Source organism: Thunnus albacares, chromosome 16 (assembly GCF_914725855.1).
Source record: "Thunnus albacares chromosome 16, fThuAlb1.1, whole genome shotgun sequence".
NCBI lineage: Eukaryota > Metazoa > Chordata > Actinopteri > Scombriformes > Scombridae > Thunnus > Thunnus albacares.
The window spans coordinates 9,176,343-9,298,238 of record NC_058121.1 but is presented as its reverse complement, the minus strand read 5'-3'; the positions used below and the strand labels follow the sequence as shown (position 1 = coordinate 9,298,238).

The 121,896-nt window shown below is 41.7% G+C and overlaps 1 protein-coding gene across 2 annotated transcripts; it reads right to left on the bottom strand.

Annotated features, from left to right (window-relative positions):
* Window positions 1-2,389: 2,389 nt before the first annotated feature.
* Window positions 2,390-90,708, bottom strand: fut8b (fucosyltransferase 8b (alpha (1,6) fucosyltransferase)). 2 transcript variants are annotated; one of them, XM_044377397.1, is made up of 11 exons: window positions 90,510-90,708; window positions 71,546-71,773; window positions 43,037-43,643; window positions 33,391-33,509; window positions 32,171-32,333; window positions 26,078-26,192; window positions 21,371-21,608; window positions 15,090-15,336; window positions 5,978-6,154; window positions 5,659-5,809; window positions 2,390-4,246 (listed from the first exon to the last, which is right to left on the bottom strand). In XM_044377397.1, exons 3-11 carry the CDS (start codon window positions 43,237-43,239, stop codon window positions 3,908-3,910), a joined length of 1,752 nt encoding a protein of 583 aa, XP_044233332.1. In that variant the 5' UTR covers window positions 43,240-43,643; window positions 71,546-71,773; window positions 90,510-90,708; the 3' UTR covers window positions 2,390-3,907. The 2 variants fall into 2 exon arrangements, with proteins under 2 accessions (XP_044233332.1, XP_044233331.1); XM_044377396.1 differs by lacking the exon at window positions 71,546-71,773.
* Between the last annotated feature and the right edge of the window lie 31,188 nt (window positions 90,709-121,896).

The following is a 121,896-nucleotide window of genomic DNA, read 5'->3' as shown; positions in this document are numbered from 1 at the left end:
CTCCTCTAAGCTTTGATATGGGCCAGGTACCGTAGGGCAGACTTCACTTGTTACTGCTGCGCCAACAGAGTAGTGATTGGAGATGGCCAGAACTACAATAATCATTTCCATTTTCTCTCCTTTTTTCATGAGTCAGTCAGAATTAATTCAGTTGCCCTTTACAAGATTAGAATTCCACAAGGCGATGGTGTACCCATTTATCTCTATATAATATGAATTCTATCAGAGTTATATGGCCACATTGAAGTCTTGGTCTGTGTTCTTGGAGCATTTAAGGATAAGTTCACACTTTTCGTCAGTCTGTCTTAAAACAATACTCGTACCTATATGTGTACTGAAAGAGTTATTGCTCAGTAATCATTCCTCCTCTCCAAACTGGACAGGAGAGATACATTCCTAATGCACTTTCAAAGTTAGTGTTTTTGGTATTAATTCTCTTTGTGTTACTATACCTCCACTGATGCTATGTAGAGGGATAGTAACACAATATCAGTTTCATCTTATTATGAAAAAAAGAAAGATTTTTGTAGAGCTCAAACAACTAATTGATTAGTCAAAAATTAGTCATACACAAATCTGATTATTGATTGACCTTTCATGTCTCTTATGAAGAAAAAAAAATCCACATTCACTGGTTCCAGCGTCTGAAATGTGAGGATTTGCTGCTTGGATCTATTTGTCTTTGGATTTCAAACTTTTGTTTGCAAAAAAAAAAAAAAAAAAAAAAAAAAAAAAAAAAGCAATACAACACTTTAAGCTTTAGGAATTCATGATGGCTTAGCAAAAGGCTAATTGGCAGATTAATGGATTAAAATATTGTTAGTTATAGCCCTTGAATTTTGTATGAAAAACTGTAACTTTGGAAGATACCCACCCCATTTCAGAACAAGGATGGTAGGATTGTAGTGACCTTAGAAGGGATCTCTTCAGGGCCAGCAGGAGATGATGATTACAGCAACCAATAATTCTTTCAATGTATACTATTTTTTCAAGTTCGTCTTAAAGAAAATACTCATGTGCCCATACATGAGTATTTTCTTTAAGACAGACTTGAAAAAATGTGAACCTGTCCTTTAAAAGCAAGGCTGTGGGAAAGAAAAGCATTAGTTTGGAACAAAATTTAACCTGTTGACACCTGTGTTTGGAAATGGATCAGGCACTCAGATGGGACAGTTTTTCTTTCAAGTCACAAATTAATGTGTGCGACCTGCAGTTGGCCCCTCTTTGTTCTGCACACAACCGCTGCAACAATTAGACCACAAATGCAAAAAAAAGAATCCGCCTGCTAAAAATCTGACTGCACTCTATCAGGAGCAGTGGCCAATTAACAGAATAATTAACCCAACTAATGTCTCTCTTAAACGACTGTTACAGGACACTGTGACAGCAACAAGTGTATTTTAATTAAAGTGTCCTCCAGTTAGTGTGTGCATTTATAAAGCCCACAAAGGACTCTTTCCCAGTGAAAAGAGATGTTCAATGAACTGCTGTATGCTGCATGTGCATTGTGAACACTCTGTCAACGTGGGCTAAATTGGATGTGGATTGTTGTCAGGCAGGGAAGCAATAAAACTATTATTCTCCCTTGCACACACCAAAAAAGCTCATCTCCGCATCCAGTGCTGTGGCTTTCCTTATGGGTGTCCAATGAAGCATGCAGATCAGCGTTGAAATTAAAGAGCGATCTGTAATGAAACTCCCAGAGCCCCCTGAGTAAGAAAGTAACAAGACAGCCCATAAATAAGACACAGAGAAACAAGATCATAAACGATTTAGACATGCAGGAAGTAGGGCACTAGACACGAGCAGGAAGTATACCGATGCTTTGCTGCCATACCTGCGTTTTGGCTCCATGTGGAGCAAATGTTTGGTATTTAGGGCAGATATGTCATGTAGCTGTCACACAGCATATTTAAATGGCGGATGGTAACATCTCTGTTAAAGCTACTGATCTTGGTCCTCAGTTTGAAATGTAAATCAAAAGAAAGATTGAGTTTTTTGCTCCGAAATGATGAAAATTGATTCACAGCCTGACTGAATGATGTATAAAACAAACTACTGGTGCTTTTTTGAAGGCAGGAGGTAGCTCCAATCACGGAATGCCAAAATGATATCAATTTTAGAAACAGGGTCCTCCTTTTTATGGAGATATCAAAAGATGAACTTGAGGTAATGACTTTTACGCTTCAAAAATAGATAAGATACCCTTTAGGAAATGAACTCTTCAAAAAAAAAGAAAAAAGAAAAAAAAAGAAGCCTTGATTTTCAGTTTGTGATGTGTGTGATGCAGTTGAAGCATGTTCAGCCTGATTGAACGAGCAGGTGTCGCCAGGTAAAAGACGAGGAGCAGATGGTGAAACAGAATCAGACTGCAGGGAAAAATGCTGTGTTGGTTTCTCAAGTTTATTCGATCTGTGGTTATCAAAGACAATGCCCAAGAACATAAGTTATGAAAAAAAGCCTTCATGATGGGGACTCTGAGTCTGATATAGCATTATCGTTTTTAAACATAGGCATATTTTTCCTCATTTATTTTAAAACAGCAATGTTAAAAGTAAAAAAAAAAAAAAAAAAAGAAAAAAAAAAAAAAGAACAAACAAACAAACAGATGGACTTAAGAGACAGCAGAGATGCCGAAAGAGGACATTATCTCAGTGGAGTGCTTCTTTTGGTGAGCCTCGGGACGGCTCCTGTGTGTGTGTGTGTGTGTGTGTATGTGTGTGTGTGTGTGTGTGTATGTGTGTGTGTGTGTGTGTGTGTGTGCACCATGAGTTCACCATACTCCACATAATCTTACCATTGTTCACTAGAGGTCACCAGCGGAGTGACTAGGGTTCACCATTGTTCCAAGTGCTGGGGGTACGAGGACAGTCCCCACTGTCACCGCCAGTCTCCCGCTGGGCACACAAACACTATTCAGTTGGGAGGAAAGCCAGAAATAAAAAAAAAAAAAGAAAAAAAAAAAAGAAACACACACTGCTCACCAATAACAGGCACCAGGTCGTGACATGGCCCCTTAGACTTTAAACAGCACACACAGGCACACTTGATCAGTCACGCATCCGTCTTTGCACTCGCACACACACACTGTACAGTATACAATGCACAAGCCCCATACGCACAAAATTAAGACCGTTAAAAACACTTGATAAAAGCACAATATGGTATTATAAAATTAATTGCACATGTAGAGACAAGATGGAGGAAGCACAGTGAGTGGAACTGGAGGAGGAAAGGGGGGCGGGGGTGGGGGCGGTGATGAGCATGGCAAGAAGAGGATACAGTACATTCAGTAAACAAACAAAAAAAAAAAAGAACAGGGGAAAAAGAAAAAAAAGGCAAGATTAGAATCAAAACCACTGAAAAGAATTAAATAAAAATCAAAACACTTTTTTCCAGTTTGTCTTTTTTTTTTTTTTTTCAGTCATTGATTCAAAGCTCACTCTAGGGTGCGCCAGTCTTACAGTAGTCCAAGTCTTGTCTCGGGAGAGCGAGCTCGGTCATTTTCTGTAGATTTTAATTGTTTTCTTGCTTTATTTAAAATCAATGTTCACGTCTACATCTCTACAGACCCGACTTGAGAGCATCGGGCGGGGGAGTAGTGGTAGGGTGCAAGTCTTCCATGACCTGACATATGCACAGGCATTTACACAAGTGCACACACGTTCACACATACATACACACACGCGCACACACACACACACACCCGCTCTCTCACATAAACACACAGAGTGCATTCTCATTCCTATCACCCCTGGGTTCAGGCGTTTTCTCTTTTCTTCTCAGCTTAGCGCACTCTGTACGCCTCTTTCTTCTGTACAAAAAAAAAGCAGCCTCCTTCCCTGGAATCGGAGTCTGCGTATTTCTCCTCACTCCTTCTCTTCCTTTATTTTTTTCATTTCTTCTTTTACTTCTTTTGAGAGTTGAGCAGTTTGTCTGCCTCGGGGTACATGGGATACTTCACGGTCTCAATTTTCTCTTTGACCTTGTAGGAAGGGTAGAGGCCGGTGCGGCCCAGTTTGCGGTTGATGCCTTTTGAGTATCCGTCCCAGTGGTTGCCGGCTACGCCGATCACGTCGCCGGGCTCCAGGGGAATGTCCTCGCTGTTGCGCGGCTGGTGGGGGTAGATGGCGATCTGGTTGTGGGCGTTTTGACCTCCAAAGTAATAGATGTCATCCAAGGAGTAGAAGAAGGAGGAGGCGTCTGGATGTAGCGTCTGCATAATCTCATAGGCCACACGGCAGACCTGAGACAGAAACAGAAGCAGGGATTAATTCCATACTTAGATCTATAAATGTGGAGGAATTTGTCTTGATGACAAAGCCGTAGAGGCATGTGAACACTGGTACAGAGACAGAATGATGTCTGACTGTCAGACATACGTTTCATTTAAGTCCTGGTAAAAGAGGGATGAACTACGCTAAGCAACAGATCCTTGAAGTGGACTAATAAGCCAACAGTGAACAGGAATTATGTGGCTCACACATTATTTTTAGGTTTGGCAGGAAGCTCTTTCACTCCACGTTACAACTCATAAAACTGCACTTTAGAAGCTGTGAATCATCAGAATAATGGATGACAGAGGCCTTTTTAACGTCAAAGTCCCAGTAAATGTGGTTACCGTTGTCATGCTTTGCAACATGTGAGTGAAAATGGGACGTTGAGGTTGTTGACAATCACATGATTGTCATTATATAAAGAAGTAGTTCTGGTTTGCCTTGTGACAAACATCAACTGACAGTTGTCTTCCCCACAGATTTCATTAACTCTCTCACACAAAAAGTTTTATCAGTTTGACCTGGTTTTGTTCTTGTTTCGTTTTTTCACGGCCCTGTTCATAATTTATATGATAGCTTTTTGATCACATCTTAAAGATTTTTACTTGTAAATGTTTACTTGTTGATCTTTGTTACTTATTCTTTGTTTATGTTTTACTGCGATTTAATTCTTTGACTTAAAATAAAAATTAAAAAATAATAATGTGAAGCTTGGCAGTCCATTATTTACCTTGGATACAGTAGTTGGACAAAAATTCTAAGCAGGTCTACTTACTGGAAATTTTTTAAGCCCAACTTTTGGCCTTCATCAGTGGAGTTTGCTCAGTTGTCATGGAGATGGATAAACTGCTTTCACATGACCGAGGTGTGGAATTTTGGTCACATGACAACAGGTGGTCACATTTAGATCACTTGACATCAACTGAGCCATTTCAATGACAAGTTGGCAAACTCTATCCACTGAGGAAGGTCATGAGGTGTGGCTAAAAGCTCCAGATTATTTCACAATAAGCTATGGTTTAAATTTTTTTTTTGTTAAATTGATAATTTATTTCTAACTGTAATTTATGTGTATTCAGCAGCATGTTAAGGGAGTCATGAGAATCATTACATACTAATGTAAATCTGCTTAACGACATACTAAATGCCCTGACGTTACAAGAAATATGTTTTGCTGTATGGACATAAAATCATATTCATTTTATGCCACTTCTTTGCTTACTGTCTATTAGAAAGCACACATCAATATTCCTGTCAACTCTTGATATTAGTTTGGACTGCTTTCACTTCAATTTCAAGTAAAAACACATGAAATTAAAGTCCCTCCTAAAATAACATTTTATGTTTGATATAAGATGTGAACTGGGGAGAGCGGACTGACCTGTGAGGAGAAGGTGCAGACCAGGAAGTCGGTCTGGGACAGGAAGTGGATGTCCAGGATGACGCCCCTCAGTGAGTTCTCAGTGTAGCGGTTGTGAAGTCCTGCCGACCACGAGATGGAGTTATCACTGATGAACTCATAGTCTGGATACCTGATGAGGACAACAAGGCAGGAAGGGAAAAGTAAAACAAAAAAGTCACACTAGACGTAAAAAGTTGAAAATAAACATGGACACAAACATACTCTTGCATACAGACTGACAGCTGACATCAACACACACACACTCACACACAGCACATACACACTCCAGGACACTGACTTAGTCTTGGCTTCCTGCAGCAGGGAGGGGTCGTCGGTGGCAAGGTAAACTCGTTTCTTGTCGATGTGGACACGTCTGGCCAGATGTTGGAACTGCTCCTCCACATGTAGCATGTACTCCTCTATGGGGTGGAAGGCGGCCTCCGTCCCCACTTTGTCTGTCCTCCTCACATGGACTCTGCAGACAAACAGGGACACAGACAGTGTTACATACTAGCGTTGTATCTCACAACATCTGTAAACGAGAAGCTTTTCACTGTATTTTACTGCTTTTTTTGTTCGCTTTCTTATCAGTTTTGAGTTTTGGGCATTTACACTCCAAGCTAGTGGGTGGCAATAACATGGTTATGATGGTGGCCCCACAATATGATGTAATATAATGCAGCTGTGCTGGGATAGCAGGAGCAACAAAGGTTCTTACAAACTCAAACAAGATTTCAAGACAAACTAAATTCACAAACAGGCAGGAGTTTGCTACACGTCAAACTTCTAGACGTCTGTGCTAGTTGGCTAGCTGAGCTGAGACTTTTGGAATTTGTTGACAATTTAGCATATAAAAAAAAACATAATCCTCATAATGAAACCTTGGTAAAATTACCACAAACAAATTGAACCGCTGCTGGTAGCTTCTGACTCACACATAGGGTACTATTACTGCCAGCTTTTCTAAAGTTAAGAGATAATTTCCTTTAAACATTTTTCCATCCCGATGGACTTCGGCTGTACATTTGTTCCACTTTCTGTCTGCCATTCATGCTGCCTGAGCTTCTTGTTTTGCACCACACAACAATGTTTATGTGTGCAAACAATAGTGCGTAAGCTGCCCTTCTGCTATGGCATACACATTTTTTTTTTTTTTACAGAAACACATAAAGGCCAAGCATAAAGTATGATATCAAGTAGAAAACAGCATCTTCTATACATTCAAGAAAGAGTGCTGGCCAAAAATATTTAAAGTAAATGCTTGCACTGTACTATTGTAATGTGTGCAACAAGAATATGAAAAAGAAGTAGTGTAGGTCTGAAGCAATGTATCAAGGATGACTTACAAATGACGAATAATTGAGGGAAACAAGGTGAGGGAACATCACTGAATGGTGGTAAATCAATAACAACACTACGGGCCATGCTTCTAAAAAAAAACTTAAAGTGCATGAAAAAAGAGTTGCATTGATTCATGTTTTGTATGTGCTGTATTTGGTAAGTTTGTGTTATTGAAAGAACACTTTGAAGTCCGCATGTATTGTAGCGCAGTGATATTTTAAATTAGAATTTTTTTATGTGTTCAATACTAATTCATTTCCTGACAAAGGCACTTCAACTTGAATGGCATATTTTGGGATGATTTTGATTGTTGGTGTGAACACAAACAAAGAAGTGCTGGGACAAAAGGTGAAAAAAAAAAAAAAGACAAAAGGAAAAAAAAAAAACAGCAAATAGTGACAGAGGGAGAAAGAGATGGACAGAAAGAGAAATAACCAACACAACTGTATTTCTTTTTTTTTTTTTTTGCGGCGTCCCTGTCACCACTTCCAGTAAGCAAGGACAAAGAGAGAGTGCTGTCACCGGCTGTATATATCAGAGGAAAAGAGCACAGCTTGAAAACAGAACAAAGGATGGTCGAGAGTAGAAACATTTCCTCTCCTGACACAGAAGCATCCCTCAAACTGATGGACGCTAAACACAATTTTTATTCCATCCAGAACTATTAAATTACAAAACTACCCAGCCACATCTGCAATGTGACTTCTGGCCTCGAGGAGCAAAGAAAATTTCTAAATCTAAGAGGAAAAAAAAAAAAAAACATACTTCAACCTTCACTTATTGAGGGAAAATTGACTGGACTTGTGCACTCCCCCCCCCCCCCCCCACAGCACATTGCTCCATATTCATAAAGCTCCATCTGGGAGCTGCCCAGTACAACCAGCTGTCTACTGCTGGCCAAGGAGCAGCTCCACTGGAACATCTGGGGTCAGGAGCCTTTTTAAGGGCACCTCTGGGAAGAAAATGAGTCTTCCAATTCCCCCGTTCAGGATTTCCCTGTTGCTTTAGGGATTCAAACAGCTTCTCTAACCTCAAGGCTGCCTCTGCCACTTTTGTGAGAATGAGGTAGAACTAAAAGAAGTGTTCGGAGTCAGGGGTTCACAGAAAGAGAATAAACAGGCTGTAGCTAATTTCAGCCACTGGCCAGAGATCAATCAGTTAGTATTGGGGACGCTCACCGGAGAAATAGACTCTTTATTTACGCGGCAAATAAAAGAATGGAGGCGAGAACAGGAGTGTGAGTGGGTGGCGGGGGCGTCAGTCTTTCATTTGGTCTCTGTCTCTCTGATCGGACAGAGGTCTTGACTCCAGGCTTTCCCATTCTTTGTCAGGGTCTCTCTCGCCTGCTTCTTTGCTTCTTTCATGTCTGCTGTTTTTTTGTTCCTGTGAACTCTCTTTGTCTTGCCCCTTTTTTTCTCTCTCTGTCAGAGCAGCAGAGGCCGCACTAAGGCGTTGCTTAGCTCTTAGCTTTCTCTCTCCCTCCCTCGGCACCCAGCACTCTCCCACACTACCGCCACAATAATTCAATTCATTTCTCTCTATTCATACAATACTGGCAAAGGAAAGGCAATCCTCACGGTGGGCGTAAAAGCATACATTAAAGGCATCATACACACCCACACTAGACACCGGCAAGTGCTGATTCTAGCAGTTTGTGACAATAACATATAGATCAAATAAATAATTTATCTGGATGTGACATCAGTGCTCTGCTGCCTATCAGATAGAAGAAAACAGCAACACTCAGCTACCTGTCTTTCTAGCTGCCAGGAACCTCTAGCAGACAGGTCATACCATCTTATATCTACAGTATACATGCAATCGCTGCTACGCACAAGTGTGCTTTATTGTATCACAGCACACGGTATTAAGGTTGACATATAAAACCAACATAAAGTATCTTAGTAATAGGGCCACCACAAAAACAGCTTTCTTTGCACAGATTCTCTAAGTTTGTAAAGTCTAAGCGCTGTAGCATGAACGCCATTCTTCAAAAGGATATGTTTTATGTTATGTTTTAATGATAGTGATCGAGAGTGCTGTCTAAATACACAATCACCTGTTCAACGGAGCTGAAATCTGGTGGCTGTGAAGGCCATAGCATATGATACACATTATATCCATACTCGAACCATTCAGTGAGCCTGTATGCTCTGTACGGAAGAACCTGCATTGGTTTTATATCTATACAGAGTATAGATATGAAACCATATATCTTACTTATTGCAAGCATATATGTAAAGTAATAGATGGCATGTAAATTAAATTAGGTGTACGTAAATAATTGTGGTCAACTGTAAACTTTACAACAGCTTTTTGCAACTTTTATTACTAAGATATTGCTTTGTGTTTTGTTTTTACTCATTTGACCAAAAAATACCTGGTTCCTTTTTTTTTCTTCCCCTAAATAGCCTATCATGATCTGGTCGTTTCCTCATGCACTTAAATTTGTTACGTTTTGTGCTGCATGAAGATAACTTTACTGTAACTTCTCTTGCAACAAGCACAGCTCATAGCAAATTAAAACACAGAGAAAGCGCTAATGAGCTTCTAATTAGTCCCTGTAAGAAAAAAAAAAACCCCAAACAAACAACAAATAAATCAGTTTGTGCTGAAAATTATGTTTCAAATATGATTTTTCCCCCCAGATATATATCTCTTCTATTTTAAATGTATCTTTTTCCAATTTTTAATATTCAAACTATCAAATAGTCACTGAGAGATTTGGTGATTAGCAAAAAAAAAACAAAAAAAAACACTGAATATAATAAGCACTAATTGAATAGAACAGCACTGGCACAAGATATTATAAAACATGTATACAGTCAGTTCACCTCTTGGCGAGCACATTGCCATGGCGATACAGCTGCTGTAGTATCAGCGGTAGATTAAGTAGCCCTACTTTCTCTTTCTTTCTGACTACACTTGCTACCATTAGGCAACATTAAATGCTGGCAGGAGGGAGCGGCACTGATAGCTGCTTTTAGTCGGTGGCTTCCAGCCTCCTTGCAGCTCACATCCTAAGGGAGCAGCAGGGAAAGAGAGTGGTGGTGGTGACTGAGGGGAGTGGAGGTCAGTTGGCGGTTGTTGGGTGCTCTGGGGACAAGCTGGCTTTCTATCCATCTCGGTACTCTCTCCATCAACCCCTGCACCTCCCACCGCTGCCGCTCTCTCGCTTTTCTCCTGCACCGACACTATGGATCTCTTTCAACCCCACTTTTACATCTCACATTCGACTCCCCCCTCTGACTTCCCCATACACACACATAGCCCTCCCCCCACAGTGCTGATAGAAGCGCACAGGCATTTTGTTGCAACATCAGTGCAGAGTGGAGTGGATGTATCAAGACCTGAGGAGGGAAGGGAAAAAAAAAGTGATAAAACTTTGTTCTACCCAGCACTTCATTTCAATAACCCTTTCCCCAGTGGTAGACAGGAAGAAAAGGGTGGGATATATGTGTATAGAGGAGGGGAGGAGTGGGAAACACAAAGAACAGTGATAGAGATGTGTGGAAAACTAGGAGAGCAAGAGCAACTGTGGGTAGGGATGTGCGCCTGGGGAACGTGAGAGAGAAGTGAGTGTGAAATATAAAAATTTGAAAAATCTTGAAGCGGGATGAACAAATGAAGACAGAGGAACGATCACAAATAAGAGGATGTGCGAGGACAGGGAGATTGAAAAAGTTGAGATGAGTCACAGAAAAATAAAAAAATAAATAAATTAAAAACGAGAAAAAGGGGGAGGAGAGTCAAAGAGGGCTGTGAGAGACGGTAGCTGCCGCGGTGATGAAAGGCAGGGAGGTAAAAACCAAAGAGAGAGAGAGAAAGAGAGTGAGAGCATAACAAGAGGGAGTGAGAACTATGTCGAACAAGACAGGGAAAGCGAGGAAGATCAGCAGCGATTGCTCGCAGCGAAATGTAAAGAAGGTGAGAAAAATAAAAGTTATGTAGGGTGAGTAGCTGGCACGGAGTATAAATATATGGATGTGAAAGGTATGATGCGGGTGACAGAACAAAACCAGACTGACTATTAGAAAATAACTGTTAGCGTTTGTTTTAAACTACTTCCTTTCCCAGCCGGGTGGAGCCAGCCTCATGGGACGCTGCACGAACTTAAGACAATCTCAACAAAGTACCTAAAAGTCATTGCATATACTACTTTCCCATGATTGACAGTTTACCAGTCATTATGTGCATTGTCCTTACATAGTAAATCTCCCATCTGGTAAACCAAGTAGTTTAAAACAACTGCGAATTATCTGCACAGTCCTATTTGATCCATGGTTTGAAGTGCTGCTCAAAGATAGGTGGAATTATTTAAGAGTAAAGAGAGGCTGGTAGACAGCACATGAATGTTTACTGACTGAACACCTGACAGGGATACAGGAAAAAATAAATAAACAGCTGTCCAACCCCTTTCTTAGAAGCTATTATTAAAAGTGGCTTACAGTATTGTTGCTGCACACATCCCCACAAGGGGTGCGTTTCAAACAGTGAGAGCAACATCTCTGGAGATGGCAAAGCACCAAACATTCAGAATCAAAGCCAAGCTGATATCAAAAAACTCAGTCAGACCTCTCTTTAGCACCATTTATTGAAAGTTTCATGAAAAATAATATCTAGGCTTACAGTAGTGATGTAGATATTAGAGCCGTTAGATGCATTGTTAATGGCACCCTTAAAGGATGGTGTTATTTGATATTTTTCTTATTGTCAACAAATACCGTGAAAAGACAAAAATAAAACATGTGTTTATCCATCTCTCAATACTTTTTGGCTTCCTTACCCTGTGTCTCGTTCACTCACCCTCTACACCATTCATTCCTACCAATAGCAAGACGTAAATCTTTAAAAACAGATCACAAATATATAGTTTTGTTTTTTACGAAAGACCAAATAATTTCCTGAAACGGATGGGCACTGTAGCTTTTTTGCCAACAGGAGTGAACATGAGTAAACAGCGTATTTCTGGTGGTCTATTTTTAGCGGTGGATTAATACACATTTAGTGCACTACTGAATATTAGAGAACCAGGACAGTTTATATGGGATTAATTCAAAATAAACTACAGTGCCCATGTTTATCATAATGAAGGAATATGTCACCCTGTATAATGATGCAGCTTAATTATGTTGTTTATAGTTTTTAGAGAACAATATAGCACTACGGCACAGAGGAATAAGCGTTATCAGGCTTTGACTACACAGACAATACTTGTTTGTAGGATCAGTTCATTGTTGTTTTTGGTCTTTTAGTGGGATTTGTTGACAGTAAGTGAAATATAGAATACCATCTGCCTTATCCTTTAATTGACAAAGACTACTGAAGATAAATGAAAAGCAGCCAGGCTATTTATTTTTAATACGGTCATTAAATGTGTTATAAGCCTCTTATTTCTAGTCTGGTTTGGTTTTACTGATTTTAAAATTAGCCAATTATGTTTTTAGCATGTAGTTATTTTACCTGCCTTATAAAAAAAGACAAATACATCAGATCAGGGTTTGGTATCAAAAGATCCTCAGTATTAAGTACCTTGGACTGGAGACAAATGGGGACTACAAAAAAAAGGAACCCAATTGAATCACCCCAACATGTCTTTACTTGATTTGACACTTGTCACTAATACTGACAAACATATTAAGGCTGGTGTTTTGTCAGACTGCTTCAGTAAACACTCAGTTATTTACTGTGTATGGAAGATTAAACTTCCAAAATCGCCATCAAAATTAATTAAAATTAGACAACATAAGAAAATGAATGTAGACCTATTTATTAATGATCTAATGTCTATTAATTGGGATAGGTACCAATTAATACCCATGTTCAAGATGCCTAATATAAATCTAATTATTATAAAGAATGTCTCTAATAATTTAAAAAATCAAAACAATTCTAAACATTTCTGGAACAGTATAAAAGCCAAAATAAACTCTTCAAATAAACGTCATATTAATCAATTAAGAGATGGCAATGTAATAATTCATGACTCTCTATCGGTCAGCATTTTTCTTCTGTCTGCTCTGACTCAATACCTGGCTCTTCCTACACTGATAATTTCAGTAATATTTCATCTTGTCACCTTTTGCTTTATGAAAATAACACCCACAGAAGTTCTGAATGCTATCAAACAACTAAGTTTGAGCAATGGTGCTGGACTTGATGGGACTGAATCCAGATATATTAAATTAGCATCTCGTATTCTCATGTACTCACTTGCTGACTTGTTCAACATGTCCTTATCTACTTGTGAGTTACCAGCTATCAGGATATATTCATGCATTACTCCACTTTACAAAGGTGGTGACATTCTTGATCTGACTAATTACAGACCTGCATTGATAATCTGTTCTATTGCATTAGTATTTGAAAAACTTATCTTTAATCATTTATCTCAGTATCTTAAGAGTAATAATATCCTATCACCATTTCAATACGGATTTAGACCTAATCATTCAACAACTACTGCCCTCTTAAAACGTACTAATGATGTGTTTTCAGTATGTGATGCTGGAAATCTTACAGGGGCTATTTCTACTGATCTCAAGAACTCTTTTGATTTGGTTGATCACTACATATTCTTAGATAAGCTTTATGCAGTTGGTCTATCTCAAAATGCATTATTATGGTTTTACTCTTACTTATATAATAGAAAACAATGTGTTGTCCTTCAGGGGAGTAAGTCTGATTTATTTGTTTGACAAAGAGGTATACCCCAGGGTTCGACACTGGGTCCACTTACTTTCTCTATTTTTATTAATGATCTTCCTTTAATCCGTTCTAATTCTTCTGTTCAACTATATGCATATCACTTATTCTTCTAAACCTCATTTACTGCAAATCCAAACTGCCCTTCAATTGAATTTCAATAATTTACAAAACTGGATCTTATCTAATTAACTACTGCTCAATAAAACAAAAATCTACACATTATGGTCTTTGGTACAAGACAGAGCCTTAAAACAAAATCTACTAATGATGTGTAATGATGGTACTTATCTGCATAGAGTTGATGAAACTAAACACTTGGGTTTATGGCTTGACTCTGAACTTACATTCAAACCTCACATTGATCATGTTCTCCGCAAAATTAATTTTGGAACCAGTGTTTTATTTTGACCTAGAAATTGTTTTACATTTAGTGTCTGAAAGATGCCTCACAACTTATTTCTCGACTATGCTGATGTTGTTTATCAAAACACATACAAAACTAACCTTCTACCCCTCAGTACAGCATACAATAATCACTGTAGATTTGCAACTGGATGTTCCATTAGTACTCATCACTGTATAATGTAACTCACTTAAGTGGCCTCCACTCAATGTAAGAAGACACATTCATTGGCTACAACTCATTTTTAATGTGTACATTTCAACTATCCTCATTACTCTCAAAAGTTTTTGGTACCATATTCCTCAATATATCAATTGAGGCATTCTACATAAGATCTCTTCTCCATTCCTAGAGTCAGAAAAGCAAATGGAAAAAGAGCATTTATGTTTAAGGCTCCGTCAGACTGGAATAACTTACCTTCAAACATACGATCCTTGACATCATTTCACACATTTAAAAATGGTTTGTCTTCTTATTTTGAGATAAACTGCACATATTTCAGATGACGCTATACCTATATACACAGTATATTCTGTGCTAATATTTTTGCTCTAGTGGTTGTGTTCACTATCTTTCTGGTGTTTTTTGTTTTTCATTTTTGTTTGTATTGTATGTTATGACCCCCTTGAAAACGAGATGGTTCATGTCAAGGGTTTTATTCTAATGAATAAAATTATATCATCATCAAATTAAGTTACTTTTAATACTATTGTATTAACCTTGTATTAACCTCACCCAAAGCAGTGTTTGTATTCCACCACAGCCCTCAAGGCTACATCTTCTCTCTTGTTTTCTTATTCCTATGCCTTTTGTTTGCTTTAATTGTGAAGCACTTTGTAGACTTTATTGTAGAAAAATGCTATAGGAACAAATTCATTATTATTGAAGTGTTTATGACCATAGAAAAAGGAGAAGACGAAACCACATAAACTGAGATGTTATAGCCAAGTGTTCTTACCCGATGATGGGGTGTTTGAAGCCCAACTTTGCAGTGGTCTGCTGGATCTCCTTCTCCAGCCACGCCTGAGGGCGCACCAGGTACTTGACAAACTGGGACACCCACCAGACGGAGGGGTCGCCATGCAGACGGTGCAGGCGTGGGGCCAGGTCCTCAGGGATAGCCAGGGGCAGGTATGGGGGCCGAGGGTGGAGGCTGTCGACTATAGGCAACTCCACAACCTGGACGTCCTTATCATGGGCCTCTCCTGCATGGGCCAGAGAGGAACATGTAGAAAAAAAGACACTCAAGAGTCAATACTTAATCAGCATTCTGACAGAGCAGACCTTTCTTCAGAAGGTTAGGGCTGTAGATAATTATTCTTTTCATTATTAACTAATGAGCAGTTAATTTATTTGATTAAACGATTATTTGTTCAGTCTATATAATAATGTCACAAAATTGTCAAAAATGCTATATCACAATATCCCAGTGTATGAAGTGACATCTTCAAATGTCATGTTTGGTTTGACCACCAGTCTAAAATCCAAACATATTCAATTTACTATGATATAAAACAGAGAACATCACATTTGAGAACCTGAAACCAATAATAAATCGATTATCAAAATTGTTGATTGACTGATCGATTAATCAACTAATGGTTTCAGCACAACTCAAGTCAAAAATGTGTTTCGGGACAGCAGGGTGGCCTTTCAAACAACAACAAAAAATCTTCTACTGGTTCAAGCATTATGTCAGCTTAAGTATTGTGTCTGGAAACATCAGCAAGTTCTCACCAAAGCTCTGACCAACTTCAGGCCAAAAATCGAGTCGAATATCAGTCAAATAACTGACATAACTGATAGCATCTGCAAGTGAATGGGGTCCCTTCAGTGTGCTGTAATATTGAAATAGCTACTAGACAATATGTTATTCTTTTAAATATAAAAATATATTATATATACCGTGATGCAGTGTGATATTTCAGAATTATTCCTAAGCCCTGTTATAGTCATTCCTCCTCCGTTTCCAGAATGAATCCATACTGAACATTCCAAACCCCTTTAAGTCCAGCTTTTGTGATTGACAGCTGCTCTTTGCATATCCTTGCTTAAAGGCCAAGGTAAGATCCTTTATATCAAGGCTGTGTAGAGCCAGGGGCTGAGGCTGAGGCTTAGGCTGGGGCTGAGGCGGGGGGCTGGTGGTCTGGCATTGGCCCCTTCAGGCTGAGTCCTGCTTGGCAGAAGCCCTGGGCAGAGGGGTTGAGCAGGGCTGATTACGAAGGTCACCTCTCTAGGCAGCACGAAGCTCCTGTGCACAGCAAGACCTTCCAAGACATCAAGACCAACTGTCCATACTGTCCAAACTCAACCACAATCATGTAGATAGAAATACACACACATGAACATGCACACATACGGGGTCTTGTGAACAGTAGGAATGAAGGTGGTCCAACAGTGACAACTAATAAGGATCCAAATAAAATAACAATAAAAAGAAATGTGCATTCACACACACATACACACAAAGAGCCCCAGCTAATCTCATCTCACCAGAAGGGATATGCCTGGCAGACACAACCTTCACTCTCTTTCAGTCTTAAAACCTGAGGAGAGCTTTTTTTTGTGTGCCTGTGTGTGTGTGATTTACGTAAAAACTAGTTTGAGGCCCGTGTTCTGTCTGACTGAAGTGGCTTCTGTAACCACCACAGACAGGCCCTAATACAGCAAACACAGCCTCCACAACGCACTTCCTTATAAATGGCATAATGAGTCATTAAAAATGGCCTTTCACAGAAAGGGTACATAAAAAACATGTTAAAAACAAGAACAGAAACAGAGGCTTCAATTTGTGTGTGTGTATGCCGGAGCATGAACTGAATATAAATTGGTAGAAGCATTAAATATTGAACAGAAAAAATATTCCCAGGCCTGTCTTTGCTTATATAACAGCACTGGCATGATTCACATAAGGGGGAATGGGCATATTTTGAGGCCTGCACTTCTTGGCACAAATGTACAGATATGCAGTATGTCTTCCTCCCACAGCTACTTAATTAGATCACAAAGCTCTACTGAATTTCATCTCAACTCCAAAGACTCTGCATTCATTTCCTGTATGCATCATGACTTAAAGCATATGGAGTGAAACAGGATTCTTACACTGTATTTTAAACCTATGATGCATACTGAGCCTAATAAATATTCCATAAGATTAACATAGCTATGGAACCGGAGAACCGAGAGTGACACCATCCAGACACAAAATACCAAGCTTCTCTATTCATAATACATTTGAGTTTATGAACTTGGAGAACTCTTGTTCCAGTCTTTACATGGCAGGGGACATTATGTTTTTCCTGCTGCTCTCAGATTCACTCATAAGGCAGTGATATCTCTACAGAGAACCTCAAAGGAATACACTCTCTTTGGCAAATTAGCTCTTTGATCAACGAATCATTGTTCCACAAGAAGACTGGTTTCCCTTTTGTCTGTTACCATGCCTGTGAGATGGTGCAGCGCTGTTATGCTGTCCATTGAACATAAACCTTGTGGTAAAAAAGCCTTATGCACCAGTGGACTAAATAGACAGTAGTGCCGTGTATTGAACCTCAATACTTGGTTTTTTTGTAAGTGACTGAAATGTATCTGTAGCATCAAGTATCTGTCAAATACCCAAAGCTGGCAATAAATATCTGGTCAGATTGGTAATTGTGGTTTGTACTTCTGGGGATAACAGCGCACACTTTTAGACAGTTTCTTCTCAAAAGACATTGACACTGTTTGTACAGACAAGAAGTGATGGAAGTAGTTGTGTGATGAAGTGAAGAAGAGCTTGAGAGAGAAGCTCAAAAACTGCCTACTTTCTCACCCGTGCAAACCCAGGCAACCACAGTGTGATGTGGGCATGGTTGTCGAATTGTCGGTTTTGGGAGGTTAGAAAAACTGTCAGACACAGCCCTCCCCCAGTCCCTATCCCCGGGTGCACTGTATGTTATTTCTATTTTTATGTGGAAATTCTTGTAATGTTTTGTTTTTCCCCATTTCCCATTTGAAGAGGGAAAATCAGCAGGCCCCATAATGACTTCTTCGCTATCTTTGATTCCCCCCCCCCCCAAGCTATATGTTTTCCTGACAGAAATACCCCGTCACAAAAGCACACACAAAGCATCGTCTCTGTCTATAAATGTCTCACATCCTGAGGGAAATACTTGACAAAAAGTGGGCTAACCACATAAAGATATACGAGGAAAGGTGGGACAACAAGGAATCTGGTAGGGCTTCTCTATAAAATACTAACCAAGTCAATTTCCTACAAAAACACAAGGTTAGGCAAACAATACATAGAATTGCTGAGTGTATAATACACTAAGGCTGAAACAGTACACACCTTTGTATGTAATGGTAACGACAAAGGACTGCTGACATTTACCACAAAATGACACAGGGAGACATCATGATAAAGGTTCAGGAGTGACAAATTTACACTGTAGATGCAGAGTTTACCGGCACTAAATCACTATGCAAAATATCTTAAGCATTTGCATGGTAGGCAATAAACACTGGTTAACCATAAGCTAAAAGCCAAAACATAACACATGCTAATTTAATGTTGAGTACTGGCACCATTGTGAATTTTCAGAGATCAGTATTCACTACAGTCAAAAGCCGTTAATGTACTGGCATGGGCAAACATTCCACTTAATTAGTGAGATATTCAGTGTATATCTACTTATTAATCCAAGGCTTTAGCATCCCTTTGTGGCCCTGTGCCCAAAGGAATGTTCTTTCCTGCACTGTTAACAAAACAGGCATAACCGCAGACACAGCCAAGTGCCCAACAAGCTTACATTAGCTTTGTCTAGCTAGTTAGTTGGCTTGGTCAACAGAAAATACTGCTTCTACAAACTGCAAGACTTTATAAGGACAAGAATGCAGAATCCTAATAGGCGTGAGGAGAGAGGTGGCTTTTGTAGTGAATTAGCGGTTGGCTACTAGCAGCCAGATGGCATATATGGATCTATAGGAGGCTGTTTGTAAGACAGTCATCATAGAAAGACATTAGATAGTGGAAAAGGACACATGAAAGGCAGAAGAATAAGAGGGAAGGCGCTGGGACAGCAAGAGATAAGAAGGGAGAGCCCAGGAGAGCACAAGTCAAATGAAGCGATAGGAGAAAAATGAAGAGCAGAAAGGATGCAGTGATGAGAACAAGAAAGGAATGAGAGAGAAAAGTGATGAGAGGGAAGGAGAGAGGCAGGCACAGTCTGATAGTAAAACCTCCAAATCATCACTGATCTTCATTTACGAATGCTTTGGTTTTGTCGGCTTAGCAGAGGCAAACACACTTACACCGTAGGATTACCTATTAATCATATTAATATCACATTTTTGACTCATAGCTCTATGCAATCTTATTTGTAAATGATTCTGCTACATTTGCATTAGTAGGGAAATCCATTACATCCAAACAAGTGCATCGATCTTTGGTCTAAGGTATTCTGGTACCAGGTATACATACAGTATGAGCTGCCTTATGCTTAAGCATGGTGCTCATAATGGACTGTCCATGACTAGTGCTGAATTCTAATAACACACATAAATAATAATAAATACCGCTCGGGTTTAGATCAGGCAGGCCATTCCTCTAAATCATCCCCCTCCAGGTTTTTCCAACATTACCAATGCAAGCAATGAAATCCCCCAGCAGAAACTCAGATGGCACACTAAAAAAAGGGCTGGACACTCTAAAGTGTTTGTTGGCCCATAGGCATAGACAACAGCACTGTGAAAGTGTTTCCTCTCCACAACGCCCAGCATTGACCTGTACGACCCTATCATTCTTAAGGGAACACTCCAAAGCTGTGTTCGGATAATACATTTGATTTTGTGGTACTTCAAAGTAGATAACAGCACTGTGTGAAAAAACCTGCACAACAATACATCCCTTTGCATTTTTATACTGCACAGCAGTTTTTGTTCCAAGTTTCCAGCACCACAGCTGTGTTCAACCAGGGGCTTGTGAGGATCCCCACATGCACCGGATTCCTCTCAGGAGAGAAGTCTAGCCCCTGTCTAGGAGTTTGGTTGTTGCAACTCCCCCTATTGCACTAGTTATCAATCATTTCCCACTAGAAAGCCAAAATTCCACATCTCCAGAGCCAGTTTCCTTGAATGCACCCTAAACCTAAACTTACTGTTGGTGGCCCCATTTTATTTCCCTCGGGCTGAGCCTAACCAGGCCCCTTGAGTCCCCTCCCAGGCCTGGCTCCATCAGGAGGAGGGAGCTGTTTTAAGGTTCAGCCCGAGCAAGTTATTAAGACTGCTTTTAGACCAACAATAAACCTCTGGGCAAATACCACAAGGCTGCTTTGGTTTGGGGTTATTTCTACAGGTATTTGTGAGAGCATGAAATATGAATCAGGAAGTCCAGTTTGAAGGCTACTCGCTTGCCAAGACTTTGCCTCCACTGACAAATTTCTTCTGGGAAAAAATAGATATACAGTATCTGAATCAAAATTGATACACAGTAATACTAGAGTAGTGGACCTTTGCTAAGAGGTTTGTCAAATTCAAGTAGACTTTCACTTAGATGTGTTAAGAAAAGCACAATGTTTGCATTCAACACTAGATTAAATACTGATGTCAAATTGGACAAAGAACACAAGCTTTTAATGTGAAAATATAAGACCCAATGGCCAATCTATGCCACAAGCTACTGCAACTAAGAAAAACATCTAGTCGTCCTCAGTTAAGACGTTATACATTTGCTATATTTGCTGAAACACATGTCAGTTATTGTGCATATTCCCTGATGAAATGTTCTCAATGTACAGGAAATTACAAAAACTGTGCGGGGAGCCTCGGTTCACGAATGATGCACAAACCTCTTGCAAACATCTTATTCCCAACAATCTCCATTTCTATCAACACCATCAGACGTAACTTACTGTGGGTCAGAGGAGTGGGTTGTTTACCGAACTCAAGTCACAGGATTTCTTGGCAATGAAACCTTTGAACAGTAACCTGCTGCTGTTACATTGGCTGCCAAAGTGCTTTAACAGGAATTGCAAAGCCCTGCTTAGGCAGGGAACTCACACTTTGTTTTTGCTGTAGCAGCATAATAGAGAGGTCTGGCAGACTCTGTTTTTTAGCTGGGATAGTTCAACTAACAGCTAGGGTTAATTGATTATCAAGCATCTGATCACAATCGTCTTGGGCAGCCCTGAACCCACAAGTGTATGTGTAGCTCAGGATGGTTCTGGTATGTGTGTGTGTGTGTGGTGTGTTTGTACATACCTGACCAGTGTCCGGTGGTGGCCCCAGAGCGGTCGGTGCAGGTGTTACTGACGGGCAGGAAGACGGTTTCCCAGCCGCCAGGGGCGTAGCGCCAGTTGTGAGACTCCAGGATGAGTGTGCGCTGGGTGCCATAAGCGATCATGAAGCAGTAGACGACGTGATGGAGCTGGCAGCCATAACCACAGCCCTTATTGATGTTACACACCAGCTTCCTCGCCTTACTGCAGTCTGGGGGGTTCTAGGAGGAGGATGAGAGGAAAGAAAGTTTCAGCATTTTTATTGCTTGACCTTCGTCTTGTATCTCTCAAAGCCCTGCTCCCTGACTTGTAATAATACATGGCTGATATTGTTTTCGTTGCTCCCTGTACCTGTCTGTCTCATAATCATATATTCTCTTGTAATTTTATGAATCCGCCTCCCTCTTTTTCTTGGTTTGCCTTTCTTGTCGGTTTTTTTTCTCTCTCTGCGATACCCTCACAATTTCCCTCTTTTACCATCTTTTCTATCCACCCCTTTCCTTTTCATTGAAGGATATTCCAGAAGGATTTCATTGAAGAATAACGCTGCCAATATTCTATATTGTTCCAAATGTCAACACATCCCCTGAAAAGACCAAAACCAACATATTCTGCCTTTATCTGTGTAGCAAAAGCCTGATATAGCTTATCCTCTGATGCCATATGCCTCCATTGTATTGCAAAAACTATGAAAAAAACATCAGTGAGCCACACTGGTGCACTGTGTGACATGTTCCTTCATTATGATGAACATGGGCACTGTAGTTTTTTTTTTTTGAGTCAATCCACACACATTGTGCTGGTGCCATAAATACTAGCATCATCTGCAGCTGAAAATACTGTAGTACTCAGCAAGTGCACTACTTCTGTTTAACTAATGTTTGCTAAAAAACTACAGTGCCCAGCTACAGTTGCTCTGGAAACTACATAAACAAAGTAATTAACCTTTAATAAAAACAAAACAAAACTATATGTTTGTGACATCAATGTCTAGTAGGAATGAATGGGCTTAGAGACAGTGTAGGGATGTGAGAAAGTATAAAGAGTGGGACTAACCCTTAGTTGGTCTTTTCAGTGGATTTCTTGACAATAGAAGAATAGAAAACATTGTCATCTTTATCGTTTTCTCTTTGATCTCTTTTTCTTGCTCTTGCATTCTCTTTCCCGCACTTTTAACTGTCCCTTTTTTGCTTCCTGTCCTTTTCCCTACCTCTTTTCCTTTCTCATTATTTTTCCCTTTCCACACACTCTCCCTCCCTCTTATTCTCTACCCCTCTCTATTTCTTCAGACCTTCTTTGTGATTCTCTCGATCCCTCTCCTTCTCCTACTCTCCCTGCAATTCCCTGTCACCCCCCACCACACTCTCGTTCTTCATTTCATAAATTAGCTTCGATATCATACAAAGTCTGAAGGGAAGAATACCAAATGAGAGGCACTGGGGGGGAAGAAACAACGATTTTTCTTTTTTTGCTTAAAAAACAAAAAAAAAAAAAAAAAAATCCAGCAGAGTGACACATGCTGTGTTGTCGATGAGTCGCCGGGCGGCTTGTGATTCGCTCGGCAGCCAGTCTGAGCGACTCCGCAACACTCGTGCCAACCAGCTTCCTAAACAGCAATTACCAGCTGATGGGAGTGTTTTCCTCATTAGGCTGCTGCAGCTGTGGATGGTTCACAGTAATCAGGCCGCCCGGCACCCACCGGCTAACGCTGCCTATCACACACTAGCAGGAGAGGAAGAGGAAGAGAGGGAAGAGGAGTAGGAGGAGGAAGGAAAGGAGAGGGAAACGAAGAGGAAAGGAAAGGATAAAAAAAAAACAAACAAAAAAAGATGACATGAAAAAGAGGACAGGAGGCAAAAGAAAAGAAGGGCGAGGAAAGGAAATGAGAGAGAAGGAGAGGAGAGGAAGAGGAGAGGCTCCTTAAGGTACTGAAAACTGATTACCACCACTTCTGTTCAATAACATGAACAGATTACAGCAGCCATCGAGCTGACATAACAACCCACACAGGTATTTCCTCTGAGTTACAGCCTTCCTGTTCACCACTAGCCCCATAGGTGTGAGCTAACTTACTCTACAGTGGCATGCTGACAAGAGGCCTTGTGTGACACTTGTTTTCTGTCGACAGGCATCGGAATCTGAGCCACAATGTCTGCATGAGATCAATGTGTGGCATGAGCCGCGTGGCGTGGAGGCCATCCCGGGGTTGATAACGACTCCTGAATGTTGAGAGACGAGGTTCAAGGATAATGACGGCAGATGCGTGCACAAAGACGGCCTCTGAGTACGGCTCTGTACTGTAGGTTAAGTGACCGTTTAAATGGTGTCCTTTTTGAGTGTGAAACACAGAGGCAGTTGCGGAGTGGATTCAGTTCAGAGAGACCACAGAGATAGTGTTTGTGTAGGGAATACGGCTGAGAAGAATGTGAGAAATAGTATGTCAAGCTCAGGTAATTATCCACGGTGATTCCCACATAGCTACAATACTTCCTGGAAGATGAAAAGAAGCTGCGCATTAAAAGAAAGAGACCGCAACAATTTCTAAGTACTTTGAATGTCTGTTTTGCAGCTCCTTGTTGCCAGCAGATATACGGTAACAATTTTGTTGTAATAATGTTTCAAATGTAGACTGTATATCCAGCTCATTAAAGCTTTTATATTTGCCTCAGGGAGGTCTTTGGAGGACAAACAGCTGTATTGCACAGGTTGTGACACATTTAAAGTTTGCAGAAGCAGTAACAATGCATCGTTTAGAAGAGGAACTGGGTGGTTAGCATGAGCAGCCCACACCCACGATGACTGAGCTGTTGAGGAACAACACCATGAGAGAACTCTATTTAAAATTCAGTATCAGAAAATCAAAAGGAAGGAGGCACAAAACTCTTGGAACCTAAATGATCAGAACACACTTGCAGTTGCCAACAACAACCACAGGTGTCTCCAAATCAACCACAGATGAAATCTTAGGAGGAACTTTAAAATACTGGACACACGTGATCTCTGGGAAGGGCAGCAAACAAAACACTTAAAAGACAGACACAATGTCTGTCTGTCTAAAACTAAAGTTGGGTGCCTATAAGTACTTGAAAGCAGTTTTTGATTGCAGTAATCATTCCTCCTGTTCATACTGGCCCTTAAGAGATCCCTTTCTAATATCCTTCCAATGTAACAGATGGGGGACAAAATTCAGTCCTCGTTCTGTCCAAAAATATATTCCAAAGTTTATCTGACAATAACATAAGCCTTTAGCAGTCTGTCTAGTCTGACAGTTAGTCTAATTAAGTGGGCATCTTCCAAAGTTATGGTTTTCAATTCATAATTCCAAGAGAGTCGATATTTTAATATCCAGAATGGACAGGGGAAATGATTACTACAAGAAACAACTGCTTCAGTAATAAATATGAGTGTGAGTATTGTTTTTAAATAGATGTGAAAAAATATGAGTGTATCCTTTAATAACACTGTATATCACAGTGCACAAGTAGATGAAAAGCTTGTCCAACAGAAATCCATCTGAAGGAGCCAGACATGTTCACCGCATGTTGTGAGTGGACAGATGGAGCAGACGCAGAGATGGAGTTAGTTAAACCAGGAACGAAGGGAGAGGCTGGTGCGGGTGGTAGAGACAGCAGGATAGGAGGGAGGAGTCTCTGTGTGTGTGTGTGTGTGAGTGTGTGTGTGTGTGTGTGTGTGTGGACGTATAGATGTGTGTATGTAAGTATATGTGTTTGTGTGAGCGATAGCAAGAGACACATACAGCATCTCTTCGCGTACGAGCGTGCGCATCAATCTTGTGGCTGAACGTGTGTGTGTGTGTGTGTGTGTGTGTGTGCGGCAGTCGCTTGCATAGGTGTGGGTGAGTCCATCTGTGCACAACTCTGTGTGTGTGTGTGTGTGTGATGAATTAGTGATGGCAGCTGGTGGAGCGGTGTGATCCCTCAGCGGTGGTGACAGCAGCTGTTAGTGGTGCTGTCTCCGCCCAGCCAGACTGACTGGGTCCTCTTCATCAAACACACCGGCTCATTAATGCTGCAGGGCCCAGTGCGGTGCCGCACCGCCCCACCCCAGAACCCAGCAGCACCAGAGCTGGGGAACGGGAGCCGGGTGGCTGGGGGTGAGCGAATGTGTCCTGGGTCTCAGGTTGTGTGTGTGTGTGTGTGTGTGTGTGTGTGTTTGGAGCTGTAAGCATATGTACATCTATCTGAGCCTGAGCCAGTGTGTGCGTTTGTGTCTATCTTTGCACTGCGACAACGTTTTTGCATTTCTGCATATGCACTCTCTGCCAATCTGTCATTTTGCGCCTCTGCATGTGTGTCTGTGTGTTTTGGTGCATGTGTGTGGGTGTGTGTGTGTGTGTGTGTGTGTCACTAAACCGCTGACAAGAAACAAGGATCCTGCTTGTCAAATCCGACTGCTGAAACAGTCTGCTGTCACACCCCTCACCTGCTCCTCGTGGAAACCGATGCTGACAGTTATGGATGGTGCAAATGAGACAAGCAAGTGTGAAAGATGTCCTCAAAAACACACATGTACGTGTGAGGGAAACATTCGCATGAATGCTCACAATGTAATTGCGTCTATATGTTGGTGTGTATGTGACTCTGTGTGTTTATGTGTGTGTGTGTGTGTGTGTGTGAGAGAGAGAGAATACAAGACCAGCTGTGTAAGCAGCAGGTGCGTCTGTAGTTACCTGTAGGTAGGTGATTCTGTTCTGGACCAGATCCGACAGGTCTTTAGCCTCCTTCACTCTCCATTCGCCCACTCCATCCGCCTGGCTGAGGTAGTACAAGTCTGTCATGATGGACCTGCAACCACAAACACACACATTTCAATAATTTAATCATTTATGTTCACATTTAAATAACCGGCTGATCATTAACAATTTGTTTCATGTTTGTAACTAAATTTCTAAAGGGGCAGGAATAGCAGCATCCTTTCCAAATATGGACATTCCCAACACATGCAGATCATTAGTATGATCTGCAAACCACTCCTCATCCATCAAATGTAATAACTAACAGCCTACATTCATTTACAAAGAGCAAAACTAAATCTCAGAAGGGTTGGTACTTTGGAACTTTTCTTTCAGACTGTAGTTAAACATACTGCATTGGTGCTAGATGGTAATATGAATACACTCTCGAAGATGACGAAATATATGACCTTATGTCCTCAGCTATCACATCAACAACTCTGTCATGTCCTTCAAGTTCATTCTAGCGGTGGTCATTCTGAATGTGAGACAAGGATTCAGTTACAAGGTCATGGTTGTGATGCAAATAAAAAGGGGATGGGAGATCAGAGAGAGAGGTTTGTAGAGTATTTACAACTATCCACAGGTTTTTGTCAATACAACTAACAAGCTCACACACACAATCACACAACCAGAAATGTATTTCAAATGCTGCTTTTGCATCCAGTAAAGTCAATTAAAATTCATTGTAAAGTCTGGAAGAGAAAGATGTTTGCTTTACTAAAGTGTTGGGACATATGACAATATGTACCATGAGATGACAGAAGGTTCCCATTGCTCTCTGGTAGAGGTCTTCATGGATCTACTCAAAGTTCAAAGTAACTGAGACCTGATCCAGGACCTGAGTCGGACTGAGTCCAAATGATATTCAGTCTAATCAGATGGGAGTAGGTTCTCACTGTATTGCTGTGGGTCTCAGGTTTGTGCATCAATAATGTATGTAATACCCGAGTGGACTCTGAGCGCACTCACCATCAGCTTTGATCACATGGTGCATCATAATCATCAAGAGAAAAATGTGTTTGTAGAGGTGAGATGGAGAGTGTGAACTGTAAAGTGCAGAGAAAAAAATAACATGTATTTCTACTTTTGCTACTTGATTATCCTCAAGTCCCTTTAGTATTGGCTCTCTTTTTTGAAAATAAATGTATCCATCAAGTTCAGGAAGGTTTTCAATGGGTCCGTTTCAGATTGGGCTGAACATTTTGGACCTGTAAAGACCTCTAAACTCTGGCTGTAGCGGGTAATTGAGACCGTTGCAAATCAGAACTGAGCAGGACTGCTTTAGGGTAATACTGAATTTACAAGAGTCTTGGATTTACCAATGTACTCCCTTGATTTTTCAGTTTAATTTACTGGATCAGCTAAAAAACAGACATTCCCACCTGGTGATTTTAATACATAAACTGTTTCTGAGTTGCATTTCTGGAAAATGTACTACAGTATATCACAGCACATCAAAGCAAAATTGCATACATCATTATAGAAGATGTTATCGCCCACCCCTACTAGAACATGCAGAGAAGTTATGTCTACATGACCTTGACTAAGTGAACTTGAATAATTTATATGCTCCAACTTGTGTATTTGCATATCTTGCATACAGAGCTGCCTTTGACCTTACTTCTGTCAAGACATCACGCCTTTCTTTTGTTGTCTATCCTCCAGAACACATAGAATAATTAAACTAAGCCTCTGCTTATCATGTGATTTCCTGGAGACAAAAATTCACAAACAAAAATTACAGCTACGTTATAGTGAACTTGTGAATCATGTGATTTGTGCGGCTAGATTGTGGAGCCAACAAAAGTTTCCCACAATACCGAGCAACGCTTTGAGCACCAGACAGCATGTTAACAGTGTACTGTGTGTTAAACATTACCGAGGCTCAACATGCTTTAAAGTTATTTATAGAAAAAAAGTGTTGTTTCTGTCACGCCGACTGACAACAACGGCGTCTTTCTGGTTATCTTGCTCTTTCTTGGATTAAGTCTGCCATCTGCAAGTCTCTGACAGCGAATTTGTGTACATGTCACACACTGCCAAATATCGTGACCATCCACTTACAAACATGCCCGAGAGCTCTGACATGTGCAGCTAAGGGCAGATGCAAACACATCTAACACATACACACACACACTTATGCAAGCTTAATTTATTACTCACTTCTTTGACCCAAATCAGTCACATCCTGTGTGACTGAGAGTTCTTATGCATATATTCAGTAGCTCATGCAAACACGCACACACACACACACACAAACGTACCATGTCCCATTTCAACAGTGCAGCATGGTGAAAAGTGCTGTTCTCCACAGCTAAGACAGTATCATTACTCATTGTCCCATTTTGAAGCTGGAACCACAGTGTGTGAACAGATGTCAAACTCCCTTCCAGTAGCGCGCGCAGGGGAGCCATCACCGACCCTCTGCGGGAAGGAAAAGCAAACCTCGCTGGCCGCAAAACGTAACGAGAAGGAATCAACAGACAAGCCCCTGAAGGGTTTGGCAGCAAGACGGGGAAACACCACCCAGCCATGAAGTCCTGCATATGTATTGGGGCTTTGTATGCTGTATGTAAGTATGTGTGTGTGGTCTTGCGCTCATGTGAAGCTTGTGGGCTTCCCCGGTACTTCTGATTGGCTTAAACTGCAGACGTCGAGGCTGCAGCCGCTGGGCTTGGCGGCCAAGCAAAGCAGCTGTAAGTACCGATTTGCTGCACCAATCGGAGAGCAATTACAAGGATTCAGGTTTACATTACAGTACTTTACCAGCCCAGGTGAGACAGAGGATGGGCAGCAGTGGGGGGGAAAGACAAAGGTTCTTTTTCACTGGCTTATAGGTCTATAGTGTGCTGTTCTACGACATGGTGTGAGTCATTTTGTGGATATTAAGCAGGAACGGTGAGTTTATTCAGTTTTAAACTCAACTTCAAACTCAACTCTGACTGTTTTTGTGTCTTGTTCTACCTAGAATATTACACCTTCAGTCATGGGTCCAATCCATCCTGTTGTAGCAGTGTTTTATACTGTATGTTGGGATTCACCTTTAGACTTCATTGTTACAGTATATAGTTTTTCATTTTCATTTCAGTTTTCAGTATGGGATTGGACATTTTTCCTCCTGATCTTGTTGGTTATAAATATCGCAATAAACATATATTTTAGTTTCTTTCTTTATTGTTTATTTACTCCAGGCTTTTTTAATTTAGTGAGGATGGTCATTTCTAAAGGTATAATGAGATAACACTGCATATGTTTGCAGTATGTAATGTGTAATGAGTACATGGAGTAACAGGTAGTAGTCAGTGGTAGACATCTTGAATGTTGTTTCCAATAGTAGTCAGTTAAGACTGTCAGATGTTTTACAGGTAGATTAAAACTGCAACAATTAGTTGATACATTCATAATCACCGTTTTGATTATTGATTAAGTACATGTGTGTCAAAATTTTCTGGTGTTCTTACTCCTTTAAGATAATAAACTAAAAATCTTTAACAAAACAACATATCTGAAAACATCACTGTAGGCGTTAGGAACATTTCTCACAATTGACTGTTAAAGATTGAAAAACAAAGGATGGTCAGACTGATCACTAATGAAAATAATTGTTCGTTGCATTCCTAAAGTAGATCAGTAGTGGGTTGAGATTATAAGTTTATTTTAGTAGATGAGGTTCCCCTCTGCCTATTATAGCTTTAATAGCTTTTTAATTATATCTTTAACAATTATGGCTGTTTAAATTCCCATTTTTTAAGCACTGAACTTTTAACTATGAAACTCAACTACATTATTTTAGCTCAGTTTCATTGTTCTCACCCAACACTTGGTATCATAATAGACAGTGATACTGTGTTTTATTACAGTATACACTATGTTCAGTTATGATACATTCTTTTGTAGATGCAGAGGTGTTCTTCATTTTCTGTTGCAGACATTTGAACTCTGAACGGTTATAAAACTATGTACAAGAATCTCTTCATAATGTAGTGATCATTTTCATAAGGTGAGCAGGTAAGTACTTGCACACTTTTTTTAATGTGCTACATTTATATTTTACTTAGGAAATTTACAAGACAAGGACTCTTACCCCATTCCTGAGCAGAATCTAAATGAAAGAGCATTTATTTCGAGTCAAACATTTCATTGCTCTTTCCACCTCTGCCCCTATCTGTGCTGACTCTCTCAGCCTTTGCCTGCAGCACATACAAAGAAATCTGGAGGGCTTAGAAAGTGAATGCATGTGAAAGTCTGTGAGTATTTGTGTATGTGTGTGAGTCTATGCCTGTCTGTGTGTATGGGGTGAGGAATCAGTCTTTGGAAAGCTGCTCAGGAAGCGATGAGTAAGACAATGGGCCCTGTAAGCCACTTCAGCAGGATTACAATGAAACACTTGGCTAAGTGACACCAGGCCTTTCTTCATTCGGCTGTGTGGAAGCCTGCCATCCAGAGGACAGCAAGGGTGTGTCTCTAACCTTTGCCCTTTGTCTCTTAGCAACTGCTGCAAGTACTGCCTTCAAGGCCTCTTGTAAAAAAAAAATGTCCTAGTTTCAACTTTTGACATAATCAGTAGGCAGCAGTGCTAAACAGAAGCCTGCGAGTCTCTTATCAACACTGAATGCATTAAGAAGAAATGAGGAAAGATTAAATATACTGATACACTTATGTACAGGACTCTTAGCTGTTTCTTAGGCAGTAGAATATCCATACAAGCAGGACTACAACTAATGATTATTTTCATTAATGATTAATCTGTCTTTTTTTTTAAACTTTAAGATTAACTGCTTGTTTAGTCTATAAATTAAAAAATGTCTGCGTCTTCTGTTAAGGTTCACAGCCTATCCCAGCATGCATTAGATAAGAGGCGGGGTGCGACATAGACAGGCTACCAGTCTATCACAGTACTGACACACACACGCATAACACACGGTGCTGTGTCAAGCTGTATCATCAGAAGGATTTGAATTATTTTGGCTGATCAAACTTCCTCTCAGGACTTTAAGGGAGTGTACAGACTGAGCTTGTTTGACATCTCACTGAGTCTCCCTTTAGCTTTGTTGCACCTGTGAGGGCGGGACGAATTACACCTTTATTATCCTTATCAGTACATGGAGTCAAGTGATGTCACGAAATTACCAGCATAGCTCCGCCCACCTCCAACCTGGTCAGGGGTGTGATCAGCCAGAGTATGTGAGGGCCTTTCAATGTTTGAACATGGCTGATGTGAAACCAGAATTTCAGTTTTTTATACCTTACTATGAGAAATATTAACCAGAGCCAAACGTTCTAAAATATCTAATTTTGTCTAAACGCAAGCAAGAACTTAAATGAAATAGTCAACATAACAAAGGCCAAATTATGATTCAAAACAGGAAGTATCTGATCAGAGAATAAGTGAAGAAGATTATTAATCTGATGAAGCATTCAATGCATTCTCTGTGCTGCGGATACACTTAAGTCACCACCAATAAACTACTGAGGTTCAGTACCCAGCCCTATACTGTACATAACAGCTGTGCCAGCTGAATGCTCAGTAAAATGAATTAAGCCAATGATGTCACTAGCCAACATATTGGTGATTTGTGAGACAGAACATCATTTTGAACACGGAACAGAATTATACAAACAAATGAAGCTCTTCGGAGGCTTTCAGACCACTATTTATGAAGGGTTTATATCTACTAATGAAAAATATGCCCTTAAAGAGTAAAATGTCTCAATATTTGCTGGGGGGTGTTGTTTTATGACATGTTCAATATTGTCTCTAATTTTTTTATGCATGGTAAATCCTAGAAAAACACATAAGCAGACATTCATTCTCACATTCACACCTGGGGGCGATTCAGCGTTTCAAAAATCACCAACGTGCATGACTTTGCACTGCGGGAGTAAACCAGGGGGAACTCTACACAGAAGGGCCCCGCCAGGTGTGCTTTGCCTAGATTTGCCACAGATTTAAAATCCTTGTGGAACGTTTTTGACATTTCCACCTGTGATCTTTTCCCTCGTGTTTTTAAGCGACGATATGCCCACCTCTCCTGGTGTCCCAAGTCCTGGAGGAGCGTGTCGGCGTACTTCTGCCTCTCGCTGGGCTCAGCGTTGGCCAATTTCTTCACCTCGCTGCGAACAAAATACCAAAACTCCTTAACGCCGTTCTCCACCCTCCTCCGCAGCTCCTCCTGAGTGGGCCCGGGTCCTGCAGGGGGGTGAGAAAGAACAGCTCACAACAAAACATACTGTAACAAAAGATACTCAGCTGGTGTGACATTTGAGGCACAGGTATGATCTAAAACTACGAATCTAAGACTAAAACTTCAAAGCACCTCCGTGGGAATACAGCTAGGAGGAACAAGGATGCCAAAAGGTCTTTAGGAATGTTTGCGCAATAGATTATGTCGGCTTCGGGCTAATGGCACAAAGCAACATTTCGGAATATAACCATTAAAATTTCCTTCTTTCATTCTGTGTCCCTGGGTGTTGCTTTGACCTCATTAAGACGCACTTGATCACTGCTTTTGTGCCTCATAACTCTCTCTCATGTGTTTTTCTCGCACAGTTCTAACAACAGGAAGGAACTCTACACCCCACCCGAGCCAAACAATGTGGAGTAACCCACATGGATAACACAGCTGCCTGCTCTGGTTTCTGCCGAGGGAAACAAAAAAAAAAAAAAAAAAAAAATCGAGGGAAGGGAAGAACAGCCTCAAGCAGGAGGAGATGGTGGTGGAGTTCGTTTTTTTTTTTTTTTTTTTTTACCTTCCTATCTTGCACTCTCTTTTCTCTCCTCCCTCCCTCCCTTGGTGGAAAAAAGCTGGAGGGTATTTTTAGCTTTTTCTTCCCCTGCGGCAAGATGGAAAGGCTGACCCTGTGCTGCCCTCCACGCTCACATGTCCTTTATTTTCTCTCTGTCTGTCTCTTTCCTCTCTCCTCTCTCTCTCTCTCTCTCTGTCCTATTCTGCCATTGGGGCATTCACACTGCTTCCACTTCATTCACACATTCCCCGCTCACCTGACAGCTTTCCTGCCCCTCTGACCACTGCTTAGAGTGGCAAATACACACATAACCCTGCTCAATCCGATGGTGGGGCTCCGCCATCATCGCTGCTGAGGTACGGCAGGCTCAAAAAGGGACGCTGACTGGTTTCATATCATATATTCAACCCCAACTCCTTCAAAAATCAATCCTTTCATATCTTTCAAGCTCTGTGCCGAACCCTTCCCTGCAACTTTTTCGGTGGCCCTGCCCAGCTTACCATCTCCAGTGAGTTTCTGGAAGCTGTGGATCTTTTGTTTGGCTCTGGTTAGCTGGTCCTCAAGGGAGCGCAGTTTCCCTGCGGCCAGGGACCCAGCTTCTGCCTGACCCTCTGGTATCCTGTGAGCAAAAGACACAAGGAGAGGTTGTGATGGGTGAGCATGGACGCGTGTGTACATCGATGGCAGGAGAGGAGTTCAAAAAATTCTATTCTGCAGAAATACAATGCTGACATTGTAAAACTGACATCCAAGTAAACAAAAAATCTAGAGATTTGGGAAGTATAACTGAATTAAAATGCACTCAGTTTAGTGCTGCAAGTAATGATTGCTTTCATCATTGAAGAAGAAGCTATCAATATTTTTTGGATAATTTAATGAACTAGAAAAAATGATGCCAAGTTGACATCTTAAAATTGCTTATTTAGTCTGGATTTAAAAATAAAAAACAAACAAAAAAAAAACATGCACAAATATTACATTTACAATCATTACATTAACTACTCAATCATTGAAATTGCTGTCAATCCGTTTTCTGTTGACTGCTCTGTTTTCAGCACTGGCTCAATGTAAAAGTTACTTTATTACAAACTGGAGTAGAAAACAGTTCAAACTGGAGCAATCCCACAATTTTATTGCCCTTATTTTGGCCAGAACCACAAATGAATTAGTATGAGACAGACACCATTTAAAGTGAGCTGCACCACGATGGTGATGATGATGATCGACTGAACTATAGCCGATTGATTTTTTTCTTCTCGACTCAGACACCAACATCAACCATTCCTGCACCACTCGCCAGATTGTAATTAGTCTTTCCTCATGATTTTTAATCTGGAGAAACATGAAAGCCGTTCTGAAAATGTCAAATTCCTCTTAAACTATCCACCCAAATCTATGTGAGGAAGCAGCCCACAAGGTTGCAGGATCCTGCTTCATTTTTTATCTTCGACTCGTAGTTTTAATAGTTGTTAACAAGGTGCGGAAGTTTGGAGACGAGAGGCAGCGAGAACGTTTATCACCTAAACATTCATTGATTGAACTGACATGCATAGTATCTTAGTGGGGGTAACTCTTTTCTCATTTAGACGTTCCTAGACTTTAAAGCAGCAATGAAAGCTCTGCTGTGAAGGCTAGCATCTTTAACTGTTAACCATTGAAAGTTATATTTTATTTGCTCAGACACCACAGCGGTAACCTCCTGAAGCCCTGTCTAGGTTTATTTATTTTGAGCTCAACATTATGTACAAAGTACTGAATTACTTTCCATGTTTGCTAGGTCCAGCGCGTCTACCTCTGAACAATACATCCAAGCATTACATCCTGTTAAATCATCCATCGAATACTCAGAATGTCAAATTATGGAGACAAGAAATCCTTGAAATAACATTTTTTGACAGGATTTTGATTTTTTTTAAAAAAAACTATACAGAACTTCAAACAAAAATAAAGTGCATGAAGGTAGCAAAGAAAAGAAAAGCCAGATTACTATTCTCCTTTGGTTCTAACAATGTCAAATTTATAACTGGCCAGTTTATTATACAGCGCTTACATCTGCTAACCTTTAAACTCTATAATGAATACAAATTGAATTTAATGCGGAAAACACAGTATACAAATCAAAACATACTTAGATAGAACTAACATCAATTTAAAAAAAAAATAACTGCATCTAAATCAAAGCTATTCCACTGCAGTAAATAGATTAAACATCATTTGTTACTGTACTGTGACCATTTGTCAGTGGCCACTGCGGAAAACCCCTCTCATGTTCCACATGCTGCATTAGTGCTGCAATGACCACGGTGGTCTGTTCTGTCTTACATGTGTGAAGAACTGAAAAGGTCTATTGTCAAACACAACATGTAGGTCACACACAACTGTTCATTCCTTCCTGCTTGCCACTGAGCCACATAGATATCAATAGATCTTTATATATATATATATATATATATATATATATATATATATATATATATATATATATATATATATATATATATATATATATATATATATATATATATATATATGTCTTTTTCTTGATAAAATGTGTGAATGGATGACAGATGTGTGCTCCAGGATCATATTTAGAAGGCTTAGCAAATATACTCATATTTGAAATTGCATTTGTGCAGCCTTTTAGTCCATTTACTCACATTAATGCAATGAGCTATTTTCAAGTGCATATATATATATATAAACTAATCTGTGTTGAAATGATCTATGATCAGTATTTTGTTAATTATGGCTACATGATAAATACAAAGATTTAAATCAGCTCAGTCTCAGTGAACTGAATAACGACTGCCTGCATGTAATGAAGACACAAATGAGCGCTCTGACATGCTCAGAACACAGAGTTCGAATTAGCCGAGGAGTAAAAAAAAGAAGTGCCACTGACATTATACCGAATCAATTCCTCTACATAAAACTATTTAAAAAGGAATATGTTCGAATGCACAGGGGCATTGGTGAAGTGCTGCAAAGGCCATGTTAATGAGTCATCAAGGCATGCAAACTCAATTTGCTCCCTGAGTGAGGAACATCAGTCGCTGGCAGGCATAAAGATGAGACTTTTAAAGTTGCAACAGCTCTTCTTGCTGCACAACTCCCCCTTCATTGCTCAAGCCCCAGTAGCCGAGAAGCCCTGGCCTCCCACTTCACTGAGCACTAACTGAGCATTGTGCTTCAAAGCCGTGGAAATAACTGTGGAGAAAAGGGAGGATATTTTACCTCCTACATTATGTAAGTGATGGTCACGGATATTCATATATGACTTAAATTCATGTTTGCTTCCTTTGTGAAATCTGTGGCGTGTCAATTTCAGCTCCCTGACATAGATCATTTGAAATAAGACCCAGGTACATTTCCTTTCCGAGTACTAGCTCCACTATCTAGTATCAGAACTAAGCCTGTTCAAACAATCTTCACCACAATCTCTTAAAAGCCACACCCCAACCTGCTAGTTACACCATTGTACAGGAAGTAGGACTGTTTCCTCTGTGACTTCATTTCCCAGGGGTTTTATATACTCCTTAAAGTGTAACATAAAGCAACACGATATCTCCTTGAACAAGGCAGAAGAAGTAGGCCAGACCAGCACAGGCTAATGAATACAGACATGGTACAGAGGTTAGCTAACATCCTCCAAAGAGACATAAACTGCTGAGACACAATGCTGTTGCAGGCAAAACACAAGCATCCCCAACCTAGATACGCTGATATAAAATACATCCAAACACTCAGCGGTTTCAAAACCCACAGATACACACATACACAGGAAGGAGGCAAATGCCGTATACAAATACACAAATGATCCCTGACGGTATCTCTAGAGGACCTGAAGCAGAGACTAGACAAAGCAGCTGGATTCAACAGTGTCTTAATCAAACGATACAAGAGACGTAACAGATGAGAAAAACTCTGACTCAGGGGAGGCGGGGCAGGAAAGTGGGGAGGGGGGGGGGGGGCGACACTGAGGAGTAAAAGACAAGCTATGAAAGCACAGGGTGATGAGCCCCACTGGCACTAAGCACTGAGCCAGATAGCAGGTGAGGTTCAGCATGCAACCCAGTTTCCTCTGAAATGCTGCCCCAGCTGTCGCTCCATTGGCTCCCGCCCCTACACCCGGTAACCATGGAGTTCACTGGGTGATCAGAGCCGGGCGGAGCAGTTTGAATGGTGGGGGCCTGGGTGCCACTGCAGCGCATACATATTTCCGTGGTGTGATTTAATACACTCTGGTTGACTTCAATAGAAAACCCACGTGCTGACCTGGAAATCCATACATATGGATGGAGATGTAAAGTGTTCTGGGAGGTGTAGATGAAAGAGGGCTACATGAATGCAATTTGCCTTCATGTTGAGAAGGAACTTGGATTTAATGTTTCTATATATGAATGTGTGCATGTCCTGTGATGCATCAAGGACTTGACTGACACAATCTAGCCTTTCCTGGGAAACTCACTGTGTGTCACACCAAATCACTTGACTCCAATAAGTCAAGCTAATAAACCACGGGAATGTGGCAGTGGGAAAAGGCAAGTAAACATCATCAATGGGTGGAAAAGTCTGGTATAACCATGATAACCAGCTACCACCGTGCAAAATCGGTTTGAAGGGCCTATAAGGAAAGCTAGATATGTTTGGTGACAATGCTACCTCCATACATAATGTTTGAATGTGTTATATTCTATATGTACTACAGTAGAAGTGTGTATCTGTTGTGTTTGTGAGAATATGTCAAATCAGTTTTTGTTGTCTCCTTCCTCTCCTGTATCCATGTTGTGACCACTGATTCAAACAGTATAATCCCGGGTAAACTGATTCTGAATGGTGCATTCTTGCTTTGCATGCTTCAGTGCCTCAACACATCCAGAGTGAGCCAGCTCTGCCTTGAGTCCTACTTGACAGAGATGTCCCGACCACAGACAGCTCCCACAATGGGACTAGTGTGTGCGGTAGTCAACCTTCCCTCGCCGAGCCTGAGCGACGGCTGGGTCGATGGGAGCTCAGGTCTGGTAGCGGCGGCGGCGGCATCTGTTTGGTTGGGCTGCAGTGGCCGCACATTACAGGATAAATTAATCCTCTCGCTGTCTCTTCACACATGGGTAGACAGGGGGCCTTATCACACCTACAACTACACGAGGCTCTCTCAACGGTTTTCATTTACATTTTATACGGTACATGAAAGATAGAGCCCCAAATGAAGCAGATATGTGCAATAAAGGACCACGTGTAGAAAAAAAAAAAAAGCTAATGTAGCCGGAAGCAAACTGGCAAACACACAAGGGCACATAGACAGAGAGTAATTGAGGTCTAGTGGTCAACGGCCTGCGCCATTAAAAGACAATTCCACTGAAGCATGGCAAAAACAATTTGTCTTAATCTTGCCCCCTTCTCCATCTGTTCTAGATGTGGGTCACATGGTATATGCAAATACTTCTTTGCATTTATTTTAGGGCCTATCAGATGGGAGTGGTTTTTTCCACAGGGCCAACTGAAACAGTTGCACACAAGCTATTGATCTAAGAAAGGGGGCTACACTGCCTTTTATCACCTAGTTCTGGTGGTACTGTGCAATGCGAAACATCTCATCCTGTTGGCGCCAAGGTAGGCCGAAAAAACATGTACAGGAGATTAGTGTGATGACTGTGGTCTCTGCAATTCTTCCCATCCTCATTTTCTATTTCCTCCTTGCGGCTCTTTACTTAGCGCAGTCCTCACGCCATCCATCATGCTCCCTCCCCTCCGCCCCCTCTGCATTGCCCCTGCCCTCCCTCCATCCCTCTGTTGGCATGCCTGGGGGATCGATCAGGTCCTCATCGCTCAGCCCAGCTGTCACTCTCACCCTTCGCTCCCTCCGATGTCACACCATCAGACTGGCGCGTGTCAATGCCTCTGCAGGAGCTGTGGCTTCGTGCCCGAGGTGACTGACAGCTGCGGAGAGGGCGGAGCCAGACAGACTGAGCAACTCGACCCCGTGCTCACCTCTCATTAATGCTGCTGGGTGATTGGTAGGTTGGCAAGCTGCCTGTCACACCGATCACTCAGGATTCACCCTGAATAACTGAATCACTGGACTGACTGTGTAGGCCAGCCAGGTGATACTAATTTGAATCCAAGAGCTGATTGATAGATTGATTCATTTCACATGGTAATTCCATTTGAGCAGGTTGAAAATTTTGCAAATTTGCAATTTGTGATATAGCAAATCAATATCCTGCACAAAGTGCTTCAGCATGACTGTCTCTCCATCACAAAGCAAATGAGACAATATAAACACAATCCCTTCAGGTATGTAATGAATGCACAACACTGCTCATTAACGCACATCCCATCAATCTGGAGCTGCAGTGGTGCGATGACACTAACTAAGTTAAATCCTTCTCTGAACTATAAATCAGCCTGTATGTGGTAGGTTTCTTCTGTGTAACAACTCAACACAAGGGTGTGATTAAGATGAAATAATGTCAGTTTTATGGGTTTGTATCTCTATGAGGCCTCTCATCTAACTAACATGAAAGGAGTCTCTCTGTCTGTCTGTATGTATGTCTGTCCGTTCAACTTCACACTTGGTGGGGGTATTGCTGAGGACCCCAGGAAGTGCAGTGTCAAGTGCGAGCTCTTGAGATCTTTTGTTCCTGGAAATAGCCTGGTCCCAAATAGCTAGCTGTTAGCAATGACAGCAGCCAGTTGATTATCTTACGTTCGCTAATAAGTTGAACACTATTTTTGCTTGAAATGCTCATCCCTAATTGTGTCCTGGGTATCACCATTCAATAGCCCTGACTCTGCTGAATCTGGGAATATAAGACACTTGTTGTAAAAAAGAGCTGAAAAAGGCTAGACTTTCAGAATTAATGCTTTTGTTCCTGGAAATAGCCTGGTCTCAAATAGCTAGCTGTTAGCAATGACAAGGTATAAAAGGTTGAGAATTTTTTTTTTCCTAATGATGATTCATTCTTTCTTTTGAATCATTTCACTTCAGTTAAATGCTATATTTATCTATATTTATTTATTTATATATATTTATTGCCTTTATGAGATTTTTTTACAGTCTTTTCTGCTCATATTTTACCAAGGTTGCCAATATTGCAAAGGGCATTGTATGAAGTTGAAGCTCTGAATAATTGGTATGGCTGTCTGGTGAGTGTTAACACTTGAAATGTTCAACTTACAATTTGAAGTGTGATTTTAACCGGCAGTTTCATCCTCCATTGTGGAAAGTGGACAGCAGTGTGTGTGACATCAGAGTTTAACCACTGACTGTGACATCTAATCTTTGTTGCAGACCACCTTTGCTGATGCTGGAGGGCACTGTATGAAGTTGAAATTCTGAATAACTGGTATGGCCGTCGAACTGTTCGACTTACCGCATGTAAGCAATTTGAAATGTGATTTGTTCTTTGGATGAGCAGCTCTGGAGAAACCTGCAAGCAGCAATACTGGAGGCCAAGTAATTGGCCTGTTCCCGAACAGGCACTGCACTAGTAAAAATGAATGCACTAATGCTAATATTACGTGCTTTGTAGGAAACCAGAGTCAGCAGGATGCTTGCAAAGAACTGGTTCTGCTTCATGTACAACACTGAGAGATTCATGTTCTCAGTCCAAATCTGCAGAACGTGTAAGTCGGTGAATTGGGTTAGGCATGCGTTGAGCTAGTCGATCAGTGAGCTAGTGAGTTGTTACACAGTCAGTCAGTCTGTGACAACCTGCCGGCTGGAGTCTGGCTCAGCGCCATGCCTCTGTCAGCAGTTTGGTGGTGGAGTGAGCCAGAGGAGGACGAGGAGGAGGAGGGAGGTGAAGGAGGAGCGAAACGGGGAACCGTAGGAGGCAATGAATGGAGAAGGGAGGGGCTGTGGCAGGAGATGGGCAGCTCACTAACAGCCTCTTTGCGTCTATTAGGCCTCTAATATAAGGATAAGAGACACTATAGGATGACGCACGGGGTGGAGTTCTCTCCTAGGCCTGTATCAGACTGCTACACACACACACACACACGCATGTACAATGGCACAGAATTGAACAGAGGACAAACCAACCCTTGTCTCTGTCAATAGCTCATAAAGCTTAACCTCAGCAAGCCAGTTGCCTGCATTTGGCTTGCTGTGCTGGATACTTAGCTGAAGCTTAGAGGGACTTGAGAAGGCACTGTAGCACTGCCCTAGTAAACAACTGTGGAGGCCTCAGTCCCAGATCAACAACCGAACTCAATAACAAGCAACAAGCGTGCAGTGTGTCGGGGACCCATCTGGACACTGGTCGACTGAAAGCTGCACTTGTTTTTTATGCCATGAATTCCACCTTTGTTTTTGAGCCAATTTTGAATAATTACAAAAGCAAGGGATTTAATCAGTGACAAGCTGTCTGAAGCAACGTGTGCGCGTGTTTTTCGTGTTTGTGTATGCTGATGAGGGCCCTGCATCAAAGTGAATCGCAATATCACAGACGAGCAGCAATGGCAACATCTAAAGCTCGAGTTCTCTGTTAATATGGCGCACACCAGGACACACAATTGCATTCCATGCACATGCGTGCACACTTGCAGACATACACACCCATACACAGACCTGATGTTTACGTGCGAAAGAGAAACGCTGTCAGCATGCGGCGATAAGAGCAGAATCATCTGTCTCTCTGGTACATATAGCTTGAATGTGTGAAAGATGCTGTGTGGTTAATGGGCTCTTACGATGTGCTACTGTCTGCCAAAATAACACAATAAAATCTGGTGAGGTGTGCGAGTCCATCCATCTTTGTCAAACATCTTTCTGACACTGCTGATCAGCTTTTGATTAAACTTTGTGACAACATTTCTTTAACTACAAGTCACACACAAGATGCTGATTTAATCAGATGCTGATTAAAATTTCACAAATAACTAAAGAAGCAATCATCTCATTGCTGCATTCTGGCATTTGTAAAATTACTCTGATTAGATTACCAGGAGGCTAGAGGGTGTTTTAAATTGCTGCACTGTATTTAATTGCTGGACTGACCAGGCAAGCAAGGGATGTGCATTTCATTAGTTTGTCCAAAAATCTCAGATCCATTTATCAATTCATGACTAAACTTTGGGAAATTATGCATTTTACCACTGCATTCCATAATTTAATGTTACATGGACTGGGCCAAGGAGGAACTGCAAATGCAGATAAAAACTGCAAAACAACTACTACTACTAAATCTTTACTTTGCCATCCATGTAGATGTTTAGAAACGCTTCTGCTTTCTTGCCAATGCCAAGGACAAAAACATGATGTACTGTAGAGTATAATGGAAAATGATGGAATTACATTTTAAGATCAGTGCTGTTGCTTTTGGGCTCAAACTAACTGGAACTATCACTTTTACTATTTATCAATCTGTCAAATATTTTTCATGATTTATTCGTTTAGTCTATGAAATGGTCTTTGACATTTTAACCCTTGATAACGAATTTAAACAATTAGATTACCAAAACTGTTTCTGCTGTAGACTAACAGATGACTTGATTAATTGTTTCTGCACTTATGTTTTTCTTTGTACTGTACTGTTTTAACTGTAGCTTTGAGTTTATTGGGGGTGTCAAGTTTATGAATGATGGTGAGAATTCAGCTGTCACTGTTGGCAGGGTCTTACCTCTCACTGATTATGTTTATGTCAAAACTTGTATCCCAGTGTATTTGTAATTGGGATATGATATTTTCATGGAACATGGAGAAACCTGGTAATATATCATATCCCTCTATATATGATTCTATCTAACAGAACTCAGGTTTCTGACATCCGCATGCAGGTCTTCCTTCCTTTCTAGTTTTCCAACAGAAAACCAGAGCAACAGTAAAGTTTGTTCTCCGCATTGCTGGTGTCAGACTTTCTTTTAAGCATGTATATCATCATATTATTATTATTATTATTATATTATTTTTTGCTTGTTAAGTGAAGCCCTACTACAGAAGTTCAGTTGAAGATGCACAGGGCAGGCGTCAGACACCAGGGTACGGTTTAAGGTTTACAATCACAGTTAACATAAGGTTTACAGAACATTGTGTCAAAACCAAGATGTAATGTAATGTAATGTAAATGCACTGGTAAGTAAAAATCTTGTTGGTGTTCAGTGTTGGCACACACAAGCAACTTTATAACAGTTTTCTGTTACCTGAGCGATTCGGCCATGCGCCGCAGGTCTTCATTCTGCTGCTTGAGCCGCTCCAGCTTTGCCAAGATCTTGGAGAGCTCCCGGCTGGACCGTTCTGGGTGCTCGCTGTCCCTCACCAAGTGACCACCAATGTAGAAGAGCAGCGTGCCCCAGGCCAACAGCACCAGGGTAATCCAACGCCATGAACCCGCCCAGGGCCGCATGGTTCAACCACACCCACCCGAAAATGCCTCTTGGTGTGCCTGTACACCCACCGACCCACCGGCGTGCCTGCCGGATGTGCGCACACGCTCTGTGCCCCGTCACCACAAGTGCCACAGTGCCAACCTTGGCATCGGCATCTTTGCAGGGATATTATACAGCGAATGACAGATGAGAGGGTGATGCGCGCGTTTCTGGCTCAGGAGTGTATAAGAAAAAGCGGGGGCGTTATCCAGCGATCAACCACCTTTCTCCTGTGTGTGCTAAAGCATGGCTTAGATGTCTGTCTTCTGACGGCCTGATTGGTGTCCTCTCCTCTCCACCCAGCTCTGTGTTGGCCGGCTTATCCCAATCTGCCTCACTGATTTCTTACAGTCCCACGGGATTCTTTTACTGGAGTTGTGTCCTGCAGAAACAAAGAAAGACATGAGAGTTAGTTCAGCTTATACAAAAAAAAAAAAAAAAAAGTGTTGTCATGCAACTACTTTAAGTGCTTGTTGAGCAAACAGAGACAAATTAAAATAATTGAAGAGCAAGGCCAGTAATCCACCTTGGCAGATAAACAGACATGCCTCATACAGTGCCATACAGAGACAGAGCACAGGGCAGACAGACTGACAGATACAGCCAAGATGCTGCTGACTGGTCCCGACATAACCCTGTCTCAGCAGACTACAGGATTGATCATCATGACACTGCAATTTGCATTTACATAGTGATGTGCGGTCCCCGTGCTATGCTGCAATGCTGTTGAGGCAGGACAGGGATGCTCCACTTTCTACGTCTTGCCTGCTTGCACGTTACACAAACACACACTTCCATTGATGCACACACTAGTCGCTCCAAAGTACAGTACAAGCAACCACACGAACAAGAATATATCTTTTATTTTCTCGACATCGCACACCACATCTTCAACCGGTCTACCGCAACCCACTTCCAACGTTTCCTCCCTACATTTTTAGTTAAAGCGCCTCTAAGCCCGACATTTAATGGATTTGTTTGGAGATAGCTGTATCACACAAATGTTCTTCCCAACCATTTTTCCTCCTTCCCAAGCAACCCGCTGCCATCCTCGTAGCCTCCGTGACAGAATGCAACATTGTCAAGGTGATACGGTGAGTTCAATGGAGCAGAGGGAACGAAAAATCCCTGGATCATCACTTCCCTTCATCCCAAAGCAGCGGGGGAGAGGGAGATGGACTCGTGCCGGGTTTATAAAGCAACCTTCGCTGTCAACTCCCCAACAAAGCCCTGCCACGCAACTGAGACTAGTCGTGTGATGGGATGAAGACTGGCAGGTGTGTGCGTGTGTGTGTGTGTGTGTGTGCGCGCAATATTCAAGTGTGTGTGCATGCGTGCTATCATCTCTTGAGTGTGTACCACAGCGCACTGGAATAATGCCAAGCATCTGAGACTTGATGTGAGTGGTGGTGGGGTGGGGTTGATTGACACGTCGCAGTGTCTCTGGTGGTTCTGCCTGTGAGCGTTCAAGACAGAGGAAAGTGTTCCTTCTGGGGTTTGCCTGGCAGCACAGAAGTAGGTTAACAGTAGCTCATCATGTTTACCATGGCAGCATAGTTGATATGTAGGACATAAATGGTGCCATGCTGTAATACCATAGAGACTGTTCATGCTTCGCTGCTGCAAACTGCCCAGAATGCAGCAGCTGAGGTCATGGAAACAATGAGGTGCAAACTATTCTCCTTCATTTCTTATTGAAAGATGCGGGATTGCTGAAATCTGTGCAGACGGTTCTTCTTTGCTGGTGCTGTTGTGACTAACCTAGGCTGACACAGTGGTGGCTCCTCTTTATGCATGCAGGGCAAGGATGTGCTGAGCTGTGTTTTATTATGGAAAATAAGAGCTGCAAGAGGGTAGCACTCCACTAGCTAATGCACGACTGGGACTTTACTAAAAGGCAGGCTGCAAAAACCCTTGTCACTGTGTTTGAGGAGCTATAATGAGGTTTGTGTTCAGTAGACTAAAACTGATAAATATAAAACAGTTGGATGAGGCAGGCAAGCGCTGCCAATAGGATATGGAAAAATTTGAGATAACACTTTTAGCTAGAGCTGCTCTACTGTACTTATACTTGAAAGTCAATTTAACCTAGTAATGTATTACAGGTATAATAATAAAACTTGGACGTGCAAATATTGGCCAACATCTGACTGTGATATTGGTCAAGATAATAGAGCTAAAAGCTAATATTTGTTTTAACACCTGTTTAGAACAAACCCAGTAAGAGCAAATCAGTTTTATTTAAAAGGGCAAGCCACTGATTTTATACATAAAGGTCAGTTTATTTTTGTCATGGAGAGTGCTTCTTAGCCTGTGAAAACAGTTGTATAATGTCTTTTGTGGCTCTGTAGGGAGCTTTTAAAGTCTGAGAAAATAACCCTGAGGATATCATCAGGATTATCTTGAGTTAAGCTTGACACTTAAAATATTTAACAGAAAACCTGCGTCATAAACTGGGGGCATGAAATTTGAAAGACAAGATCCTTTAAACAGGGAAAGTGTAATGAAAGACTCTGTTGAATAGCATTATGGGAATTGTAGGATTTTGTTTTTTACGCTTCGCTACGCACTACAAGTCAGGATATTTCAGCCTCTCTGCTGTTTTGATTTTGACGATTTGCTTTTTAAATTTGTCTTTGTAAATTTGCAAATCCTCCCACTTTATGGAAATGCAAGACTAAATTGACAGAGTATCCCTTTAAAGGCCTTCATAAGCAATGCCAGAAACATGTTACAAGGTCAAAAGAAAAAAAATATCAGCATAATGAGATATAAAAGAACAATGAAAAGCACATATGTTACACTAAAGGTCATAAATGTGGAGTTTTGATCTTTGGAAATGGCAATGGACTCTAACCTGACCTTACAAGAGTGAAATTATTACGCGATCTAGTGTCATTAGAAGCAAAAGCAAAATTTAGCCTCATATTTAAGTCTAGATTGTAGAACAGTGTGAGCTAATCTGGTCACATTACTGGGAGCGCACAGTGTGTAGAGGTAAGAAAGCAGAACCTGGGATCAACCGCTTGCAATTAAATACTGAGAGTTCTCAATAATCATTATTACAGTATGTAATAGTATAGTATGTACTCCATCTCAGAAGATACCAAGCCTACAGGATTATTGGTTAATTCTCTCTTAAAATAAAAGCCGTCTCTACTAACTCTACATTATGAAAAATATCAATCTAGTGAATGGTGTCAGATAATGAGGGAGGACGGTTTTACAGATCCTTTTCAACATGCCTTTGAGCTTAACCTTGGCTTTGATGAAGTGGCAAAGGAGAAGAGAAACACATTCATGGTGCCTCTTGGTGGTTTCAGATCACTTATAACTAAGAGAACAAGGAGACATCTACTGAATCCTGTGTCAGCAGAATGTGGCCTGATTAAAGAGAAAATGACACTCTACTACAATTTATTCCACTGATGAAGATCTGGTGGTGTAATCTTCCACCAGCGATATAGCCCAGTGCACAGCACTGAAGATTTTTGCATTTTCTCAAACCTCTCACATCTGCCCTTGAGTTGCCACCAACTGGGACTAAATAAATAATGGAAATTATAATAATGTCAGTTAAATAAATAAATAAACCCTCTGTGGTACAATTATTTCAAAGTTGGACTGTGTGACAGATATGCTGACTGTGGGATTTTAGATAAGTTGGCCTTATACAGTAGTTCCCTTTTTTTCTCCACTTTCTTTTCACCAAGCCCCTCCTCCCTCATCCTCCGAGTGAAATGATTGTGAGGTCTCAGCATCTCTGGACAAAATGAAATGTGTCCTTTTGAATGTCCAGTCCTCCTACTGTATACAGTAAGTGGAAGGAACAAGTGGGCCTATGCTGTTCATAAATGCACCCCCTACACACACTCCCCAAATCTTCCTCTTGATGTTGTGCTTCAAACATCATCACTCTCTCCACAATGCCCTTCACATTGCTTCATGGCAACCGAGGGGCCTGCTTGGCCGGTAAAGCCTGGCTTGGTACATGTGGAACTGCGGGGTGGCTGTCACCGCTGTCACAAAATACCCCTGCGCCGTGGCAACATGCAGGAGCCTCGGGGGTCAGCAGAGATGACCTGTTTTCAGTCCTGCTAGTGAATCTTCAACGTGACTCAGGCCACAGCAGAGGTCATCTATCAGCAGGCTCCGGTCTCCAGGCAATAAGCACTGTGATGAAGTCCACCGCTGAATTATGCATGGAGCTTGGCCAAGGGCGGCTTCTATTACACCAATACGACCACTCCGGCTTGGGGACAAGTGGAAGAGAGCGTCATCTATACCACATATATCTGTCGCTTCTCATCTATGTTGGTGCAGGAGTGTGTATTACGCCCCGTTTCAACCAAAAGTTCCAGGTGCATTGGGACCAGAGGAACCAATTTCAGGAACTTAACTTGGAACTTTTCCACTGCATCCCAGGAACCAGGTGGATCATGCAAATTAGACCGATAAGGAATTAAAAAATGACAGCAGCGCTTGAAAAGTTGTATTCACACATGAGGACAAAACATCACAGATTTGTCCTGTTGTTCTTTCTATTTACTACTGCATTAGCTGGATGTAATGAATGAATGAAAAGGAGAAGTGAGGAGGAAAATGAAACTGAGAGCATCTATCTCCACAGTAAGTCATCTGTTGAGTGTCTGATGGTTATTTCTACTTCAGCACATAACCACCATGAAATAAACAATCAGAAAATAAGGTTTTATTTCTCTGATTCAGGGGCTTTGTTCTCGCTACCACCGCTCCCTCTCTCCATATACTCTCGAGGTCGTTTGACCACCGCTGCGCTGTCTCTCTTTTTTAAAATGAGTCGGGAAGTCGACAACAAAGCCTAACCTTGCTAACGTGAAGAAACACAGAGAAATGTCCTCTACTCGTCCTAAATCGATATTAGAGCACTTCCTTGTTTTGTGAATGAAGCGGTACACAAGTTGAAGCAGCCGCGCTGTTTGTGTTTGACCAATCAGTGACAGTCTTCCCTGCAAACCCAGCCCTCAAAGTTCCTGTACTTTTGGAAAGTACTACCCCCCCAGCAAGGACATTTTGGAGGATATAACAATCACCCTGGAACATCATTTAGACCCTGGTCACTCTGGTGGAAAGGCAGGTAGAGGAACAAGGTTCCTCAGAAGGTTCTTAGTCCCTGGGGAAAGTTCCTCCAGTAGGGCTGTTGCAATAACCGCATTATGGCGATACTGCACTATAGACAAGCCAACCACGGTGGAAGGCAAGCAACCACCACAACTGTGCTATGTTCATGTTTTTTCTTTTATTCATGAGGCCAGGCCCTTCTTGTTTTACACTTCAATGCGTGTGTATTGAATGTTCAGCGGCTCATCCAGTCCGGCCTGGCAGCTCCAGAGGATCCCGCCTGCTGCGCACAACGTCTCGCACATTGAGTTCTCACTTGTGGGGTTCCACAGAGCCTCACCCGAGCCTCCCACAGCCAGCATCCAGAATAACAATCTAATCTGCTGGGGATCGGTGCCAATGCTCAGTGGTTAAAAACACGTCCATATGAATATTTTGTCTCAATTATATGTTTTAAACTCTCCTGGGTCACTGCACAGCCGACCAGGTTACCATTTAACCTGTGAGGTAAAGTAGCTTTTCACCAATCATACAAGCTAAAGGCCCATCCAGCCAGACTCCATTCATAAATCCCAGGTTTAAGGGGACTCGGCTGTTGGCCAATTTTCCACATGGAGTGAGGTTTCCATGTCCGTCAGGTACTGCTGCTCTATTCGACCGACACAGAATCAGACTAACATACCTTGATTTTCACAAAAAAAAAACAAACAAAATGGTGATAATACCACATGGACCACATACCGTGCTGTTGAGCCACCCTAAATCACCGCAGGAGAAATTCCTTCACCGCGATAGCCCTGGTTGCCAGGGGCAACCCTAAGGGTGATATGCAGCAAGATGTGCTACATGTTATGGCATGTAGTGTGGTGATGTGGTGACAGAGATATGATGTGTGTGTCTAGAAAACAGACAGGTAGGATGAGACCAAATGCACGGCAGCACTGAAAGCAAGTCGATGGGAAAATGAAAGTAGACACATCTGTAGCTGTGATGCAGAAATATCTTTCTGACAGGGGAGGCTGAATGTTGCCAACAATTGGGCAGCAGCTGCATTAAATATTTAATACATGAAATTTGGAGTATTCCATCGAACATATGACCAGTTCAATCCGAGATGTCAGATTCTCAGTATCGGCTTATGAGCACAATAAAAAGGGGAAGCTTGCAGGTGTTTGGACTACAGAAATGTAGCAAAAGAAACACTGAGTGCAACTCTCTCAGCAATTGTTGACCATTATATATCCAGGGATAGTTTGCTGAGCAAGTTGTTCTACAGAAACAACCTACTTTATAGCTATAAAGCTACACTCATTTCCACCTGATGGCCGGCCGGTGCAGCCAGTTTGCTACAAATGGCCACTGAGCAGCTTTTTTTAGTTATTTTCTCAGCTGGTCTGGAGGTTCAATCCGACGACCTTCCGGCCTCCACTTTTGTTTCCAAGGGATGAATGACTCTAGTGTCAGGAACACAGGCGGGCACATTTCAAATACAAGAACCAGAACAAAAGACACTTACTGCTGGATCCGACAAAGATGTAAAACAAAAAAAAAGAATCAGGGGAAGGCACTAAAAAATTGATCATAATGTTTTAATGCAAAAAGTAGCAGCGGCAGAGGAAAACAACACAAATGTTTCATGAACAAAAGGTTATAACTTGAAATGTTTGCTCCCCTGCTTCCTGCCATTTGCAACAAAAGCCTTTACGATTACATTTTGAATGTGACTCCCTGATTATTTCTTTCCATCAATACAGTATGAATATCAGCAAAACGTCTGACTCACTCAGCAGCAGTGAGTGCTCCCACTCCCAGAGCTGCTTTTCGCTTCTCACTTGGCGCACAGCTGAGATGCGGAGACACCCTTTGGCTTTTTGGGGCGCCCCGGTGTTTTATATGCATGCGGATGCCTGTGAGTGGGTGTGTGGGAGTCACCTGGCTCGGTCGGGTATGGCTGACTGCGCACACACACACACACACACACGCTCGCACACCTACACACATATAAAGGAGTGTGGTGAATATTTCATGAGCTGCTGTTTACTTCACAACATTTTGAAGCTGAATGCGCAGGAGTCCATTAACTTAGGCTAAATTGCAGAGAGAAAGCCTGGTGTGGGGACTAGCGTGGGGAAAGAGAAGAAAACAGATAAATGGGTAGCCGGGAGAGTTAAAGGTTATGATGACTGCAGCTAACATTGAATACACTGAGGTCACGTCCTCACTGTTATTTCTGGGAATTTGGGGGGATTTTAACAAGACTATTTTAAGTTCTACAATTACAGAAGACTTAAATAGGTGCTTTAAAGGCTGATTCTTATCCTCAAATGTGACTTTTTTAGGGCAAACATTTATGTTGAATAAAAATAAAATGCAGAGCGCAGAGTTTCATCATTCAGACCATCATGTAGTGGGATCAACTGAACAGCTACATTAATTACTATAGTGTGAAAACAAACAGTCTGAATATAATGTCTGTATAGAAGATGTTACAGCTAAACAATAACCTTTAGCATTATAGATGACAGTATGAGTAAATGTAAGGTAACAGTACATTTTGAACTTTTGAAAATGAACATGCTTTTAAATAACGACACAAATACACAAATAACATGCGATAGCTCACGAGCACCGTGGAATTACACGAGTTCAGCAAGCGCGACATGAAAATCACTCAAACATACATAATGCATCAATAAAACATTTCATTAATGCAGTTTACTGCTTCGCAATTTTTGTTTTGTTTACCTGCCAACATACAAAACAGAAAATCAAGGCTGAATTACCAACCGGCAAAGCAGGCAGCTGGTCTGGGGCCCCAGACACAGAGGGTCCCTGAAGCCCCGGGTTCGATGCATGTCAGTGGGTTTTTGTAATTCCATTAATTGCGGATGTGAATTTGCAGCACTAAAGTATAATATCAGCTAAAGTCGGTCCTGCGTTATTAGCTTATCTTGTGGATCCTATGTCAAAATCCAATGTTAAGGTCTATTGGATTTGAGTTATATTGTGTTCATATGATGAAAATATTCCTTAACTGTGTTCAAATGACCATAAATAACAAATGAAGTACTATCCCCAGTAGGAGTACTGGTTGCATGACTTAACAAGAGCCTGAAGGTGACAGGGCACACAGACTTAACAGAAGAGTACAGAAGGTGGGGGGTAAAAGTAGGAGAAGGAGCAACCTAACAGGTAAATTCAGCCATGCAAATAAAGTTAGAATCATGTCAATATTTGCTAGTGATGTCGGCCTGCCAGTGTACGTGTTGGACTCAGTAGAGACATCATATGATTTGGTCAAGGTTACCAGAGAATTTTAAAAAAATTAAATGTTTGTCAGTTCTTTTCAAAGAGCTTCCTGTATTCAAAGAGCGACACACTTTTACCATCAAACGGCAACCTATCTGAGCAGCGCCTCGACTCCGGCGCTGAAGGCTGCCCACCTCATCGCAACTTTGGGATTAAGTCTCGCAGAAGTGGCTAAAGGTCTCAGAAGAAGTTCTGGGAACGCAACCGCTGAGCCCGCTGCAGCTTGGCATTCAGTATCAGAGCTAAGCACACAGCCGCTCCTTCAAGGTTATCTCTGTGGAGAATTCGCTGACAGCAGGATACACGTGCACGCGCCGTTCACACGCGGTGACACAGAGATAGGCACCCACACACACACACACACACAAACTGGCACACACACACACCTCATTGGCTCAGTGTGTGTGTGTGTGTGTGTGTGTGGGAGGGGGGCGGAGGAGGGGGGGGGCATGTTTGTGTTAGTTGTTTATGCAAACAAGTTTTTAATTGAGATGGAGGGACATGTGATTAGCAGTAAAAAGCGCTGATCATTTCTCTGTTTTATTACTTTTTATGTCCAAATAAAAATGTGGACCTGGGCGGGGGCCCCACCTGCCAACCCAATCTGTCTCCTGACGAGTGAAGGTGGATCTCGGGGCTCAGACATGGTCAAGGACGGCATTGTAAATTCACCGTGTCACTGAGGGTGATGAACTGGCTCTGCAACGGTGTGTGTGTGTGTGTGTGTTTGAAAGAGAAGGGGAAAAGAGCAAGAGTCAATGCCACTCAAGCAGCTGCATGTATCATGCCTGGGACAGAGAGGACATTAAGTGTGTTTTGTGTGTGAGTGTGTGTGTGTGTGTGTGTCAGAGAGTTTGAGCGAGTGTTTATTTGAGGATAGGAAGGTTGCAAAAAAGAAAACTCTGTAGAACTAAGCATCATTACAAATTGATCGTTTACTTTATACGCAGGAGTGTCGAGAAATACAATCTGTGAGAAACAGAAAAGGGGAAGCTCAAGGTCTGTGTTATCCATCCACCTTGAGCTATATCGCTGCTCAGCTCTTCACACACGGACACACACACACACACACACGCACACACACTTCTTGTCTCTTCCAGTTTCTGTTCCTTGTAATGAGTCCCAATGACGGCTGACCTTTCACGGCCTGGGGTGCCAGGGACAAGCTGCGGAGGTGGGGGCAGTAAGGGAGGATAGATGGGCCTGTGGTGACCCCATACAGAGGGTGCCAACCTTCATTCAATCCCTTTAAAGTGGCCTAATGAGTGACTGAATAGACAAGAGAAAAGAGAGAGCGAAAAGAAGGGGATAATAGAGGAAAATCAGTGGCCAGAGAAGGAGGGAGAGGAGGAGGAGGAATAAAGAGGACATTGGGAGATAGAACAGCTACTGTTACACTGTAGTAAATTGTGCGATTTTATCATCTGAATATGCAGTGATGCATAATACGATACGCCTGGATCCACTGAATATGGATTTTGTTCAGATTACAATCAGACCTTTGAAACAACTTGGAAGTGGTCAGGCTCACATTTTGATTACAATTATATGTAATTTGGCTGCGATACACAATGAGAGCTCCATAAAAAAAAAAAGATGGAAACCCAGTGTTCTAAACACGGGAGTATGTCAGTTAATACACCCACAGCAGATATAATAGGCATTTCTAGGTTAAGTGGATGCGCGACCGTGTGAACCGATGAAACGTTCTTTGTGGTCAGATATCAAAAAAAAAAAAAAAAAAAAAAATCACATTGAAATGGCTTGAAGTGTAACCACAGTTCGGATGACAGGGCTGGCAGGAGAGTTAAGGGAGAAAATCAGAAATGACACCACGGTGAGAACAGACAGAGAAAAGAATGTGTCTGAGGTGGAAGCCAGCAGTTAGGGGACACCAACCACAGAGGAAGACAGCGAGAAAAAAAATCGTCCTATCCCAATCTCCCAATAAAAGCGAAGATTGACGAGAACAGGGGTCTAGGCAGTCTCTTGTGCAATAAGTTACATTTCCAACAGCAATAAGCAGCGCACCCCACCCCTGAACACTCCCTACCTCACTCATCTTCTGCGACAGAATTTACGGTCAGCGGTTAACTCCCATTATACAGTGGCTCAGGGCAAAAGCAGCCCCCACTCCCCCGCCCTCCCTTCTCCCCCCCACAAGTCAAAGTGCCCTCTCCGAGGCCGGGGCTTGAATGATAAAGCAATGACTGAGGAAGAGAAAAGATGGAGAGGAGGGTGAGGCAGTGGAAGGGGAAGAGGAGGAGGCGGAAGAACAAGGAGTAGGGAAAAGTAAACAGCACAAAACTGCCCAGACAGCAAGAACACCCAAGAAAAAAAAAAATCATAGAGAAAGAAAAAATAAATAAAAATAACAAAAAGGATTGTGGTAGGAAAGGTGGGAACCAGGGAGGTGGTAATCAGAAGAAAGATGGCGGATGTAGACAAAGAGACAGAGGGGGAGATGAAGAGAGCTCCCCGAGGGGCCCCCCCGAGTCCTGACTAATACAGAGAAAGACTTCTATAAACAGCAGTAACACACACAGCTCCCACCGATTCATCCTTCTCTGCTACATTACCTCCATTCTCTGTCTTCAACCCTTAGCTTCTTTGCTCTGTGACCTTAAATCCCTGCACTGCAAAAAAAAACACATCAGCGGTAACAAGTGACATGTTTATTTATCCTCTGTCTCAGCTTTAAAATCTTACTTTTTTTCCATCCAAGACGAGAAAAAAAGAAAAAAATCTAGCTAATTGCAGAACAAAGTCGAGTGCAAGATACAGGAACCTGCAAGAAACGTCTTCAAATGAGTGCCTTCCTCTTGAAATAAAGCACCACTCCGTATATTTTGAAATGTCAACCATTTTAAAAGTCATTCTTGTACAAGCCGTATCAAAACTTCTTGTCCTTGCATGGTTTTTTTTTTTTTTTTTTTTTTTTAAAGAAATTGCTGCAGGTATTGAAAATGCCCTGGTGATTCAGTGATAAAAAAAACCTGCCACCTCCAAGCAAGAAGACCCTGACTCTCATGTTCTGGTCTTTTCTGTGTCTGCTTCGCCCTCCACGTTTGCCCTTCCCGTCTTGAGTTTCCTCCAGGTGCTCCGGTTTCCTCCCACACTCCAAAAGACACGCATGTGACATGAAATGAAAACTCAAAAACTGCCCACAGGTACGTGCGTTGGTCGGGTCTATATTCGCCCTGTGATGAACTGGCGACCGGCATGAATAAATGTAAAAGCGGACTATGAAATTAATAATTGACAAGTTGAGATGGGTGTTTCTGTGCCGTGCTCCTGCCTGACTGCATCTTTGCGGGTGTGCTGCTGCTGCTGCTGCTGCTGCTGCTGCTGCTGCTGCTGCTGCTGTCCTCCTCTCAACTCTCTGCTCCCCTCACTTTTGCTTTATTCTGGTCGCTGGCTTCCTTTTAACTCCGTTTTTTTTGTCTTCCCTCATCTTTACAGATTTTTGTTAGAGCTTGACATTTAAACCCAAACCCATTGGGACCTGCCTAGAAAAGACTTGGGTAAGCTCGCACTGAATTTCCCATTTAATTGCTTTGCTTTAGGTCAGAATTGTTTGAAAAAGTTAAAACACTCTTACCCTCACTTAATGATGTGAAATTACCTAGCAATGTTGGAATTCAAGGGGCTTTGATATATATTTGATTATAAGTTTAGCTGCAGTTTAGACAGAAACGACTGAGGTTTGGGACGGCTTGTGCGCGATTTCCGAGGTAAGTTCCAATTTTTGCAGTTCGTCACCTACGCTTCCCACCCTCCTCTCTTTCCTTATTCCTTTGCCATGCCTTCTTTTCATGTCCCCTCCGCAACAGCAGCCCGCACGCGTCACAACACGAGCCGTATTGACAGAACTCCTCGTCCCCGTCAGGTTGTGTTTTCTGCTTGGGGTCCGTACTTGTTTGCTCGCCTGACTTCTCCTACGTCTCTTCCACTCTTCGGCTTTATGTCTGGCACTGTGTGTGTGTGTGTGTGTGTGTGTGTGTGTGTGTCTGCTTAGCCCTTCAGCTTCCGCTTGGATGCTCCTTCCGCTCGATGTGACCTGTTTGTAAGTCTTTTGTAGTTAATGTATAGATTGTGTAACAGTTCCGCATAGGGATGGGCGATTGATCGGATTTTATTTTCGATTACGATTTTGGCTTCCAATGATTATGAAAACAAGATAATCGAGACAAAAACGGTTGTTAAGCCGCGTTCCGTTTCGCGACGGTGCTCTTGCTTCGTCTTGTGTTATAAATCCAGCGCACCCCTTTCCTTTACAGTGGTGCACCCTTCCCTAAAAGCCTCCCACCTGTGTTCAGCGTCTCTATCCACAGAATCGGCAGTCTTTCGGCTCCTGACCAGCAGCCGGCTAACCCGCCTTCACCGGGCTGACCCACGGCAGAAATTTACTCAACTAAAATAGTTTTCATGTCGGCACCACAGGGAAGAATTCAACAGTGTTTGTATTTATTGATTCATAGATTTTATTTCCCCGCACGCTGTATGCGAGTGAGGGGAATCTGTCCGCCTGTAGTGAAACAGGTGAGCTCACAGACAGACTGGGAGCCTTGATCAATTGATGTAGTTACCGCTAATAAGCTCAAAACACATGCAGTGGGATATTTGTGTTATTTAAACAGCTGTCAGTGCAGGTTAAGCTTCACTAAATACGACGGAAATAGACTTGGAGCGTAAAAGACGCTCAGAGTCAGTGTGGATTGATAGATTTAATAAACAGGAAGCGTTTCTGTTCCGTGAGTCGATGTGTAATCGTGTTAAATAATGGTGATATCAACGTGATAATGTCTAGACCTTCATGTGGAAGGGATGTAGCACGGCAGCGACGGTCGGCATGATTTCTTTTAACCGGTTCAACAAGAGTTTAGTCTGTTGTTGTAGCAAAACAATCCTGTCAGCAGACTGAAGGGGTTTCTGCTTTGCTGGAGAGACTAATAACATTGACTACATTCAGCCTTGACTTGCTTGACTCAGATATACTATTGGTTGTAAGTGTAATGAAACTGACAATTACAGGCTACAGTGCAAACATTCCCTCTGTGGCTTTTCATAACCAGAGGCTTTTTTAGTGTAGTCATTGGGGCTTGGCCCTAAATGGTTCAACTCTGCATTCCTCCAGAGGGCGATAAAAAAGACACATTGAAAAATAAATCCCTGTCTCACCTCTAGGGGATGAAGTTTCCTAAATGCGATTAAAAGAGAAATAGCGGCACACTGTCTTCCCTGACCCCTATTAACAGAGCCTGAGAAAACAGCCACCGCATCTCTCCTCTGCACACACACCCTGCCACTAAGCAGGACCTGTTGCTCAAATCACATTAACTAACAGAAGATGAAAAAAAAAAAAAAAACTCAATACACACTGTGCCAAGCGGCGCTAACGCAGAGCTGATGCAATCACACCTACAAACACAATCCCTCTTTTTTTTTTACTACCCCCGTCTCTCATACGCAGGCAAAAAGGGAGAAATAAAAATCTCTCTTTGCTGCAAATGGGAGTATTTCTTTCTAGTCCTTCCTCATATCTAGCGCAGGCACCGCCGAGGCCTTATTAGGTGAAGCGTAATAGCAACAGTTTACACAACGTGACTGTGTACGAGCTGAAAGTAGAGGGAGAGAACTAAATACTTGAACTGCTGGCGGAACATTGTGATCCAACTGGGAGCAGCTGCATCCACGTTTCAATAACACACACACACACACACACACACACACACAACAACACGCTTCCCCCACCCCCCCCACCCACCCCCCTCCCCTCCTCCAGTTGTGAGGATCAGTCGGGAGACGACCCGCAAGGACAGAGACTCTGTCGCTCTCCCTCACCACACTCTAGGATGCTACGTGTCAGCGGCGTTGACCATCAAACAGGATCACAGCGTTACATGTGTGTAGCGCTACATGTGCGTCTTGTCAGCGGTCTGAAACCTCCGTGCTGACACTAGTCTAGACAGAACAGGGAAGTTCATCAATCGTTCTCTGGGGGAAGGACTGTTGCTTATTCGCTTCCCTTGTGCAATAATTGTGCTTTCACCCCCTCACTTGCTTGCAGCTTTCATTTTCAGAGTGTGTAACCAGCCACTGCGCACAGCTGTCATGTGTCTGGTGAAAGTGGTGTGACTGACATTCATTGTTCCAAGATTGAATATGCATTTCTCCCTCCAGGACTGACGCATGCCAAATGAAGGACATTCCCCTGATTGATGGCATCTATTTATATTAGAGCTTTCTCATATACTTCCTCTATATTTCTCTCAGTCTACCGAGCTGACCTTTGACAAGCACAGAGCTGGAATCCACCGCTGGGTAAACAGAGCTGAACCGAATCCAGAGTTATTGGAAATCTCTTATAGTTCACCCAACTTTCCATTAAGGGGTGAAAAAAAAAATTCACTCTTTCGCTGCAGAAATTATGCATGGGTAGACGGATTCGGGGGGGGGGTGGGGGCGTGGGGGGGCGGAGAGGTACTCCTGAGCACCAAGGTTAGATCACAAACATAATCAATAATGCACTGCCTATTGTGTTTCGCGCTGCAGTCAGCTCAGCTCAGTTCCATTCAAGTGAATCCACAGTGCCGGGTCCAGCTGGGGCCTGTGCTAAGTCAACAGTCTAGATGAAAGATGGGTCTTCTTGATAGCAACAACAGTAGAAACAGCGAAGAAAAGGATGATGGCCTGAGCAGATGAGAGGTAACGTGGACGGACTTGGCAGGAGAACGAGGCGCGGAGGGAATGTCTGGTTGCCACTTCTGCAGATGTTGTTTGTGAGTCTTCAGACAACTTTGCACTTGATCCATCAAAAAGAGTTCCAGACTATGATCCTGGGCCGAGGTACTAGATAGTAAAATGATGATGATAATAAAGATAAAAAAACACTGGCATATTCTCTAGTACACTTCGTTTGATGCATTTGATTTGATGGAAACTACTAAAATTTTGTTTTGCCTGTGCTTGTCTTCGCACTCCTTCCCCAGCTCTCCTGCCCTGGCTCACAACTACTTCCCCTACCACAACCTATCAATACGAGCCAGACTGAGCAACAAAATACTTCCTCAATGGCTGATCCACCCCTCATGGAGAATTGATGGTTTCATCTTCCAACTCCGCAAACCTAAACACCGGCTAATAAAACTGCAGTTACCTGTATTTGAGTCCCCCATATTCTTTTCCTCACACTGATTATTCTTTATAGGCCCTTGGAGTGCGTTAAAATGTATATTACTATCCATACACCATCCGTATCTACACATTTATTACCACATGACATGCACGAGAGTTATTTCTGCTGCTTATCCTGGTGACCACGCTATGCCTATGGTGACAAGCGGGCCATTCCGTGTTATTGCTGCTATATTGCCTTGTAACGCAGATGGCTTGTGTGTCTCCCTGTGAATTATTGATCTGCTCATGTGTAACGCAAACACAATAAACTGACACGGTAATACCTCTCCGTCACAGCACACAGGATATGAGTGTGTGTATTGCTCACTTATCATAGATAAACACACACCATCTGGAAACTACTAAACACATGACATCACAGAAACAAACTGGATTGTCGAGTACATTTGCAAATTCGTACTAAAAACACCACCGGCAGGGTTTGTTTTTTATGTTATTTTGTATCTTGAGATAAAAGCGATGATTATGTTGGAAGATCCTCATCCAAACATCGCCTATTACAAAGTTCTCCAATTCAAACAGCCGCTTGGGCTTAGAAATTCTAATCACATCCCTGCCAATACATGATCCTGGAGAACCACATAAACCTACGAGGCACATTCTGTACAAAGTATGCATTGATCTTAGGCTAGCGCTGCTCCACTAGCATTGATCTAATGCCAGCTCTGTGAACAGGCAGGGTGCTAGCCGGATCCCGTGTGCTTGTGTGTGTGTCGATAATGGTCTAGTTTGGTCTCGGTCTGTCCGGAGGTAGAAATCTCCTCCCTCCCGCCCTCCCTTCTTGCCTCCTCAGTCTGTCGGATCTGATCCTCCCAGTGTGTCCTCTGTGGTGTCTGCTTCTGTTCCCCTTCCTGTCGGTGAACTGAAGGCCAGCAGAGGGGAACGGGCTGCCAGCGCCTTGGCCTGGTTGCCTGGCTCCCCACAGCCTAGTCATTACTGCTGGCTAACAAGCAGAGAGCGAGGGACGTTTGCGGATGCTCTTCCCCTTAACTAACAAAGAGAAAGACCTCATGGGTAACTGTGGTAGCAGCAGCAGTACAGAGGCGCAGGCTCCTGCTGGACCCATAATGGCGCTTTCTCATTATAGGCTGTCTCCTGGGGAAAAAAAAAAAAAAAAAAAAAAGAGATGTACACGCTGGGCTACAGGTCCTTTTAACTAGGCATTGTTGGACGACAGGGGTAGAAAGGAAGGAACATTATGCACATGACCTGTCACATGCCACTGCTTTGAATTATCTTTTCGTAGTGATGGTTGTAAGCGTGCGTGCATGTGCTTTCTGTTTTCCTCACAAGCAGTCAGCTGAATGTTTACACGCTTCCTTAATGTCATCCTATATTTTTGTTGGTGCCAGGAACGTCAGAGGAATTCCTTGGAGGGGGTTGGGGGGGGGGGGGGTTTGATTTGATTCCAATGGCTCTTGGGAGCCAGGGGGCGACATGGGGAGGGAGGACTCACAGGGTCCCTGCATACTCAAGCGCACATAGTTCAAACCAATTCACAGGCACATATGCTTGCAAAAATATATATCATCCCAAACACACACACACACACATAGACACATTATGCTTTCTTAAAGGCCCGCAATCTTTCCGTATATGCAGCGTTTACCAAAGGTTGGCAGTCAATTTCAGAGATGGGTGATGGAGGCGTGGGATATGTTTATTAATGACTTGTAAAATACTCTTAAATCCTCTGCCCACCACTTGTTTGACAGTTGTTTTCATCAATTTTCAGTTGTGTGTTTATATTGAAGTGGGCTGTATTTTGGCAGCATTTTTGTTTACATTTCATTTAGTCAGCTCAATATCTCATCTTTGCTCAGGCATGAAAGTCTCTCACTCTATTATAAGCTAATGAGACTAGCATTAACCAACTTGCTCATGCAAATTTACTGGACTACTATACTGCCATATGATTACCACCAGTTTTATGACCCCAACATACAGCCAGTTATATCCATAATTGGCTGCACAGGCTATAGTTAAAACTATAGTTGTCACTGTATTGGATAAGTGACCTTAGTGGCTGATGTCTCGATACAGGGGTTATGTCTAACCCCTGGAGACCCCTGTGCTGGCTATTAAAAGATCCCCTTCAAATACACTTCAAATGTAAGTGATGGGGGACAAAATCCACAGTGTGTCAACGCAGTCTTTTGAACAAAAATGCACTTAAAAAGTTCATCTGAAGCTTATCTGAGGCTTCAGCAGTCTGAGTTAGTCATATCAAGTGGATATCTGCCACATTTGCAGTCTTTTTAGCATCAAATTCCCTCATTTTGTTTCCTTGGACAGTGTTTCCCTGTTGAGCTGTGGTGGAAATATAGTAACAAAAAGAGGGACTTTAACACTAAAAAGACTGTAATGTTGAAAGATATCTACTTGATTTGACTAATTAGGACTGAAGCTTCATATCAGCTTCAGATAAAATTTTTGTACAGAAGCAGGCTTGTGGATTTTGGCCCCCATCACTTATACTGTAAGTGCAATATGAAGGGATCTCTTAACCCTATGAGCCCCAGGCTATTTTCAGGGTAATTTCACTACCTTTACTTTCAAGCTCTTATCTCAGTCATTATAAGGGCTAGCCATACATGCTATATCTTGTTTTTTCGTCATTACAGTCTAAGCTATCCAGATCTTCCGTCATTTGATATGATAATACTTGCAGATTTTTTTTATATTAGCCTTTATATCAAGAAAAAAGAGATTGTGTCTTATGAAATTGCTTTACATGTATCTCACCATAAAATGCTGGCAGTAGAGATATCTTTTCATAACTGCGTAGGGGAGATTGTCTGGAATCTGGCAATATCAGAACAATGATGGTGGGATACTCTATGACTTAGCAATTTGAGAAAATATGTGCTTAGTGCATAATGGTAATGTGTTTGCGCATGTGTGCAATGCACATGAGCCTACTTGCACACAGGTGACCTGCACAGGTCATTTGACCACAACTTTTGAATCATTGCGATGGAAAGCAAATACATTATTTTGTGTTTATTTTTCCATATAAAGTGGGATCACAAAATGGACCTGCATCAAAAAGGCAAATCCAATTCCCTCTACTTGAGATGGATTAGATTTTGCTTGAGTGTGTTTGAATAAAATTTTGATGTTGGGATTTGGTTATCGGTGCTGAACAAGAGGTAATAAATGAAAACTTACAAACATACAAAATGTACTACAACAAAGACGCAAGCGCAGTCGCTTAAAAGCAATTTTCTTGCATCAGATTATGTTAATTATAAATTCACAACATTCTGACACCTTCTTCTCCACCCCCACCAGGGCTATCAATGTGCAAAGCTGCCAATTTAAGTGTTAAATCCACGTTTAAATACCAAGGATGAATACCAGTTTACTGCATCACAGCAGCCAAATTAAATATATAACCAACATTTACTTGAGGGGTTGCTCATTTATCTAGACCAGCTGCCCAGTTCAAATCAATATGTGTAGAAATGCAGAATCTGCAAACAGCCATTGTTACCCTCCTTGTTCCTTCAGTAGCTCACATACAGATCATACACACCAGACACCAGTTACGTCCTCACAATCCAGGCATGCCCCCCATGTGTACTCAGGTCACGTGGCTGATCTTTGGCAGGTTGCACAAAGCGGCCTGCGCAGTGCAGCTGCCCTGAGACCAAAGCTCTGACCCCTGGTAATGGGTCTCTGGGGGTTGGGGGGGGAAGCCAAGCCTATACTGCTCTGTACAGTTGTACTGGCTGGCTCCTCCCCTGGGACTGACTCACCTTCCCTCCCTCCTCCACCCTCAACCGCAATGAAGCAAAGTGACGCTGTTGCCAAGGTTACATGGGGGTGGGAGGGGGCGGGAGGTACAGATGAGGTGGTTTGTTATCTGCCTGCGTGGCTGATGTGAGAAGGAAAATGATTGTGTCCTGGTGGTATAGGTAGTGATGAGTTGATGGAGGTGTAGGAATTTGGCGGGGGCATACAGGAAGAGTAAATATGTATGTTTCTGAGAAATTGCAAATATATCAGCATATAGTATGTGTGAGTATGTGTGTGTGTGTGTGTGCATGTCTAAGCAGAGCAGAGGTTGGTGAAGCTTAGCCGACTCTGTGGAATGTAAACTAGCCACTGCAGCACTCCTGCCTGGCCTCAGTCAGACGCTGCCCCACCGGGGATCCAGCGTGTTGTTCGATGCACTCCGCCCTCCCCCCACCCCCTCACACAGCCCTGCATCCGGCACACAGGGCCGACATCCCTGTTAAACTGCCTGCCTAGCACCCACCTTGCATTCCAGTTGCCACGGTGATTCGCTGGCCTTGTCTCTATTTTCAAGCATGTGCAGATAAGTTGAGTTTAAACAAAACCGAGCAGTCACTTACCATGCATTATCATTCCGCAGCTATTTGATACCTGCGCCTCGCACAGCCGCAGCCATCTCCCTAGATGATTGCCCAAGGGAAGGTTCAATGCTTTAATCTAATCTGATGACAAATGATTCGATTAACTTGGCCACTGATTAACCTCTTCCTCTGTGTTTTGTGCACCTATAGCTGAGCAAGACTCATTTCATCCTCCCTCCCTCCCTCACTGGATGTGTCTCTACAAATGTCAGCATTGGCTGCATGTGTCACTGACTTGATACATTGTGTTGTGCTGTGTGTGTAACGGTGGATCCGCTGCACCCATGGCTCACCAGCCATCTGCAGCCCACTGAGGGACACATGATGATGACGGCTGAGTCACCCATTAGCCCAAATTAGAGCCATCCTTCCACCATTCAAGACAGGGCCGCTGGCAATGCCACGCAGTCAAAGCCATTACGGAAAACACGCACTAAACTGATTTTGCTCTGCAAATACCATTAGCTGGTGCCCCAAGATTATAAATATCCGAACTCCCAATCTGAAGAAGAAAATGGGCTCGGGTGGGGAACCGTGTTAAGAAAATCCTGCATCAATGTCATGGACTTCTTCACTGGTTGCCAGAGGGCAGAGAAAGGCGGGTAATGGCTACGACAAGCCAAAGATGAAAGAACAAAGAAAAACGTCGGTGGTGAGAGAGGGTGAACATGGACAGCTACAGTTGCTACTGGGAGACTATTGTGAGGATGCTCAGTTAAAGGCACATGGTGTGAAGATAAAAAACGACAGCTCTCTGTTTAGTCCCCCTACATTACGGATGCCACAGTGAGGACATTTTCCCACCAATTAATAAACTCGTGACAACAGTTACCAATATCTATAGAGTGCTTACTTTGATCTTTAGCGTTAGATTTTTAGTTTAGATCTTCCCATCACTTAAGAGTTACTGATGGCGGGCTTCGGGATGCTGCTGCTCAGGATCCCCAGCAGGGGTCATCCTCTGTGTACAGCCCGGGCTGCGGCGCACACGACAGCTGCTAAGAACCAGAACCAGAGCATACCACCTGCTATCCGGAGAGAAATGCACTGAGAGCAGGCTGAGCAGGCAGAGAGCGGGAGAGTCTCTGCTGAAAACAAGCACTGAGACCCGGAGAGACATGAGAGCAGCTGCTCACCAACAGCTATGTGTTTTTACAGCAGAGAGCAGGAGGGAGGACAGACGTCTCACTCCGCTACTCTGTGCAGTGACTCTCACTTTCAGTTTATAACTGTAGCATCCGTCGTTCAACTAAGTATCGATAACATGCTTAATATTTTACAAATGAGTTTTTTTATTTGATGAACTTGGGCGCTGATACATGAACTAAATGGCAAAACAACGGTGGGCAAGTGGTCATCCGTTTATGTCTGAACACCGCGCAAAACCAGTAACACTGACTACAACAGCAAGCCTACCCAAGCAATCAAAATAGCTAAATGCGCAGCAGCTTTACATCACTTTAAACACTCACTGTTATCACTGTTGTAAATCTAAGAGAAAAGATTTGAAAGTTAAGAGCTTGGAATAAGTGCTCCCTAAAATGGCTGCAGTAATCCTGGGCCATGCTGTTCAAATGGCCTTGGTTTGGTAAACAACTGTCCTGCATGTGGGCCAATTTGTCAAAACAACATAGCCACTTCAGGCCTTGGGGAAATTGCTATTTTGTCAATACAACCTATTTCGATCCACTCATGTTTCCGTTTTGCCACAAACGCACCCCAACCCTCCCGCCTCTTTCACCATCTCTTTTACTTGAGGGTTCCTGTCGAATGCCAAAAATTGTTGCCTAGCAACTAAATATTCACCCTGCAGAAATCCGCCAGATTATTATTTCTTTCCAAGTTTCATATTTCTGAGAGAGAGAGAGAGAGAGAGAGAGAAAAAAAAAAAGATATCTTTGTGATTTCAAGTTTACAAATCCCAGTAGTGCACAGGCAACGGTATGCTCTTCAAATGAAATGCACAACCCTCCGTCACATCTACAGAGGGAGGCTGTTGCAGAGACACCGCAGCTATTTCAGGGCAGCTGTGTGAATTAAAAGTGTTATAACCACGGTAACCAATAAAATGTACTGGTTGCAAAACATCAAATTAATGATGATCCCCTGAACATGTGATTATGTTAAGATAATATACATTAGAGAGAGAGGATTTGAACTTGCAGAGCATTTTTATTGACCCATGAAAAGCAAGAGAGAGACTCTATCCAAGCACGGGCTGCTTTATTAAATGAACCACTCTGTGAGACCTATCTGATCCGATCTGTTATGTGCACGTCTTCATTCCTGAGCAATAGTTACTTTGTATTTAAAAAGTACACTCGCTTCATTGCTCTTGTTTTTGTGAGAGCAGGTGTCTTTAAATAGAAGAGATATCTCAGTTTCGAAACTATTTCTACCATGTTTATCGAGACGTTTTCTCGGAATCCTCCCATAACCATCTGGATTTCTGAATATTCAAAACAAAAGTTAAAGCCATATTTCAACTGACTTTGGCGTTCCCACCCAAATGCTCGAGCAGTGAACATATTTTTCCCTCAAAGACTGAGCGTGTGCCTGTGGCTAGCCGGCAGTGTGGGCTGAACTCTGGACTCCCAGTAATATGTCTATTTATCCAAGACAACAAAGGCCCTCTGTGATAAATACCATTGGGTGGGGACTCACAATGCACACAGTCAACATTGTGGTGATGTATCATTTCCAGTCTGAATTAGTATCTGACCGCTGCAGAATGTGTCTCATAGCACAGGTAGAAACACTGCTACTGTATCTGTGATAATATATTTTGATGCTGATTATTAAGTCTAATCTTTTTTTTTCTAAGAAAAACACTAAGCCTTGGTGGCTAATTTTTACTCGTCGGAACAGCATGTTTCTTTGTCGCTGTATTGTGTGTCTGTTAATAACAGCTGCAGGAGCTTTATTTACTGTAATCATGGTTGCAACAGTAATGCGCCTTAACACAAGGCAGACACAAACTATTGTACATAATGTACTGTTGGTGTTGATGAAGTATAATCATAGTTCTCATGTGTATTTCAGCTTTGTGCAGCCACAAAAGCCTGTTTATTGAAACATTTTTCTTCCAATACACTCCTAAGGTAACAAAAGACTACAAAGGTTACACAGTAGAGGGTAGGAATCAAGGAATCAAGTATTAATCAGAGGTTATGAATTGCAAAGTTCTGCAAATTAACTATCGAAAATATGAGGTGGTACCCGCAGAGCTCTTTAAAATGATGATCGTATGGTATTGTATTTTGGTGAATCACAAGTTGTTTGACAATCCTGATGAAAGCACAGGGCCAAAACACTCCAGTTTTAGCTATTAACTTGCTGTCAATGCAACAAATTTTGCTGGAGAAAGGTGTTAAATCACTGACATTTTAGAGAATCAATCTGTCTCTCTACATGCCAGTTGGGATGTACTTGAATCCATCTTTTCAGTGAAATTGATTGGACAACCTGTGTAAAAGCATTTAATGATACATATGAGAGTTTCCGACGCTTGCACTGGATACATTTGCACATTCGCCGTAGTGACTGCACACTCAGGGAAGTTCGGGGAATAAGTGTACCAAACACAGACAACTAGAGGGGCCTGTTCTTTTTTTTTTTTATAATTAATGATGTTCTTCTGAGACCTAAATGAGTCTGCTTAGCCTATCTGATGTAAGCTCTATGCGTGACTGCTTATTAGGATCATGCCATATTCCATCTCGTGCAAAAATATGAAAATGACACAGAATAAAAGCCTACGAGAGAGAGCAGGTTTTGGGGGCTAGAGAGCAGACTAGCGTGAAAGGAAGGGTGTCACAAGTTCATGTCAGGCTCTCGATGATGTTCTCACCATCAGTATGTGGACCTGGAGGCTATCAGCCTATCAGAGACATGCCTACCACTCCTCAGCTCCTGCATATATGTGGATATAAGCCAAAAAAAAAAAAAAAAAAAAAAAATCCAACATGGCCACACCGATCTCTGGCTGTCACCGAGGCTCACCTTGTGCATGCGCGCTTATGCAAATATTTATCTGAATTCACACTTGGCTTAATTTGACAAGAGCAACCCAGTCTTGAATGGCTTTGGATGCAAAATGGTAATTACTCCTAAACCAAGCTGGAATAATGAACTTGTTAGCATGCTCAGCCTCCTGGAATTCATTACCCGGCTCTACTCTGCACTCCTGGTGGAGCAAAACCTGATCTGTTTTCATTCCCCAACTGCTCAGAGGGACGCACACTCTGACGGCGGCTCTGAATCAAACAGCCGTGTTGCTCGTGACATGTCCAGCAGCCGCTCCAAACTACACACACACACACACACACATATGCAGTAGACAGACATCTATCAGCTCATCTAATGAGACTGATTGGTCCTGTCGCTGTTTCAGACTGTCTCATGTGATCCCACACAGACTCCTCAGACGAAGGCATGATCCATGGAAATCAAGAGGACTCGGACCCCTTAAAAGAATGTGCATGACAGTCTCAAACAAACAAGCGGGATGATGATGATGTCAGTGTCACCAGTTAGATAACAGAAAATGTTTTCTCTCTTTTATTAAATAGCGGGAAGGCAGCAATTTGGCTGGTATAGGAACTATGTCTGAAACAGCTAAGTGCTCTTCAGGGAACATCATAATTTGAGGGATGGCTCATATTTTACATTTTCTGTCCGTTTAAAATTATGTTTGGGATGAAGCACGCATCATGACTTCAAATCAGCTTTACCGGATCTCTACATCACCGTTTAATTCCAAATGTTGAAGAAAACAACACTAGAGGCTTTTGTAAAACTGCATCAGGCAATAAACATGCTCACCTTGAAAAACACTTCAGATTCGGTTTCATATTAATGTGCAAATCTGAGAATATTTGAGTACCGAGAGAAGACGGGAGGAAGTATCTGCCTTCCCCCCTCTTCCACTTCTCACTTTAAAAAACAAATCTTTTATATCTGATCTTGTATAAGCCAACAGCAAAGTTGCCAACTTTGCCAACTACAGTCTATAAAGCAGTGTTTCATTTCACATAATTAAATTAAAATAGCCACCCACAGTGGAATTACAATATAATACAGAATGTAAACATACTTACTGACAGTGAAAAACATTTTAACCTAAAGGAAGCAGCAAGTATTTCATTAAATAACACAAAAAAAACAAGAAAATAACATGATGTAAAAAAATACAGGAATGTAGAAATGACCAAAAACTACACTTAAAACTGGAATTGTCCTTTAAGGCTTTATGCTGTTTCTCATATTTGCATCATATGTTATCAAGCTGCTCACAGATCACCCCATGCGCTCATTTCTCTGCTTTGCACTGGTCTCATTTTCTCACTGTCTTCCCTACCAGATGGGTCAAGGACAGATCAGGGGCGACACGCCTCCAGTCAGCATTTGTCCTTTTTTTTTTTTTTTTTTTTATCTAAGGAAAATGCTCGCAGGCACTCTGCCTGTTTGTCCAACGTTTGAGTCAATCACACCACCAAACAGGCTTACAATCAATGCACACACTGCTGATTACATTTCAGATGGGTATTTGGGAGGTAAACATTTGAATGACAGTACAAACAGACACAGTACTGTGACAGACACTGCTCCGTACCTTGCCAAGTCTGTCACACGGCGGCGGCTGCTGTAGATTCACAATCACATTCTGTCGCAAACGCTGCTATGCCAGTTCCTTGTAGAGACTGATATTAATGCAATATTGGTTCCCCCTAATGTTGGCAATTTACAACTATAAACTAATTCTATCATTGCCCGCGCTGTGACTCACTCTGAATACAAGCGCCGGCTAAAACCGCCTAATATCTGTAAAATGTAACACAGTTTTTCGCCGCTATAATTCGGCACCTGGAAGTGTGGAAGCTTTATTAGGGTTGTAGTGTATCTGGTGACAGCTAAAGAGATTTTCAGGATTGGAGCGTTTAATGGAAACAGCTGGGCAGCATGTGGGTTAATGTAATAGCTTTGCATGTTGAGCAGAAGTGGTGCTAAGCTGGGGCTATCAGAGAGTCATCGACACAGCAGAGACCCGCCGCTCCATCTCCCTCTCTCTCTCTCTCTCTCTCTCACACTCGGTCTCGCTGGCCCCGCATCTCCAGCTCTCCTTTTTTCACTCCCCTCTAAGCACCCATCAATTGAGGCAGTGAAGCCATCAGTGCCCACGCTTAGCCCGCCTGTCTCATTGCTTGGATAGCCGTGTGTATGTGTGTGTGCGCGTGTGTGTGTGTGAGAGAGAGAGCTTTAGCGTTTGAGGGTGCTTGTGTGTGGAGCCCCTTGATTGGACTCTACAGCAGAGGCTGGAGCATTAATGAACACTGCCTGTCACAGTCACAGTCCTCTTTTGCAGATCTCTCACCCATCACTCCGGCCGACGGATCAGTGTGGCCTGATCTAAATGGGCTCTCTTTTACTTTTCTCTCCCTGCGGTGCTCTACTGCCGGCTGGGGTTCGCTGAGATCAGTGGAGGCATCTAATCCTGACCTCTCACTGGCCTCTCAGCCTACCTCCCTCAAGTATTGCAACTTACAACTACCCTTGTAGTGTTCGAGTAAAAGTCAGGACCGAAGTGTATTGAGCCTAAATCTCGGATAAGTCTGTGAGATTTTGAGAAAACTTGAGGGAATCATACGTCTCAACACGGCGGGGCAGACGTTTTCAAAATTACAACGGCAGACTAAAAGTGGCCGTACACTGCATACTTCATGATTTAATTTAATATAACCTAAATTCACAAAATCTAGGGATGCATGACACAATACACAGGATCGGTATGAGTGGAATATATGACCTTTATTGAGAATAATCCAGTCAGTTCCAAAGGGTGACACGGATTTCTATTCAGTTTTTTAAGGTCATACACTTTGTCTATCCTCTGCGTGTGACAGCTGAACAATTGGCTTTTTTGGGACGACGAGGATGTGAGCAGGACTTTTTCAAACAATTTCCTGAAAAGTATTAAATGATTCCCGTCTAGAGGCACCGGGGAAATCCCTTCAGATTGCAACTAAAATTAAGTTTGCAGTTTTTATTTCTTGAGTACACCAAACTATTGAGTGTAGTATTGTGTTCTCTATGCCCCTATACTGTAAATACTGACTTCTACTATAAGTGCATTCAAAATGATAGTTGAAATTCCAAAAATGTTGTTTCTTCACTGCAATTATGTGCATGTGTTCTGACTAAATAGCATAAAGTTGTTCTTTAAACTAAAAGTGTTGGTTGAGTTTAAACTGTTTCTCTTCATGCATCTTGCAAGGAGAAGTTGAGCAAATAGTTACTGTAAATAAATTTAGTTTCACAACTCGGAAAGCTTAGAGGTGTGACCAAATTCTATGCTGGAGTCCCAACAGAAAAAAAAGCTACTAAAAAAGGCAGAAATGCACATTCTGGATGGTGAAACTTCTTATCGTTGCTTCGCTTATATCGACACACCCAAATCATCTCACAGAACACACAGGGTTGCCTTTGAGTGTGAAAAAAGTCAGAAAACAGAGTCACCTCGCCCTGCACGGAGTCTGCAGAACAACAGCACACACAACCAGGAAGCACCCAGCCACATAATGTCAACCTGCGTAACATCCCTCCACTCTACATTAGGCAAGAGTGCTCATTATGAATATGCAAGGTTACAGTAGAAGCAGGCTTTTGTCCTTACTCCCATGTTTTATTTAATGAGCCTGAGGTTGGTATGACTTGATTTGCATGTGCTTGATATAGAATCGCACAGTGCAACACTGCTCATGCCCCCCCCCCCACCCCACCCCCACCTCCCCTCTGCCCCCCCCCCGCCAATATAGGGACATTTTGATTCCATTTTTCGCTTGGCTTGTCTGTCAGTTTACGCGAAGCAGAAGGACCATGACTCAATTTTCCACCGAGGAGGATGCTGTGGCTTTCATTTGTGCACACTTTTGCATCGAGGATGGCGGTTCTGCTGTTCGTAGTGTATGTGAGCACATGAGCATATGCACGCGTGTGATCTGAGGTGTGTAATTTGAAGCGGGGGTTGCGCGGTGGAAAGCGGTGGCTCCCTTGTGAGGGAAAGCTCTGAAGAAAATAGTGCTGATCTGGTCCCTCTCACCGACAACAGCGAGAGAATGCCAAGTGAGGAGACGGGCAGGGTATGAACTACATGAAAAAGCCTAAAAATGTGCAGCAAGCTAGAATATTTCTTTGATAACACAAGACAAGAAAAAAGAGACACAGATATGAAACTCTTATTTCTCCTTCCTCCTCTAATCTGGAAATGGCATGGATGTGAAAATGTGGCTCATACCATATTTGGCAATTAATAGCCCCCGGGGCAGAAATGTGTCCCACTTTGATGATGTCAGTGCTTTGAGGATTGAGGGACAGGTCAGTGCTAGCGTCATGGACATCAGAGGCCCTTAGCGTTGCGGCGAGATGTCAGCCCGGTTAGCGCCATCGCTGCGTGATGAGGCCTGGACAGACGCGCACAGGGGCCAAACGTGTCAAGGCAAGCAGAAACGGGGATGACTCAACCCTGCAGTAAGGATGGAGGCAGGCGGGAAGAGACAGAAATGCAAGGAGAGGAGGAGGCGGGAGGGGGAGGGGGTATAGGGTGGGGGTGGGGGTGGGAGGGGGGGAGAGAAAGGATACACAGAGCACATGGTGACGGAAAAGAAAGATTGAGAGGGAGGGGAATCAAAAAAAGAAGAGGAGGAGAGGGCAGCGGGAGAGATGATCATGATAGGGACAACAAATGAGGAGTTTATATATACAGTACAGAAGGAATTCACCAGGGGCGTGGAAGGAGCAATGTATTAATAGAGAACAGCACAAGACTGAATGAAGCATGTTAATGAAAAGGGGATGCTGCTGAGCGTAGAGTGAATGGGAATACAGCTTTTGAATAGCTGAACCTCGCAGCAATAATGACTGAAAGGCGTGATGACGGGGACGGGATCAGAGGACGGACAAGTGGACTGAATCAAAGATGAAAAATGAAAAATCAGCGACGAGTCAAAGAGACGATAGCGTGACCAGAAGTGGGCCCGGCTGAGGATAAATAACCCCCCCCCCCCCCCCCCCCCCCCCCCCCCTCCTTTGACACCCGCATATACACTGCAAGCCATTCTGATCCATCTGCTCCACGCTATCTGCACGTTAGAAGAAGAAGAAGAAGAAGAAGAAGAAAACAAACGTGTGGTTCTCCTGTAAGAAATTCCCCCCAGTGAATTTGAGTTTGCTGTATGAATGTGAAGCAGGGCATTGCAGAACAAGAGCGCACATCCTCTGCAAACTTTCACTGAATAATTTAATGATCTGTGTTTTCAAAAATAAAAAAAAGAAAAAAAAAAGTCTGTTTTTCTATTTTCTGCCGCTGACTTGATCCGACGCAATTCAATCTATAGGCTGTTTGTGAAAGCTTTTTCCCCATTTGTTCTTATAAAACAAATAAGTTCCTGGTAGGTCCCTCCCAGGAAGAAATCCTCCTGCACACAGAAACTGCTTGTGATACTTCCTTTTTTATGGTCTACTTAAGATGGTTTTTTGAATGCGGGGTTTTGGATTCGTGTCAAAAAGAAGTTTTGCTGAAAGCACAGACAACCTTATGTTTTGTTAAAACCCATTCTTGCTTGCCCTGCTGCCGAGCATATTTTTTTAAAAAAATGAAAATATAAATTCTAAAAAGGCACAAAGGCATGAGATGAAATGGCAAATATTGTGTGTGGTTGAAATCTTTTGAGTCAACCATCTCAGTGTTTGCAAATTTGTATAATATATTAAGTTGCCTCATATGAGTTTTCTGTAGTTTCTTATGATTTGCTAGTAAGAAGTTAACACAAATGTCCATTAAACTGTCAGAAGGTGAAAGGAAGACACTGTGGTCTGTTCATTAACTTCTGCCTATAAGTCAGACTACAAGACTATGTGTCATGTAGAAAGACAATCGCCTACAGGCATCTTCTATGCTGATTCAAGTTCAAAAAACACTTCTCATTCATCAAACTGTTCACCATAAATAATAGATTTCTTTCTCTATGGTATAATTTTCATGTACAAAATGTATTTTGAGGACGCACCGGTGGCCTGAGGGTTGAGCCGCCAACCACAAACCACAACATCCACTGTTACATTCTTGCCTGGGACCTTTACTGCACGTCAAACCACATCTCTCCTCATTTCTCTCTACTGTCATCTGTCTAATAATGGCATAAAATGCCCCCTAAAAATACATTAAAAATGTATTTTCAAAGCTGCATCGCGAGATTAATGCTAATGACGGTTTCATTCAAGACATCTTTCACTTAATTTGTAATTGCGTACTTTGTAAGAGGGAGTAGGGGGTGTGTGTGTGGGCGGGTGGTTTGAAGGATGTAGAGAGTGTCGTGTTGGCGAAAGGTGTGGTGGTGACACTGAGGCCATCTGGAAGGCTGGTGGGAGATGAGGACCTAACAGAGAGAGCAGACTGCCACCTCATACACACACCTGAGCTCAGGCCAATGTCTGTATATGTGTGTGTGTGTGTGTGTGTGTGAGGCAGATAGAGAGGAAGTAAGTACATGGAATATTACAGATATCAAGAGTGGGGGTGTTTGTATGGTCATTTAATACAGCTCTACATGTCTGTTAGTGAAAAGAAATGAAATGGAGTGAGAAAGAAGGACAGAAAGAAGAAAAAAAACAGGAAGTGACAGTAACAGATGGAGAGAAGATGAGATATTATGTCAGATCATATTGACACAAGCGTCTCTATTACCACGCTTTATCTGATATTAATCATGTGACCTGAACCATTTATGTTCAAATGTCACAGGCGGCCCTTGAAAAATGACAAATATGATTAGAGTATGATATTAAAGTGTGGCAGGAAACGCAAAGATGTAAAAATAAAAAAAAGCATTTCTCAACTTATTTTTCAAGTTCACAGACATAGATTGTTGTATGAGAGGAAATAGATAAGTAGATAAATCGTCCTTCTCTGACTTCACCAACAGACCAAATAACAGAGTTCACTGGTACTGAAACCAATTGTAAAAATTTATTTCAGCAGTTTCTAGCAGACAGAAGGAGGCATTTAAGGTTAGTGGAGGAAAACAAAACCCACTGGCATTAGCCTCCGCAGAGTGGACAGGCAGCCTAGCTAGACCGGTCAAATCCTTTGTAAGCGGGTCCCCGCTGCACGCCAGAGTGCAACCGGACTGAAATGTCAGGGGTTCATCCGACAGTATCTCCAACATCAGTACCGCTGCTGATAAAGAAACCTTAATACTCACACTGTTCATTAGCAAATTCATTTTTCTGCTTCAGAAACCAGAACTGATTTTTTCCCCTGATATGTCCTTTTTCTCCCCCCCACTCACTTTATTCCACTATGATGAAAAAATAATGGCGTGAAGATCCTATACAGTCAATGTAGAGAATTAGAAAAATCAGAATACACAAAGTGAGGTTTACGTTACCTTCTATGAATTAATCTGTTTGATTCACACTTTCATTTAAATGCTTGATCCTCTTAATGAAATATTCAGATTGTTTGCGTGTTATGTATTGATGCGCCTCTATTGAATATAAAAATCGTTGCTTTGCAGAGAGCCATTCTCATTTCCTTCCCAGGTTCAGTGCTTTTCCCATTTCTATGCAAACATCCTGTAGTCAGCAGTTTCTAAATTAATCGTTTTCAGCCATTATTTGCTTAGCTCGTTAAAATGATATCTTAGATTTTATAGCCGAACCCTAACTCCTCATACAGGCGTGCCCTCCACCTCGTGTATTGCTTTTTTTTTTCCACCGGAGCTGCTATTTTTCCTGAGGTTTATTGCAATTAGTTTATTGCAGATACATCAGTATCGGCGTGTCAGCTGATAAGCAACGAGAAACTGCAGTATAGAGAAATGTCCGACTAGGTTTGAGGTGAATAATATTTGCGATACTATCCGCCAGAAATGTTGTTATCAGGTTTTTTTAAACTCAAATATCGACATCAGTTTTGGCCTCAAAGCTCAGGTTGCAGTTTTCAATATCAATGTAGCTGCTAATTATTTTCTCAATCAATCAATTAATCTTCAAAATGAAATAATAAAAAAAATGCCCATCATCATTCTGCCAAGCCTAAGGTTGTTTCCAAAAAGTTTGTCAGTCTAAACAATCTAAAAGTAAGATAGAACTTACTCATATAAGACAAAGTAAAGAAGTTTTGGCGTGTTTGAAAAGTGCCTGAAACGGTTAAACGGCTATCTATACCGTTGCCGTTTATTCTCTGTTGACAAACTTATCAATAAATCAGCTTGTTATTTCCTCTTTACTTTCTGTGTTTCACAGCATTGCATTTTTATACTTCCTGACAACACTACTTGCATGGTGTGTGCATACACAAACAATGCAAAGCTGAAGCAAGTGTACACGAATTTGTACGCTGTATTGTGTTTGACTGTTTCTATTTCAGGCAACTTTGCTGTTATTACACCTTCGCCTTAAGCCTGGTTAGAGCGGGTCTGACACAGTCTGGGTCCGCTGCTTCTTGCTGTGTGGCCTATATAGTAGGTCAATGTTCACACTAACACAATCATGTACAAAAACATACAAGTATGCATACAAACATACACGGTGAGGCCCCCCTCGGCTATACAACCGGTCTCCTTGCCTCCGATGTAATATATGTTGTTTGTTTGCCGGATCTGTGCTAGCCAGCAGCATTACCCTGATGCAGCCAAGCGTAACCTGCACTGGACACACACTCTGTCAACGGCAGTAAGCAAGCAGAGTACTGCACTGCCAGAGATATGGAGCAACAAATCTATACCTCTCACAGAATGGGAGGGTGTGGAGGGGAGGTATATAGCTACAGAATATGATAGAATTTGATAAACAGCTGGGGTCAGGAGGAGGCAGGTCAGCAGACCATTAAGTTATTCTGACAATTTTGATCCATTGCACACAATACTGGGACAAGGCGCTGGGCGTCACCTAAGAGGGGGAAAAAGGCGGTGGTGGTGGTGGTGGTAGTGGTGGTGGTGATGATGGGGAAACGAAGGGGAAAAGGAAAAACTGGCAGGAAGCATAAAACAAACAGAGACAGCCTTTACTGCAGGAGATGAGAGGAGATAAGAGACATCAGAGGGAGAGTCTCCTTTATCAGAATGCAACGAGAAACCAGGAGGAGAAAGGCACTCCCTCCGAGGGGAGGGGAGGAGAAGGGATACGCAATATATAGAGGGCGAGAGCTGATGTAAAACTGTATTGTAAATCATGTAGAGCTGCATTAAAACAAAATCAAACAATAATATCCTTCAATCCTTTTTATCCTTATTGTATGATTGTAATACTCTCAACAAAAAAAAAAACCTTTTGGATATTTATGTAGCCTACAGTATATCAGAAAATCCTGGGGAATGGAAACGGCTGTAGTGTTAATATTCTGCTCTTTATAATGCTCTTTAGTTCAGTAGAGGCAAGTTTGAGACTCAATAGGGGGAAACTTAGGCCTTTTGTTTTAATTAACAGTCCAATTATCAGGCAACTAATGGCTTTGTAAATATAATGGGTTAATAACTCAGCAAGCAAGATCAATCATCTGATTGTCTTTTTATGAAGCTGGAGAAAGTTCCAATTTAGTTATGTACATGCACATGTGTGTGTGTGTGTGTGTGTGTGTGTACAGCATGTACTGTATGTATGTGTGTGTGTGCTGTTATATCAGTGAGGAGCAAAGAGCAGCCATCGCTCCTCAGATGGGTTTTCCATTAGATTTTTGAATGAAATAATACAACTGACCCAGTATCAGCATTTAGCTGTATATATCAGGAGGTCACTTTCTCTAAGCGGATGATCCTGATGTTTGGCAGTCTGTCATGCTCACAAAGTAGCTGTTAGAGGCTTGTGGAGTGTAGGTCAACCATCTAAAATGAACCAAAAAGAAAGAAAAGAAAACCTCCCTCCAGTCACTGTGATAGACTAAAAACACTGTGTAGAGGGAGAATGATTTTTGTAGTCTTTATATCCTCAAGGTATGTTGAATCACTATCGTTTAACAATAACCTTATGTACTGTGGCTCCATTTAGATGAAGTATTTCAAACGTGTGTGTGTGTGTGTGTGCATGTGTGTGTGTGTGTGTGTTTCAGGGTGTGCGTGTGGGCATGAGCCCAATGAGGCAGAAAGGGTGCCAGTAGCCTTTGCAGAAGGAGCATGTGTCCGGCATCCACCACTGTTGTGCTGGGTCACAGATGTCACCTGCTCCAGCAGCCTGCCTCACACCACTCGCCCTACCCCACCACTTGCCCACTTGTAAACAGCCCCGAACCAGGAGAAGAAAACAAGTCGCCTACAGTGTTGCTACTTACTCGGATTCTATTGAATTGTTTTGTCTGCAAAAAAAAAAAAAAAAAGGGATTCAAGCGCAGGTCACAGAAAGATCATAAGAGTCCACAAGAGCCCCTCTCATGAAATAAGAGAAATGTTATCCGCAGCTACTGGCTATGCTATGTTGCTACTTCTTCTTGCCAAGTACTGACATTGCAAGTTAAGAGTAAATTAAACACTGCTGGCTGGTGGATTGGTAGCATTAAACTGAGCAAAACAGCCTGGAAAAAAAAAAAAGCTTGGCAAAGGAAAACCTACTTAGATAATGTCATCCACAAGAAAAAGTGTGAAACCACCATACAATACCACAAAATAAATCAGCTATGGAATAAAAAAAAAGTGTATGTGTGTGTGTGTGTGTCAAGAGCATATAGACTCTGTTAATCTTTCAAAGGAGCTCCCTTGCAATGGTGTGGTCATCTTTTTGAGAGGGCCTGAAATTCCTTTTGCATGCTTGAGAAGCCGAGAATGCTTTACCACAGGAATCCTCCATGGAGATTGTTGATGTGTGTATCTTTCTCTCTCAAAACACACACACACACACACATACACATACACATTAAATATGCCCACCCACACATCACTGACATTTCTTTTTGGAGCGTCTTTAAATTACCACGCATATTAGTGAAGCACTGCCAAGACCCCTTTTTATTATTCCTCTTAATCTAGTGTGCTTACGGGGTCAGCAGCTGCCCCCGCTCCCCCCACCCCCCCCCTCTTCCCTACGCCTTTCCTCTCCCCTTCACTCCCCCGTCTTGGTCGTTACACCCGGTCTCCCGTGGGAGACCCTAGTGCGCTGCTCTGACAGATCAGGACAGGACAGCATGGCACGCTCCTGCTACACGCTTGCCTCCTCTCCCCGCGCCTGCCGCCAAAACCGAACCCACTTGCTACCAACTGTGACTTGCCTCTCACAAATCAGCCAAGCTGTTATTCCACTTCAGTGGTGTTAAAAGATGCTATATGTTCACGAATTTAATGAATAATCTTGAGAATTTTTCAGGTTCCAGTTGAGTGGCTGATAATTTGTTACTTCCCTTAGGGATTAAGGTGTCAGTTTGCATCAAATGAAGTGCTTGTCGGATGGTCAGACTTTCAATGTGTCTGGTGATTTTTTTTTTTTTGTGCATATTTTTAAATTTACAATCTGACATTCCCACCCACTTCACACAGTAATTGGCAAGGTGTGCAGAGGTCAAAAAGTAGTTCTCTTTCAAGATTCTCTTTTTGATTCTTCAAACAACTACATGTATGAGCACAATCAAGTGCAGAACCATGAATGCCTCTGAGGAGAATGTCCGAATGTGTGCGCTTTTATCCCCATTTGTATGATTCACTGCATCTCAGCCATCTCTGTACAGCAGACTGTTTGCCCCACCTTCAAGTCTGACCATTTGGAACAGGTATAAAGAGCTGATGCATGTGTGTTCTCTGGGACGAAGACTTTTATACCAGCAGTAATAGTATTTGGTACAAAACTGTACTGTACAAAATTCTTACAGAAACTTGGCAGATGTTTTTTTGTCTTTTGTCAGCTGTAAAATGATGGTCTTGTTAACTTCAGAAGGCCACTTGTGAATAGTTAATGGTGAACTACTCATACAAGTTAAGTCCAACAGAGTGCTAAAGTTTAACGTTCAGGTAAGATTCATAACACAATGCTGTGGTGATTTTTGTTTTTTTTTTTGTAAGAAACATCTAAGGACACGAACAGGGTTCAGTCAAGTAAGAAGGCAGGGGCATGACCACAATGTGGGGGCCTGATGGGCGCAAGTAGCCCACGCCTCTAATCCCAGTTAAGACAAGCCCGGCAGGCGAGCCGACACAAAGGAGCTTGGTCCAGTGTTAGTGGAATTAAAGCAAAGCCTCTCCTCTGTTGTTATGCTAATCCACAAGACAATGATTATCTGCAGGGCAACGTTGCCACGGTGATAAACATGGCTCTAGAGTGCCTCAATTAGGGCGCCAATTGCCAGAGGAGAGCAAAGACCGAGTGAGGCGGATGATGCCGCTATGAACGGGGAAAAAAGGGAGAAAGTGCGGAAGGCGTTTTGTTATTTCAACCCGAGTGGATGGGTCAACTTTCAAATAGAAGGGTAAGCTTACACATGAAGCTTGACCCTCACAGCTTGACCTTGGCTGGGCTTGACCCTCTCCGTGCTGTAAAGGCCTCCCCACGCACTGGTACGAGTACTTCAATGGCGAACATGTAATAGCTCTCAAATGAAGACAGGGTATGTTATTCTGCAATACCTATAGAGTATCATTATGACTCTCAGTAACATGTTCTCTGTGTTGTGCATGTGGAAGGAGTCAGTATGCCATACAGGGTTGCGGCTTGCTTCATTCATCTTCAAATGCGACAGACTAGCAGTTCAGGTGGTTGCACTGTTCTAGTTTTTGTTTAAACATCAAGAGTTGGAGGACAACCATAACACTGGATTCATCTATAATAATCCTTCATTTACTCCACAAATCAAAGTGAGGAGGCAAAGCCCTCGCCGGGTGTTTAAAGCTCCTCACTGAGTTGAGGTGCCAACTTCAATTCTTTGCTGTTGTCACAAGATCAAAGAAAAGTAAAAACCAGGCTAGGGGAGGCTGTTTTCTGTTTCTGGAGCGGCTTGTCACGCAGCTATTTTACAGATACATATTTGAAAACCTGGTAGTGTGGCTGACATCACACGGGTGTCTCCTCGATCCTCGTCAAAACTAGCTCTGGGCCACCGACATAGACAGACAGAATACATCTCGTTGGTACAGACTACCTCCATCCTGTCTATCCAGTCCTCCGGTGCGTTTTCCTGCTGTTTTCACGAGGGATGTTTCATCATTTTTCGGTATATGGTCAGTCAGTGGCTCTTGTTCTCTCCCTCTTTTTCCTCTCTCCATCTGTCCCACAGCTCCAACGGCATAATAGGCCTTGGACTGCTGTGTCATCTCATTGAGTCCTATCAGGGGCTCTTATGTCTGACTGGCATGTTGTTATTGCTCTCTCAGACCACAGCTTAAACTGAGAAATGGGTTTGCCAAGCAGGCCCTTTAAAGTCCCGTATGCATTGATGGCACTAACAATGAGGAGCGGTTGGGTGTTGGAGGGTGGTACCGCGACAACATGAAACAAGAGGAAGGGGAGGAGGTGACAAAAATGTGATGCAACACCCCTGAGGCTACAGTACATGACAGGTATGTCAGATGCAAATGGTCTCATGCTGGTTTGCCAAGGGCTTTGCCATAGGTGAATGCCACTGCTGCCACTCTCACAAATGTTGAAGGAGGACTGAGGGGCGTCAGTAAGCTTGCAGAGGTAGCAGGATGTTTAACAGAAAAGTTCCTGATATGGTAAAGCAAAGGGGGGGGGTTCGGTTTGACAGGAAGCTTAGTGTAGGGGTTGGGTTTGAACAAGAGGTTCAACAAGGTTTACAACTTCGCCCCGCCAAACTAACATAGCTAGATGTTACGGGCAAAGTATTTTAACCCCATGACCTCCACTGAAAAAAAAGAAAAAGAAAGGGACAACAGAAGTAATGCAAGCACACTACCCTTCTGCCCCTGAAATTGGCCCATGCTGGTTAAATCACACTCCTCCACATATGCAAACAGCTAAGCTATAGTTACACTTTGTATGACTGATGACTCAGAGACACCGGCGAACACTTAACCCTCCACTGAATCATGCACAAGCTCTAAGCTGAGAGAGATAATGTCTTGTAGAAACAAGGTTTAAGTTGTACCACTGTAATGGGGAGGGTAGTACACTGTGGTACCGCAAACCTCCACATTGCACTCAACAGCAGATATTTGGGTAGAAGTCTGTTTCTTATACATTATTTGTGAAGCAATTGTTCTCCAAGGCATGACAGGAAAGACAGCAGAAGCCACAAAGATGAGTCAAACCTACACACAGCTGTCTGGCAAATGTACGGCTTAATTTTTAACCTCAACATTATACAACTGTAACTGTGTACACAAGAATGCACGGTGGTTTACACTTCTGCAATTATTTATTTTAGAAGTTATGAGGAACTGAAAAAAAATCTGTCAATCAATTTGCTCCTTTGTGATGGAAATACCCATGGTAGCCAATGAGATCTGTGTTGTCTTGAGAATAACACGTTGATTTTGACAAGACATGCACGTATGAACTGCCTCTACAACCTACAAAACGCCTGCCGTCTGCACTGTACAAGTGCTGAAAATTTGTATTGATATTGCAGTATCAAAGAAGGCAACATTTTTATGCAATATGAGCATTACACATTTTATGACTCAATCAATAACTAAAATATCGGGAAAGAGACTTTTCTGGCAAACACAACTCCTTAATGCCCAGAAATACCATTAAGCAACAAGAGATTGGACATCACGGAAAGGTCTGATGGGAGATATTCCAACAATAGCCCAAAAGGGGAAGCTCCTGGAAATGCTTCAAGTTACATCTATTAAGTTAATAAAACCTTAAATTGATTTTTCAAATGCATTGTAACTGCAATACATGTCAAAAATAATGCTGATGAGATGTTTTGTCCACATTTTGCAGACCTAACTCTGTGGTAGTCAGTTTGGTCTTGAGCAAATTGCACAGGTATGAATTAATGTCAACTCATTGTGAGGATCATGGTGTAATCCGCTCCTTAACACCTCCGTGATCCCCCAGTTTGTACAATGATATGTCTGGCTCTAGGTTGTGTATACTCAGGGAACAAAAATTAAAAAACATCATATCTGTCCACCTAAATACTGTTGGACCAAGTGAATCCAAAACAAAGCTGATGGTGGTATTTCAAATTCTGGTGAATTTGTAACACAAAACCTAAATTATTAGGTTCAGGAATACATACATTAAGTCATGCCTGCTCATGATTGTGAACAAATTCATTTCAAAAGACATTCTATTACACATTTCACACACACCAGGTTAAGATTTTAGTCATTCTTTATAAAATACTGCCCTGGTTTTTACTGATGTCCTCGAGTAAATCCACCACAGCCCTCAAGGAGAGTTGTGAGAGAAATCCACCTGCTGATAATCTCACACTGTTGAAAATCATCAATATGTGATGAACAATGCATTCAAGTAGTTATTCTGTGATAGTTGTAATTTCTGTTTTGTTGTACCCACTTAGCTTCAGCCTTCCTAGTCTAATTCGACTTGTTAGTGATTTCCTATATTTCCCAGAGTGCTTTTCAACAACCTCAAGAGAAAGGCCTGACGAGCTCAATGGAACAAGCTGTTTTATTCAGCTGTGGGTTATAGACGTATACGTAGAAAGAAAGAGATAGTAAACATACCAGAGCTTTAATCAAGAAAGTTCTGCATTAAATTGATTCATGCATTCTGGTCTTTCAAGGCTACTGACCGGAGAAATAAGCAGCACGGCTTGGTTAACAATGGATATCTACTCGTATAATTGTAAATCATTATTCAGAGTGTTCAAAATAAAATCTTTGTTTGATTCTGAGTGGGTGTGTTACTGAAATCTGAAATTTAAATCTGGGCTTCTCAAAAGAGGGAGTGGGAAAAATACACCATCAAGCAATTACATGGTTCCCGAAATATAAGTTGAAATTGCCACAAACTATTCTTAATGTTTTAAAAGGTAGATTTTTCCACAAGGGGAATTTTCCCTACAGAGAACCCAGTCAAAGACTTGGCAAAAGTTGCCAAGGGACTTTTTTTTTGGAAGTTCTTGCTTCTTGCTGCTGTGTATGAATGCAGACTTTGCTCTATATTCTCAGTGTGGCTGCTGTCTGATTGCTGCCCTACTGTCTTCCATAGCACCATGCTGGACCAGGTGACAGGACTCCTGCCACGGAAATCCAATCAGGCCAATCCTCTATGATCCCTCACAATCCTCTCACCCGCCGCCCTACAACGCTAACCATCAGTAACACACTGCACATGCCACACACACTGACAATGAACTCTTTGATAGATATGGAGATGGACACACGCACATTAACCACCTCACCTCCTGTGAACTTGGCAAAGACATCAGTGGGGCTTAGTGCTAAGAGAAATACTGAATCCCTTCCGGCCATGAAGGCAACAGTGTAGCTGACCCTACATTCTGACCTCTCAATGGAGGTCACACAGATGAATTTTCCCCTTGGGGTTCAATGGTGCAAGAGCAAAAAATCCACAAACACTCTCCCCACCATTCAAACAAACCCTCCAGGTTGCCGGACTGGCACCAGTGACATAAATAGACCTCCGCCTGCGAGAAAGATAAAGTAGGCCTTTCATCGTGGTCCAGGTCCCACTTTCCTGGGGCCTAGGGCTGCACCCTCTCTGGACCTGTGTGGAGGTCACACACAGGCCACCCAACACTGGCCAGTACTGGATCAGATACCGCTGGGTAAAAGGAGGCCATTCAATAGTCCTTGTGTATGTGAGGAGAGGTGGAGTGGCTGCTGGGAATTTGGGCTTCCTGTTGAACAGTATAATATCCACAAACCCCCATGCAGAGGCGGGCCTGTCACACAACCCTTGCTACCCAAGTGTGGGAAATGCACCCATTCTGTCACATGAGCTCATAGTCTTGTTGTTTTCTGTTTCTATGTGTGCATCTTTGTGGGCTTGTGCATTCAGTATTCTGGCCAAAGACTGAATTTGGGCTATTGTCACTGTGATCCTAATGGCCAGCATCTGGCTCTCTGGCTGCCCTTTTATTTTTTGGGGGGGGGTGGGGAGAATAGGGGTAAAGGGGTGAGAGTGAAGTGTAAGGCCCTATGAAATCTGTTTTAATTTTTTCCAGATTCAACTTTATTTTTTCCCAAATTCCTTGTTTTCGGTTTTAATCTTTCTGAATTCTGTTTTTTTTACGATTTAAGCGTCCATTCCATAGGGCCCTAGAGGTGGGTGATCTGACTGCTAGTGCCTCAAGCTGTGCAGCTGTCCCAATTACTACCTCTCTCTTCTCTCCTAATTTCCCCTCCATACCCATCTGCCTCTTCTGCACTCCAAATCTCTGTCCCATGCATGGATGCCACTAGTGTGGATTTGTGCTTTCAGGAGGCTCCCATACTAAAAAGAGCCCTTTAGAGACCGAAATAGGTTTACATTCTGTTTTAAGTTAGATGCTGTGAGATGCACAAGACCTAGACAGTGCAGTATCTTATCAGGCAGCTGAGGTTTTTTTTAGCTGCATCTCTGAATCCCTCCAGTGCTTCCACACCTGCTCTGGTCCTGGTCTGAGATGTGGACTCAGAGGGGCTGACGAGGCTGTTTGATGGGCCATGGGCACTGAGCATCAGGGGATTCTGTAGGTAGGTGGGTGGTTGCTTGGAAGGGAGAGGTATGGGGGCTGTTAATGTCCCACAGTGTAGGTCCCTCAGCAACTTCTGATGAGCTAAAAATTCTCAGTGTGTCATACCCATGTGAATTCAGTTCCTCATGCAGAGAAGGCGCCACAAACTTCACTGCATTCTTCTTGTCCTAATGCGAAGCATTCATAATGAGAGTGAAAAACTAGAATAAACACAAACATAAACCAACACACCCACACTCAGTGATATGTATGCATATACACAGACACAAATAAATGCAAAGGCACAGGAGGCAACAAGGGACAGTTAAGTGCTTCAAACTGTAAAGGAGGAAAAAAAAAGGGGAAGGAGGGAATTTAAGTGCTGCATGTAGATGGGTACATGCCTATTTCTGGACAGCTCCAACAAGCTGAGAAGAAATGTCGTAAGACCCACTTCTCAGCTCAGGCTGCAGCAGCTATAACTCCTTGAGATACAGCAAAAGTAAGCACACAAAAACAAACACACATCCTCCCTGATGAAAGTACACTGCAGGCAGGAGGGCCAAACAGAGCTGGGGTTGCACACTCTTTGATGGGAAGTCCAGGTCAGGATCTCTGACAGGTCACAACAGTAACAAGGACAGGGTACCCTTAAAGCTACCTCTCAACCCAACACACATTCAAGCATCCTTCAAACCCACCCAAGACTGTTGTGGCTAAGGCGTTCTGTGATCTAGATCCAGTCCCTACACAAATCCAATCTGATGCCACATGGCTATTAGGCCAAACTCCTATTGTGCCTGTCTGACTGAATTCCTATTCAGAACTCCCCTCCTTCCATCCTGTCTTTAGAAATTCAGCTGAGTAAGACAGGTAGACAAGCAGCGAGACATTTAGACAGGCAGACAGCAGGGCAGGCCTACTGGGGGCTTTTCTTTTTCTGCTGCCGGAGAATGCTATCAGCCTGGATCAGGCTAGCCTGCTCAAGCTGAGCTTCAGCAGCCTCACAGACCAGCCCGCTTTTCTCCATGGAAACCTGCCCCACACTAGCCCTGTGATTGGCTCGATCACTAGACAGACACTCTGTCTTACAATACAGATAATAATGGCCCTCCGGGAGGATGAGAGCAGAAGAAGAGTGATGGCAGAGAGGCCTTTTTTTCCACAGATTTTGCCCTTTGGAAAGGCTGCATTCTGCAACCTTACAAGAAACTAGAGACTACAGGTATGTTGCTGCACAAGGCATGCAGTTGATTAGCTCTGCAATCCCTACCCTAATGCTTGAGACATCACAAAAATCCCCAACACATTACCACAGTAAGAGGCTGATGATGATTTTCTCATCTATTTACTGGGGTCTTCAAAAGCCTAGAGAATAGAGGAGACAGAAACAGGGCTTTTAACTAACTTTTTCCACAGCATCCTCACAGAACCGTCCCGAAATGCAATCTAAGCCGTCCCGAATTTAAAATCTTTGTTTTTCTACCTTATCATTGGTTAAAATCATTCAAAGTAACCCTCAACATAAAGAAAACATCATACAAATGATTAGATGATAAATTATAAACCTTTTTTATTTAAATTCATCTTAAAAGATTAGATTAGAGACTAGAGGTTAATCTCACAAAGTCTCACTTAAATTTGAGCCCTGGACAGAAATCAGACGCCAAACACCAGCCTCACATATAAAAAACGAGCCAGATATCAACACTGGTCATAGAAAGATATTTCACTGAACCACATGCATGACACAGTAATTCTTTATCTTTTTTGTCTTGACAGACCAAGCCTTAAATGATAAGACTTGTGTGTGTGTGTATCCATATATAATAATTTCAGTCTTTCACTACCTCAAAGCAGGAACAACAAAAGCTAAAGCGTCTTTTCAACATCTTCTGCTCTATTTACAATACATTGTGTGGAATTGGGATACAGAAACCCTGCACAGAGATTAACAATACCAACAAAACAATGCTACCAGATGATCATTCTTCTTTTGGTAGTCTTGTTACTGCAACTGGCTACAAGAATCATTGTGTCCTGCATAGCCTCTTCACTTCAATGTTCTTTGTGTTTGTAGCACGAGGCCCCCAAACTGGGAACATGTCTTCAAAATGTGTTGTTTGTTTCCTCCGTAGCTCCATTCAGCCTTCTCTTCTCATGCGTCTGACGTTTTCAGGAGAAAAAAAAAAAAAAAAAAAAAGATATATCTGGGACAACAGGGGTGCAAAAAGGGGATGTATACACAGCACACTGAAGCCAATATCAAGCATTATACACACACTGTACACTGAGCCAAAACACTGTGATGCTTGAAATTAGAATGGCTTTTCATGCAAACAGAGGCGCTTGCTGTGCAGGTGACAGGCTGGTATTGCAGAGAGAATTGAAATGAAAAACAAATCCAACTGCTGTTTTAAATAAAACTCCAGTTGGCAGTAAGGCTGGGTCTTACAAAAATCAATTTTCCTATTCAAATCGATCTTTATTTGAATGATCTGATAGCGATTCATAAAATCCCAAGATCAATCTTCTAATATGCCTTTTCCTGTGGATGCATGACGCTTTAACCCTGTTAGTCTTGGCATGACCAGCCTTTGGTTCTTTGTTCGACGAGATCTCGTGTCCAGATCTCACACAAAACAAGATCTGACCATGTGAGATCTCGTTGAACCTCAGTTTTAATCAAAAGACATGTCAGGAGCTGCTCCGCTGAAAGCACCGCCAAGCCTGGTCGCATTTTGGATTTAAAAATTATGAAGACAGAGAAGAGCCGGACAAAAGCAAAGCTATGTGTAAGATGTGCAAAACGGAGGTGAAATATTGTGTTAATACTCGTTGACTGTATAGGCTGTAGACTTGCACGATATTGTGTTGACTGCTGTAGTGTGTTGGTTGTGTTGAAGAAAAATGACATTAATGTAACTGCTTTGAGGTCAATTCTCAATATAAACATTAATAGTTTTAATAATGCACCAGGTTAGATGGTTCCCTGTACAATTTACAGCATTAGTTCTCTGAGAATCTCTTTCACATCCAAGCAAAATTGGTATTGTTACTTATATCCCTAACTGAATTTATATTGAATGGAATCAGAAATCAAATCGGGACCTTGTGAAACACAATCCAATCGATTCGGGAGATCAGTATTGATACCCAGCCCTACATGGCAGTGACTTGCTGCACTAAACCAAACACAGGAATGGTTCTTGCCACGTGACAAATGTGCACACTGTTAAATACAGATAAAACTATGAAATGAGTCACCGCCCATTTTTGCTCACCGCACCGCATCTAACCTCTTTGGCAGAGCAACACTAATATGTTTAATGAACTCATTAGTCAAAAATGAAGACAGACAGTGGCATGAGGCATGGAGGGTGGAAGCACAAAGGGCAGAGAAAGAGGGAGGGAAAGGAAGGGGAAGGGAGAAGAGAGAAAATCTACCTCTCTAGAAACCACATTCTCCTGTATTATAGATGCAGTATCATGTGTTGCACTCGCTACACGGTAACAGATACAACGTTTGTCCAATGTCATCAACCCAACAAGCAGAAACAAAACAAGGTGGGAGGTATTTTCCGAAAAAAAAAACCCATCAAATTAAAGTAAATTTCAAGGGTTAGTTTGAGGGTTAGTTTGAGTGTTATCACTACTATTTGATTTAAGTGCTTCATCAAAATTTACGCAGCCTGGGATGAACTGCTCTAATGTAATTATTTGCACTTGGCTGATATAAATGGGTCCACCCATGGCTATGCCTATTAATTCCAAAAATGGCAAAGCCCAGATCAAAGCAAATGGTTGCCAAAGCATGAGTCACTTTGCTTTATGTAAAATAATTGGCCCCTGACAGTTTAAAACTGTTCAAATTCAGACAGGCGTCTATCTGAAGCAGCACAGTCACCCACCACTGGAATCCAAGACAGACTTCCCCTGCCATGGCATAGACTGCTGTCACTGCAATATATATGGCTGTTTACTTATTCATGAATGGATTAGGGCAACTAACTCAATCAATCTACTTCCAGTTACCAAGGCTGACTTTATTAGATAACATTAATGATGCATTAGTTGTCCATAGGTGTTGAGTTTCTCCCTTGTCAGCAACTACAATTCAAATGAGAACACAATGGATACTGGCTGCAAATGGATCGAAACTCTGGCATAATTGTGGCACTATACAACACTATGAACTAATCATTTATTGTCAGACAATACGCTGTCAAAGAAAGAAAAATCACAGCACGTGGTGTGGAGCTGAAATATGTCTTGTAATATTAACTCCAGACATGAAGTGATGTGATACAGTTCAGCTAAAAAGCCATACCTCATCCACATCAATTGATTTCATGAGAACGCAATAAGACATTCATTTTCCATTGAATCTGTCTTACTATACTATACTGTTCCTCTACATGCTTTGATCTCAGCGTCACTTCTGAGATCATGACAATATTACAGCCATCTGTATACACAGAGTTGGCTGTGTGAGCTGCACATTTCTCACAAGCTTTTTGGTGGCACTTTTACATCACTATGAAGGTGTTCTCATGGGTGCTCCTGCTGGGAATTGAACCTCTAGTCTCACCAGCACTGACACCAGACTCGATCAGCTTGAGCTACACTGAACACATACACACACACATACACTGCCTGTGCATGTGAGTGCTGCCATCTTATCATCTTCCTTGTCAAGTATGTGTGTGTGTGTATGTGTGGAAAGGATGGGAAACAGAAATCACCCTGCAGGCTCCCTCATGACTGTCCTAATGTGATGAAGATGAAGATGACGCATGGACTGAGCCGAGCCGTTTTATTTCATAATCACATATCAGAGGCCTTATTACACATTAACCACACCTCCAGAGATACTGAAAACAAACGCACGCCTGGCTCTGGCGATTATTACAATGCAATTCCTGATAACTAGCAAGCAGCAGTGCAGTGAGGCTGTTAACACAGGCGGCTGCTTTGTCTGCTCGCCACACATAAAACACAATGAAGGAAAGACACTGAAGGATGCACACACTTGTCAAACAACACCCACCCCTCTCCCTTCCTATGTCATGTGTCTTTATTTTCACGTGGAGGTCAAATGAGTTTCACTCTCATTTAACGGTGAGAACTCAAACATGCCCGCGACAAACAGAGCAAACAAACGCAGACAAGACAGCTAGCTCACAGGCTACACGCTTTTAGCACTTCTGATGCCTTTAGCTCACAATAAGGCTGCAAAATCCACCAAATGAAACCACTTTAATAACGGTTGACTCACGCTTCCCAGTCCATATAATGCCGCGGTGTTAAAAAGAGGTTTCAGACTGAACTACCCCCTGGCCGTTACGCAGATACACTGTAAATTGTTTTGAACATACCCCACTTGCCTTTCTCAACCCGAATAAGCAACAAAGGATGACGCGGGGTAGTTTATAGGGAAGTAACGTACGCAACTACCAACGGTTCATCCCTCTAAAGCAGAGAAAAAAAAACATCCGAGTAACGGCGTTCATATAACGGGACCAGAAATCCCTGCCTACCGTGACCGCTATTTGGTCACTGTGCTCTCGGCAGCGACGCAGTCAACAGGCCGAGATGTAGCGGGGGAAACTGCCTCCGTGTCTCCTACATTTTTCCGCCATGCAGTGGAGTTAATATCACCCACCTTGGCGTGATACACCGGCTTCCAGCGGCATCCGACCGACGGGGCGCTGCGGAGGCTGGTCTGACGCCGCAGCAGCCTGGGATGTGTTGCTCCAGAAAACTGAGAGGAAAGGCTGCGGCGGAAACAGAGCTGCGATCTGAGAATACGGCAGCCAAGGCTGCTCTGTGGGGATCTGCTGGTCTGGATGGCCGGTGTCAAAGTAGACAAGAGAGGGGGGGAACCTAACATCCGATCACGGCTTTTCAAAATAATATGTGGTCACTAAGCACAGTGCAGCACAGTGTGACCATGTGTTAGTTCATTGTCCTGTTTATTATATGTGTCCGTATTAACTGGCAGATAATTATTAACATGAAGCAAAACTACAAATAAAGACACCTTTTGTGAGTTTAATGTTTAACACCTGCTAAACATCATTTATTTGTTGATCGTCGTTTAGATTTTCTGAGGTGCATTTGAACACTTCAGCCTGGTGGAAATAAACTTTTCCCATTTTGTCTTTGGTGACCTGTCTAATAGCTAATAAATAATTGTAACATAATTTGGGGCAGTGATCTTCAAACTTTTTCATGTTAAGTACCCCTGAACTGACACAAATTAGACCACGGACCCCCATTTGACATATCTCAATGTGCCCAGGGTCCCCCATCTGATAAGATGTTTGCTTTTAGATGTTTTATTACAGAAAGTGTATGAAACCCATGACCAAAATAGTCATACATACTGTCATTGTGTTACTTATGGATGGAATTGTAGTGAAAATAAATTATTCCCCTTTTTGCTGGGGACCCCCTGGAACTCCTCAAGGATCCCTTAGGGTCCCTGGGCCACATATTGAGAACCACTGATTTAGGCTATCAAAAGTAATTCATCTATACCTTTTCTCCACTTATGCCCCCCAAAACTTATTTTGTTAAATCTGTGCTGAAATTTAATTTCCTACTTGAATTTTATTTTATTTTCCTCTAAAATATCGTGATGCATTTCTATGCCACGTAAAACACTTTGAATCAACTCTGTGTTTAAAATAAACTTTAACTGCAATGATTGTATTTCCCCTGAAATTACTCACTGGGTAATTTATTTTGAAGGCAAAGAGGTCCCATCTCCTGTTTTTGTCTGGTTCTCGCTGGCTAGCTTGACTCTTTGTGATTCCGACCCTGCTGGGAGTCGTTTGGAGTGGAAGCTGCAGTGCGCATACCAGTGTCAGGTTGTTGTACTGCAGTCTGGTTGATACACTGACAGACTGACCGGCGGGGGTGGGGGGGGTAGCCTACCAACTCCCCCACTCCCCCGAAGGCTGACGCTCAGCTCGACCTTCGGGGTGCAGGGGGCAGCATCGGTGCAGGGGGCAACATCGGTGCAGGACACAGCCTCAGTGTAATGTTATAGCCTCAAGTCCTTACTCATATCGAAAGTGATCATGTCACTCAGTTTCCCGAGAACAGCACTCTGCTCCAGTAATCATCTGTCACAACCTCTTCTCTTTCTTCAACATAATCACCAGAATTCGATTCCCTCTCATTTAAATGATAAGAGAAAATAGTTTGATATCCAGTGTTTTTATCTAGCTTGATAAACTCGAGTGCAGTGGGAATATGTCAAGACAGATAAAGAAAACTTTTCTATAGTTTTTCCACCAGGTGGAGGAGACACATTGAGATATGTCATTATTGCTCAGTTCCTCAGTTGAGATAGATTTTCCAAAACACTGGATTATGTTAACATTTTACATTTGTCTGTCAGCCAGAAAGGACTGGTTTCAACATCGAGGGTACACAGAAAAAGACTTACTCTTACATCCGCATGTCTTGAGCTACGTGTAATCTCACTCTTAGTAAAAACCTAGCAGACTTACAGTGTTTATCCATTCATGGTACTTGCAGTAATCACACTGTGGGGACAAGTGTGTTCACACAGTCACAACATGGGGACTTGACTGTCATTCAGAAGCAGAAACTGGTGCCCACAAGAACCGTAGGGTTAAGTATTGGTTTTGGTCAGTGCTAAGGTGGGGCAAGGACTGTGGTTAGGCAACCAGTGATTATATGGTTTGGAATGAAAGTTTAGTCATAACAATGCCAACTGAAGTGATGAAAAAGAGAATGTGAGGGTGAAAGTGGAAGTGAGAATGTATCTTCATAACAACCCTTTCTTTGTTTGAAAGTGGTTTCAAAGACAAAGTTCATAGCAAGGTCTATGGATCATCCTGAGTTACCAGGATATTGTTTCTGGAAAGACATTGTTTTTAATACTTTGAGCACCACAAACAAAATTCCATTCACCTCTGTTGTATTGGGATGAGAACTGTCAGAGTCAGATATCTTAATACCTTGGCAAGTAAAGCCTCTCTGTAAGGTTAAATCCCACTAGTAACAAGAGAGATGTGTTTTCTTGTGAACAAACTCTTTAATAAAAATAGCAATATACACATACCATATCAAGAAAGCAGAAATTAACAGGAAAATATTGGACAGCAGCTGTTTTCAGTGATAATTTGCAGGAACAAATTAAAAAGTAAGTTGTTGTTCGCAGCGGAAAGTTAAGTCATAACATAACCTCTGAAATGAGTATAGGCCCAACAATGAACACCACCCCCCTAGTCCTTTTGCTGTATACTATTTACAGCTCTGCACGTCAGCTTTTTGAGTAGTAGATTATTTACATATTGTAAAGATTACATAATGCAGGCGCATAGCTCATCCATTTAGGTTTGTAAATAAATAGCACACCTGAGTGGACAGGGCCTCTGGACAAGTCATCAGTCACACAGCTATAAACCACTGCTGTAAAGGCTGCACATTATCACACTCAGCAGTCTTCTTGTGGAGACCTGCTTATTCATTCATTCACAGTCATGGTTCAGATTACATGGCATTCATTTTAATTTAGGCTAGTCAACTTTACAGCAGAAATGTTCATTGATTTGAAATGGACTCAACAAACAAAGACACCTTTCTTGTATGCATTTCATGTCTGCACTCCTCGTCACAACATTAGGTGATACATATTAGTGCAGTAGTTGCTGTTTAGTGTGTGTAAAGATCTATTTTATCTGTATATATCATTTACCCCAGGTGGTATGAAAAAGTAAAGCAACAAGGGAAGCCTGTGTATGTGCGTGTGTGTGGATGGGTGCTGTGAAACAGTAAACAGGCTTTCAGGTATAATTTGTTGCCCTTGAACATGTAATTTACTGTACCACTCTCTGTGAACTACCATATATGGCTGTTTTTTCTATCCTCGGCTTTTACAGTCACACTTGAGAATTAAGTGACTAAATCAAATTCATAATACCCAAGGGCTTTTCATTTGCTGTTGCTTCCCCATCTATCTTTGAAAAATATCCAGCCTGCCTCTGAGAGGTCTCACTCCTGTGGTGAGGAGCTGAATCACAATAACCACCCCCACCTACATTTGGTACACACATAATTTCCGTCTTACTTAGTGGCCCTGACTGCTAAAGCTGATGCAGTAGCACCATCATGTGGAAGTAAGGCCACAGTACACTGTCGATGGGAGGGAATAAACCAGTCAGAGGTGTTTTCTTTGAAACTGTAGACATTACTTTAAAGAGAAACTATGACTCAGAGAACCTTTCAGTTTTATTTCTTCTCATTCATGACTCATGTTTATGGTTCAAAGGGCCACCTATAATTATTGCTGGCATACATGCGTACAAAACACCAACTGCACATACACTGTTGCAGAGAAACACCTACCCCTGGTATGTCTATTGGCAGCTCTCAATGGAGGGGAGTCGCATCTACCTGCTGCATGATGCACATTTCCTTATTTGGACATCACTCCTGTAGTTGCAGGTGTTAGAATATATGGATGGCTGAAGCTTCTCCAAAAGAAACAATGGCCAAATATAGTATATATAGTATAGTATATATAGCATATAATATAATCAGACCTCCCAAACTAGTCATATAGAAATTTTCTGGGGAGATAAGCGAGCGGCAAGGGATTTGGAGTCGATATGAAATGGTAATGAAAGTTTGAACAAAACAGACAAATTTAGTTACTTGAAGTCATTTTTAACAGGTACAGCAGTGAGTGCATTATTTAATGATAATTATGATGCAATGAAAATACTAATTAGTTGATTTGGCTGCAAGGACCTGGTGATAAATGCACAAATGAATAAGTTACTAAATATGACTCCTGTAAGAAAGGCCACTGATGTAGTGTCATTGCGCAACTTGTATGATGACTGCAGAGTACAAGCACTTGTTGTCATGTTGTTGTATCTGATACTGATGGAAGCCTGTTATGTCCTGTATTGTTAAAAATGTTTCCTGAGGAAACTGCCCTTGAGTTCACCCGACAAGAAGCTGACAATGTGCTCAAGGCAAAGGATTTGATGGACCTTTTGAAATTGGAAGTGGAAAGTAGAGAGAGAACAGCAAATCTCACTCAAAAGAGAGAAGGTTATCAGCATGAGGAAAGAAATGCTGGTCGTGATAAGGAGCGTGAAAAGGAGCGCAGAATGAGAAGGCCACACACTGGCACCACAGTGTCAGCTGCAGCCTTCCATATTTGGAGTCCAAATGATAACAGTGACTGTTTATTTTGTGGAAAGGCTGGACATAAATCATCCAAATGCACAGAAGTCACCATGGCAAGTGTTTTATGTGTCTATGCTCCAGACACATTGTGCATGACTGTAAGGCGCAAGGCATTGTATGTGAAGCATGCAGTAAAAGACATTATAAACTGTTTGTATCCACCTGTCAAAACGTGCAAAAGATGACAAAGGTAACGAGCCATCATCCACAGATACTGTAGTGTCAGTTTTTCCAAGTAATTGGGAGGGCAACACTGTATTGTTACAAACTGCTAGTAGGGCTTTAAACCTACCAGTCATGGGAACAGAAATAATACAGCTACACATTTGTCTCTGTAACTCAAAAAAGAGTAACTGCAAGAAAGGCCAAGGCAAGCTTGAGAAAGTTAAAAACAAATGAAGCTGTTGATGTGGAATTATTGGAAACACAACTGTATGCTCTTCAAATATGCAAATAGTAGATGAAAAAATAAGACAGTTCCTTGAAGATAAAGGTCTACAGATTGCTGATACTCCGGTGAGACGCATGGAAATGGAAGACATTGGGACTTTGATTGGAGGAGACCGCTACTGGAATGCAGTGTCAGGACAGAGAGACTTGACAAGTGGCTGTAGAGAGTAAATTTGGATGGCTGATTCAAGATGTTGTGTCCATCCCTGTCCACGGAACCTGTGGATGTGGAGGTCTTTCATCTGAGTGTTGGAGAGGAGCAAATACTGACCGACAAGCTGTGCAGTTTCTGGGAGACTGAATCACTGGGGATTCACATGGAAACCAAATAGAGCCTGGAGACAGATGCAGTTTGGAAGTTGGAAGTGTCGGTAAAGTACCAACAAGGTAGATCTGAAGTTTGTTTGCCTCGGAGGGAGGATAATTCAGAATTGGCTACCAATTACTGTACTGCAGCGAATCACTTGAACAGTCTAGCCAGAAGATTTCAAAATAATGACCAGCTGTATGATCAACATAGTCAAGTGTTTCAAGAGTATCTAGCAGAGGGAATTTTAGAAGAGGTAATTAATGTTGAAACAGAAAATCCAGTTTACTATCTGCCACATCATCCAGTGATCAGAGAAAGTAGAACTACTACTAAGCTATGAGTTGTGTTTGATGCCTCTTCTCATGAGAAAGTTACTCTCTGAAGGAATGCCTTTTAACTGGACCAAATCTAAATCCCAATTTACTTGCATTCTGATCGATTTCCAGCAGCACAGAGTTGCAATGATGCGGACATAAAGGAGGCTTCTTTGCAAATGACCCTAAATGAAAGAGATAGAGAAGTGCTGAAATTCTTATGGCTAAAAGAGAAACCAGTCTCCTTTAAGGATTTGAAGGTGGTGATTACAAGAATGACGCACATGATATTTGGCACATCTGCCAGCCCCATTTTGTGTGCTGCAATGATTAGGCATCATCTCAAAAATATGAACACATATATCCAGAAGAAAGTTTTGGATGAGTGTTTGTATGTGGATGATTTTATTACTGGAGCAGAGAATGTTGATAATGCCATAAAACTATCTCGGAGAGCCAAAGAAATTATGTCAAGTGCAAGCATGAAATTATGCAAATAGAACACCAATTCCCTTGGTTTGCAAACTGTGTGGAAGCAGCAACATGAGATGGAACAAGTAGAAATCAAAGGGCAAAATCTGCTCAAGGTTCTAGGATTAACATGGAAAACTGACACTGAACTTGTGTTTGAGATGAATAAATTAATTGAATATTTGCAAGACAAAAGAGACACAAAATGAGGGGTGCTTCAGGCTGCTGCACACAAGGGCATAGATTTGGTTTTAACTTTGGTAGGGACATTTCTTTTAATCAAACGCCCAAAATAAACAGCAGTGTATGTACACATGCTCTCTGTCTCTCTTTTCTCTTTCATATGCACACATGTGCTCACATACATACACTCATATAACTTGCTTGAAACAGGCATAATATTTAAAATTGACATAGATTTTCCACAATAACTGCTACAAGAAAATAATGTACCTGTAGGTAATGTGAACCAACTATCTGCTGTAATGTTTTCAAACCTCACCTGAGATTCTGTTGCTTTTCTTTCGATTTGTTGATTGATATCTTTAAATCATCTCAACAACTTCTGTTTGTGTTGTTTTTTCATTCAACTCCCGAATTTATGGTTTGATCTTTCATTATGACATCAGAGCTCACCGGAGAGGCTGTAGCTCACCTGTCTGTGTGTCTCTGTGCTGCTCAGGCTGTTCCTGACAGGATTTTCAGAATAAATTGATTCAACACATTCACAAACAAATCAGTGAGACAAGCTGTGGCTAATTTAGCTTATAAATAATCCATGTTGTAATGACCCATATGCAATAACAACTCATCCACTATTTGAACAGGGGAGGGATGAGGTTATATAAATATTTCTCCTAATAATGTCAAAGAAGATTAACCATTAATTACAGAACATTCTTGTAGCTAAGCTCGGCTGTTACTTACACTTCGGTTCTTCTTTAAAAAGGACCTGAAGTCCTAATTTGCTTTTGGGAGCAATTTTCGCCTACAGTAATAGTTTTTTAATTAAACGACATGTTTGAGCAAGAATCATAAATCAGTTAACAACACCTAACTCCTGGAATTTAAATAAGATGTTAGTTTTATCTAATGAAGACATTTTCAATTCTATTACGTTTAAAACATTTAAGCTATCAATAAATACTAACCACTTCAAGTTCACCATTGTTCATCACACTACTGCCAGGCCCCTGCTGGGCTGCAGCTAGTCGACAGCACGTAATACAGCTTGCAGTTAAGGGTTGCCAGATAATCAAGTCAAATATCCCCCTCTTTAACTCTTTATCATAATGACCCACTTTTTTTTTGCAGAAGGCACACAAACCTGGCAACCCTGCAGAGATCTTACCGGTAACATTATGTGGAGTTAAAATGGCAAGGTAGCTTGGACATGTCCCTACCAAATCTATGCCCATGGTTGTGCATATCTTTGATCCCATTGGACTCTTATCTCCATTCACCATTTGAGTAAAATGTCTTTTTCAGGAGATGTGGGACGAACCTAAAAATGAGAGATAATGAAACGTATTTTTGGACTGATTCTATGATGACGTTCCACTGGATTAGGAGACAGTTTGGGTCAGTGCAATTTAGAGCTTGACCTTACCTGGAAACTGGAATTATTGTGCTGGAAAAGAGAACCCCACTGACCACGGGACATGAGGAACAAGTGCCCAAGCTTTAAAGGACGATGATCTGTGGTGACACAGGCCAGAGTAGCTGAAAGATTTATGTTGTGAAACAGAAGTGATGATTGACATTAATGATGATGTTCAGGAATACATCGTTCAGAATACAGTGACTGAGCCAGACTGTACAGTTCAAGTCCTCTTTGATTTGAGCAGTGAACTCAGTAAAGCCTTGAGAATAACAGCCTGGACACAGCGTTTTGTATATATAGACACCAAAGAAAGACAGACGCACTGGGGAACTGTGTACAGATGAGATTCATTGAGCAGAAAAATACTGGATAAAGCTGACTCAAAGTATCAGTTTCTCAAAGGAAATGGACAACTTACTGAAAAATACCGGATTGGACAAACAATCAGAGGTCATTACTTTGAGACAATTCTTGCTTTATTCACTTGCGCTGTAACACAAGCTGTACATTTAGAACTAGTGTCAAATCTGTCCACCAATGAATTCCTGTTGGCCTTTAGAAGATTTATTTCCAGACGTGGCATTTGGTCATCTATTCTGATAATGCAAGGACCTTTGAAAGAGCTGAATAGGATCTAAAATTTCTGTGGACTCTGGTGGAGGGAAAAGAAATACAGGAATGATTTACAGAGAATAGAATTTCTTGGAAATTGGCTATGTTGTGGAGCGAGCCGCCTGGTGGGGATGTCAGTTAACAACACCTAACGCGTGAAGCGGAAGCTGTGATAAATTCTTCATACAGAGAGCAGTGAACCCTCACCTCTCATATCTACAACTGGACAAAGGATTGCTACTCCTCCTTCATACCCTGTTCGCGATTCCAGTTTGGATAAAACAAACGCCAGCCAGCTCAAGAGATGGCAGTATAGTCAGAGATTGATTAACCATTTTTGGAATCGTTGGAGGAAAGATTATTTGACTGAACTTCGTACTGCACACTGTGCAAATACCTTGAACCAACCATTTAAGTCTGGGGATGCTGTATAGTTGAAGATAAATAACCAAAACTAGATGCTAGTCGCATTTTTCCCACACACAATCATGGAAAAAGGAGAGGCTGTAAAATGGTAGATACATTTTTTTTAAGTGTCACAACTACCGCAAAATGACCCATTCACTATCAGAGTTTGATCACATTTCAAATGTCTAGAAGAGCCACTTGATTGAATTGTTTCATCCACATTCAAATTAGCCGGAGGGCTAAACCGGAAGTTAGCTATCTCAGCCAGTGGAAGTCTCTAGTGAGCATGCTCTATGTGTGCATGGGGTGCATAGAGCGTGTGCAGTATGTTTTCATCCGGATAATGGCTTTACAGCAGGAAGTGGCTTTTTTGGCTTCATGTGCCACTGTGCAACTTTCATACGAATGAATGGGGCCTCACCTCGGACACTGTGATCTCTTTATACATCCATGGTTCAACTACTCTACCCCTTGGAAGTAGATGAACATTGACTCTGGAGGAGACAAGTTCATCACACCGGAATATGTTATGTCTATTGGCAGCTCTAAATGGAGGGGAGTCGCATCTACCTGCTGTATGACACACATTTCCTTATTTGGACATTGCTCCTGGAGTTGGGGGTGTTACCCAGCTGGTCTACATGCAAACCTCGTTCAAGGGACTCCATAACTTTTGTTGCCTTTCCCCTTTCCTCAAAGTTAGGATGTAAATAAATAGGCAATAAATGATAAGTGCGAAGAGTAATTGCCTCTGAGGTTATTTCCTGCACCTTACAGCCCAACACAGACCCATCCCCACAACCACACACACAACAGAATTTTATCAGTCACCTGTGATATCATCATCAGTGTTGTTTTCAGTGGGGAAGAGGAAGTTCGATCACATGTGACCTTTTTGTCTTTTCTGACCTTTTCAGATTGAGACATTGAGGTAGAGTTTCTTAAGGAGAACATGTGAACTCTATTCACCTGAAGGAAAAGCTGTAGTGGGAAGGTACAGTACTGGAGTATATGGAGCACCAAGGTGTCAAATGTCTGCACAAAATGTAGCCTGTCACTTTTAATGACACAAAGATGCATCTCATACTAGGAAATAGAAACAAAATGGAACAGAATAATGCAAATATCATTAGAGTGTCATTATAATGTATTAATTTGTATCACTTCAGAAGGAATGCACTTTAATGGCACATAGAAAGCTTTTCCAAAATGTATTCTGTGCTACAACACGTTTAATGAAATGTGTGACAGTTGGAACATTTTAATGATTAAATATATTTAATGGACGCTCTGGTGTAGAGCAGATCTTAGATTCATAGCATGTAACTGCAACATCTCTTCCTCAATTCTGGCCAGGGTTGTGAGTGAAGAACAATCTGGGGAATGTGACATTCTGCACATTCAGACATAGTTAGTACTTGATCAAGATTGGTTTATCACAGGTTTATCTCACTTTAGTTACATTAACATATACATGGCATTCGAATTTTTAAATAAAAATGAGGATAAATACCTAGAGTGAATGGGACTTCAATGCAGATACTTGTTTGCAAGATATTTAAAACTGTTTTGTTGTTATAATGATCTTACCTGCCTTGACTGTTAATGTTGAAACCTTACCAGCATAATATGTAACAGCAACAGTGGTATTTATAACTGGCCTGTCCTTAGTAAAAGCACTGTAAATTAAATTTATCTGGCAAACTGAGTTATTCTTGAATAGCTGGTAGCTGAGCTCTTTTAAAAATGTAAAAGACCCCCCAAAAAACAAAAAAACCATACACCTCAGTGGAATAAACATTTCAAATAGCTAAGGCCTTAAAATGTGTTTGCACTATACTGTATGTGCTGGAATTAAAATGGAAAGAAATGAGAATACTTTGAGGACTGATATGCTTGCAAGGAAGTTGCACATTAGAAGTTATAATGGAGTTTGGAATGAGGTCAGAACCAGTGAAACCCCTTTAACCTCTAATATTGATAGTATGAGTGGCACAGATGAAATTGTTCATCTATGGCAGAAACACTTTTATAATAACCTATTTAATTGTGTGCATGGCAAAAAGCCTAGCCTACTGATGATGTTGTCCTCTCTCAGGATATGAAAGTGAGATTTGATGAAGTGTCTGAAGCATGAGTGCCAATTGGAGTGCCAGGGGGTGACTTGCAGTAACTATAATCTGAAAACCTCCTAGACATCAGAGGTGTTCAGCACTTGAACAAACAAATTTCATTAGTGTCACTAACTGAATCAGTCGCCCTTTTCATTCACTGGGTCTCCCCTTACTGGTGACTAAAAGAACAACTGCCTGTGATATGTTACTGATGAAAAGCTTACTAAAAAAGCAAAAGCCATAGACACATGATGCAAACTGTGTTGAGAATGGAATAAATAGTAAATAAAATCCCAATTCAAGGTCTACTTACAAGCATTTTTTAGGGCTTTTTATCATGTCATATGACCTTCATCAGTGGAAGGAGTTTGCTCAGTCGTCATAGAGATGTCAGTAGATGTTGTGATTTCTTCCATAGCACTTTTAGGATGTTTCACTGTCATATAGGTTGAATTTTTTCACAGAATTGAACAGAACAGTTTGAATCAGTAATAATTTCCACCTCTACTAGCCAACCTTGAGAAACCTTAATGAAAGTGGCATTCAGTGGAGGGTGAAGTTTATATGAATGGCAATGTTATAATTTCTAAAAACGAATATTGTCAGATGATGATGATGGTGATGATCCACAGGGTGGCACTGCTTCACACACATAGAGGAATGAGCACAGATAGAGCTCCTAGCAGTTGCTTAGCAGATTTTAGATGGTGAGCTAATCAAGCTATGGACGTACAGTATGAACCACACCCAAGTTGGTTGAATATGCTACGGAATTGACAGATTTATGGTAAAAACACAAAGACAAATAAGTACATCAGTAATTATGTGAAGACACATTTGGAGCACAAGTCATGGTTGCAAAAACAGCAAGATGGAGGGAGAAAGATAAACGTGAAAGCAATTTGAGAGTTGATGTTGATGCTAACTAATGTTTACCTTATTCGTGATAATTGTCCAGAAAAAGGAATCAACTGACCCAGCTGCCAGGCTAGCTAATGTTAGTTTAACTGGTGTACCTAAAGTGTGAACTGGTATCAAGTTAAATCTGCTCAGTGCCCTGGCATTTCAGATGGAAGGCGAAGAACAAACACCTGCTTGAAGATAAGACAGCTCGCTTTATTATGGCCTCTTTAATGTTAATTGCTGCTTTAATGAGTAGTGCAACAGTTTGTCCTGTGTGATTCTTTGTTAATCTGTTAGGAAGCAGTGGCCTCTGTTTAGTGTCAAAGTGTGAATTGCAGAAGATAGCGTACTTCAGGTTTTATAGACATATCAGACTGATTTGAATTTAAATGGAGGGAGAGAGATAACCAGATGTGTGGTGAGTGATTCACTGGTGTGCAATGAGAAAGACATGTGTCTTCTTTGATGTTTGCCTGTGGCTGATGTCGCTAATTCTTCTGTTTCAATATTATATTGACCTACAGGTGCTGATGTGTTCCCTACATACAGTACAATGCAGCCATCTATGGGTTAGACATTGATTCAGTGTTATTATATGGGGAGTCAAAATCATGAATGATAATATCATCGTGTTTTGTTTTGCGAAGTTCTGTCGTATCTAATGATTTAATGATTCCTTGGCAGATAGTGCCAATCAAGTTTTACTGACTTATTCTGATGGTCTATGCAAATGTTATTTCAAAGCCCTCCTCACGCTGCCAGGAATACAATTTTGGTTAAGATGACCTAAAAATATTTAAGTTTTTAAATGTAGAATCTACACTCTACCCCGGTTGCTAAAAACCCCTCAAATCACCAGAAAAAATACAGAAGACATGAGTTCATTGTCCTCATTAGTGACTACAGGCCTGATCACAATATACATGTACTGTATATTGATATTGCAATATTAAATAACATATAGTGTGATGTATTTATATATCCAGAAGGGCTAAGTCAAGGGCAACTGAACAATAATATGCCAGTTTTGTTGTATTATTTCATTCCATTTACCCAAGGTGCATTTTGTGCAGTTCATTTCGTGGTATAAATGCAGTGAAACGTAGCATGTCATCCTTGGGGTCCAACAGTTTAGTAGGACAGCTTGTCTGATAAAGCCAAACAAGAATTTAAGCATTTGCTAAAATCACGGATGATTATCTATAAACCCTGAAGCAGACTGAAGTTTCATGTCATTCTGCTTAAACTGGTTTCCTGTCAGCTCTTTGAATGATGTGTATGTAGATATCTCACTAGGAAGAAAAGTGATCTTATGTTAAATTTTGCGGTAGCAGTAACAGCAAATTCTGGTTCTCAGTGTTTGATTATAAAATCATTTGTGGATGTCTGAATGTTACAATATTAGTTTTTGTAAAAACTAATCTGCAAGTTGATTGAAGATTGAAGACTGGAGTGCAAAGTGCATGAAATTACAGTTATAAAAAAGGCAGATAAATAAATCAAAAAACAAAGAGAGCATAGCTAATGTTTGATCAGAAATAGAGCAGAGATAAAGGATACAAGATAAAGGATGGTGGTGTTTACAACCTTTGTTTCTTAAATGGGCATTTCCAAGCATTTTATCTTCTGGGGGTTGTTGTCATAAGATGTTGTGACACAGTCATTTCATGGCAGTCAGTTGAGAGTCATTGGAGTCACATGAATTTAGGTGTGAATTGTTGTGAAACTGCCTGTGGATCCCATGTCAGCACTGTAAGTAGCTAATAACTGGCATCACACTTTGTCTTTCTTTTCAGGCATGGTTATCCTAGATATTGACACTGATAGCCTACTGCTGTTTTCTTTTAAACATTTTGTCCTCTCTTTCTGAAATGTAATAATGCTGTCCTCAACAGAGTTTCCATTGTCCTCTTGAAAGTGGGTAGACTCTTAATCTTAACCTGAGGAGGTACTGTAGTCCTTTTTGGGTCATGAGATTATTCACCAGTTGTTTTATTTCCTAGCTTTGGAAAAGGCTTTTAAGGTGGACGAAAGCAGATTTTGTCACCTTGTCGATGTGAGATGTGAAGGCAGGTTCTACAATGGCCCTTAAATTTGTTGTTGAAAGTAAATCTTTTTAAGGCACAATAAGATTTCACATGTATCTGAAAAAATGCTGTTCACAATATTTTGTAACAGGTTGTTCCATTTGGGCCCCCAAAAACTCAGAAACACTTGGACATCTGATGCAATAAATATCTATAATCCCTGTCATGTTGCAAGGCCCCTGTCCAATACTGGGCCCCCTGAATCATGCAGTGTTTTCCTCATGTCATGGTGCTACAGCTACCTCACATGCCCAATCAAATGATATTAGGTCACATACTCCATTTATTCTAATTACAGCTGTATAAAATAAAATAAAATAAAAACAGCTGTCACAAAAAAAAAACAAGACCTGAACAAAATAGGTTCTCAGTTTTTGCTTTAGTTAGGCACAGTGATGACTGTTATGTAAAACAAATTGTTGTTTACATGTAAGCAACTTCTGTGGCATTCGTCTTTAACTTGTTATTCTATTTGAACACTAGATGGCGGTGTAATGTTATGTTTGCACACTGTTGGTCTACTCCAATCTTGTGCAGTACTATAAATCCAACAGGCCACAGCTGCATACATACAGCTTACATACAGAGTTTATTATATTTATATTGTGTTTTGTGTTGGATTGTGTGTATGGATTATCCTTTGAGGTCCATTGTGTTATCATGTCCCTGTTCACCTTGCTTTTTATATTATGCACACTGTCTTACCAAGGCTTCCCCCCGGTCTCGTTGGTGATTAAACAGCCTGAAGAAAGAAGGTGACACATTTCTATTGGTCAAATTTAGATGAACATAATGTCATGACAGAAAGCTCTCTCATGGTTGTTATGCTTCCAGCAGATGTCACTAAAGATTCCTCACAGTGAAGCAAGCTGAGCCTCAACACAACTCTCACTGCAGTCTCCACCATACCTCTCTAACCAAGCCTTTATCTTCAGTCCGGTATTCACATTCATCATCATCATCATCATCATCATCATCATCATCATCATCATCATCATCATCCTTCAAATCATGTAGGAATTTGTCATAATAGTATATTTACAACATAGTACAAAGATGTCAAGATTGCTGAGGTATGAAGACATACAGTACATGTAGATACAGTAATAGTCAATAGAGAATGTCCCTCTAAATACACTTTCCACATTTAATGATGATATGCTATCATGCAACACTGTGTACTAACTCTGTATGCAACTCATTTTCATTATCAGTTAATCTGCTAATTATTTTCTTAATTGATTGTTTGATCATTTTGTCCATAAAATATCTATTACAGTTTCACAGAGTCCAAGTTGATGTCTCAGATTGTTTGTTTTGTCGGGACCAACAGTCCAAAACCAAGAGACATTCAGTTTTTATCATATAAGAAAAAACTGATCAGTGATTAACACTGACTGGAATTGTGAAACTGCATTGGATATAGTGTTGAAACGACTAGTCCATTAATTGATTAGTTGAAGGGCAGAAAATTAATTGGCAACAATTTTGGTTATGTATGAATCATTTTAACCGGCTATAATTTCTATCCCTTGATACATAACAGGGTATCAAATGACAGTTGAAATGTGAGAGGTTTCACTTCTTGTGATTAACCTACAGAGAATTAACACCCGACTCTGCAGCCCCCCTCAGCTTTACAAAGCTTTACAGCCAGTTTCAGCTAATTGTTTAGATGTCTGCCCCACAACTCTGTGTTCCGGTTCACACTCATAGTGACATTTACGGCTGCAGCAGGCAGCTGTTTTCACTGGAAAAGCTTTAAAAACCCACTGTGCACTACCTGTTCAGCACCAAACAGACATAGTTTGTGACTAGATGGTGAACATAGTCTAGAATTTAGCAGCTAAAGAGCCAGACTCTCCCCTCAGGAGTTGGTAGAGACCAAAACATGTACTAAAAGATATTGAATATTGGACTCACATTCACCAGCTGGCCAGAAGCACAGCAAAAACCAAATGAATAATACTGTTACTCCGCGACTGTGTAAATAAGCAACTGTTGGCTAACACATTGGCCATATTGAATGGTGATGATATGTCAGTGTTGTGTTCACGACTTGTTTCCAAAAATCAGTTATTTCAGGTTTAACATTTGCTGGTTCCAACTTCTCAAATGTGAGGATCTGCTGCTTTTCTGCTTTATATCATTCTATCCTTGGCTTTTGGACTGGCAATTGAAGAATACAAGCAATCTGAAGACAAACTTTGTTGATTGCAGCCCTATTTGAAGACCATTGAAAACCTTTTATCCCTCTATATCGTGTAAGTGAAATGAAGCTGTATACACTGGCTGTCAAACATTTTCACCACCCTTTCATTTGGGTTCATTCATGTTACTGACTTATGGCAAGTTCCAAGCATTTTTTAGTGCACTTCTCAGCATTTCCAATTTCATCTCTGTTGTGTGATTCACACCTCTATTTCTCATAAAAGCTGCTGAGTCACATAGCAGTGTTTGAAGTACAGAGTGAATCACTGTGTTGCACGCTGTTCCACAATACCTTGAGGCCAAGAACCATCAGTAATTTGAACTAAGCTGAGAGATTTCAAGGTTTATGGTATGAGATTTTAAGAGGCCTCCATTGGCAGTGAAGCTGACACCTGCTCATGGATCGTTCTACCTGTACCACTTCATGGTCGATGGCAGTAGTGTAGTAGTGTTTGCTGTTGCAAGCTAGGTTAAATGACTCCAGCTCTTCCATCTGTGGCAGTGCCTGACATTTAAACTTAATGAGGATGTAAAGATGTGCAACAATGAAACTCATCAGTAGCTACATTCAGTTTGAAAATGCCACCCATTTGCCTGCGTTGTAAAACAAGCATGCAAGGTCAAGCTCTGTACATAACAGCATTTCCCAATTGGGTACTGTACTCAACATCAAGACTTCCCCTGGTGAAAAATCCTTGTCACCTCCAAAAGAAAGATTGTACTAAAGCACCATCTCATACTCAGCATGTCAAGTGGAGATTTAAATTGAATCCTGGAGGTTGAGACTGTCACAAATCTGCAGCTGTTAAAGAATGTGCTGAAGAGGAGCTGGCTGAGTGACTATTCTAATTTGTGAGATAGTGGGTTATCTGGGAGATCTCTTGCTGTAAATGGGAGGTGCAGCAGCAGTGAGTGGTTGGAGAGATACCGTTTGTATTGTGTGCATGGCGTGTGTGGCAAGTATCAGCACTTACCTGCATGCTTGTGCAGTTTGTAGCCTGTATGAACCAATTCCAAAGTATACATAAAGTAGTGAGTGCATGTTTATTTTCATGAGCTTCAAAGAGTTCTATATTTGGTAGAGACGGTGTGAAAGAATTAAGGAGAGTAAGGGATAAAGACACTTTGACTTTTAACCTTCTTTATATAAAACATTCTGCCAAAGCATAAAAAAGCAAACATCCAAATTAAAAAAAAATTCTACCCTTATACAATCAAAGTGTCCTGCAGCATAAGAAAACAAGCAGAATGGACAAAACACAGGAAATGAAGGAAATATCTTCACCATTTTGACAGCACAGATGTCGAATTTAGAATAAATGGTGCAAATAAAATACAAGATAATAGCTCTTTTTGCTCGATTATTTCCAAGAACTATGAAGTCAGCAGACTAACACTCAAAAACTATAGGAAGTAAAAGTCAATTTTTTACTTGCTTACTGTTTGAATGATGATGCACCCAAGTTGAAGCAGAGAGAGAAGAACTTTATCTAGAACCTGCTTCCTCTGTTCAAAATGTAGGTAAGACTCCTGAGTTCCTGAAGTAGTTCCTGGATCCCTGGAAAAGTTCCTGCGTTGGCCTATAATTAAAAGACACATTCACCAATTTGACAATGTATACATGACATGAAGAAACAAATAGGAAAACACAAGCATATACAGAAATGCTGCAAGTCATACAAAGGACAACAGAAATGTGTTACAACAAAACACTAAAAACTGATGAACTGACTTGTAATTAGTAAAAAGCTAAAACTAGGTTTATAGAATTCATTATCTCCAACAATATTAGAATAATGCTAACCCCTTCAGTTTCAAGCTATCTTACTCATTGACAGTTGGTGGCGGTGGCGTGCCAAGAGACGTATAACAACGTGCCAGCAAAACAAAGAAAATAATTCTTTTACACCAAATATAAACCAAAGCAGAAACCATTCTTTTAAACATGGCCGCAGCATTCGTTGTACCAAACCCTTTCATCTCGAGTAAACAAAATGGCCAGCTGAGCCTGAACAAACAAAAATTAACTAAAACTGCAACTGATTTTCTTCTAGCAGAGTACACAGACCCGAGGATAAAACTGCTCACAAAGAAATCCTCCCCCAGCTTATCACACAGACCATTCAGCAACCTTAAAACAAACTGAACTCTATGACACTGAGGAAAAACACAACCAACAGTTTCAGACACAGAGAGAGAGAGACAGCTGCCAAATCGACGGCCGAGTGGCCATGTGTTTTGTTTCTCCTTGCTATCTGACTTCCGTTAATGATAACACACCCGCAGTGACAAGCATGGATGCAACGGTGGCCATCCCGGCTTCAGTCTGCTAACCAGCAGGATTGGAGACATGGCTCCTCTCCCACTGATAGCTATGTTAAAGAGCCTGCAAAGCAGAATAATGACAAGCCACCCACAGATATGCACCAATACAAAGATAAAGAAGTGTGTGTTTGTGTGTCTGGACTTTGATTTTGGTGCATTTGCAGGGAAAATAAACAACAGAATAGCATCAAAATTATCAAAGCAACTTCACCGTCATTTGATTGTCAGTTCAGTGCCAAAAACGAAGGAACAAATGCATAACTTCCCATGATAAATGGGCACAGTGTGAGCAAACACAAACATTTACACACATTCTTTCCCCCATGGCAAAATAAATTCCTCCTACCGATCCATTGTGACTCAGCACTATGTGAGAGTATGTGGTGTAAGCGTATGCAAAGTCACTGGAGGATGAAGCCGTAAAGATGTCGGTGGCGGCCGTCATCGCGCCAGTCTCGTTTGGCAAGGGCGTCTCCTCCCTCTGACTGAGGAGAGAGACCACTCAATAAAACTGGATGGCAATCTGGAGCCTAAATTGAGCCACAACCTGGCCTCTGACAAGATGAATTCATTTAATAATGAGAGCATTTGGGATTTATAGGTACCGGCGAGGTGAGCCCCATCTCTCAACGGGCACCGGCTCTTAATTCCGGCCAAATCCACCGACTCACGCCCTCTCTGTGGATGTTCACAGTCATACATACAGCACCTTTTCACCCTTGTCTGCACTGCTCAGTGCCGGCGATGGCAGTTCCTCTGATGAAGCCTGTCCTCCTCTATATTTGCAGATCACAGTGAGAAGGCCCTGTCGTCAAGAAGGCAAGACCGTGGAAGAAATATCTGGACTGCTCTGGCAGAGAAATAACTCTCCTATTTTCACTTGCTAGCTTTTTCACACTTCATGGGTATCAGAAAAATGGGATAGGTAAAATGCACATTTACTTCTTTGCTAAATATATTCAAACATTGATTATACCCCTAGGAGATGCTTTGGCCTGGATAATGCTGTGTTCATCTCCCAGAAATAAATAGTTTTTCCTCCTAAGGGAGTGGTTTCTCATCATGGCAAGAGCAGATACCTGACACGTTTATGGCTTAAAGCTGTGGTTCGGGAGTCGAGACCTCCCTCCACCCCTCCCCAAGAAGTGCAAGAAGTGGAAAGCTAAATCTAAGGGGCCGTAAGACAATTATCATGATAGGAAAGCAGACAAAAACTTTTATGTGACACAATATTAGATTTATTTATTTTAGACTTTCTTTTAGTCTTGCAAACTACTGTATAAATGTGTCCCTTTAAATCTCTATAACCCACTGATATGCAACCAGTGACGACTGTTGAGAAGGTAGATGTTGCTCTGTTTTAAAGGAATAATTCAAGAGTTCAACAACAAGCATATTTTCTTTCTTTCTTTCCAAGACTTAGATGAGAGCTATTTCTTGACAAACACCACTTGATCCATCTGCCCAGCACTTCTGACAAGTTTTGATTTTGGTCTTTGTACAAGCATTGCATACACTAATCCTCTTTGTCGTCTGTGGGACACAAGGCAACAATGAGCTCCCTCCATCGTTCCCTTTCCCTCGCAACATGTTCAGCCTTCCCCCATGTTAAGTTCATCTTGGCGGGCTTGTTGGTCACAGTTCTGCGCCAGGCCATTTTTGATCTTCCAGATTTTCTTTTCCCTGAAGGAATCTATCCGAGCGCAACTTTTGGATAGGATTTATCTGCATTCAAAGCACATGGACTAGACATCGCTGTCACGTCTGCGTTATTTCAATGATGATGTTATTGCTTTGGGTTTTTCTGTATAATTCCAAAATACAAAATGGATTAGGCTCAATGTCCATCTTCTTTTGACAACTTTTATTTAAGGCTCGATTCAGTTTCAAAGCATTTTTTCAAGTCACTTTCGGCCTACTACCTTGTTTCTAGCTGCAACAGCACACCCACACTTTTTCTTCTCTTAAAGGGGCAGCGCTCCAACAAATGCAACCTCCTCACAAAATATGGCTCCATTATAGCCATGTGATGTCAAGCATATAAACAGAAGTTTTAATAGAATATTCCAATGTAAACATAAATCCAAAGCAATCTCTTTGTCTGTTGTAGTTTTTCTAGGGTACAGTACCCTCCCAGACTACAAAAAGGGGAAAAAAATAAAGAAAAATATTGGCATAACTCTTTTTTTCATCTTCAAATGTCTCTTATACTACCTCTGACAATTAATGCATCAACTATATACACAAAACCAATACACTGGGTGGCATACAGTTACAGTTACAGTTATGGCAATATCTACAATACCATTCCATCTTGCTTAATACATTATTGCATTATACATGCCATGAGTTGTAGTATTACTAATCACTTGTATCAAGCTCTAAATTCTGTTACACATTCTCTGTACATCATACTAACTTTATATCTTTTATGTACTTCATTGTGTTTGATTTTTAACAGTCTCATGTAAATAAACCTTGCCAATGATGATCATTGATCATTATAACTGTATTACTCACCAAATGTCCATTCAATACATCATGAACTCCATCATGAACAAAATCTTTTCATAGGTACTGTCTCTGTTCTTCCTACACACTATGTTTATTGCTTCGCTGATGTGTATGTTGATTGTTCTAGGTTGGATAGTGGATCGTCTTGGTCTCCTCACCACAGGATCTTCCTTTAACACCTCTGATATGTCCTCTTGAATTTCAGAATCAGAACCTTTCACTTCAGGCTCCAAGTCCTGCTTCATCATCTCCAGCATAGTCTCCTCATCAGATTTCTTTTCCTCCTGAGCCTGACTCCTCTTTTTCTGGTCAGGTGTCTCAGTCTCAGTTTCCACTCTTGGATGCTGCTTTGCTCTGACAAACTGCTTAGCTGTAAGTTCAGAGACATGGGCTTGTGATTTAAGAATTGTGTCCTGTGTCAGTTGAGGCATCCACACAGCATACTCTTCCTCATTGAGACTATCGGCATCTTCAGAATGAGTATGAGTCCTTATTTTCTCTCTTTGTTTGTTTGTTGTCTTTCTTTGGTCTGTTTTCCTCTCTTTCAGTGGTGTAGCACTCTGTCCATCAAGGAGGTAAGGGCAAGGTAGCAGAAGATTTCTGTGTAAAACCCTCTCTCAACAATCATCATCCAGAGGCTTCAAAACATATACAGGACTGTCAGTTCCATTTCTTTCTATAACTACATGTACCTTGTTTTCCCAGTAAGCATGGATCTTTCCTGGTCTTCCCCTTTTTGACAGGTTCAAGATCAGTGCATGGTCACCAGGTTCAAGAACCGAACTCATGTCTCCATCCTCTCTCTGCTGATTTTCTCATATTCTTTTCTGCAATGGCATAATGCTTCTTGCATTGGATTTTGCCATTTCTCAGCATTTCCTGCTTGAGATGTAGTGTTTTTCTTTTCTTCATTTGGAAACATGAGATTGATGGGTAGTGTTGGCTCACTTTCAAAAAGAAGGAAAAAAGGTGAGAATCCCATTGATTCATGCACAGTGGAAATGTATGCATGGACAACTTTGTTTAGACAGTCCTTCCAATTAGACTAATGGGTTTCTTCCAGCTTGCAGAGCACAACGTTCTGTTGAGATGCTCTGCTGGGTTTGACTGTGGGTGGTATGGCGTTGTTCCTCAGTGCTGTATACCATTTTAGCTCTGCAGTTTGCGAAACAATTAATTCTCAGACTCCTTCCCTTGATCATGATGAATTTTAGATGGGAATCCGAATTGTACAATGAAGTTGTCGAAGATCTTGCATGCAGCTGTTTTCCCAAACTTATTTGGTGTAGCATGAGCCTGTGCAAACTTTTTGAATTGGTCTACTATCACAAGGAGGTATTCTATACTGCCTTTGCTTTTCTCCAAATGCAGGTAATCAATTCATATCATTTTAAATGGAGCAGATGTTGCAATACTTTGCAAAGGTGTGCTTGTTGTTCTGTTTAGCTTTCTTTGTTTCAAGCAGTGACAGACTGTCATCCTGTCTGCTCCCAAGTGCCCCATCTACTCATGAAGCTGCTTTTATATCACTGGCTTGAAGCTTGCAGGTACAAGTTGATTCCTGGAGGTAGTTTTACGGCATAGGATTCCTTCTTTGTCTAGATACAAATGAGTCCATTCTCTAAGCAGGGATTTTACTGATGCAGACTCTTTCAGTTTCTCTCTATGTCGCAGGTGTTCATGTTGCTGCTTAAGTGTGACCACTCTGTTTATCACCTCATCCTCTCTCTGGGCAGCTTTAATATTTTCAGCTGGGATTTGGGTTTGACTGTAACTTCACAAGTGTTGATGAGTTCAGATGGCACATTAACATTGCATGTGATGGCAGAGATCCAGTCAGCAATCGCCTTACTCTGGGCTTCCAGTCCTTTCTATACTCTTGCTAGGACATTTGGATGACACTCTCCAGTGCATTCTCTCATCATGTCCTCAATCTCTGGAGGTCAGCATGAAAGGAAATCTGGATCACAGTTGCAGGTCCCAGGTCTGTTCCTCAGAGTGAAATGATAATCTGCTAACTCTGACACCCAGCGATGCCCTACAGCATTCAGTTCAGCATATTTCCTTTCATATGTTAATGTTTATTGTCACTGTATACTGTGAAGTGAGGGGCATGAAAGAGGTAGTGGTGGAATCACTATGTCATGGCCCACTTGAGAGCCAAAAACTTCAGCTTTCTAGAATGGAGTCTGTAGTTTTTTTCTGTGGGAGTAAGTGTCCGTGATCCATATCCTATCCCGTCTTAATACGCCTCCCTGCCGCTGATACAGGACAGCCCTGAGGCCTTCTGCAGAAGCATCGATATTCAATATAAAGGGCTTCTCAAAATCAGGGTATCCCATTAAAGGAGGATTTGACAGTGCATCAACTAATATCTCCAACACTCGCCAGTGTAATGCTGTCCATTCCAGTGGTTGAGATGGCGGTACTTGGAGGGCACAGTGTTGCTTGTGTTTTTTTTTTTTTGTGACCACTTTCTTTTTCTCAGTCTTTGGGTGTGACATCAACTCATAGAGAAACTTGGCAAGTCTTGAGAAATCTGCAATGAGTGATCTGTCATAGCCATGAAAACTAAGTAGTGATCTCACCTCTTTCTGGTTTTTCATTTTTCGGAGCTTAGATTGCCTCCACTTCCTTTGGGTTCATCTGATATGCATCCCCTGAAATGACATTACCTATGCAGCACACTTCTCTCTTGAAGAAATCACATTTTTTAGATCTAAGTTTGATTCCACACGACTTTTGCCTCTGCAGCACTTTCCACACATTTTAAACATGAAGGTCAAAATTCTTACTAAACACCAAGATGTCGTCGAGATAGGTGACACATACCTCATCTCTTAGATCTCCAAGGCATCCTTCCATGTACTACTGAAAAGCAACCAGGGCATTTGTCAGTCTTAAAGGGATTCTGAGCCACTCATATAATCCCCAGGGCATGATGAAGGCTGTGCACACTGTGCTTTCTTCACTGACAAAGCCCTGGTGGTAGGCTTTGCCTTGATCAAGTACTGTGAACCACAAATTCCCTTTGAGATTTGCCAATATGTCCTGGATTTTTGGTATTGGGTGACGGTCAGCCAGTGTATTCTCCTTTAACTGCCTGTAATCCACACACGGTCTTATTGTGGAGTCTTTTTTTCTCACAATTACGATAGGAAATGAGTAAGAGGAGCTTGATTTCTGAATCCATCCTTGATTTAATAAGTCTTGAATGCGATTTTTCACCTCTTAATCAGATGACGTGGAAAGACATTTTCTTCACTGCATCCTTAAAGTGTATCACCATCTGTAGATCGGGAATACACCCACTCCCAGTCATCTCTGGCAAAGACATCATACTCTTCTCTTAACATTTGTCTCACCTTCTCTTGCTGAACCACTGTTAAGTGTGAGAGGTCAACTGGTGGGTCCCAGTATGCCTTCTCAAGATTACCTCTATGTTACTCTTTCACTGTGGTTGTGGTATTTTCTTTCACTTCCACTTTGTTTGAGTTAACGGTTTCACTCTGTTGACCTGAGGCTTGAGATGTGGCTTTTTCCACACAGGGGAGAATGGCCTGCACCTCATATAACCAACCAATTGCAGTTCAGTTTTGTAGTCTACTATTAGTCTCTGTATTATTATCTGCTGTCACTGTAATCACAGCATTATCTTCAGTGGGGTGCTGCACAAGTTGCTGATTCACTATCAGTCCAGTAGGCCATGGTGTGTTCTCATTTAGTTCCAGGATTGCATAGTCACCTTGCAGCACTTTCTTATTCAGTCTGCCACAGTTAACTTTTGTCATGCTATGTTTTGGGATGATGACATCTTGCCTGCCCAGTCATGCAATGTGAGTTTCTGAGTTATTTTTTTGCTTCTTTAAGACTGTACTATATAAAGCTCTCGCCTGCTTAGGCCCTATATCCAGTGCTGAACCAAGACTATGGAAAAATCTGCTCCTTACTGTCCTGTCAGTAAGGTGTATCAGTGTGGGCTTACTCAAGTCTCTCAAGTGGGTGAGTACTTACTAACACAGATAACTCACTGTCTCTGTTTCCTGGTAAATTAAACTCCACCTGTATCCAGCCCTCATATGGATTTTTTGCTCCATTTGCAGCAAAAAGATCCAACACACCTTCATTAAAACCTTTCTTTAGCCCTTGTTCAATTTGTCTTTCAAGGCTGTTAATATTCAATTTGTCTTTTTGGCCAACTTCCCCTATTTGACCAATAATCCTGAAATCATTTTGGTACACTGGATGAGTATCCACTTGACCTCTGACTTGAGCTGGCTCTATTTCTGGCTCTATCTCTGGCTCCTGTCTGACCTGAGCTGTGAAGAAGCTGTGGTGAGTGCAGTCCAGTCTGGTACCTTAAGAGGGCGCTCGACAACTGTCTCAGGTTGCTCGACACTTTCCTCCTGATATGCTGGTTTTACTTTCATTCTGCCACTGTCTTTCACATTTCCATCAATGCATTCATTAGTAGCCAAAAGTACAGGAAGTCCTTGATCTTCCAAAGTGTTAACATCTTTGTTTTAGTAATTGGCGTGAAGATTTTGCCTCGTCACTTGGTTTAAAGGACCAGTGTGTAAGAAATAGAATATAATATTCATAACTATGTTTTAATTAGTGTAAAATCCCATGAAAATAAGAATTGTGTTTTTGTTATCTTAGAATGAGCCCTTTATATCCATATAGGGAGCAGGTCCTCCAAACCAAACACTGGCTCTACAGAGGGCCTTTCACATTTTTTTGCAGGTTTCACAGCCACCATAGGTTCTCGTACATGCTTAGAACGGGAGGGGGAGGGGTTATCAGTTGGTTGCAATCTGCAACCTCACCACTAGATGCCACTAAATCCTGCACACTGGTCCTTTAAGCCTCACTTCTTCACATAAAGGATTTAGGTCTTCAAGTGATAAAGTCACTAGTTTCCCCTCAATATCAGCCATTAATGATTCCTGCTCAGTCTCCATATTTCTTTTTTTCATTCGTGTTACTCATATCCCAAGGTGAAAAGAGTGGATCCACTTCAGATTATAATTTTTCTGTTCCGTAATGTCTTGCCATGTCACAGGCTAATGTAGCTAGCTAGCTATTCTCCTTTATGTGGTACACCTCTGTCCAAAAATCCAGTCTTCTGCTCATTCCCATTTGTAAACCCGGGCGGAAACACCAATTTATGTTGCACCCTTAAAACGGTTGGGGCTCAATGTCCATCCTGTTTTTGACAGCTTTTATTCAGGGCTCAGTTAAGTTACAAAGCATGTTTTCAAGTCACTTTCAGCCTACTACCTTGTTTCTAGCTGCAACAGTGCGCCCACACTTTTTCCAGAACTTCTCTTAAAGGGGCAGCACTCCAACAAATGCAACCTCCTCTAATCACAAAATATGGCACAGTTATAGCTATGTGATGTCTAGTATATAAACAGAAGTATTAAAGCAATCTCTTAGTCAGTTGTACTTTTTTCTAGGGTGCAATACCACTCTCAGACATCCACTGTAGAATACCACAATCCTTTTCATATCAGCTTTGGTTTCCCGCCAGCATTGTAAAAGCCTGATGCTAAACTTGGCCAGCTCACTGTTGTTGTTGTTGGCTGTTGTTAGCTTGGAAATAGTTCCAGCACACAACTTCACTGAAACCACAATTTGTTATTTAAAGATGTACCAAAAAGTGGATAAAACGTGCTAATTAGTCAGCTTTAGAGATGTTGGTAGGTGTATTTTTATTTTTTATAATTGTGGACATAGCCGGGCTAGCTGTTTCTCCATATCCAGTCTTTATGCTAAGCAAGACTTAACATGCCCTTACTCTGGGTTCATACTGGAGTAGTAACAGTAGTAACATCTCACTCTTGCAAAGAAAGCAAATAAGCACATTTCCCAAACTAATTCTTTAAGGGGTTACAAGCAGAAAGGGTTGGATACTACTGGCTTAGAAGCTACATCTTTACCTTTTAGGTTGAACAACACAACCACAAGACACTCACAACCAGATGCATTTCCTGTCTTTGCCTGACTTTGAGGAAAGAGGCTAATATTGAAGGTGGAGAGGAGCAGGCATGGAGGCCACAGCAGGATTCTTCAGTCATTACTGCTGCACGGCCAGACAGGATTTGTGTTTACTGTGAGCCGAGCAACTTCTTAGTCATATCATTGCCCAGCAGGCTCATTTCCTCTAGATACAACTTCATCCCATGCTGCTTTAAGGCAAAGCTTTGTTCTGTGTGTAAGTCATGCATAGAGCCAGTGGAAGGAAAAGGCACACCAAAAGCGTGCCTATAATCATGTCGTAGGGATATGATGAATAATTCTGTGTTGCGAATACCCAGTGTTTCATTACAAACACATGATGGATTGGAGTCTTGTTGAAGACTGCAGATGAAAGCTGCAGTTCTTTTTTGGCCTGGCTAAGTGCAGCTCGCCCTGCCTTAACCATTGTAAATGAGTTCTCGCTAGCAAAGGAAGGCTGCCCTGCTGCTTGGCCTCAACGGGCCCCGCCTCGCTCCACTGGCCCCTGGACTCGCCACTCAAAGCCTCCTTTTTCCATTTTCCAATGCAGCCAGGAGCCAGCTGGCTTTATTGGAGTTTTTAAAAGCTATAGCCTCAAACATTCATCCTCTGTTTCAACACATTCAAGACAGTTCCCCTATTTCTTTCTGCCTCACTTCATCTTCTTTTCTCACTTACTTCACTCTCTGTGTTCTGTAAACTCTCACTCTCTCTTTCTAAACTTCTCTCCTCTTCCCTCGTTCTCCCCTTTTCCCTTAATCCTTCAACTTATCCCCAGAGCTCACTCCAGTGGCTCAGTGTGGCCTAGCTTCTTCTAAACCCCTCTCATACAGACAATCAACACTGCAATACTAGTTTCAACCATATTAAATTCTCCACCTTCCTTCTTTCGCACAGAAACAAAGTCCTCTGAGTACAGGGGCCTGCTCTTATCTACTTAGATTTAATTTAGGTTTCACAAAGTGATACAAACGCATTCTGCTGTCTGACTCATGTCGAATGAAAGACCTAAGAATGGAGAGACTGGCCTCAATTTTCTTCCTGTGCTTTATTATTATTCTACTGGCAGCGTGTCCCAGGGCAAGGTTGTGGTCAGCAGCTCTCTGCGGTGCTCCAACAAAATAATTACAATGGACAACTGGAGAAACCACAATCAATGGCAGATTAGGTGCATTAGACACAGTTATTCTTTCAATTTGACTCACTTCTGTGCTTTTAGGAGCATGTGTGCTCACATTTTGCACATTCATTAACACTCTTGAGACTTTATTTTATGGATCACACAACATGGGGTAGTTTCCTTTGATTTCAAACTAATTACCACTGGAACTTGAAAGTGACATGAGGACACAGTTTGAGTCATAGAGTTGTACTGTATACATATAAACAAAATCCTTGCCAAATGAGACAGGATCCATCCCCAGTAGAATTGCTTAGCTGTGTATTTCTTTATCATTAGTGGGGAATATGTCCAAATTCTGCACAGAGGCATGTCATTTCCCCTTGCCTAGGGAAATGAGCACATCTGTGGGGGTGCGAGGCTCTCAGCTAGGCAAACAACACAGCATCTGTGTTCTTGGAGATGCATATCCGCAACGAATAGGGCCTGCTTCAAAACCCCAATGAATCCCCTAAAAAGAGAGGCAAATTGGAATGCCATTTGTAAGACAAATTGGCATGATAATTCAGTGGGAAATTAGCTAAATGCAAGTATGAATTGTAGCTTTGTAACTGAATTGGACCCTTATGTTATCAGTGATATTACACTGAGATAAATGGTTGCTATGGTTGCTTTTCAGCTTCCCATATTGTTTATTTCATCATGAGGGAGCAGTCTTTTAGAACTGTTGCCCTGACATGGAAATGATCTACTGCTTACTTACAGGGATTATTTAGACACAAAATGGCCTCCATTAGTTTTAGCCTGCCACTAGTTTGTGTTCCCTCTGATTTAGACATTTTAAGTGTTGATATCTCTAATCTTATTTCATTCATCATGTCATTTTCATCATTAGCATAATCATCATCATGCTCCCTATAACATCATTTACATCCACTGACTAACATCGTCCTCTTCATCATGAACAACCAGGTATGGAAAAATTAAGAAAATTAAGTACCACAATATTTTTGGAGAAAAACCTCAATTAATTAATTAATCCATTAATTAATAATTGTCTTTGTAATTAATCTGTAATTAATTTGGGGGACAACTGATAGTACTCTCACAAGATATTTACATGCATTTATACAACAATCCTAAGCAATGTGGTGAGTAATCTGGGTTATAGGTGGACGTGAACAAGCCACTATTTCTGAGGTGATACCTCAACTGTAAACCTGTGCAATAACACTGTTTAAGGATTTCATTTTCTTTCTGCATGATTTTTGCCCGATAAAGGTCTGAGGATCGAAGAGGATTAGACTTTGTGTTAATAAAGTGAGTACAAATAATGGCAAGTGTACAGGATTCTTTGGTTTTCTTTTCAGGTTTCTTTTTTGATCCTACAAACCTGTCACTAAGATTTTACTTCTTTTGAACTTTTTTTGATATTATGAAATAAAGGCTATATGTCATCTAGACCTCTAACTTTTCAACAAAATGTTGCAGTTTAAATAGACACAGATATCTTCTCACCAAATCACCAAAACCAGCTCACTGGGCTGTGCTCTTATCAGCTCCTCAAGATTAAAGAGGACCTATTATGCTCATTTCCAGCTCTATATTTTTATTCTGGGACTCCACTAGCTCTGCATGATTCACAGTTCACAAAACTCCTTATGTAGCTTTGCATGATTCACAGTACACAAAACTCCTTATGTATCTGATACTGGCCCTTTATACAGCCCCTCAGTCTAGCCTTTGTCCCTAACAGGCGGTCTTAGCTCCTGTCTCTTTAAGCCCCCCTCCTGTTGAGCCCACTCTGTTCTGAATGGCCAGCTTTCAGGAAGCCTGACAAGAGGCAGCTCTATCAGTTGTGTTAAATTACTGCCGATGCAAACCCAACATTTCCTGCTTTGCTGCTTCAAATTAAAAGCTTTTAAATAACTAAATAACAGGGGACTTTTATTGTGAGGAATGTACTGGAAATGAAATGTGTTCCTCACTGAATTAGCAGACCTTCGTTGGTGGCGCCAAAAACCGGTCAACACAACAACATACAGAGATATTTGGAGCTGTTTGTTTAGCGGATCAGTCAGAAATAATGCAGGGAGGAACAGTACAAGCAGAAACAACCACAGTGATGATGATGTTTGATGAAGAGCTGTAGACGACCAGCACAGCTCCAATGGGTAAACTACTTATTTTACTTTGCCCTGCTATGTAATGGAAAAACATTCAGTGTGCCAGCTCGACTCCAGTTCTGGCTCGGTGTGACTGCCCCCAAAACAATGGAAAAATGCCGTAATGTGTAATGGAGCAGAACACTGAACAGATGACGGCTTGGGCTGAAAGTAGAAAAAACTGTTGGAAACCGAGTGTTCAGAGCTCAGAGACTACTTCTACACATGTTTATCTCATTATTTTGATGTTTTGGACATGTTTAATATGAACATCCGACATTGTAACATTATATATGTATATGACTGAAAATAAGGAGGCATAGGAATAAGCATAATAGGTCCCCTTTAAAGTCAAACCTTAAGTAAAAGCTTTCACTCCATTACATCTTCTACCATTTACAGTAATTAATCTCTATCGAATCTTAAGGCTCCATGTAAAGCCATATGCACTGCAAATAGGCCAGAATTCCTGTCCACAAAGAAGAGTTGTTTTAGATTTTCATTAAATGACATATATATTTAATGTAAGCTAGCAAATTCTAAAGAGTAATACCAGCTAAAGCTTCTTTACCTCACAGCACTTCACAGCATCCATTTGGAGATCGGACAATAGTGGTATAATGTCATTTTTTCTTCACTTCTACGTTTAGGTACACTGTCCCACCATAGTAACTGGAGGTGTTGCTAGTTAGTGCAACTTGTAAATCAGTCAGCAGATTAGTCTGTAGCCGAACAGACAGAGAAATTATTTCACTTGGACAGAACAGTCTAATAAGGTCAAACAACTGTATCACAGCGTTAGGCTGTTTTTCAGGCCAAAAAAAGACCATATTAGTCATGCAGTCATGTCGATGTTAAATCCCCCAAATACCAAACTGGTGCAGGTGAGACAAAAAGTTGTATGAGCCAGACAAACCTGACAACTCATAACAAGTCTTATCTGGATTTGTTATATTAAAACCATCATCAACCTCATAATGATTATAAGCACATTTACCATCATCACCACCACCGTAAATGTCATTACTCCTGGTATAACATTAGTATCATTGCAATGTCATCATACTCTTCCTCATCATCATCAACCTACTTGTCATTAATATAATTACTTTATCATATCATTCAGCCAGAAACTGAGCATTTATATCAAATGGTTATACTGTTACATTTCCCAGAAAAGGCTACGTTCTTTGAGGGAGCTCT

Bases quoted from the DNA above. Each gene is read 5' to 3' on its own strand.
- fut8b (XM_044377397.1), bottom strand. From the start codon at position 43,239: ATGCGGCCCTGGGCGGGTTCATGGCGTTGGATTACCCTGGTGCTGTTG. The intron at 15,337-21,370 runs GTATGTACAAAC...TGGCCCATGCAG, and splicing joins CACCACCGGACACTGGTCAG to GAGAGGCCCATGATAAGGAC. The intron at 6,155-15,089 runs GTAAGAACACTT...GTTTGTCTGCAG, and splicing joins TTCAAACACCCCATCATCGG to AGTCCATGTGAGGAGGACAG.